The sequence below is a fragment of the Sturnus vulgaris genome, chromosome W, assembly GCF_052056855.1.
Source record: "Sturnus vulgaris isolate bStuVul1 chromosome W, bStuVul1.hap1, whole genome shotgun sequence".
Lineage (NCBI taxonomy): Eukaryota > Metazoa > Chordata > Aves > Passeriformes > Sturnidae > Sturnus > Sturnus vulgaris.
Window position 1 is genome coordinate 343,243 of NC_142282.1, and position 118,084 is coordinate 461,326.

At 44.1% G+C, this 118,084-nt stretch overlaps 5 protein-coding genes and 1 long non-coding RNA gene across 19 annotated transcripts; 5 read left to right on the top strand and 1 right to left on the bottom strand.

Annotated features, from left to right (window-relative positions):
• The first annotated feature begins 4,805 nt into the window (after positions 1-4,805).
• Positions 4,806-8,358, top strand: LOC106863894 (uncharacterized). Its single transcript, XR_001404363.2, has 2 exons — positions 4,806-5,410; positions 7,864-8,358. It is a non-coding gene; the product is annotated as an uncharacterized LOC106863894 (long non-coding RNA).
• On the bottom strand, positions 8,280-33,460 carry LOC148220000 (alpha-protein kinase 2-like). 8 transcript variants are annotated; one of them, XM_088155710.1, is made up of 11 exons: positions 31,971-33,460; positions 24,512-26,201; positions 18,753-21,576; positions 16,656-16,803; positions 15,904-16,031; positions 15,771-15,806; positions 14,522-14,796; positions 14,326-14,414; positions 13,859-14,076; positions 12,987-13,035; positions 8,280-9,432 (listed from the first exon to the last, which is right to left on the bottom strand). In XM_088155710.1, the coding sequence occupies exons 2-11, from the start codon at positions 26,093-26,095 to the stop codon at positions 9,198-9,200; spliced, it is 5,586 nt and encodes a 1,861-aa protein (XP_088011836.1). In that variant the 5' UTR covers positions 26,096-26,201; positions 31,971-33,460; the 3' UTR covers positions 8,280-9,197. The 8 variants fall into 8 exon arrangements, 6 of the variants coding, with proteins under 6 accessions (XP_088011836.1, XP_088011837.1, XP_088011841.1 ...); XM_088155712.1 differs by having other exon boundaries at positions 9,193-9,386; XR_015799146.1 differs by having other exon boundaries at positions 9,297-9,386; positions 13,859-14,020.
• Positions 33,461-34,073: 613 nt separating this feature from the next.
• LOC148220001 (mucosa-associated lymphoid tissue lymphoma translocation protein 1 homolog) lies at positions 34,074-51,885 on the top strand. 3 transcript variants are annotated; one of them, XM_088155716.1, is made up of 17 exons: positions 34,074-34,225; positions 35,024-35,190; positions 36,160-36,281; positions 36,683-36,833; positions 36,954-37,132; positions 37,365-37,461; positions 38,132-38,164; positions 39,247-39,273; positions 40,375-40,407; positions 41,254-41,457; positions 44,592-44,769; positions 45,834-45,908; positions 46,282-46,409; positions 47,944-48,093; positions 48,804-48,961; positions 49,157-49,282; positions 50,025-51,885. In XM_088155716.1, the coding sequence occupies exons 1-17, from the start codon at positions 34,074-34,076 to the stop codon at positions 50,481-50,483; spliced, it is 2,439 nt and encodes an 812-aa protein (XP_088011842.1). In that variant the 3' UTR covers positions 50,484-51,885. The 3 variants fall into 3 exon arrangements, 2 of the variants coding, with proteins under 2 accessions (XP_088011842.1, XP_088011843.1); XR_015799147.1 differs by lacking the exons at positions 49,157-49,282; positions 50,025-51,885 and having other exon boundaries at positions 46,282-46,378; positions 48,804-48,943; XM_088155717.1 differs by lacking the exons at positions 48,804-48,961; positions 49,157-49,282; positions 50,025-51,885 and having other exon boundaries at positions 46,282-46,491; positions 47,944-48,083.
• An 11,428-nt stretch (positions 51,886-63,313) lies between these two features.
• On the top strand, positions 63,314-96,199 carry LOC106863886 (zinc finger protein 532). 4 transcript variants are annotated; one of them, XM_014893460.2, is made up of 10 exons: positions 63,314-63,608; positions 65,220-65,329; positions 72,214-74,573; positions 79,156-79,337; positions 82,144-82,320; positions 85,753-85,915; positions 89,372-89,650; positions 93,077-93,189; positions 93,508-93,655; positions 93,924-96,199. In XM_014893460.2, the coding sequence occupies exons 3-10, from the start codon at positions 72,234-72,236 to the stop codon at positions 94,416-94,418; spliced, it is 3,897 nt and encodes a 1,298-aa protein (XP_014748946.1). In that variant the 5' UTR covers positions 63,314-63,608; positions 65,220-65,329; positions 72,214-72,233; the 3' UTR covers positions 94,419-96,199. The 4 variants fall into 4 exon arrangements, with proteins under 4 accessions (XP_014748946.1, XP_088011552.1, XP_014748948.1 ...); XM_088155426.1 differs by lacking the exon at positions 63,314-63,608 and adding an exon at positions 63,962-64,433; XM_014893462.2 differs by lacking the exon at positions 63,314-63,608 and adding an exon at positions 64,494-64,786.
• Positions 96,200-102,316: 6,117 nt separating this feature from the next.
• LOC106863889 (signal peptidase complex catalytic subunit SEC11C) lies at positions 102,317-107,445 on the top strand. 2 transcript variants are annotated; one of them, XM_014893471.2, is made up of 6 exons: positions 102,317-102,515; positions 103,187-103,296; positions 103,735-103,884; positions 105,027-105,146; positions 105,675-105,732; positions 106,137-107,445. In XM_014893471.2, exons 1-6 carry the CDS (start codon positions 102,474-102,476, stop codon positions 106,188-106,190), a joined length of 534 nt encoding a protein of 177 aa, XP_014748957.1. In that variant the 5' UTR covers positions 102,317-102,473; the 3' UTR covers positions 106,191-107,445. The 2 variants fall into 2 exon arrangements, with proteins under 2 accessions (XP_014748957.1, XP_088011760.1); XM_088155634.1 differs by having other exon boundaries at positions 102,408-102,511.
• Positions 107,446-110,357: 2,912 nt separating this feature from the next.
• LOC106863891 (gastrin-releasing peptide) lies at positions 110,358-114,390 on the top strand. Its single transcript, XM_088155565.1, has 3 exons — positions 110,358-110,496; positions 110,877-111,127; positions 113,949-114,390. The coding sequence occupies exons 1-3, from the start codon at positions 110,358-110,360 to the stop codon at positions 114,000-114,002; spliced, it is 444 nt and encodes a 147-aa protein (XP_088011691.1). The 3' UTR covers positions 114,003-114,390.
• The last annotated feature ends 3,694 nt before the right edge of the window (positions 114,391-118,084 follow it).

Here is a 118,084-nt window from a genome sequence, read left to right on the forward strand (position 1 = left end):
CAAGGGCTCCCAGCCCTCCCTCAGCTTCACAGCACACCCTGAGTGGGTGCCCGGTGACAGCTGGCCCTCCACAGCCACCCTCCAACCATGCAGTGACAGAGCTCCAGCCAAGGACTCCAGAACAGGGAAAAGGCGACCTCTTGTCCCAGCTACTGGGACTCCAGTGTTCACACTGGTCCTGTTTCTCATACACTGAAACTGCAATGCTGGTACAGACATCACATGGGGGTTCTAAAGTGTGGGCACATGAATACCTTAACCTAGTCCATTATGCAGTATTTGGGATTGCACTTCAGTGAACTACTTTTGGGAGCTCTGCGCCACGGTGCTCAGTGAGCACAGTACAAACCCACTGATTTCCAAGAGCTGATCTTGAAAAAGCCCTGGAACACAAAAAAGGCAGAACTGTTCAGGATCCACACACCATCACCCTTCATCATCCAGAGGCTGAAACTCGAAGCCACTTCTGATTCACTAACCACACCCTTTGTTATTTCTGTTTTCCTATTTCTAAGCTATCCTCAGAGAGCATGAAGATGCTCGGCAGGCAGTGAAAAGTTTTCTGGTGATTTCTTTCTGATCCAGCACACTTCCCAATGATTCCCCATCCCCTAATGATAGATAATCATTCTATAAAGTTCACCAAATCTAATACATGCCAAGGTACAACACCACCTATTTTAATTGCAGAGTACAGAAACCTCAGAGTCATCCCATTCCAACCACAAACTAGAAGTCCACTTACTTGTCAGTTTTAAGTTTCTTCAGGTCAGTCAGTCTAGAAGAGCAGTCTCAGGAACTCCAGAGCTGTTGTTATCCAGTAAATTTAATATCTAATGCAATGGGGAAGCTTCTGTAACTTCTGAAGCAGTTGTGAAGCCCTCACCACACTGAGAATCACTTCAGACTAAAAAACCATTACAAGGTCCCTGAGCCACTCTCACACCTAATCAGGACTAATGAACTGCCTGAACACCTGCGTGTTCCCACGCCTGTTTCTACAGCCTGTACAGTGCATGCATCATTCTTCTTTCCATTCTTTTGATATATCATGTTGTAATTCCCAATGCTAGGTCAGGAATTGCCAATGCTCACTTTATTTTGAGCTCAAGATTCATTTTTCTCCCCCCTGCTGTTTCTGCTTGCATGTTCCCTGCAACACAGCAGCTTTGCAGCACCTAAGGGGCTCACAGGAGGGATGGAGAGGGACTTGAGACAAGGGCCTGAACTCACAGGACACAGGGAATGGCTTCCCACCTCCAGAAGGCAGGGTTAGATGGGATATTGGGAAGAAATTCTGGGCTATGAGGGTGGGGAGGCCTTGGCACAGGTGCCCAGAGAAGCTGTAGCTGCCCCATCCCTGGCAGTGTCCCAGGCCAGGTTGGACAGAGCTTGGAGCAACCTGGAACAGTGGAAGGCATCCTTGCCCATGAGAGTGGAATGAGATGATCTTTAAGGTCCCTTCCCACTCAAACCATCCCGGGATTCCCCAGTTTTGACACGGAAACTTCCCACTCTCCCTGGCCAGGTAACAAGTGCTAGGGCTGTCACTGACAAGCAGCCTCTGCCCACTGGAAGCAAATCCTTTCTGGAGCATTCTCCAGTTACCAATGGTACAAAGACTTTCCTTGTGGAAAGAGAGCACTTCAACTCTTTCTCAAAAGCTGCTGCCTCACCTTCCTCCCCACTTCAGTCCTTCTTTTCACTCAAAACCATCTTTAGGCACCTAATGATGTCTTACACTCTGCACTTGCACCAACGATTACAATTACAGACCAGCTGCACCTCAAACCTGTTGGTTTGGATTACCCACAGTGAGAGAATGGGAAAAAATAGCAGCGTCTTTTTCTCTGAGGGCTTGAAATCAGGATTTTGTGAAAAAGGCTTCAGTTCAGCAAAGCCATGGCAAACAGGACTGGAATAGCCATGGGAAATGCAATTTCATGCTACACAGGGAGGTAAATGAGTTGGTAAAAAATATGGAATACATATGGAATCTGTGTGAAGTTTCCATTTAGCAAGGAAAGTGCCTGCAATGTCACACAAGATGCTCAATGGCTCATTCTTTGTTACTTTGTCACCACTGTCTCCAAAACATTGTCATCACAGATGCACTGTTCTTCTGTGTAACTGGGGGATTAGGAGCAGATGAATATAAATAAGCAAAGCCAAGCCCAGCCCGTGCTAAACTGGGTTTAACTGGCCTTATCTTGGCTACTTCTGAGCCCTGACTTTAAGCCCTTCTGGTGGCCAGGCTAGCTATAGGAGCTCCTCCAGTCACCACTGGGCCAGGGCAGGGTATAACATCAGCATGGAGTTATAAAACCACTAGAAAAACCTTTTTCTTCATGATTTTTCAAGGAGCCAAACTGATGTTTTGCTTTTCTCAAAAGAGCAAAACTAGCACCTGTGTGAGATGCTGACAGCATCTCCTGAGACATGGGAGCCACACTGGGACTGCTCCTGTCTGGCTGTACTGCAGCATTGCAATAAATAACATAAATAAATAAATAACCTAACATTTAATTACAGCTGGCTGCAGCAAGCCAGGGCACCAAGCGCCCCAAACTCTGCCCCAGGCCTTGGTGCTGAGGCTGGGTTCATGGAGGGGCAGGGGCAGGGCCCCTCAGCAGAGCCACCCTCTCAGCCCCAGGCACAAACTGTACTAGAGACTGACAGAGGTCAGGCCACCTAAGTCTCTTCCAGTTCTGAGAAGTGGATTTAAGCAAGATTTTTACCTGCAGAGACAAAAAAAAAAAAAATAAAGTTGCTTATCCTCATGTGCAGCTCAGGGGACACTAACAGAGCTGGACGTGCTCCCTCAAACCCATCCCAGGGCATCCCTTGTGCCCTGGTGTGCCCAGCACACCTGTCTGCAGAGCAAGCAGGTCTCCTGGGGGAAGAGGAGTTGCCCTGAGGGACTGGTAAATAAATATGTAAGGTTTTTTTTGTCAGCCCTCTGCTTACAGCAAAATTGCTTAAATTCTGCCCACAACTACTTTGCTGTGGAAATAGCAATGTCATGGAGGGTACACTGTCAGCCAGACCTTACTCTCCTAACCTGAAGATAATTCCCAGCCTGGATTCTCTCAGAGGCTGAATGGTTATAGGAAATGCCAGGATGATCCAGACTGATGTAATGAGTTTGATGATTGGGAAACTCAAATCAATTTCGTTTACTGATCCCTAGCAGAAATCAGAAGAGATCATGGCTTCCAGGTTAAAGACCTTTGCTCAAATTTCTGCTGCTCTGAGTTAATCTTTCTCTACCCAGCCATTGGAGTGACCAGCACAGGTAATCTTTAACCAGTGGCCATTGAGTGACAAGGATCACAGCATTTCTTCTCTGGGATCTGAGCTGTCTCAGCACTTCCAGAGCTCTTACCTCTGATTTTACCTCCATGAGACTGTGGTAAATGTGCCCCTCGAATGCTGCAGTACTCTGGGATAAGCTGATAAACAACACCTTTGTCTACCCTGAGCTCAAGAATTCCTGTAGCAATGTCTTCTCAAAAATTAGATGGCTGTATCCAAAAATGATGTGAGTGAGCACAGTCACTGACATTAAGAAAGCAAAGGGATAAATTCAGTTCCACTGCTGGATATGTGTCATTTTTCTCCATAAAAGATTCTGGCCTAAATCTTTGACCCAAATTTGTCTGGAAGTTTAAGCCAAGGGAGCCATGGCCATGTCTGGGGGGACCGTGACAGGATTTTTCCATGAATGAAATAGCCCCAAATCAGTTGAAGAGTATCGATTATGTGCTGGAGTAAAGCCACAAAAATATAGCCCAGGTTTTTGCCCCTGTTATTATTCCTTCAGGTTTGAAGCTGTTCTTCAATTGTTTCCACACAGAAAAGACACCTTCCCTGTGGTTTCCATTTCCCTCAACATATCCTCCACATTGTATGTAAGACAAGTGAGAGGAAAGGACTTTTGTAGGGATCAAATAGTATCCTTTGTCTAGTGACACCTTACTCACTAGTAAGGCCTGCATATGAAATGAAGCACAGAATAATTTAGGCTGGAAGAGACTTTCAGAGAACACAGGACTCAGTCCTCTGCTCTGAGCAGTGCCAGCCTCACAGTTAGACTACACTTCAAACGTAGATGATTTTACTTGGGGTCATAGCCATATACTTCCAAGGGAAGAATCTGGCCCTCAGGTGTATGTGCAATGTATGTTGCATTATCTGTCCCTGTGTCACCTTTAGTAACATTTAAACAAACCAGTTCCTTTTCTTTTTCCAGGAATTTCCCAATACTTTGGCATTTCATTTCAGAGAACTGGACCCCAACCAGTCTGCAGCAGTACTGGATGTTGCAATGTAATCTCAGACTTTCCCCAGGCTCTCTGTGGAGTGACCAGTACTTCACCAACAGTTGCAGAGGCCCATTTTGAGGGGCTTTTTTCCTCCCCAGAAACATAACCCACAAATACCAAGTAAGTGGTGTTTCTGCTGTGATTAAAAGTAGCACATTTTAGTTTTTCTCTGCTAGTTTTGGACAACATACAGCATTTTGGTTTTGGGTTGGTTGTTTTCTTTTTAATATGAGGTCTTTTGTCCTCTTTTTCTGATTAAGCATATTGTCAGATACCTTCTGTAGACTTCAAATGCACATCTACCTTCACAAAAAAAAAGTGAAATTCATCAAGCCTAAATGTTTAAACCTAAAGGTTTATGCAATGGTCTTGTTGTTGGATGAGGTCCTGGGAGGTGTGTACCATTCCTGGGTTTGCCAGTGGTGTTCAGATAGGCTCAACCTAAGCCAGGCTTTTCCCTGTACCTCCTAGGAAAGTAACATTTGAAAATTCCCAAGCAAAGCAGACAGTACATCAAAATTCAAGAAAGCAAAAAGATTGGCAAGCCCCAGCAGTGAACAGGAGATGAGCACTGTGACTTGAGGAACTGATGAAATCGGTCTCACTGGCAGAAGTAAGCAATTAATATGCAGCCAGAGTAAACACTCTTCATCTCAGGGTTCAGCAAAACAAAGAGCTGAAACCCCCTTATCTTTTGCATTTTTCCCTCCCGACATGTACTTTCTGAAGGAACAGAGAAAATGGAGGTCTCAGAGCTTTTTTTCCATTCGTTAGTCTGACTAAAGGTGACTCTGGCTCAGTGCAGTGAGGGTCATCTCCCTCCCCCAGATCAATATTTTAATATGACTTATCAGAACAAGAATGAATTGTTTACTTTAAAACCTCAGGATCCCATAAAGGGAGAGGGAAAGGTGTCCACTGGAAGCAGAGGCTTGCAGCAGCTGCCCACTGCTGGGAACTCAGAAAAGAAACCAGGACTCCAAAGATTCGAGTACAGACAGTCAGCAAAATGTCCTGCGAGAGAATCCCAGTTCTGCCAAGCCCTAACAACACACCAGAGGATCCTTTGGCTCTTGTCTCCGATGGTAAGTGCCTTCCTGTGCAAAATTCATGTGATGAAAAGGAAATGCTAAAATATATTAACAAAAATAAAATAATGCAGGTGGATTTCCAACACTAAGCACTTCAGCATACCAAAATATCCACATGTGCCCAGGGCTCAACTGTGTAATTTAACAGAATTTTATGTCTTGGACCTAGGGATCTCTACCTGCATTTGGAAAGAGATTAGGCTTTTGTTAGGGCAGTGCAAACCACCCTGAATGTTTATTTTTTTAAAAATGGGGTGGTGGGGAAGCTGACAGGCTTCCCGAGGGACCAGGAATACTTCCAGGTCTGGCTGTATGGGAAATGCAGGTTCTGTGACCCATCTTGAGAAACCCTCTTGTTCTTCACAGTGCTCCTCTGCATTGGAACATCCCAATAATGTTCTTCACACAGTTGTCCAGCAGAAGAGAAGCAGAAAGGGGGTTTTTCTCTGATGATTATGCTTTGTTTTCTCCCTGTAACTTTCCCATTATTTTGTGTTTGGGTTTTGTTTTTTTTTCCCTTGCAGTACTAAAAACTAGTGGCCATTTCTCTTTCTTTCATTATATTTTGTCTTGGAAATATTCCTGATGATTTGCTGGAAGCTGAGGGACTATAAATTGCCTGTTTGCAGTGGCATCAGCTGCCTTGCTTTCTCCTTACATGTTCTGCAGTGAAGTTGAGTCCTGCCAGGATTTCTGGGCTTACCTGCTCTTACCTGCTCTGATTGCCAGGCTTTTCCTCAGGGAGCTTCATTAGCAGGATCTTGTTTGATCCTTGCCCTGTGCTGCAGAAAGAAAGCTGAGTAAAATGTGTATGAGGAAAGGTAAGGGAAGACACCAACACTGAGGTGAATTAGAAAGCCAGACACAGCACCTTTGGCATTCGTTTCTCACTGCAGCATAGGCACATTTATGAAACCAGCCCCGTGGACCTCAGGGCTACAGCTGCATCCTTACTGACAGAATGTTGTGGCATGACTGGGTCTTTGCCATCATTAATTCAGAGCCATGTGATGCTCAGAGTGTGCTGCAGCTCCTGTCTTTCTTTCAGAGATGTCTCCTTCATAGCTGGGACTGCACAGGAGCCTGACCTGTGGATCTACACATCTGCCTTTGTGTGTGCTCAAATGCTTAGCTCTGTCCCACTGCAGGACTACAGACTCCAAACACAGACAGAACCAGTGGGACATGAAAATCCCTTGGATGTCAGTCATGCCCAAGCATTTCTAGGCTTATTTTCGTGGCAGGGATGGGAATGCCAGATTATTACTGCTTTAACAATCTCATTGGAGAAATGAAACAACCTGATCTGGTAACCAGACACTGAGGGTCCATTTCTCTGCTGTCCTGTCCACCAGCAAAGGGCACTCAGAACCCAGCTTCTACTGCCAGCTTGTGGCACTGAGTAATCACAAACCCTTCCCTGAGGTTTCATTAGGTGCAAATCAAGAATTAAACCGATCCAGAGCCCCACTAAGTCTGCCCTGACCTATCAACACCGGTTGAACGATATTACAATTGGGAAGAAGATCCAGAGAAGATAAGTAAGATCACAGGGGGAGGAGACCCTTGTTACACTGTGAAGAGCAAGCTGGTGGTTCAGGTGTGTCAGTACAGGTGGGCAGCAGCTTATCTGGGTGCCCTGGTATCAACTCTGTGCGAGCACTTCGACATTTGGTGCTGCAGAATTGAGCGGGCTGATTTGTGAGCACTGTGCTCCCTGCACAAAAAGAGATTGACGAGAAGGCTAAACCCAGGGAGGAGTTCTCCAAGAATGAGCCTTTTGAGGCCTTTAACTTCCTTAACACTCTGTTGCTAAAGCAGAACCAGATCCTGAAGACTATTGGAGAGTCTGGGTTTACAACACATGGGGAGTAAATTCTCCCCAGTATGTAAAGTGGGAATGCATTTCTGAGCTCAAAAATAAATGAAAGAGGAGTTGAAAAGCACTACAGCAGGACATCCCATTCTCACCTCTTGGCACAAAAAGACAACTGCATCCTCTCCCAAGGGGCAGTGGGACCAGGAGTACAGACCAACTTGGCTGTCTTGTATACGGGCTACTCAAAAATGCTGCTAAAAACAAGTATATGAAAATCAAATATAATCCCCAGTATTGTGATTCCTCAGGTCTGACATAGCTATAAAAGTTGGGTGCTGATTCTGGGCTGTCTCCATCAACTAGAGGAAGACACAGGCCCTTGCAGGAATGACTCATCCCTCTCCTCGGGAAATTGTCTCTGGAATAGCACAGATTGCTTTCTCAGGTGCTGTCCATCTCCCTTGTCTGTAAGGGAACTCAAAGCCACTTTAGCTTTTACATCCCACAGCCAGCTGAGATGCAATATTCACCTCAAAGCAATTCAGGATCCTATGTCCCACCTCCTTGTGAGAACCCCGATGTGCCACATATAAATATGCACAAACCTGGTCTTGTGTCTATTTTGCAGGTCCTTGAAATTCCCTCTTCTGAAGCCTGCAGTGTGCCTCCATCACTCGTTCCATGGGCTAAGCACCTGCTCCCAGAGCTGTGGAGTGTGACAATGGTGTTTGTGTCCAGTCTATCAAACGCCATTATCACACTAAATAGTTCCTGGCAGACAAGGCATCAGGTCAAGAAGGTTTGGACCTCTGGCAGTACACCTACCTTCCCACTGTGCTGAGGAATAAACAACCGTGGTACATGCACAGCAAGATGACTCTGCTCCTTCTTTTAGAGGCAAAAGCACCAGAATATGTGAGAAATCCATACTCTGACACAGGCACTTCCAGATCCTCATTGTAAAGCACACCAGACATCTTAAGGAACCATCACTATACTGTCATCATTAGGAATGTGGATTTCCTTGGCATTAATAGGGCTGTGTTTACCTCTGACAAGTCAGCTTGTGATTTTTATTAAAAATGAACTGACCAGGACAATAAAACTGAAAGCAATTAACCAATAGAGTGGAACTCCATCTCTGACTTTGGGACCAAACTACAACATACATTTGGAATATTAACTGGCTGAAATGCTCATGAGATTTTTCAAACTGAACACTTCCCAAAATTCTGATAAAAATCTGTTGCCTCTAACTTGAAACACCATTTATTCAATGCTTTTAGCTTTGCTCCATCCCACCACACTCAAGCCCCTTGCCTTATGTTCTAAACCCCCTGTTTTGGGAACAGCCACAATGCTCTCACAGAAATTCTTCTGAACACTACTGTAAAGAATAAGCATCATCTGTAGGAACTTCCAAAGCCCTAATGAAAGCCAGGTACCAGAAGTGCACTGAGGAGCCTAAATCCCACTGAATAGTCCAAGATTTAGGCTCAAAGGATGTTATGCTCTGATTTGCAATGGAAGTGGTAACTTTAATATTCATCATTGTGTTCCAAACTTCACCTTTCCTGGCTTCTAAGTAACCCAGCATGCATATGCATATGCAATACTGTGCAAAACTTGTACTTGGCCTCTTAAATATATTGATGTTTCCATAGCAGCTGAACCACAGGGCTGTGGATGTAGACACAGAGATGTTCTTCTCCAATACCAATCGACAGAAGCCTGTAAGAAAATCCAGCAGATGGCTTAGTTTGTTTTCAAACCTTGCCCCAGTGTTAAATCTCAGGCACCATGAGCACAGGATCAGCTCCTTCCTTTGTTGCTGGCATCAGCATCAGGATGATTCCAGAACAATGTCAAAAGTCAAAAGACTAAAGTTATCTCCTCAGGTCACTAGTGCATGTTACTGCTCCATGTCCTCAAGAGTAGTTTCACAAGGTGGGATAGTGAGACTCAGTGCTCTGAAGAAATGAAGTCTCTAGGTTCTCTTGCCTTCTTGGGCACCATTTTCTTTACCGTTGATGAGTTTGGCAGATTCTTGCTTTTAGTGGATGTTGCTTTCCTCTGTTTTTGATGAGTGGTTCGGAGAGATTTCAGCCCCAGCATCTCACAGTACTCATTGCACTGGTGGAGGGCTCTGAACTGCTCAATGAAGGAAAAGGAGCAGTTACCTTTAAACCCCTTGTATCTGTAGTAACAAAGGAAAAAAAACCCAAATGGGAATTCACGATACATTTTCAGCACAGGGAGGCAGAGTATGACGGCTGACTCATAAGCAACTTGAAAACATTAAGCAAGCCTCTTCTACCCATGCTGGCTTGAGAAACATTGACTGCCACAGAAACTCAGACTGGGTCATTGGGATGTGAGGGGAACCAGGTAACAAGTGGTGACAGAAGAGGAAAAGCATTAGAGGCAAAGCTCTGTGGGCTGGGTCCTGGCACTGTCATGACCTTAAGCTGTGAATAAAATTGTCTGCTGGCTACCTTTCTCAGTAACACCCAAATGAAATCCATGCTACATCATTCTCTATGAACAGTTCTGCTGTCCACCATGAAGAGACAAGGTTGTTGCACAAGGTGTTTCAGAACTAGAACCTGTTTCCATCTAAGCATGTACATCAGTTCCATGCTATGCTGCTCCCCTCCCCTGGCTGCCTACAGGATCTCAAGGAGACAAGCCCCTCAGGGAAGGATGGAAGGAATGCTCCCAAGGAAGGCAGTCTCATCCAGCCTCCACAGCTCCCAAGCCACCACTGAACCTCCCACCATGAGAGGTACAGGGCACGTGTATCCCTCTTCTCCTCACCGTGCCTCTGGGTGCTGACAGTCCTCCCAGGGCCTGCTTTTTAAGCTGCATCAGCTTATTTTAAAAGGTGCACCTGGCTCTTCAAAGGAGTAATTTTGTTTAAATTCTCAGGATGGAGAAGGGAGAAGAAAGGCCAACGCGCTCCTCTCCTTTTTTAACCTTAATCAGTGCCTGCTCTACTCTGCTCTCTTGGTTTGCTGGACAGAGAGTGTCCTCAGAGCTGAACTGTGAGTTGTAACTACAGAAAACCAACCAAACAAGATCTGGTTTGAAATGAACAGAGGATGCTCATTCCCAGCATCCAGAGAACTCCCTTCCTCAGGCAGACTGCACAGTGCTAAAGAGAATACTGCTGCTCTGAGGTCAGGCTCCTGCTGACAGACAGGCCCTGCTCTGGAGACCCCACTCAGCTGGCTCTGAACAGCAGGTTAACCTTGAAGGGATTTTCCTTTCCTCTCCAAGTAAGCTGTGTGTTTGTTTAACCAAAGCAGGTTGAAGAGGCGTGTCGTTGTTACCTCAAGACTATATCCTGGAGTCCAGCAGGATCATCATCAAGTTCTCTTGCTCCCTTGGAGAAATCAGAGACTTCAGACTGAGCTGCTCTCAGGAGCTCACAGGTATGTATTGTGTTGGTGGATGCACCAGACACACCCACAGAACAGGAGTTCCACAGGCAAACACATCTGCCCTCAGCAAGGGAATCTCTTCTATCCAGCACCAAACCAAACCAAATCTTCCTTAAATCTGAAGGGGAAATGTTGGATTTGCCCTCAGGTTTAAACTCCCCAATGCCTCTTATTACCATGTGGAGTAAAGCTAAACTTGTCAGTACTCTGGAACCAGGCAGAGTTTTAGATCCAGACTTGGCAACCAGCACTCCTGTTAATGACCATAGCCGTGGGTTACCATTCTCCAGATTCCCTCCTTTGTGTGCACCATTCCTGGATAAATCCCTGGGCCCTCATGCACAGTTCTACTCTGCTCACTGCATGCACAGAGCCACACACTGTGCTTCGGTATTTTTGTTTCCATTCGCCAGAGAAGCTACAGAGTGGCTGATTTAAGGCTCAGGTGCAGATTAAAAATGCTTCCCAGGCGTTCCTGTTCCTAGGTCCACTTCGCCCCCTCCTGACAGAACTGCACTGCAGCTCCTGCAGCACATTGACTGCACCGCTGCTTTGGGCTCCTCTGCTCTCCAGTTCCCTGGCAAAACACACAGAGCAAGGACAAAGGATGAAAATTCCTTCCTCCACACATTGCAGACTCTGTTTTGTAGTACAAAAGAGACGTTCAGCACAGTTTAAGCCACCCCAGTCCCACTCTGCATTTCTGGCTCAGTAGGATCATGTGTTCTCCCTTCATGGGACCAGGTTAGCTCTCAGCACTCGGCTGAACAGCCCAAAGCAGCAAGAACCAGCAACACACACGAGCCCTGGGCTCCCCACCCATGTTCATAGAACTAAAAATCCAACTGCAGACATGAATACAGAGATCTTCTTTCCAGGAAAGAAGCATGAAAACAAAATACAGCACCAGGGAAAATCTTTCATCTTGCAGGAATACAATTAGCTAAATAACAAACAAAATTATATTCAATATTTTCAGGAGGTTCTTCATTTAGGGAAATTATTTTATATGCCTGAGGTGATCCTTACTACAGCTTGCATTGTGTGCTCACTTCCTCCTCTCCAGCACAATGTGTGTTTCTATAGGAATCATTTCCCACCGGGAGCTGGACAACATTCACGAAAGCATTTTTATAAATCTTCTGAGTCCTGACAACAGTGTTGCCTAAATAAAACATTTATTACTTTTTTGGCTTGTGACAGGATGATATACATTCATTTCAACTGCTTTTATTTTGGATCCACAGCTGCAAGAGTAAATCAGTCTAATAGAATGGATGCCAGCCTGCAAATGTTCAGGACTCTCCCAGAATATTCTAAAGTCACATTTTTAATAATTTAGATGATACTGTGATGATTATCGTATGATATTTCTTCTTGTATCCCAGGTATACAGACAAGGTGCAATTTAGAATAAGGGCTGAACACATGACCAGACCTTCTTTCTCCTGCCAGATTCTCAAAGGAGAATATGAAGTAAAAGCACTTACCCCCATCCCCTTTCCCTGTCCAGCAGCCACTACCTATTCCTATCCACAGCTCTGCTGGACTGTGATATAACTAGAAGTCTTAATTAACTTAAGACAAGTGGACTAAAGGTAGACTATTACAGGCCTACATCTTTACCCATATTCTTAAGTCTCCCCAAAAGAGCTGAAGCTTTTACAACACCACTAGAAAACAGGCTCTAGAAACCCTGAATAATCTTTTGTTAAGGCTCAGAACTGCTGTTTTTGAGAAAGAAAGGGGAGGGATACCATCAAACCGCTTCACAATTGCCCTTGTTTATCAGGGAAGTGGCCAATACACAGCACCCCACTGAGAAGAGTCTTTCTAAAAGCTTGTGTCACAAATACATATCCCAAAGTTCTGGCACTTTTGCTGGCTGCAGGAAGGATTCCAGCTTGCCTTTTACCGTGGGCTGCAGCCAGTGCTGGCCCCGTGTGTTCAGCCCTACCTTCCTCCAGCTGATGGACCACCAGGAGCCCTACCTGCTGTCAGCAGAACCCTTCATGTCACTTGTGAAATACCCTTTGGACAAGCCCATTTCAAGGGAGGCATGCAGGAAAAACAAAGCTCAATCTACAGGGTAGCCCCGCTCTTTCAGAACAAAATAAATGTGTTTCCTTTACAGGCAGGTTTCCATAAAGATAAACATGAAAAAGTTAAAAGACTTAGATAAGGACTGCTTTCTTGTAAAGTTAAAGCAAGAATGAATTTCCAGTGCACCCTCCCCCATCCACACGTAACTGTGAAGAGACAGATGAGTAAAGTACAACCATGCTGCTGAGAAATGCCATTCACTCACCCTTTGGCCAGGGTTGCTATGCCAACATCTGTTAACTTCATCCCTACACCTGCAAGGCAGCAAGGAAACACTGAGCTTAGCTTACACTGGAATTTCTAGGACAATCTTCACATATGGAGGTATTAAATGTTATTTATTTAGTCACCTTTTCCATTTTAATTATTTGTCACATTTTTTTTCAAAGCATTTTAAAGCACCCCGGTTAAGAGGATGTTCTCTCTGTCACCAGCAGTTTCTAGAAGTCAGGCTCATGCCACTATTTTACAGCTGTCAAGGTGATCAACAGCACAGCTTGTTTCCTGTGCTAAGATTTTCTTTCTCCTCCCTTCAAATTACTTCAGGGATCCTGTTTAGATGCTTTGTTGCTATTTTTCCTGCCTTCACTTATAAAGGAATATAGAATGTTTCCTAAGATTCCAGCTTTTTCCTGTTTTTCTTCAAGAAGGGCCTGTCTTCCCCTGCTCCAAATACATTGCAAGACTGAAGAGCAGCCACACTCATGGGAGCTGAGGTAGCACTTAGCAAACATGAGGGTGTTTCTTCACTATTCTTCTTTTTAAAGATTACATTTCTTCAAAACTAGCCAGGACCCAAATATGGAGCATTCTGCTGCTGAGTATTTAAATACAAGAAAAAGGGGAGAACTAGGGTGTCATTAACACCTGAAGTCTTTCACTCAGCAGCCATTTCATTAACCTCTGAGTGGTGAGACAAAAAGCTGGATCTGGCTCATACTAAGTGTCCTGATTCACCAAGGTACACGTGAAAGAACAACTCTTCCATTAAGAGTGTAAGATTCGGTTTTCTTTTCCAAACTGTCCTCTTGCAAGAATATAAGCTAGATAAAAACTGCCCCTCCTCAGACAACTCACCTTGCAGGTCAGTGACAAGCAAGTTCCCATTTGTCTTCTCATACACCCAGTGCTGAAAGGTGCAACACTTCTGGCCAGCCTCCGAATCTCTTCTCAGAAAATTCACTTCCTTGCCATCCTTGACAGAGTATTTCACAAACTCCCCAACCAGCTCCTCCTCCACTGTGGCATAGGGGATGTTATTAGCAGGGCGATGAATAAGAAAAATCGGAATGATTCTGAAATCAAGGGATAGAAACTAATAAAATCCTGAGAATTCTTTTGGTAAGGGGGTAAGAAACAGACAAAAGTGGCCAGTGATCTCGGAGAGTGAATGAACAGCTACCAACTGTAAACCAAGTTGGAAGAGCTGTAACACTGGTCCCAGTTTTCCTGTTTCCTCTCTAGTCCTAGCAATCAGCAGGCTGCCATGGCACAGGACACTATATATAAGCATATATGTATATAAAATATATATGTATACTCACTCTGGTACTTCTCCAAAGCCTTCCAAGGGTTCAGCTTCAGCTGCATATAACTTTGCATACTCTCTTGCAGTATTTTGGACATAGCATTCCTGTGTTACAACAGACATGCCTATGGGAATATTGCTCAAGACATTCAAGAGATCATCTGTTTGAAGACGAGGAGAGCTCTGGCTTCCAAAGGCCAGGGGCAGCTCACCTGCAGTGCCAGACTGTAGTTCTTCTGCAGCAGCTCGTCGCGGCTCTTGGTGCCGTAGGTGAGGGCGCTGTGCACCTTGAGCACGCAGGGGTGGCCGGCGGCGAAGGCGGGCGCCAGGCCCTGCAGCACGCGGCTGCGGAACGCTCTGCGGTGCATGCCCTCGCCAAAGTGCAGCCCCTCTGTCATTATTGCTCCGTGCAGTGTCCCACCAAAGTAGCTGGAGCTCAGGGGATCTTCTCTGAACATCAGCTGCATGAATTCGATTTCTTCCACACCTAAAACATAACAGGAATCTCTGCAGGCACAGGAGGGGGTGGGCATGGGAGAGCAGATGCAGGAGAGAGCAGAGGAGGAAAAAATGCCCAGTGAAAGCACAACTTGTACTACTGAGGCCTGGGACCTCAAGCAGCTCCTGAGAGGCAGCTGCTTGCCTGTAGGATCCAAAGCCAGCATGGAGAAAGATGGCAGCTCAGGATCATGTGGAGACAAGACAGAGTGTAGCAATCAAGTCTGTTACAGATTAAATCGAGAAAGATTCTGGATTTCACCCCTTTAAATGATCATTGGAATCCAAATGCAAAAAAAATCATAAGGGGGAAAAAAGTTAAACACTGAGAGAAACTAAAAAATTCTAACTGCACTTCAAGTGTGTCTAATCATAACATTTCAAGGACCATCAGTAAAGAAGATAAATAGGAGAACAGAACTACACAACAAGGAAGTCCTTCCAGTTGCCCCTTGCAGTTATCTCTGGTTTAGCCTCTGTACACTATTGCTTCTCTTCAAAGCACAGAGGAAACAATACACAGATAAGGCCAGAATTAGAACACTCCTTAATTCCACCTAAAATTCTCTGATTAAAAGTTATACAGTGCTGCTACATGAAAAGTCCTGTCTTTATTCGAATGCACAAGGAAATAAATGTTTAATTTTAATTCTTCAAGGAAAAGAAAGAAAAGTCACCATGCCAACTGAAGGCCTGTATCTCTGCAGGCTGTTCAGGAATGACAGCCCCACTGGCAAGGCACTATCTTTAGCTGTAGCACAGGACACAGGCTGGGTGTCACTGAACACCAGTTAACACACAGGGAAAGCATTCCAAAGCTTCATGCCTGCCTTTCTCCTGGAGTACAGTTACACAGCAGGTGACCTGCAGGAACCATGTGTTTGTGCCAAAGAGCTGCCAGCGCTCTGTGTGTGTCTGTGTCTCTGTATGATGCCATGCAATGCTACTTCACTTTATATTTACCTTCATAACTCTGAAAACTTGAGAGACGTTCCAATACTAGGAGGAAACAAATAAATGAATTTTGTAGTAAAAAACTCTGAATGGAAACTGTCATTGTCATTATTATTAATTGAAACTGTAAACTAAGGCTTACCTGCAGCAGTCAGATGAAACTCAGCAGTCACCTTTCCATACACGTTATTCAAGCAGCAATAATACATTCCCAGGTCTTGGTAACTGGCTTCAGCTATTGCCAGAGAGGCAGGAGAGTCATCCTGGGCACTGGAACAGAGCATCTTGTGCCATCAAATATTTCACTTGTTATCACTGGAAAAACTCTCTGCACTGTTTATTTGTTTCAACACGGCACAATTATTTAGCAAATAATGATATGTATAATACTACAATGGATATTGCAATACAATAATCAAAATCAGAAGAGTTAAGACAAGAAGAATCAGAATGCTAAGTTTAACCAATTCATACAACTTTTTCTCTCCACTTAAAAGAACATCTAAGAAAAATCCTTCCTACAAAACTTTTAATCTTCTCAGAAGCGTGCATTCTGATGGAAATATCTTTTCTTTTTATTTTCCTTTGGGTAATGTTAACTTTCTATTTTTGAAACATTCTAAACAGTTTTTTAGATCAGAATGTCATTACTGCTACAAGGAAAATAACTCATTTCATTAAAATGGAAAACCTTTTCTTTCCACTCTTCTCTAGGTTAAATGAGGTTTAAACTTCTTTTGGAATTTTTTTGAAATCTGGAGGACACTGGCTGTGAACAGGCTGAGAGGTGATGGAACACAAACTGTGACCAATATCAATGCATTGTGAGAAGATCTGCCTCCTATGAATAGCAAAGTCACCCAAAACTCCCATCCTTCAGAAACATTCCCTTACCTTCTCTGCAGCCGAGCCAGTACCTTGGAATCTTTAGTCCATGTAATGGTGGAGTCACCATGAATGTCCCCAAACTGACAGCACAGCTTAATACTTCCAGAGCAGTCAGGGAATAACTCTGCTTGGATCTTCTTCAGCAGCCTGGGGGCTTGAAACAGAACAACAACAGTTCAGGATGTGAAGGCAATTATATTGTTCTGGCATTTTAACATTTCATGTAAAGAACACGAATGCTGAAATCTCTGGTAAGTAATTATGACTTCTCATGTCTCAATACTAGTAGCTAGTAGAATTGTTTAGCTGATCACAGCCTGGGAGAAAGTCCCAGAAGGTCCTGCCAGCCTGGATCTCTGCTAGGACTTTTCACTGTCTAACAGAATGTTCCAGTGTCTTTGCACATGGGCATAGTGTGAGCAGGAGGCTGGAGGGCACTTGGAAAGAAAGGGAATCGACAGATACTTAGAAAAAGGTTTTGAGGTCACAATACAGCCCTGCCTCAAGTGACACATCCCTGCTCGATGTAAGAGATGTAAAATGCAAGATGTTTTGTTTCCTACTGCGTTAAGTCTGAGCTGTTGCACTCTGAATGAGGTAGCATGGCACGTGTCCCTCGGGGATCCCATTCCTGCAGTAATACTCCAATAACACCCAACTCTAAGGGTCAGGCACACTGCTGTGGCTTTCCCCATTCCCAGTTCCAGGCCCCATCCAGTCCAGGTCTCCCCACTGGACTGGCAGTCTCTGAATCCTGGGCCATGTGAACCTTGCTGTATCAGAGCTGAAGTGACACAGACAGGACGTGACAGCTCTAGAAATAGAACTAATGGCTCCAGGTTCCTGCCCTGGCCACAGTCTTCCCTCCTGCAGCTGAAATAATGAAAAAACCCCACTGAATATATTCCACAGCAACCAAACCAGCCTTCCCATAATGCCAAGGAAAGGGCCACAACTATGCTCTAGAGCACAGACATACTTCAGTCAAGACTGAGGCAGAGCAGAAACGGGTGAAGAAAATTCAGTGTTATCTGATGCAGTCTGAATGTTTAAAACATTTTTCAAGCGTAACCTCAAGTAAAGGAAACAGGCCAGGCATTGCACAGTCACTGCAGTTCACTTGCTCTGCTTTGAAGGGATGTGTCTCTCCTCCCACACATTTGGTTGCCTGGCCAAGGACACATCTTTGAACAGAGAAAAGTCTGGGGTTTTTTAAAATTTTATTTGAAAAGTAGAAGTCTCACGAGACCCCACAGTAATTAGTGTGTGAAAAGCTCCACAAATGTGCAGCTTACCTTTAGTCACTGTTCAGTCTTGCTCTGAGCTATTAAATCATTTTATGATGTTAACGTGAAATGTCATGTCAGAAGGTAAAAATAAGACCTTGGTCCTTGCAAACTACCCATAGAAAAAACAAATCCCTCATTGGCCCAGGTGTCACAATCGTGCTACAGTGTTAGCGGCCTTCTAGAGACTCTGACAGAAACCCTCTCAATTATATGTTTCCTATATTGGTTTAATATTGCTCATTTCATCCGTGTCATTTTTGCAGCAGGGCAAAGCAAAGCAGAACCAGTCAGAAGTCAGCACATAGGACCTCAAAACATTGTTTATCAGTGGTACCCTTCTGCTAACAGTAACACTTTGCCAGTAATAAAAGCTTTGGTAACCAAGAGAGGACAATTGCAGTTGGGAGCTGCAATGCAGGAGCACAACTGGAAACACAGTCCTGTGGGAACAGAGCAAGTACTGGGCTTGCAGCTGCTGAGTGCTGCGTAGCTATGTGAGCTATGTGGTACCATTATGCCTTTCATCCGTGAAAAGTTACTCCAAGAGGCCAATGAGGCAGTGACTATTTCAAACAGGTTACAAAGTTCATGATTGAATATACTCACCAGCTGGGAAAAGGGTTCATCTCTGTGGCATGGGCACAGCACTCATTACTAAGTGCACAAATCTGGAAATAAAGCCCCAAGAGGGCAGGACACCCTTAGCTGACTGAGTCAGTCTGAAAGAGGCTTGCAGTGCCTTTCAATAATCCGAATTTTGAACTGTAGTCAGAACGATGGGAAAGGACAGAAAATAAAATCTGTTTTCCCTTACCTTTGCTATCCTTTTTCAAAATGAGTTTCCTTTGCTCTTTTCTATCCTCTTTATGGATCACGCCTCCCTCACTCTTCCCAGACTTTTTAACGCAGCTGGGATCCTTGCTGATACTTCCCCTCTCCTCCAGCCTGGGTTTTTTGGACAGAGTTGCTGGTGGTAATTTCTTCTTAGCTCCAGCAGCTACATGCCCGCTCTTTGTTGTGTCCTCTTTACATTTGATGGGCTCGGGCTCTGCAGCAGCCAGCGGTGTCTGGCAGGATTTTGACCCTTCCTGATTTCTTTGACTTTCTGTGTTGACTGGGAATGGATCAAGTGTGGTCCATGCCGGAGAGATTGACAGAGTTCTTCTGTGGGATGGCTGTTCTTGAAAACACTGGTTGTTCCCTGAACCAACTGGTGGCAAATTAACTAAACCACTTACTACACTCTCTGCTGTCCTGACTTCCTCCTTTTCACCATACTCAGTGGACTTAATTGAATTCTCAGCCGCAGTTATCTTGCTGGAAGGGATCAAGTCAGGACAAGACTGTTCTGTGCTAACATTCATAATCTGTTTCAGAGTCTGGGAGCCAGTCAAAGTGTGCAAAGGAGCCTTTGTTTCAACTTCATCTGGGTTATATTCAATAGCTCTTGGAATCTCGTGTTCATTTTCACACAAAGCTGTTTTCCCTTTGGTCTCTCCAGGAACCCTCTGGAACAGATCCTGCCATGACTTGCAGGAATTTTCCAATGTAGTTAAATTTTTGTGTATTTTGACTTCAGTTTGTATGGATCCAGTTTTTCCCTCATTTCTTGTGCCAGGACATGCCACTGCAGATTCACTGGAAAGGCCCTCTGAGTGGCTTACAGGTGTGAGGAAGGGCAGGGTTTTGTTTCCAAGCAGTTTTTGGGAATGTAGCTGATCCCCAGAACTTCCATGCTCCCCATCTGCTGTGCTGTGGTGCTCACCTTGAGCTTCCCTGGGCAGCGGGGCACTGGCTGATGTTACACTTCCAGCAGCATAGGTGGGATTTTTTGAAGAATCTATTTTTAACTCTTCATGAGACTTGAAAGTGCTGTCAACAAAAAATGAATGTTGTTCTGCTGTATTACAAGGGGAAGTCTGACTCTCTGAAGCCTGACTAATTCCTGAGTCACAGGAAATTTCAGCCCTGTGTTCCTCAGGTATGCAAATCTCTCTCTGTTCTCCTCCTGGTTTATACGGTTCACAGCTGGGCACTTCTAGATAAAAATCTCTTAAAAATGGCTCCCCACAGTGGGGAGGGACTGCACCTTCTTGTTTTGCTATTTCTGTCAGTTGGTCTGTATTTTGGGGTAGATTCTTATGTGTTGTGGTTTCATGAATCTCAATTAAAGTAGGCGATTGCATTACATAACCGTATTTCTGTGCATTAGAAACAATTTGAAAATCCTGACAGCCATTACTTTTTGAAAGATGGTAGCTGTCAGAATTAGTGTCATTTGGTGCATTCAAGCCTGAAAGATTTCCTTTTTCTTGTAAATTCACTTCATAACTTTTATGTGTGCTGTTAACAGAAGTCTGCTCTGCATGTGTAAACTGACTGGTGTTTTCACTGGGGAAAATGTGTTCCTCTTCAGGGAAATAAGCCAGTTCTTCTCTCACTGGATAACAGTCCTTAAAATGACAGCCTTCTCCAGGTACAGACTCATTTATCATGGATATGTTGTATTCAGTATGAAGTAACAGTCCAACTGTCCCATGTGACATATCTGATATGTCAGCTGGGTTTGCTTTGGGACATGCTAAATTACCACTCTGAGCATTCTGGAACCTTTGAAGAGAACCTGTTTCACATGTTTGGGCAGCATTATTAACAGCAAGCTTCCTTTCCCAAGTCACGGTGGATCCATTCCTGTCCGTGGCCATTGGATTTGGCTCCAAGCACTCCTGGGTACTTAATGGGACACTGTTTGCTGAAACACAAGTGGATGGCATTTCCCTCTCATTCCCAGTGTCAGAATTTAGACAGACACCATCTGTTCCTACCACTTGTGTAAGGCAAATGCTTCCTATGGATGCACTCTCACGTGCTGCAGCTCTCTGCAGGAGCATATCAGAAACCTTGCAGTCAGCTTTCCCAGTTCTGGGGTTATGAGCTGGCTCTGTGATGGCTTCCTGCTCTTCTGTCAAATCCATCAGTAAAGGATGATCGGAACAGGTCTCCTGCACAAAGTTCAGTTCTGGGACTTTGATATCTGTCAGTCTCTTACCTAAACTTGGGATGACTCTGTTTTCAAATGGGATTTGATAGTCTGAGTCATCTTCATGAAGAAGTTTCCACAGCTTGTCATGCACTGAGGATATACCAGCATCTCCTTTGCACTTGGGCTCTCCAGATTCCAGGACTGATTTGGGATTAGCTTCAGACACAGCCTCATTGGCTGATCGGCTGCAGAGAATATCTGGGTTACTGCTATCAGACCTCTGCTCTCCCTCCCCTGGCTCATCACACAGCTTTGCAGAAGAGAGAACAGCACACAAGCATTCCTGTTTATCAGGAGCAGACTCCATATCCCATAGAAAAGAAGGGGAAATATCACTCTTTGACTTTTTGCCATCACTAATAATTTCTTGTCCAGAGAAGACCTGCTGGTGACATCCTTCTCTCTTTTCACAAGGAGCACAATGAAGAGAAGAGGTCTTTAAATCTGCATTCTTTACTTGCAACACGTTTTCAGCAGAGAGCTGGCTGGTTCCTGCATTCTCACAAGTCCTGAAGATGCTGTCCTTTTCTGTTCTGGGCTCCATACAGAGGTTCTCACAATTCTGGGCAATGCTTTTAAGGTTAGCACTTTGACTCTTCAAAGAAGGAAAATAGAGCAATGTAATTAAAAATTAGAAGTACAGCTTTACACAGGCCTGAAGGCTTGCAATTTTTTAAAACTTTTTTTTTTATTTGTCAACAGTAGAATTTCTGACTTGTAACTATTAACATAATGGATTGAAATCAATCTCCTGAGTCTGAGTCTGAAAGTGTTGCTCTTTAGAGAAGGATTTGTAATGAAGTTGATCAATTTTACCTCCCAGTTTCTCAGTTTTTTAAACAGAAATAGTTTTGCAAGGTAATTCTCCTCTGCAAGTAAAGTCCCCATGTTACTTTTATAACCCTCTGTTTGCAAAAACAGAGTGTAACAAACCATCCCTAGAACACAGACAAAAAGTACATCACTGCCTCTGGGTCTCAGCTGAGCTGTAGTTCCAGTCCAACCAGGACTCCCCTGCTTGCTCTGACACAGAGCTACAGCCCCTCTGGCATGGCTCAGGCCCAGACTGCTCCCACGCAACACCAAGCTCTCATCTCAGCCAGATGCTCAATGGAACTTCTGTGTTAGTTCTGCTTCTCTCCTTTTCGGATAACAAAATTTAAAATTATCTAAAAGTGACATAAATTTGTCTTGGGAAGGGCAAACCAAGGATCTCTCAGATTTTATGTGAACAGGCTATTCTGACATGAACAAAACCAGAATAATGGCTCTGTAACCCAGGAGTGACAGCAGCACCTTGTTCCAAGGGTGCTGACCATTGACTAGTGACAGGGACAGGGTGCTGAACACTGAACTCTGACAGGGACAGGGTGCTGAACAATGAACACTGACAGGGACAGGGTGCTGGCTGACTGCTAACAGAGACCAGCTCCCCAATGACACCCAGCAAAGCCTCCTGGCTCTCTGTACACTGTGTAACATCACACAGCTGGCACAGCTGGTGTCTTGGACCTGTTATTAATGAAGCTGCTTTGAAGCACCAAGTAAAATAAAGAATTTCACCTGTGGCTAGGCCACGAGGCCGTGGAGTGAGGAGCCTCCCACCTTAACTGTGTAACGGAAGAAGTCACCCAGCACAGCAGGTGCTGCACAAGACACACTGCAAAGGTTGCTCCAGTTGGAACACTTGGCGCCAAGGAGGAAGTGTAAATCCTTGGGTCATTAGTGCTGTGATCCCGTGGCTGCTCTGCACCCCTCAGCAGACCTGATTCCCACATGGACAGGAAAGCACAACACCCTTCCAAAGCAGTCAGTGGCGGGGTTTGCTGCCAGCCCCTCCCCTTGCTCCTGCAGAGCTGTCCCACTGGGCTCTGGCAGACACTCCAGGGCACTTTACAGAAGCCTGTGTGCAGCAATAGATCCTTTCTTTCCTCTCTTAGATTACACAGGCAGAATTCAGAGGAGTTTCTGGCTTACTATATGTATACTTACTATATTACTATATGTGTGCTGTGAGAAGCTGTCCACATTTTTCTAGTGCTCCAAAACAGGAGCACTGTTAAGGAGGGATGCTTTTGCTTGGCTCATTTTCGAGACCACATCATTTTGAACCTGAATTTCACTGTCATACACACGTTTAAAAGCAGGGGTTTGGTCTGTGCCCAGCTCTCACCTTTTTGTGTACACCAAGACTCATTTTTTGTCCAATATAAAGTTTTGGCCATGGAAGTGCAGACATACTGACCACGCACATCAAGAGTCTGATTGGCCTCTCTGAATTTTTACGCCAGGCCCCTGACAGCTGCTCTTGGCTAAGAGTCTTCTGGGATTTAAATTATTGCACTGGGGATAAAAAAGCGAACAAGGCCTCTGGCAAACCACGGCCATACACCCTGTCAGGAAGCTCTGAGGAGGTTAATTCCTCAGGGAATTAGGATATCAGGAGGGATATTTCCCATCATAAGGATATCATGTGCTCCTCAAATGGAACTGGAATTTTATGCACCATAAAGCCAGAGAAATCTATGAGCATTTTTCAGGAAGAAGAATTCAATGATTTTTGACTGCTGAAGATACCCAGTGGTGAGACTAAAGTCACTACAGTGACACTACACCCAGAACTGGGAGATGTTTTTGACCAAATAAGAAGATGAAGAGAAGCATGTGCAACTGGAAAAAACTTTTGTTGTGACAAACAGGTTTTTTTCTGTGCAATTAGCTACACACCTTCAAATCAGTAAAAAATTGGTGACAATAAGATTATTCATGATTTAATAATATTTATATATCTTGAGTCTTTACTACGTGAAATAAAAATGATGATTCAATTTTCCCACTTAAGAAAACCGGTAGAGCATCATACCAGTCTCTACAACTGTAGTGATTTCTCCAACTGATTTTCTACCAACAGCATAAAATATGCAAATACACGGAGAGTACCATGAGGGCTTGATCTTTTAATTGGTTTGTACATTACAACTGGAATATCCAACTCTTTCATTGTTTTTATTGAAAAAAACGCAGAGCTCTGTTCACCTCTGTGATACGAACTCTCTGCACTGAATTACCTTCATTGTTATAAAATCAGAGCAAACCCTTGTTGACTTGAGTAAGGTTTCTGGCACCGTGAGTGGAGGACAATTTTGTTTGTTGAATATAGACTAAAAATAAAGTAAATCAAAGCATTCTCTGCTCACAACAGGTATTTGAGCAACTTTCTGGGTTGAAAGAAGCATTTCTTTGCTAAGACCTGTGCAATAGCCTCCATATCAGATTTCCCTATCCAGCTGTCCAGAGGCGCATTAGTGCCTCTCACCATTATCAGGCTTGCTCTATAATTAGAACAGCTTAGGCTTTACTTGGGCCTTTTCTAAACCCAGATTTGCCTCCCAGCCGTAGCTGTCATTCAGAAGTACACAAATAGTATCTTTCAAAGTAATTTTGATTTTACATTTTGTGACAAGCAGGAATAAATTGCACTGAGATCAGCAGAGCAGCTCTTTGTGTTAAATGATAAACATGTTACTTACCCCAAATGAGATGTTCTCATCTGGCATCTGGTTTTGCTCAGACAGGCCCCAAGTCCTTTTCCTTTCCCAGTGACTGTCTGTATCTGCCTGTTCTGTTGGACACAGACCAGCCTGCATTTGCCCACTTTCTGTCTCCTCAGGAATCTGTGTTGAACAGACACCTTCCTCACTGGGAGAGGGAGCTCTGGACTCCCTACCCTCAGCTGCAGCCTGGAAAGACTGTCCTATAGTACTTACATATCTGCAAAGTTCTATGGGGTTTAACAGCTTGAAAAGGTTTCTCCTCAGACTTTCTGTTAAGGTACAGACAGCATGCCGTGCATTTCCCTCTGGCACATTCCTTCTCCCCTCCTCCAGCAGCAGTGAGCTTTCGCCCAGCACGTCCCCGACGGGGCTGGTTTCTGTCATTGTCCCCAAAGCCTCATCTGTGCAAGCAGCACCTGTGCCATTGGCAGAAGAGTCTACCTGGGCAGGGACCGTGTCCGTGGGCTTTGGTTCATCCCTTGAGGAGCCTGCAGCCAGATGGTCACTTCCATTAATCTCTTCTTCACTGCTGGGACATTCATTTCCAGTGGCTGCAGAAGCAACAGGCGCTTGATTCTTCTCTTTGTCTTTCAAAATGGTACTTTTATCTCGGTGGTGTCCAACAGTGAGAGTCATCTCTGTCTGCAGAGCTGACTGGCTGTACATAGAGGGGTCTCTCCTTACGTTTACTCCTTTGATTTTTGACTGATGCTCACAGAAGCCAATGGGGGTATCCACAGCCGTAGTGTTATCTGACACTTGGAACACACAAGGCATTTCACTGAGGAAGTAAGCACACCCATCACAATCCTTACCCAGTTTTAGATCATCTTCATCATCACTTTCTAATAAAAATTGTAATTTCTTTTTCCAGATTTCATCTTCATGCACTGTAAGCACATCTGAACATTCAAAGTACTCCAGGTCATCATCAGAAAAGTCATCACTTACTCTTGTTACTTTCTCTGCATAAATCTCCAGAACAGGGGCAGAATTTTCAGAGTCATCTTTTCCAAAATCGGTGTGATTGTCCACAGAAGTGTCTGCCTCCTCACCGAGCAGGGAATTCGTGGTTAGAGATCTGCCCAGCCCAGTCATTTTACATGCCTGGACATCTGCCAGAGACTGAAGAGATCCAGAGTCTTGTGTGCTAAGGCAACAGTTGCCCGTGTGACAAGTGGTCACATCTGTGGGGTGGGAAGGCACCTGTCTGCTGCAGTAGTCCTCTACTCTTCCCGCAGTGACATCAACCACACCATTAAAATGAAGCAGGTCATCACCATCCTCTGACAAATCCCGTAGGAAGGAAAAAGTTGCCTGGGATTTAACTACATTTTTAACATCCATATTGTCTTCTGGGTTAGGCAAGCGTCTGAGGGATTTCTCAAGTGGAGACAAAACTCCTGCTTTTCTGAGCTTCTCAAGCAGTAAATGAATGAATTTTGAAGAGTCAGAACCAGATGAAATCAAAACAGACTCACCCTCACAGGGGGAACTCTTCCATTGTGCAAAATGTTTCCCATTTTGCTCATTCTGGCCTGAAGTTTGCCACGAGTTCATTTAGGACAACAAATTCTGGGCAAATTTTGTTCTTTGTATCTGGTTCCGGGTCAAGAAAAGTCATTCTAGCTGTCAATGAAGTGCAGATCTTATTCTACACTTGCACCTGCAAGTAAAAGAAACACTAAGTTTAAAACTACTTTTGAAATGGCTATTAGTATCTTCTAAAAGGTGGCCAGTTGACATGTACTTGCAAGCATTTTCAAAAAAAGAAATCATTATTTAAAACCCAAGATCAGGTATTAAGGCAGTAACCCTAACCCAGCTGTCCATGGCACTTACTGGCAGCACACTGCAAGCATCCAGAGTGGTGTGTGCTGGGAGAACAAATCCTTGAGCACACCCACACGCGTGGCACTGTGTGGCACCTCGACAGGAGCTCTAGTACACGGCCTTCCAACTTTTCTAAATGCAAACAGGAACCTGCAGACAATGTACATTTCCACATGTACACCACTGCTACAGCTACCTGCTGTTTTAGTAGTCACACTGGCACAACAGCAGGCTACTCCTTGAATTGGCATCACAGGGACAATCCCAAACTCTGTAGAAATACCCGGAACAAGTAGCCTGCTTAGACTTTATGGGGAAATTTGTGTTTAAAGCAATTCTCTTGTGCTCTGGCTTGACATTTGTCATTCCTGTGCTGAAAGAACAACGAAATGAGACAGGTTGGCTTCAATTTCCTGCTCATATTGAGTTTTCTCCTCAAGCAGGTGTGCAGTAGCAAGGTGGTGTGGCAATGCTGAATTCACATAAAATCCAAGTGAAATACACCAAAAGGCTTCCACTAGCTGAATCCAAAGAACTGTGGAATTGCCTCTCTCTTCCTGTAACAAAGCCCATCCTTAGCATTGCCAAACCTTAGGAATTCTGAGAAACTTGAGATGTTTTTGTACACTGCTAGGGGCACTCTGGTTCATTGGTCACCTTGAAAAAGGTGTGACATTGGTCATGCTAGAAAAGTACTGTAGCAGTTTCAAGTAAATTTGACCTCCTGGAGGATGCCAGACTAACAGCTCTGAAAAGAAGTGACTACATTTAATCCAGAATTAATGAAGAGCAGCAGGAAAAGCTCTCTTGCCATGTAATCTGATGAAGCCATTTAAAGACACCTGTGTTCATTCTCCTTTTCCGTCCCTGTGCTTCTACTGTAATGACGTTTCCTGCTCATGTCCCTGCCCTGGCCCAGGTCCCACGGCCCCCAGCCCTGCCCTGCCCTGCCCAGCACTGCCTCCAGGGCCACAGTCAGGGCCCTGCTGGTGCCCAGCAGGTGTCACAGGTACTGCAGGTGACACAGGTACTGCAGGCTGACCAAAGGAGAGAGCTGGAGCTGGGCTGGAGTCTGGTGCTGAAACAGCAGGAGCTGTCAGATTTCTCCATATGAAAATTACATTGGATTTCCATGCATTGTCAGATGCAACCACAGAAATGAAAGCAAAATAGTGTTCCAGGAGGAAGACTCCAATAAATGATGGGCTTCCACCCGAGAAAAAGAGATATTATTTGTTAAAATCTGGGAAGAAAATAGAACGTATTTTTTTTTAAATTCAATTACTGAATTTAGATAGAAACTGGAAAGAGAACTTTTAGTATGATACCCTCTCAGCTCGTCAGGAAAACTTGTGACAGAAGATGCACAATGAATTCACAGAGGGAAGACCAATGCGAGAGACTGTGATCATTTACCATCAGCTGTTGACCTCAACTCGCTTCCTGATAAACTGGGAGTTGAATACTTGTCGGCAGAAGACATGAGAACATTTAAACATGCCAGAGTGCTGTGGCTGCTTGTCCCAACTCTCACTCTGCAAACTAATGATGTTACTTGCTGAATCAGGTCCTGGCTCGCTCACAACAGGAGACACTGAAGCACAGCCACACAGGAGGAATTCACACACCAAGTCTGAGCAGGTCATGGTAGGAAATATGCCTGGTTTGGCTCTCTAATCTTCTGAACACAGATTTTCCATTTCATACTGATCAGAACCGTGGGGAATTTTATGGCAGCCCTTGAGGCAAATGAAGCACACGTTTATGCTCAGCAGGGTCTGCTGCTGCCTGAGCTTAGTGCCTGGGAACTGAGATTAAGGGAGAACAAAGGTGGGAGCAGCGTGAGAACAGTAACCTGACAACTGTGCTGGAGTGTGATTGAGGGGAAATACTGAACTGATGCAAACCTGCAATAGTCAGATTAACAAGGAAGCAAGAGGCAGATGGAGCTGCTTCACCAAAACCCTTTGATGGCAGGAAATTATCAGTGTTTGTGAAAACCAATCAATTTAAAATAGTATCTAACAAAAGAATGGCTGGGAAATACATCAAAATGGCTAAAACAATCACCCAAGGTTTCTGTAAGGCAAACACATAATGAAACAAATTCAAGCCAATTTTCAGAAGAGAATTTTCATTTAAAATTCATACTTTGTCATAATTCCGCACTGGTTGTGAAAAATCTATTCACTATTCATAGTGAAAATATTGTCTGAAATTCCAGTTCTAAATACAAAATCTGACTGTTCAAAATTCTTTTCCGTGAAATGACATCTTTCCCAATTTTAACCTTATTTTTATAAGTTATTAAATATGTTCAATATTTCATCATTTATTTCAATTGAGACCAAAACAGTTTTGAATTACACTTTAACATGGAAGGAAAAAATGTAAATTCTTTTCTACTTTGTAGGTAGTTTTGGTGACAAAGCCACTTCTAGTGATTTCAGAAGGACCTGTGGGATTATTCCTAATGTCAGAAAAAAAATTAATTGACAAAAATACATAAACTTGATGAAACTTAAAAAGTGGCCATTAAATTTTCTCTCTTGCATCACTTTTTTCCCTACTTTATTAAATTATAACCAAAATTAAAATCTTCCTTTGTAAGCAATTTTATATTCACAGAAATTATTTATACGAGCAGCTTATGCATTTTAGCAATCCAGAAGTGAATCTGTGCCGTTCCGTGATGTTCATGTCCTCTAGAGTCAAAGGAAAAATTCCCTTTGTGACCTCTCTGAAGCATTTTTCTCTTAGTTATGATCTATTCATGGAGTAATGTCTGTTTTGTGTGCAGGCCCTCCTCAGCCCACGCCCTTTTCAGTAGGATTCCTTCTTATCTTTCCGCAGCACTCCCTGGTCCCTGACCTTCCCGGAGCTGTCCGCCCACGCGGGAATCGCGTCCCGTTATCTGTGCGGCCCCAGCCCCGCGGCTCAGGGCCCGTCCCACGCGTTCCCATGGCACAGGGAGCCCCTGCTCAATGCCCAGCCCTCGATGGAGCCAGGCTGTGCACCCCCAGCGCTCCCACGCACAGCACGTCCTGCCAAGGCCCTGCCTCACGCCCACCCGGCCCAAAGGAGTGGGAGGGGAGAGGCTGAGTGTGATGCCCACACGGGGGATATCTCAGCACAGCACCGGGGCAATGACACTGATAACGCCACAGTGGTTCACACTGGCAAATAGCCTTTCATCAACCAACACTTTGGGCTCTTTACACCGAGCTGACAACAGTTCTGGGATACCTGAAACATGAGAGAGCTCCAGAAACACTGTGTGCCTCAGAGCACAGACCATGGCTGCAGGAACTGAACTGCTGCTGGCCACACCAGTTTTGTCAGAGCCCTTTCCCTTAAGTGATCGAGGATTAACTTCCACCAAAGTTGCACGCACAAAAAGGCCAGCATTTCTCCTTTGTTCCTGAGGAGGATATGGATGTGAGCAACATGCAGTCTGCTCGCCTGTTCTTCCAACACTTCTCCAGCAGACAGATCCTGTTTGGAGTTAGTGCTTGTATGCTTTGCCTTTTGTGATCTGAGGTTTTTGGTCTCAGATAACTCCTCAACCGACAGCTGAGCTTCCTACTCTGGGCTCCACCCCACAGGTTGAACTTTGGGATCTGGAGTTTTTTTGCAACATTATCCTATCCTGTCCTATCCTATCCTATCCTATCCTATCCTATCCTATCCTATCCTATCCTATCCTATCCTATCCTATCCTATCCTATCCTATCCTATCCTATCCTATCCTATCCTATCCTATCCTATCCTATCCTTATCCTATCCTACTACTGTTCTTCGATTTAGCAAAAGCTCCTTCTCCACCCGCCTGAGCATACTATATTATATTCCCATACATCCCTTTAGGAGATGTTTTACTGGCAGATAGCTAAACCACAAAGAAAGCTGGTCAATATAATTAGGCTATATTTAAGATGAACATGAAATATCTCCAAACCAAACCAACAATAACCACAGATGAATAACAGAAATGGTCATATATTACATAGATCCAACCAGAAACCTTGCTGGTATGAACAGCAGGATGTAGGAAATATTGATTAAAGGAACAGAAAGCAGCAAAAGTAGAACAGAAACAATAAAAAAAAGCAGAAAGGCATCTCCACTAAGCACAGGATTCCAAGATTGACTGATTACAGCACCATATATATAACATAAAACCTGTCACCTCTGAAATCTGAGTGTCTTGCTTAAATGCTGCTATGCTCCAAAGTTAATGCTAATTCCCTTGCCATTCTCCCTTGAATATTTCTCAGATCTGTTTTAGCTTTCCTACAGAACTTTGCATATGTTTTGTTTAGCTCCTCTAAGAAGTCAACAGTTATAATTGCATCTAATCCCCAGTCACCCTGCTGACTGTTTTGTAACCAGAATTGTAACCAGAAACCAGAATTCACTGTGACTTTGTGAACTCTACTCACCATAGCAAGGATTTACACAGCAGTGAGCCTACTAAAGAGTGAAACATTTGATGGGGTAGTCATGAGAACCCACACGTGCACAGATTTACAATAATGCATTTTCTTCTTGTTTCTTCACCTCATAGGAGCTCAGCCTCAAATGCAAACAATAACCCCACTCTTCTTCTCCAAGTCCTTTGAGACACCACAACCAAATAGAACACCTTGAGCAGCACAATTATCAAAGAGTCAGAATCCAAACTACAGAAACACTGTGTTATCTAAACCAGTTCTCACACTATCTATTGGATGAAAGAGGTTTAGGTAAGAAAAACATCAGTGAAGTTATGGCTCTTCAAAAAGCAGATGTCTGGAAAATATGTCCTTGCCAAAAATTCTGTGATATATTGCGGTTCTTCAACTGCCAATATCCAAGGCTTTTTGATAACATTTTGATTAGTGCAATACCCACTGTAAACAGCACCACAGTATAAAAACACCTCAGCCATAATTCATCAGCTAAATGGAATAAAAAATGACTGGCTCTGCACATGTCAAACAAACACCTTAATATAGAGTAATTAAAATAAGCAATCACAGCACAACTCTTAACACTGATATGTCTAAATCTATTTTTAACATCTGTCAAGCATCTGACCCTGTCAGACTGAGCAATTCATAAAGCCTGGGAATCATCTATTGCTACCAAATGACCAGATAATTTTCTCAAGAATGGAGGAACTTTTTACCTAATGAGTATTAGACCATGCAATAAATATTAAAATAAATAAATAAATGTGTTTTTCAGGATACCTGGTATCACTTACGCACTCTTTAGAGAAGGAAGCTTGCTTTCGTACAATTTTTGCAATTTTGTCCAATTTGGTGGAAATAGTACCAGAGTGTAGTTTCAGAAACAGTGAGCAGAATTCTAAATGCAACATGTTTAGAAAAACCCAGATCTGTCAGGATAAACAAAAATGGCTCTTCTTTAGCAGAGGAAATAACAAATCCCATTTCCTGGTCAATAGTGGCATAAATCACTATATCCATGTAGTGCATTGATAATAACAACTCGCTCTCCTTCCTTCATCTTTTATGACATACATTCTATTTCACACAGGAGGAAAAAAAGCAAACAAGTAATTTTCAAAGCCCAAACACCCCGACCCCTCACTTACTCTCCAGCTCTTTGTGGACGTCCTGGGCTGGGCCTCCCTGCAGGAGACAAAGGAGGCTGAATTTGTGCATGTTGTTGGGAGCTGCAAGGCAGCCGACAGCTTCGGTGGTGTTTTGGAGCGTGACCTCAGGATAGGGAGTCTGATCACTGAACAGTTTGACTTTTAAGACAGACGATTTCATTACACGCAGCAGATGGCCCTTCCTGGGAAAACCTCTGCCAGACAGGGAGCTGGCAGTGAGGCGAGGGCACATCCTACTTCCATAGAAGTCCATAGGAATTTCCTAATGGCCTTGAGACAGAGGAAGTGTTGGCCTTAGCTTTTAATAACAAAGCACTGGGTTGTTCTTTGAAGCACCTAACTGCTCTCCTAGGCTTGTTGGGAATTTCTTACTTGCTGGAAGTTAAACACACAAAAGTTATGCTGGGTAGGAGAAAATCCCCAGTGCCTAACAAGCAGACTGAGGAAATCAAAGGTGGACAGTGGACTTTTCACAATCTTTACACAGAAGTTCACCTAATTATTCTTATCCCTCAAAGGCAAATAAGTGAATCCTGAAGTAAGAAAGTATTTCCACTCTTGGTACCCAAGGAGATAAGTCTCACATAGGACAAGCTGGAATGAATTGCACAAACTGCCCTGAGCTCAAGGGATCTGGAAGAGGCTAAAAAGCAACTTTTGTGCCCAATTTTTTCCAAAGGATTTTGCAAATGTGCAGCTAAAACTGGTTACAAGATATTATTGTGCTAAACACTTCTTGCTCCCAGTGTTATCTAGACAGATAGGAAACTGGGGTGTTCAGCAATAAATATAGCACCTCCAACCACCCTCATCCAGAAATAGCAATAAGGATACCTACGTTTTATATAAAAGCCTAATAGTCAAAATAACCTCCAAAGAAATGAGAGGCAGCACATTCAAATCGGAGCAGTTTGGGTTGGAAGGGACCTTTAAGGGTCATATAGTCCAACACCAACATGGGCAGGGACACCTTCCACCAGACCAAGTTCTAGGGATGGGGCACCTACCACCTCTCTGAGCAACCCGAATGCGGGATCACTGATTAAAAATGTTAGTAACATTCTTAGGCACTTTCAGTCCACTTTGAGCAAGTTGCAATACCAGAGAGGTGAGAATTCGCCTCAGATCGCCTGCCCGTTTGCAGCGATGACGATCACTCACGGGAGCATCTCCTTGGCAGGCTCCTCCCGAGCAGCCCCTCCTCTCCTCTGCCTCGCTAAAGGACGCAAGGTGCTTACATTGCACTCTTGGAGAGTCGTAGCAGGCTGGGGAAAGTTGGGTTAAGGAGGAGAGTCCATGGTTCCTGCTGGTTGCAGCTGAATAAAGTTGTTTCTCCTCAGAGCGAGACCCCTGCCCTCAGTGTCGTGTGGCCTTTGTCTGGTTTACGCCGCAGCCCCGGTTCTAAAGCTACGTTCGGCCTACCCAGCGCCAGCTGGAGACGCTGCAGGAGGTCTCACCCTCGCAGTCAGATATACACCACTCCCATTTCAACACAGGTACAACCACACCTCCGGTGTGTCTGCTCCCTCACGGGGTCCGCAGGGCCGACGGCTCCCCTCGGGGCGCGGCCTCTCAGGGCGCGGAGCCCGCGCTCCCCTCAGGGCGCGGCCCCTCAGGACGCGGAGCCCGCGCTCCCCTCAGGGCGCGGCCCCTCAGGACGCGGAGCCCGCGCTCCCCTCAGGGCGCGGCCCCTCAGGACGCGGAGCCCGCGCTCCCCTCAGGGCGCGGCCCCTCAGGGCGCGGAGCCCGCGCTCCCCTCAGGGAGCGGCCCCTCAGGGCGCGGAGCCCGCGCTCCCCTCAGGGAGCGGCCCCTCAGGGCGCGGTGCCCGCGCTCCCCTCAGGGCGCGGAGCCCGCGCTCCCCTCAGGGAGCGGCCCCTCAGGACGCGGAGCCCGCGCTCCCCTCAGCGAGCGGCCCCTCAGGGCGCGGAGTCCGCGCTCCCCTCAGGGCGCGGCCCCTCAGGGCGCGGGGCCCGCGCTCCCCTCAGGGAGCGGCCCCTCTGGCGGACCCCGCCCGGCCGCCCCGTCCCGCGCTGCCCGCGCGGCGCTTCCTTCCGGGCGGCAGCCCCGCCCGGCGGGCAGCGATGGAGCGCGGCGCGGCGGAGCCGCTGCCCCTCAGCCGCCTGGCCGGGCCGCTGCTCCGCAGGCTCAGCGAGCTGCTGGACCGCGCGGCGCCCGGCAAGGGCTGGCGGGAGCTGGCGCGGCGAGCGGGGAGCCGCGGCACGGTGCGGCTGAGGTGAGCGCGGGAAGCGGCGGGGCGGGCAGCGGCGGCACCGCGCGGGCCAGCGGTGGATGCTTATCTTTACCGCTCTCTAATCCCGTAAAACACTGAAAGTCCACTTGATAAGTGAAGGTATCATCACATACTGAAGGTGTCTTGCCCCCAGATTTGCGTGGCACTGAGATTTAATTAAAGAAACGTTGATAAATCTTTAGTGGGAATACGTAGCCTTGTATTCGCTTTAGTTAGCTGTCGTTATTGCCTTCTTTGTGTTGATTGAATCCGCTGTGATTGAAAGTGCGTGATGACAGCACCAAAGTTGTAACTACAGTTCAGATGGAGTTAACTAAACTGCACAGTCGGCCTGTTAGCCTGGGCTCCAGCAGTCAGTTGTTTACAGCAACTTAAAAATCAGTCTTCCTGTACTTTGAAGTTAAGAGTCTGACTCACTCTCTACGGCTTCTGAATTAGGCTCATGGAAATGAAAGGTGCTGTACTTTTTCTGCTGAGACTTTACAAGAGAAAAATAGAAGGTTTCTTAATACATTTGCTGAGAATTTTGAGGTACACACATCTGTTGTACCATCCAGCTCACTAATACCAGTTTCTGTCTATGGGGGTGTCACTGAATAACCTCTGAACTTCTGAAAGTTGAAGGAAATGCTGCAAACATGTCCAAATCAGCTAGGAATTTCCCATCTCTATTTTTAAAAAATCTTTTTATTTATCTACAAGTGATTGTTAACCCAGGTTCTTTCTGAGCAAAAAGTATTAAGAAGGTCTGTGATGTGTCTTTCTCACATTATTCTGTAGCCCTCTGGATTTGGAGCAGTGTTCCCTGCAGGTGCTGGAGCCAGAAGGCAGTCCCAGCTGGAGTCTCCTGAAGCTGCTGGGGGATCGAGGCTGCACTGTGGTGGAGCTGGCAGAGTCCTTGAAGGCCCTGGAGCACACAGAGGCTCTCCGATGTCTCAGCCATTCAGGTCAGTTCTGGGCTGTGCTTTCACTGCAGCCCTGGATTTTAGACTGGAAACGCTCAAGGTTGCATTCTACAGTAACTAAAAACATCTTTAGTGCTTGAATTCTGGTACTCGGGATCCAGATGATTACCAAGATAATTGGCTCATCTAATTCTGAGGTTAAAAGTAAGCCAAGCCTTCATGCAGTGTTATTGCAGACTTGGATTTGGCTGCATGGGTGTGCTGGGTGTTGTCATTCTGTCTGCTGACTGGGCTTTGGTGTCAGCCTGTGCCTTCAGGAGGTGCTTATGAACCTGAAATGGACAGGCAGGTAGTGCTGCCAGCACTTGGGTCTGGAGGTGTCACTAAATTACCCCAAGTGAAGGGAAAGGGTCCAGTTAGGGCAGTTCTGGTATGTGCTGGATTCGGTCGAGCTTGCTAGCTGGACAAATAAACTAACTTAGGATAGAACTAGATTATTTTCTGCTAACACATGGGCTTGATGATCCGTGTGGATCCCTTGCATTTCAGCATATTCTGTGATTCAGTGTGGTTGTTCACAAAGTCTGGGAAGTGGGGCAGCACAAAGACATACGCAAGCAGGGCCATGTAGATCAAGTGCTACTTGCTGACCAGAGCCCTCTCTTAGGTCCTTCTTCTTCAGGATGGGGTGAAATTCAACCCCCTGAGAAATGAAAAAAGCTTTTCTTTGAATGGGAAGTGGAAATGAGACCTGCAGGCTCCTTGCCATTCTGATGGCTGTCCTGTTCTTTGGACAATGTGTGAAAAGAAGCCATGGGCTGAGAACCATCATTAGGACAGTCTTGGGATTTTTCAAGCTTATTGTAGCAATGCTTTTCATTCTTCCATCAATGAAAGTATTTCCTAGTGTGTCAGCTAAGGATCTAACAATTGAATTATAGGTAAGAATATGAATACTGAATTTGCATGTATTTCTTCATAATTTTCCTGTGTGTTAATTCTGTCTTAAAGATATGAAGATTGTTGTACAGCCAGACTCCCAAGCCGTGCTCTCTGGTCAGGTTGTCAAGTTGTGCTGCTGGGCAGCAGGACACCCATTTGTGCACTACCAGTGGTTCAAGCAGGAAAAAGAGGTAAGGGTTCATAAGAGAATGCAGGGTTTTTAAGTAGTGAAAATAACACATGATGATTTTGGATCGTCCTTTTTTTAAGACTCTTATTCACAATGAGAGAAGATTGCTGTTATACTCATAAAACCAAAAGTTTAAGAAATGCTGGACAATGATCCTATGAACGTGCTAAAACAAAGCGCTGATTCCTTATATTCACACCACTTCATTCCTGAGGGCTGTGAATGTGGAATGGGGCAGAAAGGAACCTGTAAATTCAGTTGTCTCAGCCTACCAGTAAATTTCGAGTAAGTGAAGGAGTTCAGGATGGTGTTATGGACTTGGAAATAAATATTATAATGCTTCATCCTAGTTTAGATTAAACCAATTGAAATTGAAGTATTTTTACTTCATCTGTGATGCAGGTTCCCCATGGTAATTCTCCAGAACTGGTTTTGAGTCCAGTGAGTGTAAAGGATTCTGGCTTTTACATCTGCCGAGTGAACAGTGAATCTTCTTTCATGTTCAGTCGGTGGGCACGCCTTGAAGTTTGTGACCTTCAGGATATGCCTCATGGTGAGTGGCAAAAATGCCTTCTGAAAGTGCCTTCCTGCTTCCTCAAGACACTTGGGTCCCTGTTGCTGTGCTGAAGTTGTCTCACACTTCCTTTTCTTGTTACTTATTTTCATTTTTAAGGGCGCTTAATGGGTTTGCCTGAAAACAAGTTGTGCATTTGTAATCAGCCTCAGCCACAAAACCTGACAGTGGGGGATGCTTTGGTACTAGAATGTGGCGCTGTTGGAAACCCAATTCCTAATTACCAATGGTTCAGAAATGGATTTCCTTTGGCAAATGGGAGCAAAAATGTCTACACAGTAAGTTACTGCGATGGGCCACACTTGGGAGCCAATGTTAAGCACCTTAAGCTTACCACAGAAAGTTCCCTTGAAGAAAATAATTTCTCCAGAACCTTGATAACTTCTGATGAAGTGCTGCTTTTAGTTTTTTTACTTTTTCTTGCCTATGGGGCTTAGGTGCAAGGCTTAAATACTTGATGCAGGTATTTTCTGGAGGTCTGTTGGCATGATTGTAATGATGCTTGCATAGGTAACTTACGTGGATGTGGGACATCAGGGAACGTATTGGTGTCATGTATTCAATGACCGGGAGAGCGAAGACAGCAAGAAAGTAGAAGTCATTATAGGTAAGGAGTTATTTCTTCTGTTTCATACAGGTCAGCTCCTTTGTCCATTTCTCCCACATCACTAAAATTTATTTTTGAAGCTTACAGTATTAAGCCAAGCACATGCCTTCTATATTTTCAGTTTATCCATTTGTTAAAACACCTGTGCTTGCATCCAGCAAACGGAATTTTAGAGCTTTGGGTTTTTGTGGTAACCAGCACAGAAGTGCTATCCCTTTTTGGCCTTTCCAGCATGTATGTCTTGTTAGCAGATTGGAAGCTGATTTATGCTTTATCACAATTACAAACCACTTTAACCCCTGCTGGAGACATGAACTCTGTTACATGGAGTCCTTCAGCAATCAGGAGAGGTGAGATTGTTCAAGTAGAGTGAATGAACATGTTTAAGTGCATGTGTATTTGAAGTGAGTTGTAGAGCAGATCTGTTTATATAGCTTCTATATCTGTCGATACTATTGTGTAATTTCCTAACTAAGAAACACCCTAGTTTAGTACTGCTGAGTTTCAGGAATCGTTACTGTGCAGTGTTATGGCCAATACAGATTTACAGTGCTGTAAAGTGAGCCAGATTGCAGAGCAGCTTGACAGTGCCCTTTGTCTTCCACCTTGTGTGCTAACTCTCGTAACTGAGAGCTTGTCTTCCAATTTTTTCCCCTCCTTAAAACGCAAGGAAGGAAAGCTATGGCAGTGGAGTGCACAGAAGGTAATGTAAACCTCTAGTTGTGAATCAGTTTTTAAAATCAGTGATGGGAATGACAAGTTGTTGAGTGTGTTGCTGAAAGGCGTGTGGGTGAAGAGCTTTGATTTAAAACACTGATGGATGATGCAACAGTCCTTTTGCATGTGCTTCTCTCTTCTTTGCCTGGACACCATGATCTAGATCACACAGGAGAAAAACCAGGCTACTTTCTTCTTTTGTGGTATTCAAATGAATATAAAGATCTGGAGATTTCTTTGGTGGGGCTCAGGAGGCAACATCCTAGCAAGAAAATCTGGAGATGTTCAGGAACCTGAGAGTTCTTAGACAGCTGGCTAGAGCTAGTTTCAATGTCAACTCCATGTCTGCAGAAGTGTTTCTAGCAGCTTCCTTAGGATGATTTCTGTTCTCCTTTGCATCGTTGCAACAGGGAGGAAGAAGTGTGTTGTGCCCTTTAATGTTGGTACCATCCCTCGACTACTGAGAATCTCAGAGTCTGCAATATTCACAGCACAGGGGATTTGGTACAATGGTGTGAGGCTGCTTTGAGAGAGCACTGGTGCTTCAGAGATGTTCCCTTTTCTTTTCCAGTGTTCTCAGAATAAAGAGGTGAAACCCCTGGTAGCTTAGAATGTTTAAAAATGGTGTCTGAAGTCTTTCTGAATAGACATGGCTTCCCAAAATCAGATTTTTTGCTCAGGATGTTACTTTTTCAGCAGCCCTTCAAATTTCTGTTCTCCAGTGGGACGATTCTGATACCTTATTCCTTTTTCCTTCAACCTCCTTGCATGCCTGTGGGATCATAACTGTCCCCTGCTTTGTTTTTACATTACTGTACTGCAATGCTGTGTCTAGTACAGCTTAATGATTGCTATAGGATTTTCTCTTCTCTTGTCTTCTCTTCTCTGGTTGGAATAAGCACAGAAGGTTCGATTTGCAGAAATGCAAAGCCAAAGTATTTTAGAAAGGCAGTTTGTTTTCTGTGTTCAGCTTTGTTTAATAATGGCATGGCAGTTACATTTTTACTAATAAAATGGGGGTTCTTCTTCTTGTTTAAACTATTACTTTATTGGTGTTTTCCTTCACAGAAGATTTAAGTGATCTTCAGGAATCAGGCAAGTCATAAGTTTTGAAAAACTTTAATTTTGCATCTTCATTTTATGTTACAAGTCACTGATGTTACAAGTCACTGAAGGCTTGCTGGGTGCAATATAAACTTTACAGTATTTGGATGTATCTGTAACTGAGAATTGAATAGCAGCTGGTATCATCTTAAGAGCATTACAGCTTTCTAGTTCCAAGAGATTAAACTTAAAGCATATAGAAAATCATAGGGGTGCTGTTTGTAAAATCACCCAAGGCTGCACACCTATTTACACAGATACAAAGGGAATTATCTTTCTTGTCTGTGGTTTCTTGGGACTCTCAGTTTTAGCACATTGCTGCTTTCTCAGATAATTAATGTGAAAAAGATGTGAGGTGTCTGCCTATACCCATGGTATGTTGAATGGCATATTTCTTACAGTCATGTTGGAGTCAGCCAATGTGATTTGAAGCCTGTTGGGTGTTTATTGTAGAAGTGTAGATCCATAGTGTTGCTCCAGAGGGGATTATCCCTGATACACTTTTCCCAAAATCTCAATTCCCAAAGATAGTTTCCTGGGTTAGATATCAAATACATTTATGTTTGCCCAACCTCAGTTTCAGTCACGGAAGGGCTTCTCTGTCATACTGTGTCATGTAGCAGATGTACCACTTTGGAACACTGCTTACTGTTTCTCTTGGCACAGCATTGGCTCTGCCACCCCTCTGTGAAGTACAAAATAAAAGAATTTTCACATCCAGATGAATCCCTGTTAAGCATCCTCCATCTTGCATGTCTGCATTTTGTTTGGAGAGGATGAACTGTTCAGATTCACTGAAAGTGCCAGTGTGCAGGTTGTGAAATTCAGCATCTATTCTTTCTTAATCTATAGAACTAGCTATTCACATCCTGACAGGTGTTTGCTGGAAGAGGATGAAGGAAATCAGCTAAACAAAAACAACAGTGTCATCAAAACACCCCTAAACTCCACCAAATCAAAAAGAGGACTTTTCCTTGCATTAAACTAGCAAAATGTTAGACAAAGCAGTGCCACTAGACTATGGCTGCGGGGAAGATGCAGTTTATTTCCTGTAGTCATTGACACACTGCTCTTTTCTTCTATTTCACACAGACCCACGAGAAGAACCAAGTCACAGACCTGTGGGTAGGTAGTTTTGTACTGAAATGACTGTATGTATTTGACATCTAGGAAGCAGATTTTTCTGCTTCTGAGTATTGCTACTACTGACACTGCCAGTGCAAGACCTATGGGGCAAATAGAGAGCTCTAGAGGGAGACCTGTGGGCATTTGTGTAGTCCTTTTAGAATGCTTGCTTGCCCTTTCCAGAGTAAACTCTACTGAGGACACCAGTATTTTTAGTGACCCTGTGAGGCATCTGCAGCTTCTCATCTGTTTCAGTTTACTGCTTCAGATTCCTGTGGCCAGGCCTTAGCCAGTGTGTTACTCCATTCCTTTGAATGCTTGGAGGCAGTGCTATTGGGAAGATGTGATAGAGAGGATTGCTATCCTGGCTGCTGAGGAAATGCTGTCCTTGCAGGCTCAGCTCTCTCTGTTCTGTCATGTGGATGCTTTGATGCTGAGCTGAAGCTCATAAAGAGATGGGTAACACGTGATAGGAATAGTTGCTAGGTTTTTAAATCACATTCTTAAATTTGCACTGTAGACTTGAGTGGCAGGCATGTTGTCCTGTTGATGCTAAACCAGGTGGAAAGGCTGCTGGCCTCTGTCAGAGTTTCATGGCTCTTTCAGGTTCATCAGTGTGAGGGGGAGTGTAAGTGCTCCCCTCTCACGGGTAAGTTTTTTCTTCAGGCTGGAAAGACAGTTGAGCTGTGTTGTTGATGTGGGATGACTTGTAAAATCACATAAAATATTGTGCCTGAATGAGATTGGATACTTTTTCCACTTTGGAAAACCTTAAATTTAAAGGTGTTGAATTCATGGAATATATAAATGTGGTATGTTTTTTTTTTCCTCTCTGTGTCTTGGCAGCCACAGACAAGGTGGCTCTGTTAATAGGAAACATGAGCTACTGGAATCATCCCCAGCTCAAGGCTCCAATGGTAGATGTCTATGAATTGACCAATTTGTTAAGGCAGCTGGATTTCAAAGTTGTTTCTTTGCTGGATCTTACTGAGTCTGAGATGCGAAATGCAGTGGATGAATTTTTACTTCTCCTGGACAAAGGAGTTTATGGTAAGGACACATAAAATCCCTTCTGAAGTAGGTCAGTGTTGTGTGTATCAAGTAGCAAACATCTGGTATTTGCCTCTGCTAAACAAACTTCAGGGTAACTATGATGTATGTAGAACGGGAAGAATAAGTTAAAAGCACCCACCAGCATATCCTCTGACTTTGGTTAAAATGCCATTGTTCCTTTACTTTTAGAACAGGTCAAATGTTTGACCTTCATTCTTTAACCACACCTAAAAGTGCAGTGCAGGCTTTTATTTTGTTTGGTAGTATTGGTAGTACCTTGATTGCCTAGATTTGATTCTGGAGGACAAAGCACAAAACAGAAGTGGGGGAGAGCATGATGGAATTGATGCATGGAGCAAAAGCCTGGCATGGAAAAGGCCCAGAGTGTTTGGAGTGTAAGAAAAGTTCTTAAGTTTTCCGCTGACTGCCACTATTTTGCCATTTTTCTAAGATTGTATTTGCTAAGATGGTATAAAAAACTCCAGAAATTATTTAGGACAGAGACTAAAAAGTGTTCCCAGGCCCCTATTTAATAGATTTCAGAATTCCTGTAGTAAAAGTCCATTTGAGAAAACATGATTTGATCCTTTTTGGAACACAAGGTCAGCTTATTTCTTGGCAATGACTTTTTTTGTGAGTGTGTTACCTGATGCTCTGTCTGTGCAGAACTGCCTGCTCTGACATTTGGGCATTTATATCTGAGCCAAAACCTGCCTGACACGAAGCCTTGGTCTGGCAGGAACATGAGGCATTTGAGAGCAGTTTGCTTTTATTATTCCCTGGGAAATAGATGGGCTTATCTATCTGGGTGAGCTTTGAGATTTTTGCACCTTCTCAGTTTTTCTCAGTAATTGTGGACATGAATGTAGCAAATAAAGTACTGAAAGGCTTTAATGAATTTCTCAGCAGCACATGTGAAAGCTCTTACATGGCATATTTTTGCAGTTGTACTTTTCCAGCCAGTTGATACAAAAGGTAAGCAGAACACTTCTTCAGTGGTGTTTGGCAATAACTACTTCAGTTTAAATGATCACTTTATTCTTTCTGCATAGTGGCTATTAATGGCTTAAAGCCTATAAAGGATGCTGTCAGTGCACAAATAGGTAATGATTTATTGCCTTTTCTAGTGGGCATAGCTTCAAATAGAAGAGGCATAGTGACTACTGCTGTTTAGCCCCTGCTACATATAAACCTGATGCCTAGTAGGTTGTGTAATTCTGGCTTACTGCCAGGAAAGTGGCATTTCAGATGCTGATCCTTAAGGGCAGGAGTAGTAAACAAAGTGGTTATGATTGTCTCCTCTGCTGTCTTAGACTGTGCTGTTCTAAATGTAGGTTGCAATTAACATTGTATTCCACACAGGGTAAAAGCACAGACCCATGCGTTTGGAAGTCTAAAAATATTTAGGCTGCTTTCTTTTTAAATGAGAGGGACTGAGGGAGGGAGGGAGGCAGATATCACTTAAATGCTGACGCCTCTGAGGAACCCGAGCCTACTTAAAATTGTTGTGTGTGAGTCTCCGTTGAGGCCTTCCAAACATGTTTACTCCACTTACCCCAGGTATGTGCAGATTTATTTCTGATCTTGAGCTCAGCATATTAACTGTTGCAGGTACCTGGCACGTAGCACAGTCATCTGCCAAGGATAGAAAAGGAATGTAGTCAGTCAGTGAGTCAATTACTTACAGAATATATGCTCAGATACATAGAATCTCAAATATAACCCTGATTTAGGTCCAGATCCAAACTCTGGAAATCATATGAAGACTTTCCATTTAACTTAGGGCCTGACACAAGGTCATGCTGTCGCACTTCATACCATTTTTAGCTCTCTTGAAGCTCGCCAGGCAAAGGTAGCTCTCATGTTTTCATTTCTTGTAGCTGTGTGTAGTGAAAAGGTGAAAACATCTAGCATGCCCACCTCCACGAGCTAAATTAACAGTAGATCATCTTAGTATGTTAGGGTGAGGCTTATTTTGGGTTTTCTCTGAATGTGCCTGTGTTGTAGTGACTTAAAATTTTCAGCACATTTTAGTACGAATAAGAATGCCATATCTCAAATTAAGAATGCCATATCTCCATCCAGCATAAATTGTCAGATTTCTCTTGACTTTTATTCAGCTGAGAACTATATTCTAATTGCAGATCTGACCCACTGAGTGCTTTGACTAGGTAAATAAAAATTCTTTTCAAAGGATGGAATTTGCATCAAGGAAAAACAGCACTGGGAATAGGCAATAGGAAAATTCAGTTAAATCATACAACTTGATTGTTGTGCAATCTGGTAACTGCATTTTATGGCAGAAGAGATTATTGATTCTAAGATCATCTAATCTTCATGCAAATTTATAAGACTTTAATATTGGACATTTTTATTCATATAAGGAAAGTCTAAGTCCTAGCTTGCAGTTTCCTTTCTCAGGGTTGAGAAAAAACTTCTTTTAATTTCCTGATCAGGTTGGTTTATTTCTACAAAAATATTGCATGTTTTATTGAAGATTCTAAATCTTAAAATGTTGTAGACTGTTGTGTAGTGACACATGAGGGACATGATGGCAGGATAATAGTTTCTGGTTAGGTAAGCGTGCAAAGAGTTTGTATGTTTAGTAGACCCAGAAGAGTCATGAATCTGTAACTAGGAGATAGAGCTGCAATCAAGTGAACATGAGGTGTTGGTAGTTTGGTAATGGGGATGTGCTCTGGAGTCCTACCAAACTCTTCAGCATTTCTTTTCTGTCTATAAACTGCAGACCTACTGCTGCTCAGAGCTTTCTAACTGCACATGTGAAGAAGATATTTTACAGCTGGCACATTTCCTTGTTCCTATCTGTGAGTTGCACATCACCCATAAGAGACTCTCCCTGTTAGAGGTCATAGCTACTTAGAGCATTTTAAGAATGTGTAACTTGGTATGTTTATGCAAATATCTAACTGATTCTATTGCATGTGTGATTTTTGTGCTTCTTTTAATTTATTGTGTTAGTGTATTGTGGAGTTGATGTTAATGTGGCTTGGAGTGGCTTCAGTGAACTCCCTGGCCCAGAGTGAGTGCTATGCACGGCAGGTTTGACCTGCAGAAATGGACAGAAGTCTCTGATGCACTGCTCACTGTCACACCTGTTTTGAACCCAGGTTTGTTATACTATGCTGGCCATGGCTACGAAAACTATGGGAACAGTTTCATGGTTCCTGTTGATGCTCCGAATCCCTACCAGTCAGCAAACTGCCTGTGCGTGCAGAACATCCTGCGGCTGATGCAGGAGAAGCAGACGGGGCTCAACGTGTTCCTGTTGGATATGTGTCGCAAAAGGTACCTCCTGCATTCCTGAATTCACTGCACTGCAAGGTTCATGGTTCTGAGAATTCACAGCCTGCACCTGAGTGCTTTTAGCATCAGTAGGATTCACCCGCAGACTTCTGCCTGTGGCCTTGGATAGAGATGTGAACCTGGTGGTTAGACTTTGTCCCCACAGGTGCATACCTGCCTTCTGAACTCAATGACATTTCATTCTTTCTTGCTGTTGTTTTTTAAAAGTTATAGAAGTGAAATTGGGCATCTTAAAGAAGAAACGGGACCCTTTCCCCTGGGATCATTATCCATTCATTACAGGGAGGAAGGAGAATCCCTGTGATCAAAGGCATCTTAACTTAGCAGAAGGGCTCAAGTGAAGTGCTTATTTTAAAACTCTTGGGAGGCATGGATTTTGCTTCTATACTGAGGATGTTGTATCTTTATTTAGAGGTTAAAAACCGATTGATTTTTGGGATTTTTCTGCACAAAGTACTGTGTTCTTTCCATGTTGGAAAACTACTGTGATCAGTTAAACTTGTACTTGAAATCAGCTCTTCAGTCAGCACTTCTGGCAGTTGGTCTCTGAGGAATGTTTCATAGCACAAAATTGCTGGTGCTTTAGTATCTGTGGAGCCTCTAAACTTCTCTGCTAATGAAATGCCCATGACACATTCAGCTTTACAATCTGCTGTCCAACAGAAAATCCATCGACGTAAGCCTCGTACTAATAACACCATGTTTGGTGGGGAAAAGAAAAACTTTTTTAAAAAATGCCACTTTTGAAATAACCTAAAATGGGTGGATATCAGAATAGTGTTTTGCAGAGATTGCTGCCAAACTCTACTGGTTACTACAGCATGCCCTTCTCTGGGTAATGCATGGTGCCTCTGTCTTTACACTGCCCTCAGGCAGAGCGTTGATGGTGCTGACTTTTGTATTTGAGCAGTCAGGATTTATTCCAGACTGGCAGGAGTGAAACAAATTACTGGTTCTGAACTCTGCTCTTTTTTGTATTTTGAATTTGTTGCCATTATTAGTTCTCAAATTATTATTTTACTTTATTGTGTTTCCATTTATTACAGAAATGAGTATGATGACACAATTCTTATCTTGGATGCTCTGAAGGTTACAGCCAACATTGTTTTTGGATATGCAACGTAAGGAAGTTTATCTTCTTCTGTGCCACAGAAATGACTGAGATTGTATAGCTGATCTTTTTCAGAACTATGCTGTGGGCCAGTCACCTTGGTCACTTTTCAAGTGCAAAAACTGCTGAATGGAAGTAGTCAGGAGCTTTACTAAAGTCGTGTGTAATAAATTTAAGCTCCTCATATGAGCAGTTTGATGAGCAAGTCTAGTCTGTGATGTCATTATAAGAGAAACTTCCATCAGCTGCTTACAAGGGAACACAGGGAAAGAGCAGGTTGGCCTTGGACACAACCTGGTTTCAAATTGTGAGGTTTCTTTCCCCATTTGCAATATAAATGTTTTTCAGTGTTTTTTCCTTGTCTGATGCTGATCATCTCACAGGTGCCAAGGAGCAGAAGCTTTTGAAATTCAGCAGTTGGGGTTGGCCAATGGAATCTTCATGAAGTTCCTGAAGGACCGTTTGTTAGAAGACAAGAAGGTCACTGTTGTGCTTGATGAGGTTGCAGAAGGTGAACTCCAGCTTACTGCACTAACAGTCTCCTCAGTCTGCATTACAGAAAACAACTTTGCTTCCATGTCCTTCCTCTCATGGTGAATGTGTTATACTACTTAAATCTCTTTCTTACTGTCTTTTGTTCAAATAGCAGGTGCTACTGGGCAGCATATTAACAACATTGCTGATGCTGAGCTTCTTTAATAGTGTTCCATTTTATACTTTCCTCTTCAGTGAACCTTATTTGTTCTGAGTATCTGCACGGAGCTTTGAATTGTCCATCCACAAAACTGCTCTTCTGTCCTGTGATGCCTGCTGCTTGTGGTAGTCCAGTCGTTTGCATTGTTCATTTGAACAATTAACATAATCCTCCTTGCCTCAGTGCTATAGCAATGATAATGATTTGTTCTCTAAGTGCAGTAAAAAGGGAAATGCACTGTGTTAATTTGCCTGGTTCAATGATTGTATTTTTGAGTTGATGGGAGAAGCACTAAAGTGAAAAGTATGGAGGGAAAGCATACTGCTTTTCTGCAAACACCTCCAAGCATAGAATAGTGTCAGACTGATGTGTGCAGGTGCAACAGCCCAGCTCTGCCCTGGGTTCAGCAGCCTGGAGCAGCTGCAGGTCACAGAGCTTTGTGTTCTGTTCAAGAGTGCAGGCAAAGATTGCCCTGTCAGGCAGCGTGACAAGCAGTGCTGTGAGCATTCCCAGGTGTTGTGTGTCGAGGAGTACACAGGTGCTGTGCACAGGAATGTTCCCATTAAGTGTTCCATGGAAACAGCCCCCATGGAAAAGGCTGCAGCCTGCTGGCACTGTGGTTCTTGCTGTGCCTTTGCCACAAGAGTGCAGTGCTGGCTCATGGTCAGCTTGGTGGCCCCCAGATCCCCCAGGTCCTTCCCTGCAGAGCTGCATCCCGGTGCAGCAGGCCCTCTGTGGACGTGTGCAAGGGATTGTGCCTGCCCGGGAGCAGAACTTGGTGTTCCCTGTTACTGGACTTCATTTCATTCCTCTCTGCCCAATTCCACAGCCTGTCCAGGACCCTCTAAAGAGCAGTGCAGTCCTGTGGGGTATCAGCCACTCCTCCTAGTTTTTAATCATCTGCAAACTTGCCAAGTTTAGCACTCTCCTGACATGTGAGCCATTAGTGATGCTGTTAAATAATCAATATTGGGCCCTTGTATCTAAACCTAAAATACTGCTCTTGCCCCCAATTCTTTAGAATAATCTTCTCCAATGGAATTGCTCACATTCTTGAAATCAGTCACTCTAATTAGGACCTTATTCAGTCAGAGCTGTAATGCTGCTTGGACTGGCTCTGAGGAACAGGGGAGGATGCTGGCCAGGCCACATGCAACCCCTCGGGGCTCTGCAGAGCTGCTTTGGCCTTCAAGGAAGGAAGAGGCAAGGAATACTTGAAAAACTGCAGCTCTTGATGGATGTGCTGGCTCTGGCATAACCACAGCAACCACACATTGCAGGAGGGTACTTAATTCAGTTGGAATTGCAGCAGCATTGATTTTGAAAGAACCTCTCTGCATCTCCTTTTTAGATATGGGCAAGTGTCCCCTTACCAAAGGCAAGCAAGCCCTGGAGATCCGCAGCAGCTTGTCAGAGAAAAGGGCATTAACTGATCCTGTTCAACAAAGCACATCTTCTGCAGAGTCCCTGGCACGGAACCTGCAGTGGGTCAAAGCTCATGGTACAGTACAGTCTGCTTTTAGATGATCCTGCTGCCATGGTGGGAGAGGGGAGAGCATGTACTATTGAATGGAAATGGAAGAAATTCAAGGTTATAGCTACATTTTCATTACTATGTTCAGTTGGAAGTTTTTGTGTTGGGGTTTACCCCTACATGAGATAGTAAAGAACAAGGTGACATGTAGAATTCATGTATATTCAGTATATTTAAGACCCTCAGACACTGGAGAGGAGACCTATGGGTTGTCTGCCTTCTGGGACAGTCTCCCAGTACTGCGTGTCTAGCAGTGACATTTGTAAGGTGTCATTGATCTCATTCTCAAGTCATCAACTGAAATAGCCAAGTGAACTGTATGGCAAATGTGCATAATGAAAAGAAGTTTTCAATGCAGACAACTAAGAAAAATAAAATAAAATAAGACTGAGATGAGTTTCAGGCTTGCCAGCTTTTTAAGAAGGGCAGTGGGGTTTGAGACCTTTTTATCTTTTTCACCTAAACTTGTTGGAGTACATCTTCAAATTTCGCTGATAATTGGGGCAGAGGATCAGGGATGGCATTTTTAAGACCACTCGTCATATAGGAAGACTCAGAGATGCAGATGTTTATTTGTGATGTCAAACACTTAATTCCTGTTTGTTAAATGATGGAAAAAGAAAAATGCATATGCTAAGTTTATATTTAGACTGTAACAATGTGTTATTTATTGGCAGAGCTTCCAGAAAGTATGTCCCTTGAATTCCAGTGTGGTGTTGAGATTCAGTTGGGGTTTGCAGCCGAGTTCTCCAATGTCATGATAATCTATACACGGATAGTTAAGAAGCCCCCTGAAATCACAGCTTGCAGAGCCCATATCACAGACTTCCCACTCGTAAGTGCTTCCTGCTGCTGACTCATGATCTTACTCCACTGAAGTTGAAAATTTTCTGCTCCACCCATATCATGCTACATCTTGTATAATAAAATAGGTGTAAAGTGCTGCAACTTCCCAAACTGAAAGAAATACTATTTTATGATCTACAAATTCTGTATCGTCGATTAAGTTCTTTTTTTTTTCTTGCAACAGGACTTGGATGTAGATCCTAAAGAGACCAATAAAGGAACCCCTGAAGAAACTGGAAGCTATTTAGTATCAAAGGACCTTCCCAAACACTGCCTCTACACCAGGCTGAGTGCACTGCAAAAACTGAGGGTTAGTATATATTATTCATTACAAGTTTGTCCAGACATTGACATTATTTATGTTGCTTTGCAGTTCTGTTGAGGCAGCTGTGCATTGTTAGTGTAGTAAGTTCTGTGGAGGGAAAGAAAGGATAATAACACAGTTCAATGACTTTAATTTCAGCTGAAAAGTAAAAGGCAGGGAATCGATGCATACGCAGTCCTGAAACAAGCGTGCAAGGCCCTTTGTATTTTCCAGGCCCATGCTGAGCTTGGCCAAGATGGTTATTTCTGTGCAGATCACCTCTTGCATGCTCTGAGAGTTTTCCTATGCTTTTTAGGAAGAACATGACCTGGAGCAGAGCTGCCTCTTACAAAGTCATTAGTAGGAGATGAAAGTGTTGTGTATCATCAGCCTGTGTTCCTGGGCACACAGTTTTTGAAAGGTTCTCACCTCAGCAGAATGGGGCACTGCTAAGTGTCTCTGTATCTTTGTGTCATGAATATCTGTGCCAGACACAGTCTGGCATCTCTTCTTCAGTGCTTTTGGCAGCTGAGGTAACACTAGTGCTTCTAGAAATACAGAATGTTCAGTGAAGGAGCAGTGACCAAAAGAGGGCCTCAGGAAACAAGGGCTGCCCATTGTGTGTCTCTAGCTCCTAAGAAGGTCACTCTGCTTCTCCAGGAGACCAGAGCCTCTGTAAGGGTTTCCTGTAGTGTTTATTTGGAGAGGAAGTATAACCTTTTCTCTCCCCCTCTTTCCGCTTTTACAGGAACATTTAATCTTCACTGTTTGCTTGAACTATGAGTATTCAGGAATAGAAGATACAATGGATGAAAGAAAGGAAATTAATGTTGGGAAGCCCCTTATTGCTAAATTAGGCCTTCACCATGGATTCAAAACCAGGAACTGTCCCCAGACCTGTTGCATGCCTTGTTATCCTTTTCATAATCGAGTAGAATTGAGTCCAGAGGCATCTGAATACTGCATCCCTAGTCACTGCCAGCCCAGTTCCTGTCCAGGTGTTTACCATCCAAACTGTGCTTGCTCAACCAGCATCACACAACCAGAGGCATGTTCCTGCAGTGGAACTTCCAGGATACTGGCTTCAAGACATGAAGTACAGCATTATTCACCCACTGTGGAAAAGAGTAATGTACCAGTAGAGACCACTGATGATACCGTTGAACTGGAATTCTTCCTCTCTGACAGCCTTAGCTTCTCTGAGTAGCAATAGCTGGGATGTGTTTGGAATAGACCAGAGTGGCATCCTTGAACAGAGGGGACTCCACACTGCCTCTCCATCTTCTCAAGTTTGGAGACTTCTGGACAAGGCCCTGGAGAGTCTAGAGTAGGTTCTGGGAATGAGGTTGTGATGAAAATTTTTCATATCCTAACAGACAAAACTGGACCAATAGATTTAGCAATGAAAAATGAATGATTTTTATTTTTTTCACCTACTATGTTGTTTGATACAGGGAAAAATCTGAACTGCTCAGAGTTTCCCATTCCATTCTTTGGCCATCGTGTGTTAGGATTGGTCACTGATGTTCCAGTGCTTTGGAGGTAGCCAACAAGCAGCTCTGACTGCATTCTCCTCTCTGACTGTCAGATGTCCAGTGTCTGACAGCATCTGAGATGGGTAAGATCTGTGCAAGGAACCCAGAGCCTGGAGAGCCAGCAAACTGACATCGCTTTTGATCATCAGAGATCATCAGATCTCAGCTCTGATCATCAGAGGGAGCAAAGGCATGGAATCATACTGTGGTGGATTGTTTTTATTATGTTTTTTATTCTTTTACATAACATAACACTCTTAAGATTTTCGCTGATCTGGTATCTAGTTTTTCATGTTCTGGAAGAACACTAACTGGAAAGATGAGAGCAAGTGCCTCCTCATAGCAAGCAAGTTATTGCATGGTCAGTCTCACAGACATGCTGAGGGCTAAAACAAGCATCACAAGAGAAGTGATCTTTTGTTAGGTCTTTGAAAGTCTTGAGGCTTTGAAAATGTGAAAATATTGGGGTGTGAGGAAACTAAAATCAAAGGGCATTTTCAGACAGGGGTAGTAGCCTCTTCTGCAGTGGTAATATTGAGAAGAAGAATTGTTTTAATTAAGATGCCCGTCATAAAAACAAAATAAGTGAATGTTATTGAAGCAGACAAGCCAGTTTCAATCTCCAGTGGAGAGTGCTGCAGTCTGGTGGCCTGGCAATATGCAGGATGGGCACTGAGGGATGTCCTGGTGTGGCCATAAAACTTTTGAGATGGGAATGTTAATGCATCTTTAACTAGATCTGGTGGTCTTCAGGTTGCTCTGTGCTGAAAGGTGGATATAGGTACATGGATGTAGCTATTTCCAGGATGATACCCATACTTGAAGCAATCTGTACGTAAGCTTGAATTTCTGTTTTCCTTCTGCAGGGTGTTAAATGGTGCCATACCTATTAATGAGATGTACCTGCATTAACTGTTCTGTGCAGTTAACTTCTAAATCATAGCTATAGCTTGAGACATGGTCTAGGAGCTATTACTAATACTAATACTTAGTTAATACTTTGTCAGTTTCCTAATTTGTATAAAAGCTTATTATTTTTTCTTACTGTGTAATAAATCGTTGTCTACAAAATTACGTATTATGTGCATATGTAGTTGCTACATTCTTCTATGCCTTCCAACCTTAAAAAGCCCAAAACTTTATTGAAATAAAACATGCAGTGAAAGAATTTCCTTAACAGAAAAGAAGGGGAAATCTGAATCATGAGATTCAGCTCAAGATAAACAGATCTGGGCCTGGCTTGATACCCTTGCTTCTCGAAGCACAACCCTTGCCTCTTGAGACGTGCAAAGGTGGTGGATCTTTAATAGGTACCCTTGGACATATTTATATATGCATGCTTGTACTTCTCTGTGTATGAATTGATTTAAATCCCCTATGGGAGGTATAGTATGGATATTGCCATCTTAGATCCAGAATTAAATTCCTGCTGTGCTTATGGGAATTGAATCGTTTCACAAATGTTAAATTAGTCAGCAGTTAGGTGCTGCTAAATCCTTTAGGCATAAACCCTTGCCCAAGGCTGAACCCTGTGACTCAGCAGCAGGGCCTGCCTTAGCCTTTGGCATCCTTAGTGCCTGTGTAAATCATTCTACATTGATTCTAGACAGATTTTCCTCTGTGTGCATCATCCACGTAGCAGTTACCAGAGTGAACCCTGCCATTCAACCTCTAATCACCCTTTTGCACATTTACATTAAACCTGCTTTTGCTAATACCTTCAACGCAGGTTCTCTAAGTGACCTAAACCACTCAGACTTGTCCAAATCGTCTGACAAAAGTCTGCCTGTGGTACCAGAGTGTGGAGGAAAACTTATCTGTCTGAGCCCTCTTTAAAAAGAGAATGGTGATGGAAAGGCATTTTCTCACTGCAGCACTGTCTGTAGGAATTGCTCTAACTGTTCTAATCATTAGTGTTCAGATGGAAATACTCTGCTTCTTCAGCACAAGCTGCAAGCAGCACCCATTTCCTTTGGCCCAGGTCCAGGAAAGCACTTTAAAAGTTCAACAGGCATAAATTAACATTTCAATCTCAATGAAATCGGTGGGATTAAAAGACACGCCTAAACCTAGGCAGTTGTTACAGCTCTCTTTGGCTTGTGGTACCCTTTCTAAATCAAAGCCTCAGGGTTTGTTTTTCTCGTACAGTGCAATTATTTGGAGGTAATTATTTTTTGCTAAAGCATCTGGTAGGCTAAATTACTTTGCCCTCTGCTTTAGCATTGCTGTATGGTTTTGTATAATTTAAGTGTTTGTTACCTGGGTTTGGACGTTGAATAGGCTTAGAAGAAAGGTTTAAGGTAATCCAAATAAACTCGGGGTTCTCTGGCAAAAAAATGGTTCATGTGCTTCACAAAGGCCAAGACACTTCGTCCATTGTCCCTCAGCTCACTGCAGTAAGGTGGGAGTGTATTTACCTTCTCTACCTCCATAGACCTGTGCAAGCTGGCTCCTCTTGTTATTCTGAGAGTCCTGAAACTGCCTCTGGCTCCAGAAGACCCTGGGCACCATTGAACTCTTCAGTAGATTTCAGGGCTGCTGTTGTTGTCTCTGTAGTTACTGCCTTGGTTCACGCATCAACTCCTTTTCCTCATTCTGTCAGCTAATTAGTAACTCTGGCAGCTCTCACATGCAGTAAGCTCCTGGGCTATGTTCACCTTGACATAAATTCCTCACTGCTGTAATGCGGATATGTTTCAGTATTACTTCTTCTTTGCATAGAATTTTAATTTAGGCACAGTAAGATCTGCTCACTTTTTAGAGTGCAGCATTCTGAGCTCCAAGGTTTTTGCTGGGAATTGGAGATAGGTTTAAAGTATCAGGTGGAGGAGGGCAGGTTGGGAATTTCAGGGAGTTTGGTTTGTTGCATTTTTTAAAAGGTTGATCATTTAGTAATTGCAATAGTCTAGGAATGGAGTGAGGACACCTCCATATTGTGGCAATTAGGCAGTTGCTAATTTCTAAGGTATTGCTGCAGCACTTTAATCATACCAGGCTTATTTTAAGCCTAATGAGAAGAAATGCTGTCTCCCATCCTTGTTGTTGGCACACAGTGAGCAGGAGCCCTGGATCCCTGTGGGGGTGTGTTACCACAGCGACCAGCCTCCACATGTGCAGAGCACGTGGGAGGAAGCGACCAGGCCTTCCCCATCTGCCCTTCAGACAGAATCTGCTGGCACCCTGCTTTCAGCTTTCAAAGTCACTTGCAATTAGGATGAAAAGTCTTCAACCTGTTACGCAAATTACTTTGCTACACGTAAGATCAAGCTGCTCTAAGATGCTACCTGGGCTGATGACTTAACGTGGAAGTTACGATTTATTTCATCTCTCTAAACATAAGCCAGCTCTGCTTCCCAACATCCTACAAGAAGAGGGATGTTGATTGTGTGTGGAGGACAGCACAAGTCACACACTCACCGAATACACTGAGCTGGAAGGACCCACAAGGATCATGGAGTCCAACTCCTTGCCCTGCATAAGGCCATCCCCAAGAGTCACACCCTGTTCCTGAGAGTGTCCAAATGCTCCTGGAGCTCTGGCAGCCTTGGGACTGTGACCATTCCCTTGGGAGCCTGTTCAGTGTCCTGCTACCCTCTGGGTGAAGAATCTTTTTCTAATATCTAATCTAAACCTAACCTAAGCCTAGCTTAACCTCCCCTGCCACAACTTCAGGCCATTCCCTTGGGTCCTGTCCATGGTCACTACAGAAGAGATCAATGCCTACAGAGGTAAGCACCTCTTCTGTGGATTACCATCAGGCAGCCTGTCAGAAACTGCTCTGATTATTCTCCTCTGAAAGGGCTGTTTGCCAGAGCTGTAGGTTTTTAGAGCAGTCCCAGGAGTTTTCTCTGTTCACATCCTGTCTTCTTTGTGCCTGCCAGCTCTTTTCCTCTCTTTCCTCTTCTGCTGAATGGCAGTAATATGCATGAGACCTGCCTTGCAGGACCAGGGTTGGTCCAGAAATTTTTCAGGACTGCTTAGAGATATTCATAACATACCAAATCCAGGGGGTTTTTTTTGTCTGTAAGAAGCATAACAGTCTTTTAATAAGCTACTGAGTCACTATAAAATACTGGTTTGCTGATTCTCAAAGCTTTGTAGGTTTTTTATCATGCCTGCCTTTAGGGATATGCAGAAAACTGCTGCACATTCTGGTTCAGTGTTGCAGCTGCAAGAAAGCATGATTTTGAAACGCCCATTGGATTACCAGCTCTTATTTTAGTAGAAATAGTGGGTTCATTTGAATCAGAAAATAGCTGTGCTTCGTGACAAGCCGTTTACCCATGCCAGCAGGTAGAGAACTGAGGCTGTTTGCACCTCACTGCATCCCAGCACACAAATCAGAGGTGAGACTCATTACCACTGCAGAGCTTCCCTGCTAGTTTGTTTCTTGCTGTCTGCACTGGGATAATCCAGGTTTTAACATGAGTACAACACGCTTTCCTGTGATGGGATACACAAGACAGCACTTCTTTTGTTGTTGTTTTGTGGAGACTGTGAGTTTCCACAACTGGAAAAGCTCTATCTGATGTCATGCAACAATTCTTAACAGAATACAGCAAAGAAGGATTAAACCCAGGTTTGTTACCTAAAGGTTCCCAAGAGAAATAACCCTTTCTCAAGTAATTTTGTTTACCGTTCTTTTCCTTTTAGACTAATTAGTTACAGTATTTTCTTATTGCTATAGACTTGATGCTAATTAATAGTCACAATACAGTTAATATATAGTTAATAGTAGGACTGTCTTAAGAATGGTATTAATAATGTTTTTTCCTATACAAGTGATCCTGAGTCATTGGTGACAGCAGCTTCTCAAGCTGGCAGATGGTGTCTCTGTAAGAAAACATGTTTTCTTGCCTTGCCCATCAGTTTATTCCCAGACTGAGCAAAGAGAACTCAGTAGTAGCATCTGTTGATGGAATAGTTCCTGCTAAACTCCATCTGCCTGCCAGCGCTAGGATGTTCAAACTGTGGTGTATATATAAGGTACAAAAGGTATAATTAGAATTCTGATGTATCACAAACTAGAGTGGGCTTAGTTATGTAAGACAGCCCTAAGTAATAAAAAATCTCAGGAGTAGAGAGATGATGCTCAGCTTTTTTAGCCTGCATTATTACTTGCACCCGTGCAGTGCAAGATGGAGATTTTTGACTGATCTGAAGCCAAGCCACTTCTTGCACGGTGGCTGCCTACTATGGGAGCCTAACTTCTGAAGCAGAGGTTTCGGAGGTGAGGGGACAAAGAGAAGATTCCTGGGGCTGGAAGGGAGGATAAGCCCATCCCCACCCAGACAACACGAGCCTATAATTTGGCCAAGCAGGTGCAGGCAGCCCCCAGCACTGTCACTGGTGACAGCAGCAGGTGCCTTGCCATTGGCCACCACACTGCATGGGAAACCCACGCTCAAGCAGAGCAGCTGGGGGAACATGTGCCCCCACACCTCCTGCCCCACAGGGAGCAGTGCTCTGTCATTGGGGGACCCTTCCAGGTAGGTAACTCTGCTGTAGCTGCTCTTTCACATGAAACTAGTCATGAGGCTGCCACCTGCCCTTTTGTACTGCAGAGAGGAAAGCCATCTGAGACTGCTAATACGGCTGATGGAACTAAGCATGGGCTGCTGCTGAGCACTGAAACCCTTGTGGCTATGGCTGCAGGCTGCTCGGGTGCCTCTGCCCTCCTCGATCCCCAAGAGATCATCCTGGTCTCCTCTCTCCCTTTGTGAATGGGAGAGGGTTGTCCCTAGCGCTGGCACATCCGAGGAGCAGTGTGGCGTGCCACAGGGTGGTGTGGTACGCCAGCACAAGTGTTTTCCTAACTTAGCTGCACTCTAAAATATTTTGGTGGTGTAGGTTGTTGGGTACTTTTAACACTTTTGTGGAGTAGCAGAGCACTCCCCATGTGGGATGTGCAGCAGCTTCCCTCCCTCTTGCCATGCTAACACAGGCAAAGTCATCTTTGGAGAATGGGCAATGCCAAAGCCCAGTAAGGATTTAGTGAACTGGCAAGGACAGGACATGTACCTTGGGCTAGGAGACTGCCTGCAGTAGACCTTTAGGGGTCAGGAGAGGGAAGCTGCCAACAAGCTGTTGTTTGAGCTGCAGCCAAGAGCTAGCTGTTATTAAATCCTGTCTGGTGGAAGAATCACTGCAGAGGTAGCAGTATTTGCAATTTGAAAGAAATTTAAATGGTGATAACCCCTGTTTGTCCTAGGGAGGGACCAAAACCAGGACATGCCAGCCACCAGCCTCCCCACCCCCTCCCCAGGGGCATCTCTTGCTGATCCCTGTGTGTTCAGAGATTTGTTCAGTAGACTTTTATGGCAGCAGACAGGAAAGTTTGCAACATGGGAAGTAGTGTTGTTACACAAACTAAATGGAATTTGTATAATCCTGACTCATCTTCGGTAGGTGGGGATGAATCAGATGACCTTTTTCCAGCAGGAGATGCCAAGGAGCAGCATGGAAAGTATGAGTGCTTGAAAGACTTCCTGGCAGTGCCGGCCACAAACCAGCAAGGCACCTTGATTTTAACTTCGCTTCCATTGTAGGAAGATCATCACGGGCAGCTTGGAATCAACAACCACAGCCAGGCTGAGCTGCTGCTGCCACCCTCATCTGTGAGGACAGCATTTTCTGAAGTAAACAGAGGAAAAGTGGCAGAAGAATCACTCTCGAGTTCCTCCTTCCTTTATTATGTGCTTATTCCATTTTCCAGAGTAGGCTCTGGAAAGGCAGAAGTGCAAGCACAGCTGCTGCTGGTCCCGAGTGCCTGTGTGCCCATTCCTGCACAGTGGCAGCACCTCTTGTGTCACCACGGCATTGTCCCCAGCGCCCCTCTCCCCAGCTGTCCAGGTGCCAGCCCTCAAGGACCAGCAGGAACCCCACCAAGCTGTGTGATTTGGGATGGATTTCTCGAGCTCATTGACAGCCAGAGCTATGCAGTGTCTCCCACTTCCTAAGGCCCCCCAAAAGCAAGGGTGCACCCGTGCCTGTTGTCTATTCTCACAGACACAGAACCCTCTTGGGTTCTGGAATACAGTGTCTTCTCTCACTTCTTGGTCTCTTCTTCCAAGAAAGAAGTGCCTGGAGCACACAGATGGTATCTGCCCCTGCTCACACCCATAAGTCATGGCAGCAGTTGTCACACCTTGCAGGACTACATATACATAAACTGCTGGCAGTTTCTGTCCTCTACTTCACTGCTTGAAATGATGTATTGAGTAGTTTGGTGGGATATATACTCAGCTAAACCAAGATTTTCTGAGAAAATTATATTAGGTAACATCTAGAATGAAATCGAAGTTTTGCAGCAACACTTGCTCTCTGTGTGGTTTGCAGGATCACTGTACGGGAATTACTCATCTCCCACCCCGTGTTCAGGTTCAGCACTCTCCTTTTGCTGGGTAAATGCACAGAACACACACACAGGAGCTGTTGATGGCACCATCTGCAAAAGCCTAATGGCTCATTCATTAAGCAGTGAGAATCGGCACCACCACAGTCTAATCAGATATTGTATGATGAATAATTCAGAAATAATCCTCGTATACTTGAATAAATATCAGGAGGAGGAAGGAAAAAGCCCCATACATATGGCACGTTAAGGGAACAAAACAGGCACTCTTCAATGTGCCAGGCTGCTGAGCTCTGTGCTACTGATGTTAATCACGCAGGTGTCTAATTCCCGATGAGGAACTGACTGAGGGATTCTGGCCCAGCACTCGCAAGGTGTTTGTAACTGGAAAAGAGCAGAGCGTCAGGGAAAATCCAAAAATCCATCAGCCTCGCGTTCTGCAATATGCCTGGTTGTGGTTGTGTTGTGTAAGCAGCTGGGGGACTGCGTTTGGGAGGTCTGGCCTGAGCCCGTGCTCCTTGTGCTGCCGGGCAGACGGCTGAGTGTGTGCTGTCCCTCGGCAGCTCCTGCCTGCACACCCGGAGCTGCTGATCTGGCTAAAGTACTGGTGTGGTGCACTCACAGCACTGAGTGACCGGTGCTCAGAGAGCCTCAGGGTGGTAGATGCTGTATAAATGGAGTATACAGACATAAGGTTATAATAGGATACATATTTTTTCACCAACGCCTGTAGTGACAGGGCAAGGGATGACACTTTTAAATTGTCAGAGGGCAAGATTAGATTGGAAATAAGGAATAAATTCTTCCCTGTTGAGGGGAGTGAGGCACTGGCACATTGCCCAGAGGAGCTGTGGCTGCCCTGCCTCTGGAGCAGTCACTTTCTCCAAAAACAGTACTCAGTACTCCTGTGCAACAGAAATGCCTTTCCAGCTTTTGGCAATCATTGAGTCATACAAGTTTATCTATTTCATTTTTCCTTTTTCATATCTAGAAATGCTTGGGCTTGAAGGCATGCTTTTGCCAACAGATGTAACTCTGTGACAATGCCTTCAGCTGTCTGCCTTGAACACCAGTGTCTCCACTTGGCAGCTTGAGGATGAGCCAGCAAGTGCTGCAGGCAGATGGCCTGTGTACCAGGCGTGCTGCAAGTGCAACACCCAGTCTCACGTATGTGCAGATTTTGAGCAAAGCCTTTTCTTTCCCACTGGGAATACTCTTCATGCTATAGTTCATATGTAGGTGAGTGCCTGAGGTGTGTGTGCTCTGCTCTTGCCAGTTCAGAAGAGCTGTGACCTCTCAGCATGGCACAGCATGGTGTTACCTCATACCTCCCAGTACGTGTGGAACGACTGAAGTATTGACTAACTCCTCACAAACGTGTTCAAAGCCCATCATCCTCACTAACCAACTCTGATTTCTTTGGATAATGCTTCGTTTGCTCTGGTTTGTTAACAGCCAGAAAAAGGTATAATTAAGCCCTGACAAATCCTCTTGGCTCTGTATTACACCTAAATCAGCATCTCTTTTACAGATGATTAAAAATGGGAGTCTCTTGTTGTTCAAGACATTGCAGTATTTGGGCTTTTACAGTATTTAACGTCTTGAGAGTCATTACGGTTTCTTCGTGCTACTTGGGCATTGCAAATGTTCACTCTGTAGGTAAAGATTCTGTCCTTGAAGATGGATAGCACAGATTGCCAACTTCCGTGAATACATTTAAATCTGGGGATACATTTAATTAAATCCATTTAAATCTGGGGAAACTGCCTGTTGTGGAGATGTTCCACAGCTCTGGGCAGTGTCTGTAGATTTCTCCCTACCAAAGTCCTTCATCTTATCTCTTATGAGATCACCTTCTTTTAATAAATCTCATCATTTCAAAAAGCAATCATGGGGGTTTTAGTCCAAAATGTAATAGAAGATATATTTTAATAACCAGGAAAGGAAAAAAAAAATTTCCCAAGAAAATACCTGGAGATTAGTGATAGGAGCATCTGAAAAGGGGAAATTTAATTGTAAGCTAGTTTTTAAATACTGAATGTTTAAATATATATGGTTAAAGAAAAATACCACTGCATTCTAAACAGTGATAAAAATAAAAATGTAAGTATTCTAAAACAAGAAACACAAGCTTTTGCTCTGCCGTTGTTGATCACATGTTACAAGAAATTTTAAGGTGAAAAAAGCAATGGAATTAACAGGCACTATTAAGCATTTGCCAGAAGTTGTAAAGCTATTACTCTGAAAACAAATATGGGATTGGAAATACGGAATCTGTATTTTACCCTTCTTGCTTAAGTTAAGTATGTTTTGCTAGCTAGAAAGGAAATGTTTTGTTATTGTCCTCCCCAAAAGTAGGAAGGACAAAAAAGGCAGTACTTATTCTGACATTAAAAAAATCAAATGTGAATTGATTTCAGTTTTTATTGTGCCAATCCACCTGCAAAATCCTCTTCAGCCCCAGCACATCTTTAATGGGCAGAAGCTCTGTTTGATGCAGTTAAAATTGATCCCTGTACAGAAGGCATGAAATGAACACACCGCTGTTTAGAGCTCTGAATTTCAAGAGTCTTTTAAAATCCTTAGAAGTTAAATAATTAAGAAGTTATTATTGCACTCAAGTTCAGCATTCACTGTAGCATCAAAGTGTTCTGAGCTGGCAGCACTGCTTGCTGACTGCTCAGAAGGATCAGCAGGCCGCCCTGGAAGCATTTCTTCAGGAAATGAAAAGGAGGGGCTCCAGATTTATGGATTATGGGACTCCACAGGTGTCAGCACAGGTGGCCAGGAGATCCCATCTCAGGGTTGGAGTCCAGCTGGAAGGATCCACTGGTGATGGTTTCATTGCTTGGGATGGAGATTGTCCATGCGAGGACAGCAGGGTTGGGGACTTTGAACCTGGCTGCTGCAAAGCCAAGGGATAAAACAGAAGAACTTAAAACAAGAAGAATTTCTTCTACCACAGGTTCTGAGGATTATATGGCACAGTGTCTGGGGGAGGACTTCAGAGCCAAGACATAAGGTCAGCGTGCCAAAAACTCCTCCCAGTGCCGAAGTGACTGTAGGCACACTCATGATGCTGAACCTGTTATTTTGTGTGCTTGAATGAAAAAAAAAAAAAAAAAAAACACTGGACAAGTGCTATCAGCCTGGCACGGCTTCTAAAATATACTTTAAGTGATCTTAATTTTATATTTTTAAAGTCAAATACTTAGGGTGACAGACTTTTTTCCCATGGAGATGTCAAGGACACCTGGCTGGAAGGAAAACAAGTAGATTCGTCTGAAAGGCAGCACACGCAAGGACCTTTGTGCCATGTATGAACTGTGAAATCGATTAACATTTCAGATATTAATACCAGAGCAGTACTAGCAGCTGCCATCTTTATGTTATTATGCAAGCTGACCACAGAAATTCAGTGTAAGTAAAGAGATGTAGTTTTCACTTCTTTAATCAAATCACTTTACTGGTGAATTGGGAAGAAATAGGGTGTTGTAATTATCATGGCCTAATTCTACAAGTCATTTTCAGGATTAGCTCAAGGCTTGTGCAAGCTGAATTGCATGACCCTTCTTGAACATTAGTGCATAAATCCACTTTTATAGAAATCTTAAAATCGATTTATTATAGTCAAATTCTAGAAACTTGTTAGACTCACTGATTGCCATTGCTGACAATCAGTAGATCCTGTGTTCTGCTGCTGTTTTGGTTACTTGGAGTAAGTTAGAATTTTCACCTGGAGGCTGGATTGGAGCAGCCAGGGTATGAGCCGATGGGTAACTTCCTGCCCTACCGCTACCTGCGGGCACAGCTTCTGGGGCAGCTTCCCAGAAGGAGCTGTGCTTATGCAGAATGCCTTCTGCTGCCCTCCTAACAGTTGGCTAACGTAAGAGATGTTAAGACACCAGCATTATTTTACCTAGAATATTTATTATACTGTATGCTCATAGCATAAGTTTGAGACGTTATTTATTTAAAGCCATTAGTATGACTCAATAAAGCGATTCGCGTGCAAAACTTTACATTCTGAAAATGGTACTGCACGGCGGTAACAGAGAGAGGGCGGGATCTCGTCCTGCCGTTCCTAGCAATGGCGATGCCGCCAGGATGCTGCGCAGCCAACAAAGGCGGCTGGTCAGAGGCAGCGCAAGGGCCGCAGGCGCTGTGCAGGCGGGCCCGAGAATGCCCGGGTAATGGGGTGTGGAAGGAAAGGCAGTACCGCTCCGGGACACGGTTCCCGGCCGCGCCCCGGGACCTGGAGAGTGACCCCGGCCGGGCCCAGGCACGGCGGCCGCAGCATCGGCGGAGGGGCTGAACCGCCAGAGCTGGCAGCGTGTGGCTCCTCCCGTCCTTTGTTGGCCTGGAACCGGAGCAGCGGCCGCGGGCTCTCTCCCCGGCTGCCCTTCGAGGCCTGAGGCGCTCGGGCACAGGGAGAGGCCGGCGGGCCCCGGGCAGCCTCTCCCGCGGCGCCCGGGCGGCGCCGACTCCGGCGCGGGGGAGATCGGCCCCGGCGGCCGGTGCGGTTCTGCCCGCCGGCACCGCTCGGAAACCCCCCCCTCCCGACCTGGCCGGGCTGCGGGAGGCCGCGACCCGGCCCTGGCCCCGCGGCGCTCGGCGGCCCCGCAGCCTCCCCGCCCCCGGCACTCTCCAGGGAGCCGTTCCACACGGAATCACACGGGAGCGTCTCCCCATCTGTGCCGCCGAGCACCCCCACCCCCACCGCCCAGCCCCGCAGCCTCCTGCCATTATGTTCCTCCGACGCGGGGCCGGGCCGCGCCGCGGGCCGTAGCCCTGCCCGAGCCCGCCGGCTCCGGCCGCAGCAGGTGTGTCGCATGGGGACCGGAGGTTGCATGCTATGGGGTCGCTTCCTCCCGGCCCGGCGGCGGCCGGAGCCCCGCGGGCACCCGTGCAGGGACTGCCCGGGCTGGCTGCTCCGGGCCGGCCCGGCGGGGGTGGATCGTTGTCCCCGCCGCCGAAGGGGCCACGGCCTCCTCTCCCCGGCCGTCCCCACGGTTCGCAAGGCCCGCTCGGACAGGGCCAGTTCGGGCCGGGAGCGCGCAGACCCGCGGGGAGGTGCCCAGGGCCGCGGCAGCCCGGAGGAGGGAGCGGCCCCCCGGACCGAGGGGCCGAGGGAGGGCCGGCCGCGGTTGCGGCCGCAACAGCCTGTGTGGGGAAGACGGGCCGAAGCTGCGGAAGAACATGGTGGTTCTCCCCAGAACGGGGTGGGGATGAGGGATGCGAAGAAGGTGTCTCCGCAGGGAGGGGTGCAGGGTTGTGCCCGAGACCTCTGTTCAGTTGCAGGTGCAGCCAGGGGCAGAGGGGCTTTGCCGGGGTCGCCCGCTCGCCCGGAGGGAGCCCTGCAGAGCAGCATCTCCCGCAGCCTCCGAGAGGAGGGGGTTTCAGCGCGTAGGCGGAGGTGGTTACTGGTGTTCCCAGAGCAAGGGTGAGTAGCCAAGAGGAGCGGGGTGGCTGCTGTCTCGGTCTGGGTGCCTGTCAGCCATGCAGGAGGAAGGCCCTTGCGTGGCCGAGGTGAAGGGGAGCGGGCAGGAGCAGAGCGGCCACGGGCACAGGTGGGTGCGGACCCCCGGAGCGGCGTGGGCACCGCAGGGGGCCGAGACCCTGGGCAGGCATCGCCTGAGAGGCGCAGGGCCGGGCAGGCGCTCGGTCCGCACAATCTCTGCGGGGTGGGAGCTGCGCAGAGCCAGACCGGGCCTGCCCGGCCGGCGGGTGCAAGCCGGGGGGGCTGCCCAGCCGTGGGGCTGCAGCTCGCTGCTTCTCAAGGCCTCCAGCATAGTCGAATAGCAAAAGAAAAGAAGAGAAGAGAAAAAAAAATCAGTGTTGCAGCCAAGTCGGTGCTGCGAGGAGGGGGCAAAGGAACTATTTTGTAGGCATCTTGCTGCTGCGGAAATGGATTTCTTGAAGGGAGGGAGGCGCGTTTGTGGGTACTCTGTAGCAATGCTGCTCAGAGCACAGAAAATGCCACTCGGGCGGCCCCAGATGGAACGAGGAGTGGGGAGGGCAGATGGGAGAAGCCCTTGATCGGGCACCCCGTGGCCCTGGGCATGAGGGGGCAGATGTGACGTGTGTGAGTAGCCACCCCTCATCTGGGGGAGCAGAGGGGTAGCAGCCCGGGTTAGCAGCCTGTCTCCCAGGGCTGTGGCCGAGCCTGCCTGGTGCTGCAAGAGAGATCCTATGAGGATTTTTATTGCGGTCTCTTTGTTAGCTACAGACAGGCACGCACACACAGCTCTCAGCCAGGTTGTGGGAGGTAAGTGGGGGAGGCGAGCAAGGGAGCGTGCGGGGGGCTCTGGGGAGCGTGGGCCGGGCAAGAGGGGAGCCGGGGCACAGGGCTATGCCGGCCACACGCCACACAAAAACCAGCCCCTGTGATTTTCAGGGTCTTGTTGGCAACTCAGCGAGGGTTGCCATAGCTTTTTATGTAGGGTGACCAGAACCGGCTGGAACTGGTTTGAGGCAGATCAGCTCCTGAACACAATGCAGTCACTGAGCTACTACACTGGGATAGCTTCCTCCCTTCATGGCAGCCAAAAGCAGAGGAGCTTGCAGAAAGATACCATCCCAAAACAGTATGTGAATGCACACTTTAGACACACAGCACTGGTATGTGGCTAACGTAGTCATAAAGGGTTCTGTATGTAAATGTACATATTTGCAGTAACTGAGATTACTTTGGCTTTTCGTGCCTTTTTATGCTTAAGGAATGGGCAAGAGCTGAGATTTATGACCCTTACTAAAATATTTTTGCTTTGCAAGGGTGGGACACTGGTTATGCAGTCTATTTTAAAACTAAATGAAATAAAACGGATTAAATTATTTGTAATTGTAGTTATGCTTGTGACTGAGGATGCTTTGCATGCTGTTTTATTTACAGGGTGCTGTCTTGTGGTTTGCTTCCTTAGGAAACATAAATGGGGGGGGTTGTTGTGCCTTTCTCTAAGGCCAGAAGGAAACAATATTGTTGTAGAATTGTGCATAAAAGCATTGAAAAGATGCTATAAGGCATACTCGTTTTTCCTTTTTTTTTCCTTTGTAGGCCTATTGATTGGGGCTGCCTTTAACCCTTTGGTGTTTGCAGAGGTAATGCAGCTGTGGCAGTAACTGAGCACTGGCTAAAAAAATCTCTCAAAGGTCAAGGTTCACAAGGTGAGATGTGGTGTTTTGGGATGAATATAACAATAGCGTGGAGGTACATCCTGATTGCACACTTGGCACATTAGAAAGGAGACAATTGTTTAAGTGTTACTGAAGAAATGCTATTAAGGTCCTCCAGTTTTAATAGGATTAAAGCTATTATTTGTAAAGACTTACTGATATCTTGGCTAAATACAGTATTTTCATTGAAATATATCCAGGTGTAGGGTTTTTTTCACAGTTGTAGTGATATGGAATAGGCCTCTGAATGACAATCATGAATTGTGGAGCAGTTGTGGCAGGGAGCCGTTCTGTGCTGTATTAGAGATACACACGTGCAGAATTTGCTGTGTGTAATTTGCAGATTATTTACACGTTATTGTTTGACCACATCTCAATGACCCAATACTTGGTTTTTAATTAAAGACTTCAGTGTTAAACATGTACTTAATATTGCCTACAGAGAAAAAAGCCTGTGCAAAAGAAACAGTATGGATGGCTTTTCTTAAACCGTTGTAACCTGGGGAGGATTTTGCAGCAGCCAAGTGGAGAGATGTATTTTGGGGGGCTGGATGGAGCTCCAGTGCATTATCAGTGGTGTGAATTATAATATTGTGCATAGGAAACCGGATGGGCAGTGCAGCAGCTGCACAGGGGTGACTGCTTCTAACTCAAAGCAATGGATAATGGATAGAATTTTTAGATTTTTTTCTCAACTAGTAAATACAAAATGTGTACTTCGATTTGAGCTGGAGTTTTTATCTTACAGTGAAATCAGAAGGATTCAGAGAGAGGGAGAGGGGCAGAGAAAAGGAAGCAGTAATGAAACCTAGCAAAGGAAAGAACAAAGGCTGCTGGAGCTTGCACAGTGGATCACTAAACATTTTGCCTGAGGGATTCCTTTGCTAGAACTGTTACTTCCTATAACAGGAAATCAGCAACTCTAGAATCCTAACCAGTGTGATTTTCAAAAAAATCTTCCCAGTCCTGGCTGTGTTAGCTGGTTTGGTAATCTACAATCAAGATAATATGGAGGCAAAACATTGGAAATACTCTGTTGTGCTGTGAAATGAGGGTGCTTTCCTCTGTGCTCAGCAGAATAGACAGTCCTAAAAGCCTTGAGAGGTTGTGGATACTGGGTAAGTTGTGTGCTGGCTGCTGAGACAGGGTGACAATACAAGGGAACCTTTTTGTTTCTGACTGCAGTCGATTACGTAAGGCACTGAGCTATTAACTGTAGAAAAGTGAAAATAGCATGGTAACATTTGGCCTGAAATTCTGGGTTTGTGGGCTTTACTGCAGCTGTGATGTGTTGTTTTTCAGGTTTGATAGAGCAGTGAATAGCTTGTGGTGAAGCAAAATGCCTGACAGATCACTGTGCTGATTTCTGCTCCTGTTCTTCAGCATCGGGATGCAGAGGGTCTATATTTGACTATAGACATCTGTAGCAGAATGATGCTGGCAAACAGGAATTCTTGTTGCACGATAGGGATAGGATCTCTTCCTGATGAGGATGCATGTTCTTTTCCAGGTGTCAGCTAAAAATCTTGTATTACTCAAGAGTATCTTTTGGGATTTTTTTTTTCCTTCTGCCAGAATAGTAGGCAGCTTTAAAATTGTAAGTTCTTGGATTGTGACAAAATTCCTTGAATCTGTTCTGTTTGGGTTTTTGAATGCTATCTGTATTATGAATTTTTATTTTTAGCAAAGGAGATTTTGAATTTGCAGGCATTTTTGTTGGCTGTAAGATGAGAAAACTGAATAGATGGAGTCTGCAGTGTTCTTGGTGAGTTGTCTTTTTTCAGTCTAGTAATATCTGTAAAATGCTCTTCATCAGGAGATTTGGATTGTGCACGCAGGCCAGCTTTCCAGCAGCAAATGCTAATGCTGGAGGGCTGGTCTTCTGTATCAGCACCCAGGATCTCATTTTGCATTGGTCTCAGTTATTTGATCTCCAGAATGAGGGTAAGGATTTATCACATTCCAAGTCCCTTTGGAATGAATTGACTAACTGTTATTTTCCTAGCCATATGCCTATGTGTTAAAATACAAATATGCAGCAGAGTACCAGGAATATATGTTCAGAAAAACCCAAACTTGGCCCTAGTGTTCTCAGGCCTGCTTGCTGCCCTGACGGGCCCTGTCTGGCTGGGAGAGCTCTCTGGGAGGCTGTGGCTGCTCATTCTGTGCTTGGGCCATAATTGCCATCCACTTCAAAAAAAGTACCTTAAAGGAAAGAGGTGGGAAGCTTGTGCCATTTAGGATGTAATTCAAGTCTGCATTAGTTTGGGAATCTCAAAATTCTCTTAATTGTTGTTGTGTATCTGAATTACGTGTTATTGCCCCAGCCTATTTTACATATAGAAGTAAAAAATTAAGCCATAACTGTAATTAATTTCTAAGTAGACTGCAAAAAGAATGGCATGTAGATTTCCCTGCTTTCTGGGAATTCATCTCTATTTTAGGAGGGATTTGGGAAGACACAAACCCTGGCCTGAATCTCTTGATAAATACAGGTGGTTTTCATGTGTCCAGCTGTAGCTGGGGATGGCCTGTTCAGCCCCATGTTGTGCATAGAGAGATTGCTTGCTCATGTGTTGAAACATCCCTGTTCTTTTTGCCAGCCAAAGGCTGATTGTCCTGAACTTTGAACCAGCTGTATATGGTTCCCTTCAAGCTGTGCTAGCAGTGGTTCAGATTCTTGAAGATTCCCCTCCTCTCTCCCTTCTAGTTTTCTCATATCCTAAGAGAATCTGAGGTACCCAGTTCAAAAATTGATGTGTTGGACTACAAGATGAAGTTCCTAAGGAGTCATAAACTACAAATAACACTTTTTTGGCTGTCAGAATGGTGGATTAAGTCTTGTCCTCTTTGAGTCTTGAGCATAGAAACAAACTGCATTTTCCTCTTTTTTTGAAGGCAGGTAGATATGGTGTATCATATAGAAAAAGTAGGTTCTTGAGATTAACTGTGAAACACCTTTAGATGTGAAACATCTTTACAAAGATGTTTGCATTAGGGCTGGCATGATGTTACGGATGCTATGGATGCTAAATAAGACCTTTATCTTGAGAAATCGAAACTTTGTAGGGTAAGAATTACTTTGCATACTAAAGGAATTTCTGTGATTTTGTGGAAGTGGGTGTTTGTCTGGGTTTTACAACAGTAAGTGGGCCCTTTGCTAGTAAAAAGGAACCTGTGTTTAATGTATATGAGGACGAGAGCCATTGCTGGCTGTGGTTGAAGAGGCCTCTTGCACAATCCCACTTGCCTGCTGAGGATGTCAAACCAGGCGAGGCTGTGATTGGAGATGTGGTTCCCATTTCCTGAAGAAGGTTTTGTGGTTAGATTAACATATTGCTTTGTCTGCCTTTACAACGCTTGGCTCTCAGTGCAAGTCGGTCATAATTACTAATAACCAATGAACTGCTCATAATCTGTGTATTAGGATGAAGTTTGCCTAATGTTAGGATATATGTTACTGTAATTCTGATTGAATCCCTTATGTCTTCTCTACCTGTGAAATTTCTTGTCACAACAATACAGAAACCCAAACCCAAAAAAGTATGGTTTTATGCTGATTAGGCTGGTATTGCTCCCTGTGTAGGCGTTTTCTTCCAGAACGAGCTTGATGTTACTTAGACATCATTACTCTTGTTTGGAAGTGGGATAATTATTCCAGATTACTGGAATTTTGTTCTGGAGTAGTGTGTCTGCCTGGGAATCAATAGAAGTAACAGACTAATTTCTGTATGTGCCTATATCAGAACCAAGACACTGCCACGTGCCAGACCCTGAAAAGAGGTGTCTCAGTGTTCTCTCAGTGTTCTCATTTCACAAAACTGAAAGGAATGCTGGTGGTTTTGGAAGGGCATGCAGAAGAAAAGGTCTCAAAAGGTCTCTGTCCTAAAGGGTGCAGTCCACAAATGTATGTAGTACAGACAGCAGTAAAAACAAGAGTTTAGGGCAGGTAAAGGAATGTAGTCACAGAACATGAATACCACAGGTAGATGAAGATTAAATCTGGCAGTTTTCCCATTTCTTTTGATAACAAATGGACTTGCTGCTGAGGGAAGCTGGAAGTTGAGTAATTGTCTGAACAAAAGCAAGGAGTTAAATATCTAAGTGGGATTTGAAGGCAAAGGGTAGGAATTCAGTAAGGCAGAAAAGATGGTCTGATCCAGTTAAAGGGATTGTATAAAGTTGTTGGACTTTGTGATTTAGCTATTTGGAAGATCTGGATGAATAGGAAGGTGAGTGTCAAAGGGGAAAAGTTGGTTGGTTCTTCAAAGGTTAAGGATTAAATGAAAGAGTAAAAATTGAACATGTAAGACCATGCTTGTGATATAGAAATTATAAAAGCCTTCATGCATAGGGAATATTAATTGGAAAAGTATTGAGAAGGGAGGAGGATTATTTGTCATTTCTGGAAAGCTTGAGGCTGTTCTTGTACCTGATAGACAAAAATTAGGGATCTGAGCAGTTTGGAGATAGGACCTGGCTGGGAACTGCCAGGTTATTCTATTTCCTTGTCTTCATTAGGCTGTTGAACTTCCCCAGAACAATTCTGACTGCAGTGTTTACAAATGCTTGGCTTTACCCAGAAAAGTACCTTTTAATCTCAGCAACAGCTTCTAGGCATCTTGGTCTTTCTGTGGAGAATGCTAGGCCTAATCTGCAGGTGTCCTGAAGCCAGAGCTACAAGATAAATCTGACTTTGAAAGCAAGAAAAAATGTGTGTGTTTCTCTGGTGTGTCCCCCCGTCTCAACAGAGAACATGAAAGATTAGCTTTGTTTTTCCTCATATGGCTAGAGTACAGGTACAGATACAGGGGTTGAGGAAGAGTGATAACAACTCCATCCAGTAAAACAAAAAGTCATTTCTTCAGAAGCAGCTGTTTACTTCTAAGTCCTGTTTGTCCTGCTTGCTGCTTCGACTGTCAGAAGAGAGTTCTCACGGTGTGGTTCTTGTTTTAACATAATTCCCTGTCAGTGACCATGCACACGTGCTTTGGGAAAGCATGAACACACATAAAGCACTGCTGGTTCACCCCAGAACTTAACTTTCAGTAAGAATCTGACACACAGATACAGGGGTGGGTGTTGTGACTGAAGAGATTCAGGGAAACCGTATAGTAAGGGTTTATTCAGGATCTGTTATTTTAAGTTTTTAAGACTTATTATCTTCCCAGAAGTTCTCTCAACCACCATCAGAAAAGCAGAACCCAGAAGCATTTCACCTCACTGCTTTGTGGTTCCCTAGCTGTGTAATTCTGTTGGCCATATTCAGATTTTTTCCTTGTCACTTCTGTCATTGAATGATAAGTAAGCAAAGTAATGCTTGAATTTTTAAATAAACTGGTTTTCTGTATAACTTTTCTCAAGCATTCTCAGAGCACTTTTCAAAGAAATTCCAGTTCCTGGAAAATCATGATTTCCTAGAGAACCAGGAGCTTGCCTCATTGCCTCTTCTGAAGTATTTACAGGCATCATGTCGGCCCAGAGAAGGAACAGACTCACAACTTTTCTGGCAGCTAAGGTGTCAGTTGATTTTGATCTTGGATAAAGGGCAGAGTTTTATCCTTAAAGGAAAGGTTTGTGGAGGGTGAAAAACTGGGAGGAATAGGCCTGCAGAGTCCTGGCAGTTGTGGTGCAAACATAGTTTATATACTGAAGCTTAAGATGGATGCTCTAGAATGGTGTGGAAGAGATTAATAAAATGGCCAGGTCAGAATTTCTCTTCTTTGTGGATCGCAACTGACCATGTTTGTCTCCCTTTTTGTTTAACTTTGATTGCTTGAAAAGTTTGAAGAATGAGAGAAGTTCTTGATAAGGTCAGCAGTAGTTCTCAGTAAAGGACAGCTGTGTTTTCTCTGCTGGCCAGTTGTGATCTTAAACATACTTGGAGGAATTAAGTGTGTAAGCAAGCCTTAATTCATTGTTATAGGTGAATGTTAATTAAACTCCAGGATATGTAATTAGAGGAAGTTTCAGACTAGGGAGACTATCTAGCTCTTTTTGAGTGTATGCAACAACTGTAAAAAGACACCTATGGACAGATGTACAGCCAGAATGCAATTAGTATCCCAGATTATGAGAAACTGTGTCAAAGCTTTCTGTCATTTTACATGAATTTGATATGCTTTGGTATCTGCAATCTTTTCCATTTAACCCTCATAGAAACTTGCTTTGTGATTTTGATACTATGCATGCATCTGTTTTTGTATTAAGGACTTCTTAAGTTAGACAAAGGGCCCAAAACCATTAAGTTAACTGTGTAAACAAATTTCCAAACCTTCTATATTTATTTGAAGCTGTTTCATGAAATGTCAGTGTCTGTTTATCTGTGTCTGTTTATTTAAAATTTATCCTTGAAAAATTTTCCTGAGTTGCCTTCTAACAGTCCACAATGACTTCCAAGGAGCCAGTGTTGTTGAATACCTAAGTCTTACAGATGCTTATTACTTTATACTTTATTATTTTCAAGAAGATTCCTCAGATAAATAGTGCAGCTCTTAGGGAAGGTCAAGATTTAAGAGAAATTACAAGTGTCTCATGTTGTTTTTATGCATATCCATGTATTTTGCAGTCTCAGTGAGGATAGGAGGGAGTGTAAGAGAGGGAACAGGAAGAAAGTCACTGCAATTTGGGCCCAGAATAAAATGGCCAGGCTACCATCTGTGGAGTTTATGAATTACTGTAGTTCTTGGTGTAATAATTCAACTGTACACTCGGACTGGAACACTGTTCTGTGATGTATAATCTCTGAAAACATTACTTGAGAAGTGAAATAACACTTCTTTACATGGCAGATGTGAACAAGACTGTTACACTGTATAAGAATGTTTAAGACTGCTACTAGAGCTTAAAGTGATGACTTTCTGCTTATTTTACAGATTTGCTTCTAATCAAATACATGGCCATGGGGGATATGAAGACCCCAGATTTTGATGACCTTCTTGCAGCCTTTGACATACCAGACATGGTAGATCCCAAAGCAGCTATTGAATCTGGACATGATGACCACGAAAGCCACATAAAACAAAATGCTCACGCAGATGAAGACTCCCATGTCCCATCATCATCTGATGTTGGGGTGAGCGTCATTGTGAAAAATGTGCGTACTATTGATTCTTCCGAAGGTCTGGACAAGGATGGCCACCATTCCACAGGCAATAGTTTGCACAATGGCTTCCTAACATCAGCAGCTCTTGAGAGTTACAGTAAAGATGAAGGGAAATCACTTAAAGATGATGGGTCAGCTTCTGAGACTACACTGAAGGATTCAGCTTTCAACCAGTTCAGCCCAATATCAAGTGCAGAAGAATTTGATGATGATGAGAGAATTGAGGTGGATGACCCCCCGGATAAAGAGGAGATGCGTGCAAATTTCAGAGCAAATGTCTTGGCAGGATCTCTATCTCAGCAGGAATATGACAAACTAAAGGCACTTGGAGGGGAGAATTTAATTAAATCTGGAATCACTGTTTCAAGTAGTATAGATAAAAATAAAACTGCTAAACGAGAGACAGAGACAAACTCCATGAATTTAGGTGTCTATGAGCCTTTTAAAACTAGAAAAACAGAGGACAAGTTACTAAAAGACAATTCTGAGAAGCTTCTTGAAAACAGGGTACTTGATGGAAAACTGAGTACTGAAAAATGTGACACAAATCTTTCCAGCATTTCCCAGTCCAAAGCAAAGTCATCAGCAAAGCTTTCGTCCTGTATTGCTGCAATTGCAGCACTGAGTGCTAAAAAGGCAGCTACAGATAGCAGTAAAGATTTACAGTCTAATTCAGGAGAGTCTTCTCCATTACCAAAAGACATGAGTGAAAGTCCCCGGGCTATTGAAAAATCTCCCGAGTCTCAGAGTCTCATTGATGGTGCTAAGAAGCCGTCTGTCAAACCGCCCGATAGTCCCAGAAGCGTCTCAAGCGAGAACAGTAGCAAAGGGTCTCCGTCTTCTCCTGCAGGGTCAACACCAGCAATTCCTAAGGTTCGCATAAAAACCATCAAGACTTCTTCTGGGGAGATCAAGAGAACTGTTACTAGAGTGTTGCCAGAAGTTGATTTGGACTCTGGTAAAAAGCCAGAGCAGAGTGCTTCCATGGTAACGTCCATGACATCTCTCCTGTCCTCACCAACTTCTGCTGCTGTTCTCTCCTCTCCTCCCAGAGCTCCTCTGCAGTCCTCAGTTGTCACCAATGCAGTTGGATCTGCAGAACTTGCCCCCAAACAGGTCACTATCAAGCCCGTGGCAACTGCCTTCCTGCCCGTTTCAGCAGTGAAAACAGCAGGTTCCCAAGTGATCAATCTGAAGCTGGCTAACAACACCACAGTGAAAGCCACCGTCATCTCTGCTGCATCCGTGCAGAGCGCCAGCAGCGCCATTATCAAAGCTGCCAACGCCATCCAGCAGCAGACGGTCGTGGTGCCAGCATCGAGCCTTGCCAGTGCCAAACTTGTGCCAAAGACAGTCCATCTTGCCAACCTTAACCTTTTGCCTCAGGGTGCTCAAACCACCTCTGAACTGCGCCAAGTGCTAACAAAACCCCAGCAGCAAATCAAGCAGGCAATAATATCTGCAGCTGCCTCCCAGCCTTCGAAAAAAGTGTCTCGAGTGCAGGTGGTGTCCTCTCTACAGAGCTCTGTAGTTGAAGCATTCAATAAGGTGCTGAGCAGTGTCAATCCCGTACCAGTTTACATCCCAAACCTTAGCCCCCCTGCCAATGCCGGAATCACGCTACCAACACGAGGTTACAAGTGTTTGGAGTGTGGCGACTCCTTTGCTCTTGAGAAGAGCCTGACCCAGCATTATGACAGGAGGAGTGTGCGAATTGAAGTGACTTGTAATCATTGTACAAAGAATTTAGTTTTCTACAATAAATGTAGTCTCCTGTCCCACGCTCGTGGGCACAAGGAGAAAGGCGTCGTGATGCAGTGTTCCCACCTGATCCTAAAACCAGTCCCAGCAGATCAAATGATAGCATCTCCTTCCAGCAGTACTGCTGCGGCCGTGCTCCAGAGCCCAGGGGGAGCTGGCACGCACTCCGTAACAAAGATCCAGACTGGCTTAACTGGGACAGTGATCTCGGCCCCTGCGAGCTCTCCTGTCATTCCAGCTATGCCGCTAGATGAAGATCCATCGAGACTCTGTAGACATAGTCTAAAGTGTTTGGAGTGCAATGAAGTTTTCCAAGATGAGACATCTCTTGCAACTCATTTCCAGCAGGCCGCAGACACAAGTGGACAAGTAGAGTATCCTATGTTTACATTCCAATGTTTCATCTATAAGCCTAGGAGACTTTGGATATGTTTTTGCTTTCATTTAGCTGTTAATTATCTGAACCTCTGTGATTAAAATGATAAACGAAAACCACAGAAAGTCTTGCAAGCACTTACATAGTAAATATCAACACTTTTTAAGTAAGACTTTTTCTTAGAATCTTTTTAGGCCCTGAAGTCTGCAATTGATGCCGTGTATTTTTGCTAAAAGTTAGCATTAGCTTTCTTACAGCTGAACATTATAATACAGAAAATAATAATGGGTTTTACTAATAGTATGTTAATGCTTTCTGTGCTTTGGAATTTGACTAGCCTGTGGAATCCACTTAATTGGCACCCTCATTAACAGCCCATCTATTCAACCTGAATGATAACTTTAAGTGATTCATTCTTGATTGGTCTTCAGGTTTTAGAGTTTTCACCAAGTGCCCTAAGTGAGCGAGGCATTCCCTTTACATGCAGGGAGGGATTCAAGCAGTGACAAATGGCACACTGACTACTGACAGGAATGCCTGCTGTTTGCCTCAGCTCTTCCTTAGAAAGTGCAAAATGCTGTTCTCACTTGCACATCTTCCTTTCTGTGTGACCATTGGTTTAGCTGGTTGGGTTTCTTTTCCTCTTAAAAATGCTAATGAGTTCAGCTTAAAAACCATTTGAAAATTCTTTATTAATGTATGTGGCCTGACCTGAAAGAAATACGTCATTCAATAAAACTTAATATTAATCAGTGTGCGATGTATTTTATAATCCTAGCAGAGTGAAGGTGGTTAATTAAATGATATGGTTGGATCTCTGTTGGGGTGTGCCAATTAAAAGGGATTCTGGTGTGTTTCAAAGCATTCAGGTGAGCTTGGTGCTCCAGCTTTTTGCTGCGGGGGAAGCTGAAAACATGCAAGCATGCTCAAGACAGGAATGCCCCAGGAGTCTTCCTGGGAATCACACAACAGTGGACAGGCTAAAGATTTTGAAATCCTGCAGTTAGGAAAAAATGCCCTAGTCCTAGGAGCACAGGCAAGTTCCTGTCAGGATCTGTTCACTACATGCAGGGCCTGTTCTGTACCACGAAGCAGCTCCACTGCACCTACCACTACAGGTAGTAATGTAAAGAGATTTGCACGTGGAAATAAGTTTGATTATGTGGCTCTGCCTTAGGTCCTCCCTTTAACTGGCTAGCAGAGTTAGATTGAAACAGCCTGGATTCCAAGTGGAATGCCATGCAAATGAGTGTCTCTGTGTAAGATAGTACAAGTGTGCCTACCTAAGGGAGTTTCCTTCAGCAAACGTGTCCCTCCGTAGATGTTGCTGCAGTTCTGAACAGGATCTAGAGGCTGACCATGAATATATTCTGCACCAGCTTGAGCGACTTAATACTTAGGGATTTTAGCTAACTGATTTGCTGGTGCTTATTGGTTGTGGATGGATTCTTTCCTCTAAGAAGCCCAGTAGGTAACATTCCATCTAAGATCCAGTAGTCCTTGCAAAAACCTGTTGGTTCTGATACTGGAGAATCGAGCAAGTAGGAAGGTGTCAAGACAAAGCAGTTGGATGTGAGACACAGAAGAGGTTGGGAGGATGAGGCTAAAATAGAAATGGAAAAGAAAGAGAACAAAGATCAAGTGGTGTTCTCACTTTCAGTGTGTGAGGATTTTTGTCTTTATGGCCAAGTAAACTAAACCTTTTGCCCTTCCCTTTCTCCCTCTGGTGCTTTTTCCCTGTTGCTGCTGAGTTTGCTCTCCATACGTGTCCCTTAGGTACTGTTTATCCTGGTAATTTACTAAAGGAAAACAATTGCGATGTTCATGGATGTCAAAATGCAGCTGCAGGGAGGTGTGGAGAGAGCAGTGTGAGTTCCCAGGTACTGCTATTCAAGGAGAGAAGCCCCTGGAGCTGCAGGAGCAGCCGGCATTGCCTGCTGCCTGGCAGGGTGTTTGTGTCTCCTCATGGAAACTTGCTCTGCTTAAGAGCTGCAGGTTCAAAAAAATGGTGCAAAGCACTAGAGGAAAAGAAGCTATTTTCGTGTTCTTCCACTTGAAAAGAACACTTAATAAATGTAGTTTTAAATCTTCTTTGTTGAAATAGCCTTTTAAATATTAATTAAACATTTTTCATAGTCCTTTTCATATGTCAAGCAGCTGCTGTTTTTTATGTTCTGTTTGGTTGAATCCTGTAGGGGTAGTGTTTCCTGGAGAAAGATTCTGTATAGGCATTGATTACTAAGTATGTTGCTACTCTTTCATTAGATGTTACCTCTTGAGAAGCTTGGATTGACTTGTTTTCCTTCTCAGTGCTTGGCACTGTCTTTTCGCTGTAAAAGTACCATTATTGTGGGGGGAAGAAGACAGGGGAGTTAGATGAGATTGGTATTTTTTCTTTGAAAGGAAGGAAGAAAGAATAAAAATGAAGACCTAGATTTTGCAAACAAGTAATAGGAAAAAAAGGTTATTTGCAGCTTACTATCCTTTTTAATGTCCCATCTAATTGCTCCTGAAATGGAAAATGTACAGTTTTGTGCTTCCAATGAGTAAGTAGCTGCTCTTATACTCCTGTCACGAAGGTAGAATGTCTTGTTTAAAATAAGCAATGGTAGAACAATCTTAGCTAAGAAAACACATTCCCTATAAAGTTGTTACCTTTCTGTAATGTTTTATTGCCATTAATATTCCTGTTAAGGGAATATTAATCTAAAGTAATATTCCTGATAAAGGAGTATTAACCCTGACTCACTGGCAGGTTTTCTGGCTGAACGAAACCCTCATCTACTTGCTGGGGGGAAAAGGTAGCAAATCTAGGCTAATGAATGTTACTATTTCTCTTAGTTATAGATAGGAGTATATAGCTCCCATGGAAACTACATCATTTCCCTTCATACTCAGCGTATGTGTGTATCTTTATTTTCCAGCTCCACCATTTTTCCTTCTAACCCTTTTTTTTTTCTGAAACTTTGACTTTAAATGCAGGCAGGTGATGATTTTCACAAACTGTGTTTTATTTTGGTGTGGGTTGGAATGAGAGAACTGGAAGTTAATGCCACCTTAAGCCCAAAATAAAATGGTAAGCAAATGTGCTGAATGTCAGAATTTCACAGTAGATGCTTCTTGTTCTACTGTAATCAGTTACAATTAAACATTTTCTGTACTCATTGAAGTAGCAGAGCAGGGGCCTTAACTGAGAGCATTATTGGCATGTTGGGTCAGCCAACGAGTCTGGCAGCTTGCTGCAAAATCAGGAAGATGACTGAGCTGGGGCTGGAATGTCGTGTGGCTCTTCTGTGGCATCACACCCCGGTTTCCTTCAGAAGTCCTGCAAGCCAAAGGCTTTGGAAGGACTCTGAAACCTCCAAATGTTTCTGTTACTGGAATAAGTAGCTCTGGTTTGCTGTTTTCTTATGTAATCAAATAATGCTCCAGATTCTCTAGTATTGTATTACAGCTTGTTAATACAGGAACAGCCAGAGAGGTTTGGGGAATGGTACTGAGCCCAGAAATGTGGCACTTACGGCTGGTCAGAGGGCTTTTCCTTTAGCTGAACTTAAGACAAAGCTAGCACCCCAAAACAGTTCTGGTCAGCCTAAGGCTGTGAGTCCCCCACTTCTGGCCACTGCTTAGTCAATTAAGGCCAAGTATTTGGCATTTCAAAGTGAATATTTCAGTGTGTCTCAATACAGCCTTCCTGTGTTCCAAAGGCTCTGAGCAGGTGCCAGTTTGAAATCCCTGTAGATAGCTGAACTCAGGCAGAGCCTGGCAGGAGAGCAGTACATGTGCCCATGCTTAGCACTACTGTAGTGGGCTGGCAGGAGGGCCAGTGGAACCTGCATTGCAGTGATGGCAGGGTTTTTTTTGCTTAACACGCTGTGTATTTAATTGTTTGCATTTTGCCATCTTGCTGTGTCAGGGCATGGGAGAGCTCTGTTTGTACAGACTGTGTTCAAACACACCAGGCCACAGTGCTCCCAGAGCGTTTATTTCAGGATTTTTTCATGCATATATTAGTAAATAATTTATAATGTAGCTCTGGAGTTTGGTTGTTTTTGGTTGTTTTTGTCAATATTCTTGCAGAGTGTACACATCACTACATATGTCAGACTCTTAGAGAGAACATCCCTAAAAATATGCAAATACATGTTCAAAAATATACTGATGTCATGAAGGAGTCTTGGGTTTGATTTTAAATCTTTGCAAGTCACTGGTGAGTTTCACAAGTCTCAAGCCATAAGAGACAATAGTAATTATTTGATTCTGGAGTTGTACGTAGGCCCCTTGCACTATTAAGATAATGTGGGAAGGCACCTGAGTGGTATATCTGTAAACCATGTGTATCTCCCCTGGTCACTGGTATATGAAGGAGCTTTGTGGCCCAGAATGCCAGTCAGTCTGGCTACCAGCACCTGCCAGCTCTGTCAGCAGGGCTTGTGTTTGTACTTGCCTGCTGCTTTGGGTCCCATCCCAGTTACAGCATTTAACCTTTATTTGCTATATTGCAGTGTTTGACACAAGACATTATGTAGAGCTGAACCAAACCTTTTGTCTCATCTATTCTGGTTTATCATTTAGAAGACATGCAATATCTGCCAGATGCTGCTTCCTAACCAGTGCAGTTTTGCATCACACCAGAGAATTCATCAGCATAAATCTCCATACACGTGTCCTGAATGTGGAGCAATCTGCAGATCTGTCCACTTCCAGACCCACGTCACTAAGAACTGCCTGCATTATACCCGAAGAGTTGGGTTTCGGTCAGTATAATGATTCCTTTTGTTGTCAATTTATGTATAATTTATGGTTTTAAAAGTGATTTTCCATTTGCATAAGCATTGTTTGGACAATACCAGCTTCATGGGTTTAAGATTGTCATGGCAACAGTACTGTTAGTACTAAAATTTTGGAATAAATACATTAGGATTCTGTTTTGTTTTGGGCATCCACTTTTGTATATGAATAAATCAGAATATTAGCTAGTGTCACACAGATTCAGGACTTCACGGTTTATAAAGTCTAGAGAATTCAGATGCATTGTCTTAATTTCAGGTTTTTAAAAAACTTCTTGAGTTTTTTCGAAACACTGAATTTTAGCTTGTTCTCTCTGGTAGAACAGGAATTTTCAGTACGTCCAGAATGTATGGTTGAGATGTTGATGGGCATACTGCACCTGTCTGGTTGTTCTCTTTTCTGTGGCAAGTCAAGATTCTTTGGCTTTACATCACTTGGAAATTGCCTTTCTCAAACAGCCTTGTCTTTTGGTTCTCTTTTGTTACTCTTCAGTTTCCCTTTGACTTTTACATTTCCCTGTAATGGCAGCTCACTGTGAAAATGGGGAGCAGAAGCATTTCATAGAAATGTTTAGTTTTGAAAGACTTGAAAACATGTTTTCTGTTAGAATTTTCCTGGCACTGAATGGCAGGCAGCACAGCAAGAGATCAGAAGAGCCATCCGTGTCCAGAGCTTTGCTTAGCACTCCAAAACCACATCCACTTCACCCTGTCTGCCTGGAAAAAGGCCATTCTAAATCTTAGAGCAGGTAGCTCCTTCCACCCTTAAGGTGTCACAGTTCATTTTCCAGGATGGCTGTGCAATCTTCCTCTGAGGCAAGAAAGCATTTTTACTGCATCAAGCCTCTATTTCCAGCTTGAATCCATGGCCTGACACAACTCCAAGCCCTTTTCATTTCTTTGGGATCTTTTACCTTTTTCTCTCAAGCAGTAATCTGTCTCGTCTTGCTTTTCCTCCGTCTGCTTCCTGCACTCTACTGCTCTTCCCTCTAATGTATGTCTCTTGGATTTGTACATGGAATCGCCTCTAGCGCCTCCTGGCCTGCCCCAGTACCACCAACAGAATTCTCTTCACTGGGAGTCTAAGTTAATAAACTTTTCAAGATGTCTTACAAACATCTCATGTCACACCAAGTCAGAATTTCTTGATCTGGTGAGACTAAAGCAAAGTTACCCGGGCAAGCAAAAGCAGCCTCTGGGAATGTTCCTCTCTCCCTCCTTAGACTCCTCAGCCTCTCCTTAGAACTGAGATGCTCTTGCCTAAGGAGCAGCATATCCTGTCCTGCCTTTCCAAAGGGCCTCTGCCAAGAAGTTCCCTTTGAGTCCAGTGATTGATGCTAGTTGTCTGCACTGAATCAGCTGAAAACCTGAGCCTGAAGTTTCACTGCACCCTGTCCAAGGTGAAAGCAGAAGCTGTCAGAGCAGGCCCCGAGAGGAAGGCCTGGTCCTTGTGTGTAACATACAGTGGTGGATGCTGAGGATGAGTTGTTATGTGGCATCACTAAAGTCAAGCCGTGGCATGGGGAGGTGAAAATGCCACCCAGCCCTCCGGAGGGACATCTCATGGGTAGATGTGTTACTGAGTGCATCATGCTGTATACTGCTGTGAAGAAGTGCTCAGCTCTGTGTGAGCACAGAAGGTCTTAACAAAGCCAAAAAAGATCAGAATTATCTGCTTTAGAGAATGCATTGGTAAGCAGAGATTAGATGGGTATAAATTAAATGCCTAGAGAAAGAAAGGATGACATTTCATAAAATTCAAGGGTGATAAATTTTAAAAGTAAAATGAGATCCTTGAACTGTAGAACTGTATTTCCTGCTTTATTGCTATCATCAGGGCACTAACCATTTATATGACAACAATCATACTGCCATGATAGATGCTAAAATTAAAATTCTCGAAGGGTGGAGGCCTTCTCACAGCAAAAAAGTCTCACAGCAAAATACTGACTAATAAGAAATTGTCTCATTTGACAGATAATTGCTGACTGCACTGTGTTCTTGGACTGATTTGGGAGCATTTGGTACTGGACATGTAGGGCATTAAAGGGGACTGCTGTGTATCGAAATTCTTATGTTCTAATATTAATTCAATTTTTTAATCGTTTCATTTTAGAATAGATGCAGAAAGGTCACAAATTTTCGACACAGCAGAAGTATGTTTTTGAAAAATATTTTCCGAATTCCAATATGATACATTGATCTGATAGTAAGGATTTGGTTTAGTTTTCCTGAGTTTTAATCCAAGTGCTGATTTGATTACATGTACAGAAAATCATTAGCAGTATATCTTCATTAAATCTGAACAAGGGAAATGGTGAAAATATTTTCCTTACTGGTTTTCCATTTGGTGGTGGTTTCTAAATTGCTGCGGTGTACTTTAAACAATACCCTGCATGTGATAAAAATGTATTCTGGAAAATCTCTTTTCCAAATTTGCAGAAGATTTAAGCATTTTTTCTGCAATCAATAGAGTATTTTTCTGTCGACTCTTCTGCCTGTTTTATTGTAATAACATAAAAACATATTCTGCCCTTACATCTCTTAGATTTTCAAATGAAAATGTGTGAAATTTCTTTCCCCTTACTTTGTGATCCACAAATCACTGATTATGTTGATTCTTACGGGATTGTTTAGGTTGACAGAGTAATGCCGTTTTACCCAGTGTTATCCATGTGTGTTTCTCTCTTCCCTTTGCTTGAAGATCCATGTTGATTATGTCCAGCTCTGCTAGGGGCAGGGCTGCACTGACTCTCCTCCGCTCTCTCCGCAGCTGCGTGCACTGCAATGTTGTGTACTCTGACGTGGCGGCACTCAAGTCTCATATTCAAGGTTGTCACTGTGAAGTCTTTTACAAGTGTCCTATCTGTCCCATGGCATTTAAATCTGCTCCCAGCACACACTCCCATGCCTACACACAACACCCGGGTATCAAGATAGGCGAACCAAAGTAAGCAAAATTCATCTTCTACTGCATTTGCCTGCATTTGAATGACCTGTGAAATTGCATTCTGTCCTGTGCTTGCAGTTGTAAAAGTCACCTCTGACAGCCACCAGTTTGTCAGCCTGCTGTTATGTGGGATTTGTGTGGTGCTTTCGTGACTTTTCAGTTGGCAGTTCATTGGGCAAAGGTGACATTTCTCTGAATGCACTAGCAGATCTTTAAGTATTGCATGCTACAAGAGAGTGATTGCAAAATGTAATTACACGAATATTTTGACAGGTGGCCAGAGTGTTGCTCGTTCTGATGTTTTAATGTGCTTAGCTCATCGGCGTTTTAACTGTGAATTAAAGTAATGTGATTCCAAGAAGAGCTGCTAAGACTCATCAGTGCTTATGTGGTGATTTTCATAATGTGGTGGAAAGTTGAGAAAAAGCGATTTTATCTGCTTGTACAAGCTTTCTTCCAGTAGGTAATCTCTTTCTGGCTTAAAGCAGAAGCGGTTTTGTTCTGTAGCTAGGAAAGTTGTCCATAAAGGTGCTAGTTTGCAGGAAGTGGTGACACAGGGCACAGGTAGGACTCCAGGGTCTTTTGTTAAAGCTGCTGGACACTGGCAGGCTCTGCTGAAGGCACAGGTGCTGCTGTGTGTGCAAACTCCTCCAGCCCTCGGGTGTGAGCCTCTCTCTGAGCACCCCTTCTCCTCCATCTGCCTCTTCCTCACTGCTACGAGTGCCCTGTTCAGAGCACAGAGGGACTGGACTCTGTTTTCTCTGGGGTGTGCACAGAGCACCAGCGTGGTAACAACTTGCAGGCTCCAGAACATAGAAGGTGCCATGTGATGTAATAACCAGTGTTCCTAAGAGTTCCCTTTCTCACTCTTTCTTCTAAGGTGAAGTGATTTTTTTCTTTGTTTACACCTCCATCAAAGCAAAATGGCAACCAACTTGCCATGTTGATACCAAATGAAGTCATTTCTGCCTAGTGGGAAATGATACATTGTCTAAATTCAGGATGCCATCATCAGTCAGAGGCTGTGAGATAGTAGCATTTAAAGCTTTTTTCAGGTTCCCATAGTTCTTAGAGAAACATAAGAGATTAAGATCACTGTTTGTGTAAGATGCTACACATATTAAAAATGAAATGTGCTTGGATCTGCCAAATTTTTTCTGATCAGGCTCATGAATTAAGTATTTTGCATTAGTTTTCTTTCAATATAGACAGAAATAATTGTATTCCTTTACAAATTTACTTTCATTATTAAAAAATGAAATTAAATTTTATTATGTACTACTGTAAGTCACAGAATCCATAGTTGAGCACTCCTCTTAAGAAGTGGTGTTCCCTTTAAATTTGCCAGTTTTAATCATGATGCTGCCTTAAATGCATGATTTTTCCAGCCCTTGCAGAGTTCAGAGTTCTTGGCTTGGCCAGTTCAGAAGAGAGCTGACAGGTTGTATTTGAGGCTAAATGCTAAAATGAAAATTCTCAGTACATTCACGTTTGGGCTATCTGTGCTGCACCATGGAGCACCCAAGCTGTGTGACTGGCAGCCAGTGCAAGGCTGCCAGCCTCACTCCTGACCCCAGGTGTGTGGCACAGTCCAAGGACACTGGCCATGGCTTCAGCAGTGCCAGGACCCTTGGCCCCATGGCTTCTGAGGGACTCTGTTGTAGGTCACACTCCTCTGTTTACAGGAATTGGGCTCCTGGGGAATCTGCCTGCCTGCCTCTGGCATTTATTTGGAACTGTGTGATTTACAATTACATTACAAACAGTTGCTGCAGAACACATGCACTAAACTATTTAGTGTATGAAAAATGACTTTTATATTCAGGGAATGTCAGTGGGATGAAATAAGATTATTTTAATGTAGGGAAATGGATGGCTGTCTTGTCTTTCAACTCTGGGAAGCTCTATCCTGTAACATACTCTAAGCTTTGGTTTCCCAGAAGACCACAGAGGTGATCCTCTTTTTTTCAGTGAACAGTGCCTAAGAATGTCACTAAGATATTTTTCATGGCTGATCTCTTTTTGAATTCTTGTTTATCAAGCCAAATTATGGATATTTACATACAATTGGTAAAAAGTGTATTATTCTACAAGTTCCTTTTTTTAGAGAAAAAAATTCGGGAAGGAGGAATAATACTATTCTCTGGTGCAGAAGCTTTCCAAATGCTAAATGTGTTTTATGAGACTGAACGTATTTTCCTATGAGATAACACCTGTATTTATTCCAAGATAATTTTTTTTTGGTAGCAGATTCACTGCAGTGAAGGTTCACCACAGAAAGTGGGACAATAGTACACTGAGCATCAGAGGATGCTGTGTAAATACTGCATTTATCTTAGCATATGTGAGAAACTGGGACCACTTGATATTACAAAAACAAAGTTTTTCCCAGTTAATATGAAGAAGTGTATTGTTTTTCATTTGGAATTACAGGACAGCTTGGACATGGAAGCAATGCCCATGTTCTTGCCATCTCAAAACACAGTGCAGAGTGATCCCTAGAGCTCTGGAACAATGTGCTATCTGTGATAATTACTTAGAGGAATATAGAAAGGACTGGGAACATTTATCTGGCTAATGAGAAGATTTAGCACTTCAGTAGGCAGGGGGTGTGAGGGTTGGTTTTTGTTTTTTGGTGGAAGTTACTCTTACAGATGGGAAGCACCTGTTGCTGTACCGAGCAGCTGTGGTTGGGTTTCTTTTATTTTAGCTAAACTTTCTCTGCAGCACTACAGATTAGATGTCCTGGATTTCTCTCTCATCTGAGTGATCTGTGGTTAGAAAACTGCTGTAAGAACAGGAGGCTGAGGGACCTAAGTTTAAAAGTCACACGTGCTCCAAGAGAGGAAGCACTTGGTGGTATCTCTACATTTCTATGACAGATTCATCAAGGCTTGGAATGGCAGATCAGGGAAATCCTGTCCTGTGCTGTTGGAGCTTCAGGGCATGATAGAGTCTAGGTTTGGCATTCAGGAGGATCAAAGCCACGAACATTGCCAAAAATGTATTTATCTTGAAGTATGTTACTAACTACAATTGAACGAATGACTCCCATAAAACATCCTGTGTTTGTAACCCGGAGCCAGGATATTATCCTTTAGCTACAATGTGAGTTCAGAAACTGAAGGTGTTGAACTGTCAGAGTATCTGAGCAGATGTTGTTGTTGTATATGTAACTGGCACATGCTGTTGTTTTCTGGCTTCTTGTTTGCACTTTTTCAATTATTTTTTCTATTTTTCTGTTCCTTCTATTGTTCCCATATTTTGAAATTGGAGGATGTTTCGAATTAGTTTAACTTTTTTTTCAAGCAGTGTGAAATGATTGCTTAAACATGTCAGATCTTATCTGTGATGAGAAAAAAGTTCACATCATGATTCTTGCAAATAGGTCATCAACATGACTGACATTGTTTATTGTACTTCTGTTTTTAGAATAATATATAAATGCTCTATGTGTGACACTGTGTTTACTCTACAACCTTTGCTCTATCGCCACTTTGATCAGCACATTGAAAATCAGAAGGTGTCTGTTTTCAAGTGTCCAGACTGTTCTCTTCTATATGCACAGAAGCAGCTTATGATGGATCATATCAAGGTGTGTAGGCATCTTCTCGTTTCCTTCATGATACCATTTGTCATGCAATATATGCTGTGAGAACATACTGTGAAAAGGCACAGAATAACAAGACTGTTGAGAAAGATGTTAATAATTCTGAAGGGATAATCTGTGAATATTGTTCTCAAATGTTAAAATGGTATATTTTGTCTGGTCTTCAGCATATCTGTGATGACTTCATTCTTCTGTAAGAATGTTGATTTTGTTATACTGGGAATGTCTCAGCAAGTCCAATACTAACAAATACTGAGTTTTATTTACAGTATTCTAAGTATTATTCCAGCTGTTAGGAGCTGAGAATGCTGAGTGCATCACAACATCTTTGATGTTCAGAATTCATCAGAATTCACCAGGAAGCAGTCTGTTGCTAGATGTAGGGGTTACCTGTGTGTATTCACATATGAACTTGAACACATGTGCTTTGAAAAAACCTCCAAGTGGATTTCCTCACAAACACTGTCAACAGCTAACGATTCACTGTGATCCTTGTAAGCCCTGGTTTGAAGGATCAGCAGTCCCCTGGCTATCATTTGGTAGCTGTGTGTTTGACACAGACTGTTAGCTCATGTCATACAGACCAAGCTGAGGTTTTTATGCCTTATTAACCCCTGGTGCCTGAACACAGCCCTGCAGTCCAGAATGGTACTGTGCAGCTCGCTGCACTTCTCTGGCAGTGACACCATTCCTGAGTACTATTTCTCTACAGCAGAGTGGAAAACCAGACATCTTTTTTGGCTGCTAAAACCATAATTCTGCATTTTAGTCCCAAATATGGCAGTTGTAACCACAGAATTCTCCAAAGTTGTGTTGAAAATAAGATCACAAGTCTTAAAAAACAGGTGGTCTTAAAGCCAGTCTTCAGCTTGAGGAGGAGATGAGGAAAGGGCTGAGCCAAGATGTTCAGAAATACAAGGGCTGGATATTTTCTTTGTTTCTGAACTAGTAGCACTAGTTCTTGCATGTTTATTGCAAGGTATCTTAGATGCTTCTCTCATGCAGCAATGCAAGACTCTGTTTTCTGTTTCCTTTGATCTACTCAGATGATGGGGAGTTTTTTAACTAAATAGGCAAATTCTGTGTATTGTTTCTGTAATTAGTTTTTCCTGACTCAGATATTACTGGAAAATTATTGTTATATCAGTACCTAAGTACTTCTGTAAGACCTGAAGACAAGGCTTTCAGGAGCTCGATCTGACTGCAGTTAGGGCCAGAAGCTGTCTCTACAGAAATCGAGGTGCTCAGCATCTCACATTTTGAAGATCTGCTCCATTACTTGGGCACTACTTATCTTCTTTGACTTTAGTGTTCCCTGCCAGTATATGAACTTTCAACCAGTGGGGTTTTAGCATGATTCACTGTTAATGATTCAGACAATTTTGAGACTAAAATTAGAGGATTAGAGAATACATGTGTAGTAGCAGTATTGCTGGTTTTGCATTTAGCACATGAGTATAGCAGTAGGGACTGGAGCAAAGCAGTGAAAATTGGAATTCAGTTAAGGGGGATTGAAAAAAACAGTAACAGGTTACAGATAAAAGCAGAAAAGGATTTGGGGAGACAATAAAAGCACAAAAGGACTCAGGGAGAGTACGAGTGCCAGACAGAGGCAGAGCTCAGCTGCACAAAAAGTAATGGTTTGGTATGGCTAGACACAAACCATCAAGGCAGAGACAGGCCTGGGTGAAAGTAGGACAGAAAGGGACAGAAGGAAGCTCAGGAGGAGATTATTTAAAGCTACAGAAAATAACCCAGAATAATTCCTACAGATGTCAGTATTTCTTGATGGCAAAATGTATGTCTTATTTTCCTGTAATGACTTGCTACAGGAAAATTTCCAGCAGCCAGTGAGAGCTGATGGTGAAGGACTGGCCTGGGCTGGGCTGGGCTGGGCTGGAGGTGTAATGTTCCCTGTTTGGTCAGCACTGGGGCTCCATTCTATGCTCTAAGGCTCTTGGTGTAGTTCCAAATAAGAAATGAAATTTCAAGTATTGTATTTAAAAGACATTTGAAAATTGGAGCGCTAACATTTTACATGCTGACAGGTTAGGCTGGAATGGAATCTCCAGGTCAGCTTCAGTTGCCTAAGGGTACAGAAACCTCGTTTCCTCCTCCCCTGTGCAGTGGGATGCTAAAGCCAGCCTCCTTTACTACACACCTGCACTTTGCTCTTAGTTGTTGGTCACTTTTTATTAACAGTTTAGAGGAGTTAATGACTGGCTTTTCTGCTATTTAAAAGCTGTTATATCAAAGATCATATTTTACTGATGAGGTTGATATTTGCTCTAGAGCCAGTGGGTAGTCCCAAGAGCCAAGGTATTTACAAAAGAACTTGTTGCTGGAGTATCACATTGATACTCCTACATTCCCAGAATCAAGAATGGATTGAATGGGTTTTACCTGAAGGAAAAATAATTCCGTTTGGGCTGGTTAAATGTATAATCCAAGAGGGTTATAGTAAGGGTCAGCAGGTGAGAGGATCAGAACGCTGTCCTGGTAAAGTCTTTCAGACATGAGACCTCAGTGGCAGGTCCCTGTTCAGCAGGATTAGCTCTGGGCTGCAGTCATCCCTGCTGGCCCACAACCTCCTCATTCTTGCTGTGTCCACATCCACACAAGGAACTCAGACACAGAGCTGAAGCCCCCCAGCCCTTCCTGAACAAGTCACTTTGTTGGAAGGCTCAGGTGTCACACCAGTACACTACACTGGTTTGGAAATGGGGGAAGGAGGAGTTCTTCCCTTCTTACTGACCACTGACTTAAAGTGCAGGCATAAGTCCCTGAGGAAAGTTTGCCACCCAGGAGCTTCAGGGACTGGAGAACAGCTGGTTAGGCCCCTCTGATCTGCTGTGGGACCCTGTCAGCCGTGCACACCTTGGATTCTAAGGGCTGTTAGCAAAGTAGCCCTAAATGAGCATGCTCATAACCTGACTGGAGAGTAAAGCAGGGCTTAACCTCAGCCTCAACATAAAATGTTAATATATCCTAAATTACACAGCCCTGTAATGTTTCCACAGTTGCCTTATCTTATTTACCAATATGCCAAGTCAACATTTGGTCAGTATTTTCCTACTTGGAAAACTCCAGTCACATAGTCTGGAATGAGGATGCTCAGCTAACATGTCACTTAAGTAAAGCGAGAAATGAAACTTAACATAAAGTTCTTACTGTGCCTTTTTTCCTCCGTGTTAAACCACAACTTAAACTTAACCTCTAAAGTAAGTGTCTTATTTTTTTGGTGAAAGTACCTACTTAGGGTGCCTGTTAGTGTTAGGTCGTGCTAGGTCTTGCCTTTACTTAACTCTGTTTCTTCATGAATGTGATCTGATAATGATAATAGTATTGCCAAAGAAGTAACTGAAGGCTTTTGGTTGAGTACAACTGTGTATTTCTATGTCAGTTTTGTACCCTTTTTTTTTCCTCTCTCTTTTTTTGTAGTCTATGCATGGAACTTTGAAAAGTGTCGAGGGGCCACCAAACCTGGGGATAAATCTGCCTCTCAGTACTAAACCCACAATTCAAAACTCAGCCAGTCACAACAAGGAGGACACAAAATCTGTCAATGGAACAGAAAAGTTGGAGAAGAAATCGCCTTCTCCCATAAAGAAAGCAGAACCTAAAAAAGTCGCTAGTCCTGGCTGGACATGCTGGGAGTGTGACAGACTCTTCACTCAGAGAGACGTTTACATCTCCCACATGAGGAAAGAACATGGAAAGGTAAAGGAATATATTCAATTACAAAAAGGTGAATTAAACCTGAAAGGTGAAGTATTTGTTTCTAAATTCAGTTTGTGTCTTTGCAAGTAAGTCCTTTAAGTCCCAGCATTATTATTCAGTGTTCTTATATCTATTAAATCTTTTTTGCTTTGGCTGGCTGGTTCTTTTCAGTTTCTACATCATTCTACTGAGAAAATCAATTGTAGGCTTGTTCATTCAGCACCGAAATTTTTCAAGATGGAAAGAGTGAGAGATATTGCTGTATTTCATCCAAGCCATCTAATCCATTCCAGGTTCTTATTTCTTCTTTGTGCCTTCTCAGTTCCCTCTCTTTATGGTGGTGTGGTGAACGTGGCAGTGCTGGGGTAACGGTTGGACCCAGTCTTAAAGATCTTTTCCAGCTTAAGCAATTTGATTCTGTTCTGTTCTGAAGCTCAGTGCCTGTTAGCCTCAGGAAGTGGAGACTCAGTCATGTTTTACTGGTCCAGTGAGTGCCAACTGGTGTTTCATTTAAAGGCAGACACATTCTGCAGTTGAGCTGCCGCTCTAGTCTTACACTTGAAAGTTCAGCTGAGTTAACAAGTTGAATTTTGTATTTAAAGCAGCTGAATTTGAGATATCTTCCTTAAAACGGATTGAAAGTGAAATATGGGAATGTTGCATCCTCATGTCAGCAGAGAGACTGCTTGATGTTCTTCCTGTGTTCAATAACATTTCCAGTTAAATGAAATGAAAGACTGTGGCAGGCAGGAAGGCAGTGGTGACCCTGATTAGCTGTGGCAGGCTCCAGCCCCTTGCTGACATGTGGCAGCCACCTGCCAAGCCAGTCCTCACCTTTGCTGTGTGCTGGTGGCAATGCTCTGACCTTTCCCCAGCTGGGAGCCAGGGAGCTAAACTGATGGACTGTGCTGCACTGCAGCAGAAGAGCAGGACTGCGGCTGATTTTGTCTAAGTGGAGGAGAACCACCCTGAGTGAAAATCTGTAGTTTTCAGGATTCTAATGTGCTGTAACAAATGACTGCACATTTCCAGAGGTTTCTATTACAGTGATTCTCTCCAAAGCTGTTCTGCAAATGATTTTGTTCTGTTTATAAACGTTTTATGGAAAAGCTGAAAATGCTGGACTATTGAGTGTCATCTTCAATTTTCTTAGGACAACTTCAAGCAAATAGCACCCCAGCATCATTGCCTCCAGTAACTCCCACCTCATTCCTTCAGCTTCCTGCTGCCCAAATATTAACTCAGCAGAGCTTTTACTGGCAATCAGAAATGCATTTAAGACCGAATGCATTGTACATTTATGCAATTCTTAAAAACAAAGCAGCACAACCTCCCAATGAAACTGTCACTTCTGAGTGAACTAGAGAGCGATATTCAGTCTGATTCCATCCACACCAGAGTAGCCAAAGGCATGTAAAAGAAGGTTAGTAACATATCAATAATGCTTTCTAAATATTAGCTTTAAATCTGTGTCTTTCTCTCTTTGATGTTTATGTGCAATGTTACCTCAAGAACAGCCCTTAGTATGAAATATTAGATAATTGTTGCACTCAAATCCTGGCCTTGAAGGCCTCTTTCATTGCTTCCATTCAGGTGCTGGTTTTTATCCCCATTCAAGCAGTTCTTGGATAACACAGGAGGCACATAGATACTAAAATAAACAGAAATACAACTCCATATCTTTCAGAAATGGGGAATACAGACCAGGTGCTACATTCCATCCCAACCTGTCAACATTTTTAGTAATTGCTAGCTGTCAAAAAAACTGTTAAAAAGCTAAACTTTTACTATAGAGAGAATAGAAATGAGCATAAGATGACCAAGTATGTAATATGGATTTAATAAATAGAGGACCTAATTTACAGTATGATTTTCTTAAGAATGATAGGTGTGGGTTAAATGCTCTAAAATGATCCTTTCAGAATGATTGTTTAAAACTGTAGTTAAGCAATTCATGTGCTATTCACAAAATCCATCGTCATGCAAGCTATAGGAAAATACTAGTTTCAAACTTCTAATTTCTGCTTTTGCAGGATCAGAGTGAAAGATCTGTAATCCCTAGCTGATGCCAGATTATGGATTATGCAGAGGTATTCATAGGAGAGGTATTGACGTGTATATCCTCTTCAGACAGATCCTTAAGGTTCCAGCCTTTATTGGGAACTGTCTACACAGACAGATTCACATTTTCTGATCCTTTCCTGAGGATCCTGGATGAAGGGAGCCAGCTGTAGGGCAGGAAATTGTGTACCTACATTGCTGTGACTCTCTGCCTGATCTTAAAAGTGCTGGGAAAAAAAAAAAAGTTATCAGCCCAGACAAGGGAGGGTTCCAACAAGCCTGTACAACTCCTGTCTGAAACTGGATTGTGTGTGTCTGCCTTCCACCAGGCAGGCATACACTGAGCTCCTCGGACTTGTGTGCAGGTGTGTTTCTGTGAAAGGACAGATGTTTTCTAAGTAGAATTACCAGCTCCAACTTGTTCATTGATCATCCTCTTCTTGTCAAGACAAGATGCTGTACAGCACATCATGCTGAATTACAGAACTAATTTTTCAGTTCTTTTTGATTTGGTTGCCATTGCAATTTGAAACTAATGCATCCAAAATCCTGTTTGGGGTGTCTATCTCGAGTTTCCCCAGGGAATTTAGAACAAGTGTGGCGTCCCAGCTGGCTACCTCACATAGTGCCCCCAGGTCCTGCTGAGCATCATCCTCCTCCTGCTTTCCTGACCATGGGCTTGATGCCTCTGCTCACTGCCACACAGCTACGATGTGTGACTGCTCCAGCCCTTCTCAGTTTCTTCCTTTACTTTTTCCTTCCACTTGACGAGCTGCAACATCAGCCCCACCAAATTCCCCAAACACATGGCCATCAAGTTGACAGCAGATCACACCGCTCATTTTGTTACGACTTTTCTGAACCCTGTTAGTGTGCCGGTCTCCACGCAGTTCAAGTTTGGTCCTTCTGTGCTCTTCACCGCTCCCTGTATGTGGCTGAGGAGCTCCTGGTCAGCAGCTGAGGACGTGGTTTGGTGATGGGGAGGGAAAGCTACACCCTCATCCTGCTGCCTTTATAGTCTATACAGAAATAGTCCTCTCATCTTCCCTGTTTCTTTGGTGGAAGAAATTCTCTGCACCCACCATCCGAAACACCAGTTTACAGCTGGGGACAGCTGTGTGTGTGCGTGTGTGTGTGTGTGTGTGTGTGTGTGTGTGTGAGTGGCTCATGGGGGCCACGCTGCTTTGAAAGAGGTTCAGTTCCGACTTGTACAGCATTGTTAAAGGGGGCGTGGGGGGGTGTATGTGAAGTACAGTACCAAAAACGGGTAAGTTATGTTTCTTTCTTATTTATCAAAAAGGTTCAACACATGCACCACTTCTACTGAGCTTTTTTAATGAAAGTCTTTCTCTTCTCTTTTTTAAGCAAATGAAGAAACATCCTTGTCGGCAATGTGACAAATCTTTCAGTTCATCCCATAGTTTATGTCGGCACAATCGTATCAAGCACAAAGGCATTAGGAAGGTTTATACGTGCTCGTAAGTTTTATTTTTATTTATTTAGAAATGGAATACAAACACCATTGTTAGTTGAACATCTTTCCTTAACTGTGTAAGAGCCAGTGTCCCATTCATTTAGATGCTCAGGACAGGCCAAATCAATTACCTGTCCTGCCTGCAGAAACGTGTCAGGCTTCTGAGAGAGCAATCTGAAACTTGGCTGAGCTGAGCAGTTCCACTTTGGGCAACCTGGTTTTCAGGAGTCTCTCAAATACACAACCACTCTTCCAGTCTACAAAAGGCACCTGTTAAGCATGACACTTGAATGTTTGTGTATGTGTGTGGGTGTGTCTGCAGGCACTGCCCAGATTCAAGACGTACTTTTACCAAGAGGCTGATGTTGGAAAAACATATTCAGTTGATGCACGGCATTAAAGACCCTGATGTGAAAGAAATGGCTGAATCTACCAATATGGAAGAAAGGGAAGTAAAAGAAGACACAAAGGTAATCACTTAGAAGACTCATTCAATTACTGAGAATTATTTGTTTGGTGGGTATATACTCAGGATCTTTATATAAATACAGATACTTTGATGCAATAAATGTCTCATCTTCTGTGAAGTAGAGTTCCAAAAAGATTGTTATTTATCAGAGTTGTTCTAGAATCTGCCAAGGGAAAGATTCTGACATTTGCAAGTCACAAATAATTATGAAAAGAACTGCATGTTGATGCTTACATGTGTCTGATAGAGCATTTCTGTCTTTTTGTTAGGTTCCTAGTCCAAAGCGTAAATTGGAAGAACCTGTAATGGAGATTAGACCTCCACGAGGTGCAATCACTCAGCCATTAAAGAAGCTGAAGATAAACGTTTTTAAAGTTCACAAGTGTGCAGTTTGTGGCTTTACAACAGAAAATCTTCTCCAGTTTCATGAACATATTCCCCAGCATAAATCTGATGGCTCTTCATACCAGTGCAGGGAATGTGGACTCTGCTACACATCTCATGTGTCCCTTTCCAGACACCTCTTCATTGTACATAAGCTGAAGGAGCCTCAGCCAGTATCAAAACAGAATGGGTCTGGGGAGGATAATCAGCAAGAAAACAAACCCAATCATGAGGATGACTTGTCCGACAGTGTGGCATCGGACAGAAGATGCAAAGTGTGCGCAAAGACTTTCGAAACTGAAGCGGCCTTAAACACTCACATGAGAACACATGGCATGGCTTTCATCAAGTCCAAAAGAATGAGTTCAGCTGACAAGTGATCAGATTGTTTGGGATGCAGAAATCTCACTCCACATTGGAATACTAATGACATTTTTGCTACAGAAAGTTCAAGGTATAATAGTGTTAACAGTACTGTTCAGGCTGTTGCAATATATTCTGCATAAAAGTATCCCCTTCACCTCATTGTCTATACCCTCAGAACCATTGAAGCAGTATTTGAGTTGAAAAGAGTTTGTATATATTTAAACTAATAATTTTTATACTCTTTTGTTATGTGTTTGTATCAGTATCTAGTGGAAAAATTGGGGGTTTTTTTCTGTTTTGGTTCTGTTCCTTTGTAGTAAGTTTCTTTAAAACAGAGTTCTGAATGCTGGGGCAGTTTCTTAGGTTCTCTTAAACAGTTTGGTTTTTGAATGCTTCTCAAAGAAACTTTAGCTAATGGAAGAGCATCAGGAGGAGGTGCTAGGAGGGGAGAGGAGGGAGGAGGCAAGCTAAGGGGGGATTATAAATTCTAAAGAACTTGGGCTTCCATATGTCTAAGGAAGCTTTTAAACTTTTTCTTACAAAATATATTATAAAATAAAAATTAAAGTACCACTGCATGTGTAAAATTAAGTGCTGTTTTTTTGGTGGCAATAGCAAAACTGGTGCAGACCCCCTGGAGTGGGAAAGTACTTGACGAGTATAAATGCACAACTCTGAGTATCATGAAGTGATTTTTTAGGTCATCAGGTGCTTGTGATCAAAGCTCAAATTGTTACAAAAGGGCTGGGCTGCTCTAGATTTAAGAAATAAGATGTAATTAGAGGAATAGGTTTATAATGATGATGATTTTTGTCATGTAATTTATTAAACATATAGAAGTGAGTACACAGCATTATGTATTTTCCTTCCTGGTTATTGAAAGGAAATAGTTGACCCTTGCTACAGGGGTTGGGATTTGCCAGCTCCACATGATCATGCCAAACGTTCTGGTGCTCAGTGTCACACACAGCCACAACTGGGAAGGAGCCAGCCCCAGCCAGGACTGGGACTGGGGCTTGCAGCTTTAGCCTAGGCCGTGCAGAGCTCGGCCAGACATTGCAAACTCCTGTCCAGCACCACTAGTTTTGCTTGCACAAGTACAAAAAGGTACCATACTGTCCCTTTCAAATAGAGTTCTCTGTGAGAGTATATTTTTAGTTTGTTTTTGCATTTTATACCTTGTATGTAACCCTACAAAAATTTTTGTACTTTTTTTTAAAACAAATTGTGTATATATAGATAGCTGCATGATAAACAGTAGTAATTGTTGGGTTCCTTATAAGTCTTGCTGCTGTCAGGTGTTACTATACACTATGTCCATTACGACTGTATTAAACACATTTCATATGTAAATAAATGTGGAGCATTTTGCCCCAAAAGATTTGTGAGATTCTGTTATTTATCATTAAATTTTAATAGTTTTAAAATTTGAAGTGTTTAAAAAAATATGGATCCTCTCAGCCACCTCTGTAAAACTTAATCGTTCTGGCAATTGTGTATCAGATACATTAGTTCTGCTCTTTTCATCCTCATTCCTAATCTGGCCCCTGGGTAGATGCTTGTTAGCCCATTTATATTACTGGCATATCAAGTGCTTGTGAGGTACTTCATCCTCCAGTGTGCAGCGGGCACAGCACCTCCGTGTGTGCCACCACTGCCCTTCCCATTTAGTGGATACCTCTGAACACTTGTTTGTTGATGTGCACTGTCAACTGTACAACAAATGAGTTATCACTATGCAGAATGGTGTTTTGTATACAGTGAACAGATAATAAAAGTTCCGTTTTCACAGCCATTACTAATACTTTTCTTTATTTTCCCTTTTCACTGTCTTACACCTGCAAGTAACCTGAGGATTGCAAATGGCATCATGGTGCCAGGGTGTCACGCTGCCACTCATATCCCCAGAGGAGCTCCTGCACAGCCAGGGAGGGCAGCCCAGCTGCTTGGCAGTGGGCTCTCTTAGTTCTAACTGGCAGATCAGTTGAACTCTCCTGCCAGTAATCTCTTGAAAGGTTTAAGGGATAGAGGGTTTTGAACTGCCCCATAAGCTCCAGCTACATTTCTATGTCAGAATTGACATGCCTCCTTAACAGAAGGACCACATCTTGAAAAGCAGGAGGTGAACAGAAGGTTTTAAAGCAACGTGAGATAAGGTGAAAAGGCACAAATATCAGTAGGCATGCCCAAAGGAGTTATTTCCTCTTGTAAACTATAGAAAAAATGTTTAAACTTACTTTTATCCAAGATCTGACATTTGAGTTGTTTGCTTTTAATTAACACTGTACACTACCAGTCAGTGATGACATAATTACTCCTCTTTTTTACCCCTTTCCTTTGAGGATTGAGTAATGGATTAAACCTCATAAAAGCTCTCTGAGGGTTAGAAGAGAGATCATGTAGACTCCACCATTTTGCAGCCACTCTTGTGGTTGCAAACAAAGGTGCTTAACAGTGCAACCTCAAATTGCAACAGAAACTAAGGCTATATATCTCCTCCTGTTGTGTTGCCTTCCCATTCCATTCCTTCTACTCTTCAGGGAGGCAGAGAGTGTCCTGAGAGACCTCTGCCCAAATATCCAGCTGCACACAAACTGCTTAACCAGGACTGCACCAAGGCTCAGGTCCCACTTCCAAACAATGCCTCAATAAAACTGTTTTTTCACCTGCTAATATTGATTAATACCTCACCTCGGGGCATGTGGACAGTGCCTGGCTCGGGCTGTGTGGACGTGGAGTCTTTGTGAAATAGCACCAAAATAAGTCACTGAGGCTTAGTAAGTGGGGCGGAGGGGGGAACCCACAAACCATGGGGACATGCACTCACCAGTGGGGAAGTAACAGAAAATGACAGCAGGAGAGTTCACAACAGTGAGGCAGCACGGACCTGGCCCTCCTCACTGTGCCCAGGGCCATACCAAGGCGCTTTCCAAAATGTGCAATTTGCCAAAATAAAGATGCCCTTGAGAAAGGCTGAGAGACCGGACAGAAGGAAAAATAAGGGGAAGTGGGACACTGTGTCAGCCAGAGCCACCTCACTCTGTGCAATCAACCTCACAGGAAGCAAAATGCTCTGCCACAAGAGCAGTGGGCTAAGGGGAAAGGCAAGCACAATTCCAAATCCTTCCCAGGACAAGACCCGAGGCAACAGCCTGAAGTTGCACCAGGGGAGATTTAGGCTGGATATTGGAGAAACGTTCTTGACCCAGAGGGTAGAAGGATCCCTTGAGAAGCAGTCACAGCACCAAGCCTGATAGAATTCACAAAGTGTTGGTATACTCTGGAACACATGATTTGACTCTTGGGGATGGTCCTGTGCAGAGCCCCTTGCTCTTGGAGATGGAGCTGTGAGGATCCTTGTGAGTCCCTTCCAGCTCAGCAGATTCTGTGATTGTGTCCTGTGTGCTCCCTCACACAGGGTGTGTTCCCAGCCTGCCACCTACTGCCTCACTCTAACATGCCCCAATCCTTCACGTCGTGCCATACACACTGGGGCTATGCTGTCCCTCTAAGCCCAGCCAGAAATAAGCCTAATTAAGTCAATGCATTTGTGTTGTCCGGTGCATGATGCCTTTAATGAACTACCACGTGCATCTGCATCCCTTGTTTCTGGGCATGGCACAGGTGTGCTGTGCCCACTCTTCATGGTGGCCCCAGATACCTCCCTCAGGAGCTGTTGAGCCTTGGCCTGCTTGCCTGTAGGTACAGCGAGAGTTAAACCTGGCTGGCCACAATCCCGGTACTTCTCTACACTTGTCTGGTGTTTGTACTCCTGGAGGACATTTGCAGATGCACAACTTGACCTGCCAAAGGCCCAAATGTTCTCAGTTCTTAACCTCTGTCTACCTGTGGGGAATTCAGTTTGGCAAGCCTATTTACTTTAAAAGGATTTTTATAAAACTCCGACCTTTTCAGTCTGTTAATATTACCTTTCTCAGTACACTTAGCATACACACACCACCGCCAGGCCAATAACAGCACACAGAAAAACCTATTTTAGCTTAAAACCTTTCTCAAATATTAGGCCAGTTCAGCAGTCAATTCTTCGTATTTGAATTTCAGATTATTACTCAAAGGTTATCTGCCTAGGCTCCATGAAGGGTAACTAGGAACAGCAGGGAATGGATTGACCAGAGAAATAACTACAGAACTGGTCAACCACGGAAGGCACAAGCGTTCCTGACCTACATCCCTGGGCTCTGTGTACAAAGTAGATTCTGCAGCCAGAAGTGATGTGGATGCAGGAGCACAAAAGAAGGAGCCACTTCTCATCTCATCCCTGGGCACTTCCTCACTTTGAAAAAAAAAAAATTATTTGCTCCTCAATAGTGACCATATAAAACCTGGTTTTGATGTTGTTTCTTTCATAGTTGGGTCAAAAAGAGCTTTCCTCGCTGGGGACCATTTGAGGGCATTGCAGTGAGGCACTGCACTGGGAATGACCCAGATTCACCTGGAAAATTAACTGAAGGCACTACAGCTCTCTTCTCTGAGCCCTGGGATTCTATTTTGAAGGAAGAAATGTATTTGAAACAGTAATGTGACTATTAGCCAAATAAGCTGAGCATGGCATCCTTCTCAGATACGTCCCCTTATATGATTTGGTGGAAGACTTTATGCAGTTCATTTATTTTCTGTTCTCAAATTGTGCTATTTTGAATTCAATAGCTCTAATGTGATGGTGGGGATATGGATGCAGTGCATTATCAGCATTGCTCTCCACAGGGTCGTTCCAGTACTTGGCTGACAATGCCATACCTCTGCAGGCCAGACCAATATTACAGGTCAAGCACAACAATATTTCCTGATTTAGTGATTGTTTCTGATTTTTTTTTTCCTCTCTTCCATGGGAGAAAGGAAAGGAAAAGAGAACATTATTCGCTAAATTCAATTGAATGTTCAGATAGCTGGATCCCTCCTTCCCCTTACCCTTCTTCCCGAGAAAGAAATTATTTTCACAAATAAACTATTCCCTGAAACAAATTCACTCAGTTGAAATCCAATTAGCTCTGCAGACACCGGGTCACAGAGCAGATTCAAAATGTTGACTCATACATGTAGAAAGTGACACTGGGGTTGCAAACTGTGCCTGTAAATGAATGGGTTCCTGCCAGCTCCCAAGGCACACGACCGGACTGAGGAGAAAAGTAACACAAGACAAAAGCCACCCATGCTCCCCAGCAGCAGCCTCCAAAGCCGGGGTGTGCATCCATGGGCGTGCAGGAAGCAAATAATCTTTCTACTGTTACAAAACTGCAATGAAATACAAGTATTCAAACTATGCACAAGAGGGGTGAGCAATCCCCTAGAAAACAAAGAAGTGTCGTTCAGTATTATATATACAGGTAGCACTAACGCCTGGCTGTGTGCAAAGGTCTGGCAAATATGCCAGAATGTCAAGAGCTACATTTTCTTTGTACTAAAAAACGAGCATAATTTTCTAGCTGCAGAGCTCCAGAAGATCTAGTGTACAAATATTGAAGTCAAACATCCAGTGCAGGGGAAGATTTCAAAATACTTGTAACCTTTAATAATCGCAATCACGCAGATGGTAAAATAACAGAGCCACCAACAGAGGTGTGGGTGATTCCCAGCATCTCTGGAAAAGGAAGAAAAGCTGCTTCCTAATATGTTTCTCTTGCCTCACCACAAACAGTGGAGGAGTCCGAGTGTGTTCTGAGCTGTCAAACACCAAGCACAATCGAACCAACAGGCAAAGGAACTGCAATCTCAGAAATAAGTGTAGGTTCATGCCTCAGACAAAATAAAATCCCATCCATGTGAACAAAAAAATAAACAGCTTCAATCCTCCCAGGTCTCAACACAAAGCTGCCTTCTTGCTTTTCCAAATTCGCCATACACAAACTCTGCTTGCTACAGAATTAGACTTTACCACCTCGATTTCCACTTTTAATTCTCTCCAGGTAATAGAAAAGTGACCAGGTAATAGAAAAGTGTCAAATATTTACCGTTAAATGCAAACATAATTAAACACTAAGTAAGGATTAAATCTATTCTTCTTTAGGAGGAATCTGGGTGTGATACACAGTGTTTTGGAGCAAAAGCTCTTTCCTTGTGTTTTTTTCATATTGATGCAGATGATACTCAGCATTAATATAATGATAGAGATTTTCTTCTAATAGCAAAGCAAATTTAACAAATATGTTTTTGACAAATTGTTTTTAATTGCCTATGAGTTAGTGGTCTGAACCCTAGTGTAAATTACTGCTGTGTTCTATGAAGTTTTTAGAGACTTTGTTAGTCTCCCTTATGTTGATTGTACAGCCTGATAATTTTGCCCAATCACCATTTAAAATCTCTCTTTTCTCAGGGTTTTTTATAAAATAAGGGCAAGCAGATTTGTACACAAAGGCAAGCAACTCTATTGAAAAAATCTGTCCAAATAGTATGGTATGAAAAACCTACTCAGAGGAATTGCAGAAAACCTTTTGCTGGGCAAGAGTCAATACATAATTTCAGTGGGCAGATCCCACTCATACAGAACACTTAACTTTGTTACACACCTTTTTAATTAAACTCTTAATTGCACAAAGAAAATTCAGAATCTTTTCACCACCTTTGAGTGTGCTCTTGTGTATTTTCCTTCTATCTTAGTAATTACTTCTGAATACTACATCTGCTCAAAGGTGAGAGTAGCAGATGCTTTTCCCTGAGTATTAAAGGATAGAAGAGAACTAACCTGAAATCACGTAAACTTAGGGGAACTCCTGTGTAGCAAGTAACATACTGGTGTCACTGGAAGAATCATCAGGTGAGGTGAAGCATCTTATCTAGATCGTGCCTAGCTGGTGTCCTCGGAGCTTTCTTTCCAATTTGCCATTTCTGTTCATTCCTGAGAGCATCACACCTTCCCCTGTGATCTAATGCCAGTTCTGCCTCTCTTAGTCAGTCCTAGTCTTGCCCAACTGTTTACCAGCACTGAAGTCCAGGTAAATTTCTGGCAAATTACAAAAACACCGCTCTGGTCAGTCAGTTTCCTTCCATTTATCTTAGTAGCACTTCCATGTGTTCTCTGCTCTCCCATTCTCAGTCTTCAGGGGGAAATTTTAAACTTGGTGAATGCCTGACTCGGTTCGGGCCGTTTAATTCCCAGGAAATCAGGCTCTGGGCTCTGACCTGTATCTGTGTGGCTGCTTGCTGCTTCAGGCTCATGCAATCATTCAGTGACCAAGTGGCAATGGGTGTGAAGTCTACCTGTGCTGCTGGGGGTCTGACCCGCAGGCAGGCACCCTCTGAGCAGCCCCGGCCCATCCCTGCCGGCCGCCGAACCTGCGGAGGGCACCGAGGGGCTGCGGCTTTTCTGGGCATCTGTGCTCTTCTCTGATCGAGGCCGTGTCGCGGTCCCTGAGCAAACACTGGGATCGCGGCCAGCTGCTGCCATGAAATGATTCCGCTCACAGCCGGCGAGGAGCGCACTGCGACGCCCTCTTTGACGCCTTCGCCCCACTCCGCCCTCACGGCCCCTCACGGCCCCTCACGCCGCCCCCGCCCTCAGCACAGCGCCCCCTGCCGGCCGCCCCCGCCCTCAGCACAGCGCCCCCTGCCGGCCGCCCCGCCCGCCCCTCACAGCGCCCCACCTGCGCAGAGCCCGCGCGCCCCGCACAGCGCCCCCTGCCGGCCGCCTCGCCCGCCAATGAGCTGCGCACACGCAGCGGCGGCCCCAGGGTGCCCGCCGCAGTCGCCTGACCCCAAACTCTGCCCCCCTCACGGGACCCCGGCGCAGCCGTCCCGTGTTTCTCGGGCGGGCGCGGCTTTTCCCGCCGAGCCGAAGGGTCTGAGCCTTCGCCGACGGTCCTCGGTACAGCCAGTTGCTCAGGCACCTTCAGGGGCAAGAAGCAAGGGGCCTCTCCATCAGGACCTTTCGCCGCGGTGCATTCGGGAGTTGTAGTTCACCTGGCCGTGGAGGCCCTCTGTGCGTCAGCAGGGCGGGAGAGGAAGGAGACTACAGATCCCGGAGAGCAGCGCGGGTCCCGCTGTCATCGCTGTCGCTGCGCTGGGGGCGCGGGTTTTGCTGGCCCAGGAGCGGCGGGATCCGCGGCGGCGCCGCCATGGATCTGTTCGGGGACCTGCGGCGCATGAACAAGCGGCAGGTACCGGGGCTGGGCCCGGGGCCCCCGCCGCTCTCACCCCTCGCCCAAGAGCGGGGCTTTTCAAACACCAGCGTGCAGGCTCCTTCCCACCACTGTCCCGTGTGCTGCCGAGAAAAGGAGCAAAAAATGAAGGAGCGTGGTTGGTGAAAGCGCATCCGCTGCTAGAAGGGCTGGCGGAGAATTTGGGGGCAGAAAATCAAATCTGTGATTTTCTAGATAAGAAATTTCAGCATGATAGTAGCAGGAAATGATCCTTTGTCGTCTCTCGCGTCCTACAGCTCCTCTTTTTAAACAAAAGTCACTCTCAGAAAGTCAGCCTCTGCTGATAGTCCGGTGTTCCACATGTCCCTTTCGGGTATTTCTGAACTCCGGAGGGAGTCGGGGCCTTGTGACCAAACCAGGTTTGATGGTTTGCCAGCTCGCTTCCCCAGCTTTATAAGCCTTTATCAGAGTGTTTGCCTCTGTCACTGACACACAGGAGTGGCTTAGCCACGACTAAGGCACACGGAGGATTCCAGCTTTATGCTGCACTTCTGTGCCACCAGACTCGTGTTGGAATAGGATTTTAGCATAAAAACCTAGAATTTGTGGTGCACTTGAGTTGAAGTTCTATGTTGTGCTTCTAAATAAAATACAGTACTTTTAAAAAGCAATTTTCTTGTTTCACACAGCTATATTACCAAGTCTTAAATTTTGCTATGATTGTGTCTTCTGCCCTAATGATCTGGAAAGGCCTGATCGTGATCACTGGCAGTGAGAGCCCCATTGTTGTGGTGCTCAGGTGAGTCGATGGAAAGCCTTTCTGCTTCAAGTCCAGGTATTGTTTTGCCTTTTGTCTCCTCCTCGTTCCCCTTGGATATATTTGAATTTGAAATCTCTCCTATTTAAAGAAAGACTCAAACACTTTCTCCTAGCTGTGTTTGGGCTCTGGCAAAGGTCACGCTGTCAGTAGCCACGGCTCAGTTTCCACTGAGGTTTGTAGGAGCAGTAAATGTGTGAGACCTTTTAACATCCAAGTTCCTTCACTTCATGGGTAAACTCCTGCAGATTGCTCTCTGGGATTTGGGTTCTGTTAAAGGTCTGAGCAGTGTTACTGAATGGGTGAAGCTACAGATCTCAGTTAAAATTGTGGGTTTATCTGTGAGAATTAAATGTTCTTTGATTTCATGGTGTTTCTTTCATTTATGCCAACAAACTGTCTCTTTCTTGTTGTTTGTAGTGGCAGCATGGAACCGGCTTTTCACAGGGGAGACCTGCTATTCCTAACAAATTTCCATGATGACCCAATCAGAGCTGGTGAAATAGTTGTTTTTAAAGTTGAAGGCAGAGACATTCCAATAGTTCACAGAGTTATCAAAGTACATGAAAAGTAATGCAACTTGGCATTTTTTTGTTTGTAAAGCTCCTTTCCTTCCCCATGGCTTTCAGTGACAGTTTAATTGTGATTTAGTGTGTGAGGAAGGCAAGTGAGGATCAGCAGTGAGAGAGAACTCAGCTGTAGGATATGATCCACTTCTCTCCCCAGTTCTGTGCCACACTACTCGAGGGTCTGAGATCTTTCCCTCAGCAAAGCTGCTCAGGATTGCTATGACCAGGAGGAATCCTGGCAGCAGGAATGTGCATGGGAGCAGAATCCACTCTCTGCTGATGGTTGTCCAGTTAGAGTTTTAGTTATAATAGCAAGTTTTTGACAGAAGGTAGAGATTCAGGATCAGGGTGCAGTCTGACAGAGTGTGTGAGCTTTGCTAACTGAAGTTTTCCAAATTTGACTCAGGATAAAAGAAGAGATTCTTCTTATTCTTGTGTCTCTTGGCCACACTGCCCACAACAATTCTTGCTGAAAAGCAGCAGGGAGAGGGCTTGGTTTGGCCTTGATTGCAGATGCCTCCTCTGCTAAACACTTCCTTCCAAACCACTGTTCTGCTCCTAGTTCTGCACAGTGAAAAGCTAAGCTGGAGGTGGCAAGCACTGGCATATTTGCTCCATGAACTGAAGGTGTTTATTTCTTGAGTAATATCTGTTCTTTCATGCTTTTTTAAAATTCCCAAGAATCGCCTGTTTATTTTTTTTTATTATTACCTAATTTGTCTTTATGAGAACTCCTCATTTCTTGATATCAGTACTTGAGCAAAATTCATTTGCACACTGTAAGCTTAAGAACTTTATTTGAGTTTGTGTTCTGTTGAAAATGCAAATAAGCACACAGGACTTTTGTGGAGGAAGTTTAGTGCCTGGATGGATAATATCCTTTTCATGTCCACTGTGTAATTGCTTACATCAATTGACAATCTAGGAGTGTTGTAAAAAACGTTTCTTGTTAATACCTGTTGATGGATAAAGTCAGTAAAGTCTGTAATGTTAATGATTTAATGGTGCTTGTTCAATAAGCAGGGCTGAAAGCAAACATTGTTATCTAATCTTGTAGCACTTTTCATCCTCATTTGCTTTGTAGATGTTAATTGAGATTTTTAAATTAAGTGCCATTTAGTTTATCACCTCATTGCCTTCTAGAGGAAATGGGAACATCAAATTTCTGACTAAAGGGGATAATAATGAAGTTGATGATAGAGGCTTGTACAAAGAAGGTCAGAACTGGTTAGAGAAGAAAGATGTTGTTGGAAGAGCAAGAGGGTAAGTAAAGCAAAATGCTCTTAAATCGGTTCTGCTGTTGATACAAACCGGATCTGATGTATTTTTGAAATTTCTTAAATAGAATTGTAATTAAAAAGAGAACCTGGAAAAGTTGCTTCCTATAGTCCTCCCACTGATCCCACTGATGTGGAGTGTGGGGGATAAAAAGGACATTTAGCAAATAGTTCATCTGAAAATACAAAATTAACCAGCTTCTCCTTGTAATGGCTGGAAATTCCTCATAAACTGTTTTGGCATTCCACAGGAATTTTATGAAAGGTTTGAGGTTTTGACTTTGTCCTCTTCTCCAGCTGAGCTGAAATATCTTCACATTTTCTCAGATAACTTTGATTAGGGAAAACGAATGAATTTTACTTCCTGTTCAGATCTGCATTAGTCACAGGCATAAATGATGGGATTGCACTGAAATAGTCCATTAAAATAACATTAAAATACTTCCATGTAATATTTGTGGGTTAATTTTGCATTTATCAATTCAATTAACAATTGTTAATTTATCAATTACAGGTTTTTGCCCTATGTAGGAATGGTAACTATAATAATGAATGACTACCCAAAATTTAAGGTATGTGTACTGACATCTTGAATACTTGAATTGTTAAAATAACAAGTACAGACAGGAAGAACCTTGCCTCCAAACATACACGTTAATAAATTTGTGTCTGTGGTTTGGTGCCTAATGTAGGATGAGCTGGGTTTCCCTGCTTACTGTTGGGCAGTAGAATTTGTTGTTTGTAATTAGTTGAAAACATGTAATTTATTAGAATTTTGTTAGTTAAGTTTATCCAGTTGTGCTGCCTGGTTATGATGAATTTGATCACCTTACAATCTTCCTGCAATTCTGTAGGAGCAGAGCTCTGTAATTTTGGAAGGTGTGGTATTTTAAGTGGGCACCTTTAGAACAGTTTGTGCTTTCAGAGCTCAGTGGAGAGCAATGGTAACGAGTCTGTGTTCTGTGTTTCTTTGCAGTATGCTCTCCTGGCAGTGATGGGAGCATATGTACTGCTCAAACGGGAATCCTAAACACAACAACACAGGCAAATATACAGGGGGGAAAAACTAATATATTTCAGATGGTTTCATTTCTGTATACGGTTACAAAACTGTGCAAGCTTTTGTCTTGTCTAAATAAATGACACCTAATGAGTGAAGCTGTTGGCTGCTGGCTCATTACAAAATTCCATCTTTACCACCTTCTACAGACTGCTCTCAGCTAGCCTGGCACTGGTTTGGAGGGCTGTTGTGCTGGAGCAGCTAAGGGCTCTCTCACCGTGCCACAGTGGGTTTTCTTGTCTGCTGCTGCATCTGAACCCACTTTTGCCCTCCTGTTTGTTTTGGGGGTTATTTTTAATCTGTCAGTGCCCTCTTTTCTCCGCCATACTAATTGTTTGGATCAGTGCTTGTAAGGACAGAATCTCTGAACAGGTAGCAAGTTCTAGGAGTTTAGTCACACTTATGCCTAAGTCGGCTGGCTGTGGCTGACAAAAACAGACGAGGAGGGGACTTTCACTCTGCCTTGGTACTGAGCAGTGGGGACTCAGAGCTTTTTCCCTGAATTTGAAATTTGCTCCTTCGTGGGGTAAGGAAAAAAGCCCAGATGGCCTGATTTTTAGAGGCCTGGTTCTTGGGGACTGTGTGTATTGCTAATGTTCAGGCTGTTGATGATTCTGCCTTTTGTGTTCTTGCTCTTAAACAAACCTAACAAAAGGGTTTTCTGGGGCTTTAATAACACTCATAAATTACTGAATGAATAGCACAGTAGTACACTTCAGGGATATTGCCGAGAAGGGGCCAGAACTCTTATGCCAGTTTAGAGAATGTATTATTCTCTCCTATCATATAACACCTGAATAGTGTTAAACATAAAATTGATTTTTCATTTAAAAACTTACCTGATAACTGTCTTTTATGAAATTTGGTATTTTTCTCTTACCTTCAAATGTCAGTGTTGCAGCTTCAACAAAGCAGAACTTGTTTTCCTTGCTGGCTTTGTTTTTATAGCTTTGATAAGGAACAGCATGATGCTTTTTTCCTCTGGAGTTCTGTTTCTTCTGTAATCCCTTACTTCTGCAAAAATACTCTATTATACAATAATGACACCTTTTTCTGTTGTAACAGCTCATGCTCAGCAGACAACTGCTGAATTTCTCCAAGTAATATTACTTCTTTTGTGTCCTATTAAGCAGTTTTCACATCCAACTGTATTATAAAAATTACTTACTTTGTGTCAAATTGTATAGAAATAAAATTGAGTATAATAAATGGCATGGCAAAATAATGTTGGGATCCTTAATGCAGTCTTCCTGGAAGTGTATCCTCCCAGTTAAGAAAAAATGATGTGTTTTTTGGAGACAGTGTGTGTGGAGTAAGATTTTTTTTTTTTTTTTTTTTTCTCTTGGTATTGCTGAAATCCAGATTTATGCTGTCCACCTACCCCAGTGCAAGCACAGTCAGCTCTGACTTGGAGAGTGCAGTTGGACATTTTGCATCTGGCCAATGTGACACTGGGATCCAGTCCCAGGAGTGGCTCAGAGCTGTGCTGGGGGGATCAGAGTGGGTGTTAAGAAGCATTTCCATACTGAGGGGGTGCTCAGACCTGGAGCAGCTTCCCCAGGCTCAGCATTCCAGCAGCACTTGGACAACGCCCTTGAGTGTCTGGGCAGCCTGGAAGGGCTCAGGCTATTGGGCTGGATGGTCTCTGTAGGCTGTTCTGGTCCACAGGCATGTCCATAAATGCTTCCATTTGAATTCTCCAATTATTGAACCCCTCCACCACAAAAATCTTAAACCCAAACCTGTGGCTGCCACAGCAGCCTGGCACATGTTAAATATGCAGTGAGCAATCACTGTGGTCAAGCTTCAACTGTCCCAGGGCTTCCCAAAATGCAGCACAAACAGTATCAACTATCATACACCGGGCTTTATTAAATAAATGTTATTATTTCATATTATTCAGCCTCTGTAAAGTTGTGGAGCTCTCTTCTGAGAAATGTCTTCAGTTCTTCAGGGAGCTGTTGCTGCACTGAGTCGATGTTGAGGTTATTTGCAGAACACCTGCCCTGAGTGTAGGTTGGAAATGCTGGAGATTAGTGTATTCAGCATCTTCAACATTTACAGAGTATTCCTCAGCGATCATGCCTGTTATTACGTTGGAGATAGTCCTCCACCAGTGTTTGTTCTGTATGTGCGTCCTGGCTGTGTCTAACACCGGGATCCCTACAAAGAAGATGATGAAAGGCACACCATTCTTACATTATCCCTTTTTATAGCCATCAAATGTGCGTTGCTGATAGAACAATGATGCTTGTCTAAAATGTAAAGGAAGCAGATTAAAGAGTGTTATCGTGGTAATAGCATTTAAAAACCATTCGTGTTTTCCTGCCGTGAAGCACGGCAACGTTTTGCTTTGCCATGGGTATATGAAAAGGGGAAGGGTATTTTAAAACAGAGACTTGCTTCTTGATGTTCAAACACAGATTGATGTTACCAGGCTTCTTCTTACAGAGAAAGATTGTCTTGAGTGAGTTGAGTCACTCTCAGTTCGTAACATCCTTTGGTTGTACCTGGTTCCTTTTGTATTGTGGGGGGTCCAGAATAATATTTCCCTATATTATCAAGTTATTTATTTTCCTTAGAAGGGTAATAAATTAAGAATTAGAATAAATCCTTATAAACAAGTAATTAAATAAGAAAGACATAGCACATATACAACATACGAGAAAGGTTTATTTGTTTGCATTGTATTTTCAGTAAAAGAGATTTGGGACTACCAGGCAACAAGGAACTGAGTAAGAACTCATGTTTGGTTGGCTTTGGTTTTGTTTTCTGAAAATGGACAATTTCCTGAATTTTTCAATTTCCTGCCTTGATTGCTCCAAACAATTAGAAGTTTCTCTAGATGGCAATATTTTATTTGATCAGCTGTCATTCAGCACAGAGCACGTCTCTAGCTGTCTTGCAGAGTGCACATGGAAACTTCAAGCATGAGAATACTATTGTGAATTAAGCAGGAATGCATAATTAATAACCAAAAGAAAAGAATGAATCACAATCAGTAAACGAAAACGAAACAAGGGAACAATTTGGCTCAGTACAGCAGGATACACAATTGACTTCAAAAGGAATTGTACAAGAGTTTGCCCAGAAATTATGTTAATTCACATCCGTGGGAGCTTCCAGTAGGGATAGTTCAGTTCTAGTCGTGTGGGGCTAGCTGGAGGAGCTGGCGGGTTCCTTACAGTCAGCTCTGCTCCCTGTATATCCCACGTCCTGCCATAGTTCTCTAGACAGCAAAATTATCACATAAACTGTCCCCATTACACGTGGCTTCATCCTGTCCCTGCTGTTCTCCTGGGTGACAAGTGGCGCATCAGGACTTCACATCTCCTCACGGCTCACCCACCTTCACTGCAGTGAAACCACTTTCTGTATTCCCCTTCAGAGCGTTTCCAGGGCTGCACTGTCTCCATCTTTTCCCTGCACTGCCTCTTCAGTCTGGAATTCTTTTCATCCGTTTTCTACAAAGTTGGCCAGTTGCAGGTACCGCAGGGTGCTGCGAAGTTTACAGGTTCCCTGTGCAAGGAAAGCAGCAAGTCCCGTAAATGCGCTTCCACTTTACTGTCACTTGTGACAGGAAATTTAGGCGATACTGGAAATTAAAGTAAGCTCTTTGCACGAGGTTTTCTGTTCCAGTGAGGGACAGCGAGACCCTTTGCCCCAAGTGCAGCCGAGCCGAAGCCCGCACGGTGCGGTCCCGCAGTGCGGGGGTGACCTCGGCCCCTGCGGCTCCCGGCTCCCCTCAGCGGCCCCTCCGCGCCTCGGGCCGCCCTCTGAGGAGCTCCGGGCGCCGCCGGCAGCACCGCCCCGAGGTGCCCCGGGCCGCCCCCAGCACCGACCGCCGGCGAACGGAGCGGGGGAACGCGAACCTGTGGGACGCGCCCGTGTTGCGAAGGTAACCGAGAGAGCGAACGGCCCCCCCGCCCAGGGCAGCGCCCGGGGCCGGCGCCGCCTCAGCTCCCCCCGCGGGGCGGGGAGCGGGCCCGTGAGGAGGCGCCAGGCGCGGGGGCTCCGCTGGCGCCGGGCCCGGCTCCGGATAAATGGGGGGCGGCGGCGGCGGCACTCGGGAGCCTTGGCGGAGCCGGAGCGGAGCGCGGCTCGGGGCAGCAGCGGCGGCACCCGCAGCAGGGCACGATGCGGGGCGGGCGGCCCGCGGCGCTGGCGCTGCTGGCGCTGGCGCTGCTGACGGCGCAGGGCGGAGCGGCGCCCCTGCAGCCCGGCGGGACCCCCGCGCTCACCAAGATCTACCCTCGCGGCAGCCACTGGGCTGTGGGTAAGTGCGGTTTAGCTCCTGCCAAGGCAATGGAACGCGCGGTTCCCGCGTCCCGTGTCGAGGCAGGGTAAGTCTAAAACCTACAGCTTCTCCGTCCACTTTTATTCCAGCAAATCTTGCCAAGCGCCTCTCTCTATCTCCAGGCAAAGTACTTGGTTATCGCTGCCCCTTTCTCAGCCGCTTTTCTCTGACAGTGTAACACAAGAGACAGAAGAAATTAATTGTATGTGACGCTGACAAAATCTTCAGTCCCAGTAGTGCTACAATTTGACACTATCTATCCCCTTCCCTTCCCTTCCCTTCCCTATCCCACTGATGCTTGAACAATCAAATCTCTACCAGTTTTGGTTAATTTTGTGTTATTTTAATTGTTGTTACAGGACATTTAATGGGAAAAAAAAGCACTGGAGATTTTCCTTACGGTTCTGAAGAAGAAAACAAGACACCATTTTCAGCATTACCTGACAATATCAAGCAGCTGGAAGAGTATCTGCAATGGGAAGAAATCTCAAAATACTTGCTAAGGCTGCTAGAAAGGAATGAAAATAAAAGTGGTCACTTTTTAAAAGGAGGGCTTCCCTGGTATACCAGGAACACCTGGGACACAGATGACAATAACAGTTGGAAACACGTAAGTAAGATAAAACCTGTAAAGATACTCCATGTGTTCAGTTTTTCGTTTACAGTAACATATCAGATTCCTCTAACTGGTGGGTTGTCCAGAAAAGCAGCAAAAATGCATCTCATGCATTAGACACTGTGCAGTAAGACTCTGCTCTTGATTACAGATTATCACTCACCAATTATTTTTGATGACTTCGTTTGCTGCCAGGCATAAACACGGCATGCATTCAGTAGACTTTAGTGCCTGGGTTCCCTTCGAGCTGCTTGGTTGGGCCGTTCTTTTCTTCATGCTTAGGTGATCACCTGGCAGCACAAACTGCCCAGCAAAGCCAAGACAGTGTGAAAAATGAGTGTGAGGGCAGAAGGAACCACATCACACTGACTGTCCCCTTCCATCACCATTCAGGATGTTCTGCCTTGGGCTGAATAAAGCCGAGGGCTGTAGAATTTTCTCTGGTCCCGGGTTTGTCCCTTTTGTCCTTTGCCTTTCTTCCAGCCCATGGTGCTGGCTACTGCTGTGGTCATTCCTGGGTTTACTAAAGGAGTCTGGGACTACTGATAAGCTGCCCCTCCTCATCCCTCAAGTTAGTGTCCTTCCAAGTGCTGTTGCACAAGACAACAAGGTTTTGGAGTAGATTAATCCCTATTCTTTTGGGAAATCCTATAAAATACACTGGGAAGGATAACAGTGAGGTTTTACAGAAAGTAATCGGGGTGTAATGCAAATCACAGGATCTACAAGAAAACTCCTTTTCTTACAGTGCCTCAGGCACAGTCATGGTGACAAAGCTGCAGAATTCTTTTGGGTGACAATGAAATAGAATAAAAAGATTAATACGCCCCCTTAAAGACATAACTGGGAAGATTTTTCCTTCCCGTATTCTACTGCAATATGATGTCATTAGTATTCCTGGACTAAGTGATGAACAAATTCCATTATTTAATGCAAAGAGGGAAATGTTCTGACTTCTAAAAGTAGCTGTCAATAAATCCTATTTAGGAAGGCTGGAAGTTGCCTCTGGTAAGTGGAATCATATCCATATGTGTGTACTTTCACTGTAAATTAATATCCACGTTTCTGTGGTCAGACATTGAGCACCCTTATGTTATAATGAGGTTATTGCCTTAAGCATCCAGATTTCTGCAAAGATTAGTAAAAAAGCTCATGTTCTTCCTGTGACTAAGAGGACAACTTATAGAACCTCATTTGGCCATAGAACCTTTGATTTCCATCATTCAAGAGTTTCTTTGTCTCCACCCTGAAGTAAAATCTAATGGAAGTAGCTGTAGCTGTGCTTTCCTGCTGTTGGACACAAATACCTGATGATACACACCCTAGATAGGATATGATGACCTGTTTTCCCCTTGGCTTCAAGAAAGCACCCGAAATTTAACGTATTTCTGGGATCTTCCTTCTAGATGAAGAAAACATGAAGATCAAAAGGAATGTGCTTTACTCTTTTGAGGGCTGTGATAGTTTCCTAAACATTTAAATAATGAGAATTATTTTTCTTTAAAAAGTTATTTTGATTAAAAGAGGCCTTATTTATAAAGGTAGAACTCTGATATATGGAATGTGGGATTCGTGTGCATAGTGGTACAAATGCATAAGTGGCCTTTGGGGATAGAATGTGTAGATTCATCAGGATGTGAGGGATTTCAGGTGCACATACTTTGGTGAGACAACACCTTGGGGTAAGGTGCTGCTGTACCACAGCTGTGGAAGGTGTCCATCCACAGAAGAGGATTACCAGGTGCAGGAAGCATCCAGAAAATTTGTCTTTGGCATGAAACACTTTTCCAGGCATATTTCGTGTGAGTTTGGAACAGAAACTTGTTCTAGGAGGAACCAGCCACCAAAACTGCAGCGGGTTACTGTTCCCTGTGCAGTGGCCTGTTGGAGACTGATACTAAATGTGACCGAGGGAAGGGAAATGATGAACCCTGCTGCCATCTTCTGGAATGGCTGTCCCAGGAGCACAGGGCCACCCAGGGCTGCAGTTCCCGTGCACTGACAGAGATGCCGGCCACGAGGAGTCTGTGTCTGCACACAGCAAAGACTGGCTGTGCTGGGAACAGACAGGCTCCAAGAACTTTGTTTCATGGATGCTTTCAAATTTAGCCGATTTAATTCAAAGCTGGAATTTTCAGTTTAAGATCAGGAAGCCCCAAAGCTAGAAGTAAATGCAGGTAAGTACAGGTAACTCAGTTCAGGATCTTTCTTAGTAGCCCAAATCATCCAGTGCATCACCACTGATGCTCACACTGGGCTGTACATTTCTTAAGAAGAAAGGAATTCTTTTTAAAGGACTCACCCAGAGGAGGAAAATGGCTGTAACACACAAACAGTAAAAAAATGGAAGAGGTGAGCCTAATGCTTCTTGGAGTTTGGCTTAGGATAGTGCACCTGTGTTATTTTGTTTTCAGTTATACCTTGCCTGCTCTTTATTCTCTGAATAAATTACAGTTAATGTAGTTAAAGAGGGTGCAAATCTCTCCTGCAAGTTGGATTAAGTGCAAAAGTAAGTTGGAAAATAAACTTTAAATTGTTTCTATTACTTGGCTTTTTCATACTAATGAGACAGGATATAAATGAGATGGCACATAGAATTATTTGAGAGAATGACTTTCCTCCTACTTTGGCAGTTGGTTATTACACTAACCAAGACAAATGGGGTCTGTTTCAAAAAGATTATTAGGAATATGTTTGTTATGTGAATGCACAGAGCACATATCTGTTAGGCTTATTAACTTACAGTAGGTTTATTAACTTAGTGAATTACTTTTTTCAGGACTGGTCTATAAATAATATATTTCTCTTTTATTAGATGATGGACTATCTGCTTCAAGTTGTGAATATGAAAGAGAGCACTCCAAGCTGAAAGAAGATCACTAAATCATGAAGAAATTAAATACTTTCTGTAAGAGACTATATTTCACAAGCACTTGATTGTATCAGATAATCAACAAGGTCACTTTTCTGTACACAAGAATTCTTTTGTGTGAAGTACATATTTAAATACACATATTCTTGTATGGTTCAGCAAGAACTAAATCCTCTACTTCATTTTCAAGGTTTCTTTTTCTCATTTGAATGGCTTTGAGATATTGAGATGTATATATATCTATATATCTATATATATAGATATATATAGAGAGTAACGGAAGGGTCTTCCAATTAATTATATGACTTACTTATCGAATCACTTAATCTCTTAGTTCTGAAGTACATGACATTGAAACATTCGCAATAAAAAGTACCAAGAAAAAGGCGGAGTTTATGCTTTTATTTGAGCTAAGCAGTGAAATTCTCTGTGTAAAAGCCAGTAGCAAGGGCCGCTGCCTTTCCAGGACAGGGCTTGTGGTGCACTTTGAGCCGCTCTGCTGCGAGCCTCCGTGCCCCGTGTGTGCCCGGGAGGTGCCGCTGCCGCTCAGCGCTGCCCCCGCAGCCCCGGCCTGCTGCCGGCGGCTCCGCCGTGCGCCGAGCGGAACGGGCCCAGGACGAGCCCCGGCCGCCCGCTCCCGCCGCCTCCGGCAGGCGGCGCCCTCGGCCCGGCCGTGAGGGGAGCGCTCCGTGAGCTCCGGGACCGGCCGTGAGGGGAGCGCTCCCATGAGCTCCGGGACCGGCCGTGAGGGGAGCGCTCCGATGAGCTCCGGGACCGGCCGTGAGGGGAGCGCTCCCGTGAGCTCGGGCCCCGGCCGTGAGGGGAGCGCTCCCGTGAGCTCGGGCCCCGGCCGTGAGGGAAGCGCTCCCGTGAGCTCCGGGACCGGCCGTGAGGGGAGCGCTCCGATGAGCTCCGGGACCGGCCGTGAGGGGAGCGCTCCGATGAGCTCCGGGACCGGCCGTGAGGGGAGCGCTCCCATGAGCTCCGGGACCGGCCGTGAGGGGAGCGCTCCCGTGAGCTCGGGCCCCGGCCGTGAGGGGAGCGCTCCCGTGAGCTCGGGCCCCGGCCGTGAGGGGAGCGCTCCGATGAGCTCTGGGACCGGCTGAGCCCCGGCCGTGAGGGGAGCGCTCCGATGAGCTCCGGGACCGGCCGTGAGGGGAGCGCTCTCGTGAGCTCGGGCCCCGGCCGTGAGGGGAGCGCTCCCGTGAGCTCGGGCCCCGGCCGTGAGGGGAGCGCTCCGATGAGCTCTGGGACCGGCTGAGCCCCGGCCGTGAGGGGAGCGCTCCGATGAGCTCTGGCCCAGGCCGTGAGGGGAGCGCTCCGATGAGCTCCGGGACCGGCCGTGAGGGGAGCGCTCCGTGAGCTCAGGGACCGGCCGTGAGGGGAGCGCTCCCGTGAGCTCTGGGACCGGCCGTGAGGGGAGCGCTCCGGTGAGCTCTGGGACCGGCTGAGCCCCGGCCGTGAGGGGACCGCTCCGGTGAGCTCCAGTACCAGGTGAGCTCCGTGGCTGCGGCTGTTTGCTGTATCTCAGTCGCACCACTCTGCCCGGCTCTCTAATCCCAACCTGAGTGAGTCAGAAGTGTCATAAGACACAGAGACGACTGCCAAATTCAGCTAGTTTTGACATAATGCCTTGGCAGAACACAGAGGTGCTCAGTGAGGACACACGGTGTTAATTCTACCAGAGAAACTGGTAATATCAGCGTCCTGGCCTAACGAGCAATGAGCTTTCTTTTCTTTTCTTTTCTTTTCTTTTCTTTTCTTTTCTTTTCTTTTCTTTTCTTTTCTTTTCTTTTCTTTTCTTTTCTTTTCTTTTCTTTTCTTTTCTTTTCTTTTCTTTTCTTTTCTTTTCTTTTCTTTTCTTTTCTTCCGCTATTTTCTCCTATGTTAGCCTTTTCCCGGGGTGGGGGGGTACTCTGTGGCTGACAAACTGCTGAAGGAAGTCCCAAGGTTTGTAACAGTGACAAAGGAGGACGGCTGACTGCATAGAAGAGAGAAGCTGAAACCCTGTAGCTGAACGGAACCCCCTACAATTAATGTCTATTGGACTTCCTAGTACATTCCTAGAGATAAGCAAATATGTAACCATGAGCTTCTTGAACAGCTACTTATTTCAATAGTTAGAAACTGAATGTCCATAATTGAAACGCCCGTCAGATGCAGCCAGGGTAGATGAAGCAAGATCGTTGAACTTTTTGCACGTAGGAAAGGAGCACTATTGCCCTCAACCCCAACAGCTAGTAATAGAAATTCAAACTATGGCTGAGCAACGTGTGTTTTCATGTCACAGGGGCCATGAGCTACCATGGCAGCAGCACACGCAGCCGCCAGCCTGCCGCTCCAGAGGGAATGACAGCTTCGGAGCCACCCAGCGGGGACTGAGGGTCCCTCCTGCACAAAGAGACAGTCCTGATCCACCGGGAAACCAATGAGCTGAACCTCAAGTGAAAATTAAAGAGCTCAGGTATCTCCTAGTTTTCTTGAATTCAGACAGGACTTTGAGCGGGGATAGGGAGAAGGAAGGGGGACCAGAATACACCCTTGAGAACAAATTCCATCATGGCATTTTCCTCATCATTATTCATTCCCTGGCAGTCTTTTATCTGTATTATTCTTCCTTATAACTTCAGGTGTTGCAACGAAGTCAAGTATGTATACGAAAAATACTATTTTGCTAATACAGTTTAAGCAAAAGAAGAAACAGACCACTCAGAAGGCCATGCTAATAGCCTTAGCAAAGTTGGAGTAAAGAAGTGGTTAAGGATCTAGATGATTTAATCCAGTTTTAAGAAAAGGTTTTACAGTGAGCAATTAGATGCTGTTTAAGGAATTAATCGCTAATGGGTCATTAACTCTGACTGGTATTGTACAGTTAACAAGCCGAGGCAGGATTATTAGACTCAGCACCCAATTAAGAACAAGAAGATATTTACAACAAAATGAACAAATGGGCTTTTAAAATGGAATGGAACAATTTGAAATAAAGTGTAGGAACATGGAAAAGTAGACAGGCTAGAAGAAAGATGTGTTTACATATGCCTCTGTCTCTTTATTTGCCCACTTACATGTAGCTGGTAAAATATTCATTTTTAGCAATAAACTCACAGTTTTCCTTGAAGGATGCCACTGCACACAGTTGATCCACTTACAAGGGTCACATGTACAAGGTATAAGAAAGATCTATTTCATATGGCAATAAAAGAACAATCACCATAGCTTGCCATAATGTTTCTTTATTTGTTTGCAGGTGCTGGATCAGGACCTTGTTAAAAGTGAGCAGGTGTATCTTCAGCTGCCCTGCCATTGTGGTTTTATCTATGGCCAGTCTTTGACTATCTCAAGTAACCAAGCATCAGCACTGGTGACAACTGATCAGGAAGTCGAGGGCTCCTTTCCAATGGCTTTACAGGATACAGAAGAACTGTAAGTAAAAGAAAGTGAGGGTAGTAATGCCAAAATATGGGAAAGCACTATTGAAATCTTGGGGAGTTGCTTATTAACCACTAGCAATAAGCACAGTGGAGAACTTTAGGGCAGCAATTTAATGTGCTCACCTGCAGGAGCGTTTTCAGCTTCAGAGCCACAGCTGGACTGCAGCCAAGTAATGACAAGTGAAATTGTTCCTACCCTGAGAAAGAAGAGTGTGCAGAACTTATGCAGTCACTCATTAGTGTGTGTGTCTTGCTGACACAAGCCAGGCTATGCAAGTACTTCTCAAGCACACCAAGAGAAATCCTTCTCTTGCAGCCACCAGAAAAGCCATGCCTTCTTGCAACTCCAGCATCACTGGTGATGCAAGCAAAGCTCACCTGTGAGAGGACCACTAGAATAAGACCTAAAAACGGAAGCAATATGATTTTTGTCCTCCCCTTTTACTCAGGTGTCCTTACTATAAGTTAGCAAAATATTTCCCTGGTCCTGACAGCAATGGCAGTTATTTTCCTGGCAGCATTTCCTCTCTCTGCCAAGGAAGCAGAGAGATGTGTGCTGGGAAGAGTGGGCACCACCACAAATGCACGCACTGTAGAACTGTCAAGTCCAGCAGGACAGTCTCCCCAGGCAGAGCTTCATTCCTCCCA

What these genes read in the sequence shown, in the direction of transcription:
- LOC106863891 (XM_088155565.1), top strand. Translation starts at nt 110,358, where the DNA reads ATGCGGGGCGGGCGGCCCGCGGCGCTGGCGCTGCTGGCGCTGGCGCTG. An exon ending in CGGCAGCCACTGGGCTGTGG is followed by an intron (nt 110,497 to 110,876) that starts GTAAGTGCGGTT and finishes TTGTTGTTACAG; the next exon opens with GACATTTAATGGGAAAAAAA. An exon ending in ACAATAACAGTTGGAAACAC is followed by an intron (nt 111,128 to 113,948) that starts GTAAGTAAGATA and finishes CTCTTTTATTAG; the next exon opens with ATGATGGACTATCTGCTTCA.
- LOC148220001 (XM_088155716.1), top strand. Translation starts at nt 34,074, where the DNA reads ATGGAGCGCGGCGCGGCGGAGCCGCTGCCCCTCAGCCGCCTGGCCGGG. An exon ending in CGCGGCACGGTGCGGCTGAG is followed by an intron (nt 34,226 to 35,023) that starts GTGAGCGCGGGA and finishes ATTATTCTGTAG; the next exon opens with CCCTCTGGATTTGGAGCAGT. An exon ending in ATTGTTTTTGGATATGCAAC is followed by an intron (nt 45,909 to 46,281) that starts GTAAGGAAGTTT and finishes ATCATCTCACAG; the next exon opens with GTGCCAAGGAGCAGAAGCTT.
- LOC106863886 (XM_014893460.2), top strand. Translation starts at nt 72,234, where the DNA reads ATGGCCATGGGGGATATGAAGACCCCAGATTTTGATGACCTTCTTGCA. An exon ending in ATCAAGATAGGCGAACCAAA is followed by an intron (nt 82,321 to 85,752) that starts GTAAGCAAAATT and finishes TTCTGTTTTTAG; the next exon opens with AATAATATATAAATGCTCTA. An exon ending in AGGAAGGTTTATACGTGCTC is followed by an intron (nt 93,190 to 93,507) that starts GTAAGTTTTATT and finishes GTGTGTCTGCAG; the next exon opens with GCACTGCCCAGATTCAAGAC.
- LOC148220000 (XM_088155710.1), bottom strand. Translation starts at nt 26,095, where the DNA reads ATGAACTCGTGGCAAACTTCAGGCCAGAATGAGCAAAATGGGAAACAT. An exon ending in AAGTTTTCAGAGTTATGAAG is followed by an intron (nt 14,797 to 15,770) that starts GTAAATATAAAG and finishes GTTATGTTTTAG; the next exon opens with GTGTGGAAGAAATCGAATTC. An exon ending in GCTTGTCACTGACCTGCAAG is followed by an intron (nt 13,036 to 13,858) that starts GTGAGTTGTCTG and finishes GCTGCCTTGCAG; the next exon opens with GTGTAGGGATGAAGTTAACA.
- LOC106863889 (XM_014893471.2), top strand. Translation starts at nt 102,474, where the DNA reads ATGGATCTGTTCGGGGACCTGCGGCGCATGAACAAGCGGCAG. An exon ending in GTTGTTGGAAGAGCAAGAGG is followed by an intron (nt 105,147 to 105,674) that starts GTAAGTAAAGCA and finishes TATCAATTACAG; the next exon opens with GTTTTTGCCCTATGTAGGAA. An exon ending in ATGACTACCCAAAATTTAAG is followed by an intron (nt 105,733 to 106,136) that starts GTATGTGTACTG and finishes GTTTCTTTGCAG; the next exon opens with TATGCTCTCCTGGCAGTGAT.